The 144,179-nt window shown below is 43.4% G+C and overlaps 1 protein-coding gene across 2 annotated transcripts; it reads right to left on the reverse strand.

Moving 5' to 3' along the window:
• Nucleotides 1–52,013: 52,013 nt before the first annotated feature.
• On the reverse strand, nt 52,014–93,932 carry LOC135539341 (FYVE and coiled-coil domain-containing protein 1-like). 2 transcript variants are annotated; one of them, XM_064965162.1, is made up of 19 exons: nt 93,834–93,930; nt 93,096–93,219; nt 92,047–92,153; nt 91,773–91,898; nt 88,287–88,393; nt 87,590–87,733; nt 78,798–78,882; nt 78,382–78,726; nt 76,878–78,251; nt 76,187–76,279; nt 75,984–76,093; nt 72,334–72,501; nt 66,757–66,912; nt 66,422–66,603; nt 64,977–65,112; nt 64,788–64,892; nt 56,409–56,619; nt 54,084–54,193; nt 52,014–52,597 (listed from the first exon to the last, which is right to left on the reverse strand). In XM_064965162.1, the coding sequence occupies exons 2-19, from the start codon at nt 93,154–93,156 to the stop codon at nt 52,528–52,530; spliced, it is 3,690 nt and encodes a 1,229-aa protein (XP_064821234.1). In that variant the 5' UTR covers nt 93,157–93,219; nt 93,834–93,930; the 3' UTR covers nt 52,014–52,527. The 2 variants fall into 2 exon arrangements, with proteins under 2 accessions (XP_064821234.1, XP_064821235.1); XM_064965163.1 differs by lacking the exons at nt 52,014–52,597; nt 54,084–54,193; nt 56,409–56,619; nt 64,788–64,892; nt 64,977–65,112 and having other exon boundaries at nt 66,480–66,603; nt 66,693–66,912; nt 93,834–93,932.
• Between the last annotated feature and the right edge of the window lie 50,247 nt (nt 93,933–144,179).

Genomic DNA, 144,179 nt, shown 5'->3' on the forward strand with positions numbered 1-144,179 from the left:
AATTGAAAAAAAGAATTACAGTAAGGTATACTTCATTGTTACCCCCAAAATGATTTGATATTAATAGTTTCCCTTTGGCTGAACAGGATCCTTTCAGACAGAGGTATAAATGAAGGCCAGAGGGGGAGCGAGGGTTAGCCGGGCAGCAGGGTGAGGACTAGGGTAGAGGTGGCGGAAGGCAATTATTTCTCTCTCTCTCTCCCTCCATCCATCCCTCCCTCTTCCTCCTCCCTTTATCCCTCCTTCCCATGACTTTGGATCCAAAAGTTGTGTGTTCAATCGCAGTGCTAGATACTTATTATTTTGTTTTAACTCTAACGCCAAAAACCTTAAACCCTTTTGACGTTTGGAGAAACGGAACGATGCTGAACAGGAGTAGCAACCCAGGGTGTAGAAACCTCATTTTAACGTTTGGAGAAACGTGGATAAATGTCGGAATCTGAAGTCATATTGGTAGAACCGTGACATGGAGAACTCAGTGACTAATCACTCTGCCCCTCACTGTAGAATACTTGGATTTGAGGTACAGTACATCAAGCATTACCAGAGGACAGTGATAGAGCAGCTTGGTGAGGGCTGGGGTCACGGTTGGAGATGTTACCAGAGGACAGTGAGAGAGCAGCTTGGTGAGGGCTGGGGTCACGGTTGGAGATATTACCAGAGGACAGTGAGAGAGCAGCTTGGTGAGGCCAGGGGTCACGGTTGGAGATATTACCAGAGGACAGTGAGAGAGCAGCTTGGTGAGGCCAGGGGTCACGGTTGGAGATATTACCACTGAGAGAGCAGCTTCGTGAGGCCAGGGGTCACTGTTGGAGATGTTACCAGAGGACAGTGAGAGAGCAGCTTGGTGAGGGCTGGGGTCACGGTTTGAGATATTACCACTGAGAGAGCAGCTTGGTGAGGCCAGGGGTCACGGTTGGAGATGTTACCAGAGGACAGTGAGAGAGCAGCTTGGTGAGGCCAGGGGTCACTGTTGGAGATGTTACCAGAGGACAGTGAGAGAGCAGCTTGGTGAAGCCAGGGTCACTGTTGGAGATGTTACCAGAGGACAGTGAGAGAGCAGCTTGGTGAGGCCAGGGGTCACTGTTGGAGATGTTACCAGAGGACAGTGAGAGAGCAGCTTGGTGAGGGCAGGGGTCACGGTTGGAGATGTTACCAGAGGACAGTGAGAGAGCAGCTTGGTGAGGGCTGGGGTCACAGTTGGAGATGTTACCAGAGGACAGTGAGAGAGCAGCTTGGTGAGGGCTGGGGTCACGGTTGGAGATATTACCAGAGGACAGTGAGAGAGCAGCTTGGTGAGGGCTGGGGTCACGGTTGGAGATGTTACCAGAGGACAGTGAGAGAGCAGGTTGGTGAGGGCTGGGGTCACGGTTGGAGATGTTACCAGAGGACAGTGAGAGAGCAGCTTGGTGAGGGCTGGGGTCACGGTTGGAGATGTTACCAGAGGACAGTGAGAGAGCAGCTTGGTGAGGGCTGGGGTCACTGTTGGAGATGTTACCAGAGGACAGTGAGAGAGCAGCTTGGTGAGGGCTGGGGTCACGGTTGGAGATGTTACCAGAGGACAGTGAGAGAGCAGCTTGGTGAGGGCTGGGGTCACGGTTGGAGATGTTACCAGAGGACAGTGAGAGAACAGCTTGGTGAGGGCTGGGGTCACGGTTGGAGATGTTACCAGAGGACAGTGAGAGAGCAGCTTGGTGAGGGCTGGGGTCACGGTTTGAGATGTTACCAGAGGACAGTGAGAGAGCAGCTTGGTGAGGGCTGGGGTCACGGTTGGAGATATTACCAGAGGACAGTGAGAGAGCAGCTTGGTGAGGGCTGGGGTCACGGTTGGAGATGTTACCAGAGGACAGTGAGAGAGCAGCTTGGTGAGGGCTGGGGTCACGGTTGGAGATATTACCACTGAGAGAGCAGCTTGGAGAGGGCTGGGGTCACGGTTGGAGAAGTTACCACTGAGAGAGCAGCTTGGTGAGGGCTGGGGTCACAGTTGGAGATATTACCACTGAGAGAGCAGCTTGGTGAGGGCTGGGGTCACGGTTGGAGAAGTTACCAGAGGACAGTGAGAGAGCAGCTTGGTGAGGGCTGGGGTCAGGGTAGGAGATATTACCACTGAGAGAGCAGCTTGGTGAGGCCTGGGGCACAGTTGGAGATATTACCACTGAGAGAGCAGCTTGGTGATGGCTGGGGTCACTGTTGGAGATGTTACCAGAGGACAGTGAGAGAGCAGCTTGGTGAGGCCAGGGGTCACTGTTGGAGATGTTACCAGAGGACAGTGAGAGAGCAGCTTGGTGAGGGCTAGGTCACGGTTGAAGATATTACCAGAGGACAGTGATAGAGCAGCTTGGTGAGGCCTGGGGTCACGGTTGGAGATGTTACCAGAGGACAGTGATAGAGCAGCTTGGTGAGGCCTGGGGTCGTGGTTGGAGGTTGTTGTTGTAACTGTTATATCAGCGGTCTGTGTTCACGCACTGTTTCTGTTTTATCTTGTATTCACCATCCATATGTAACGTCAATCTAAAGTAACAATATAGAATGTAAATTTTGCATTAATTTCCCATAACCATCATGGACTAAGGGTATTAGTCATTTTGAAGCAGAGCTTTATTCATTGCAATATACATATTTGATTTTCTGGAAAGTGTATTAGCTGTTCACCCTGTAGTCATATTGTCTGCTTCAGTGCCTTCAATGTGAGATGAACATAATTGCATATTGGCTGTTGCTACTGAGGCCATCCATTCAGAACCAGTTCACGTCTTGTTGCTACGAAGACCATGCATTCGGAACTAGTGCACGTCTTGTTGCTACGGAGACCATGCATTCGGAACTAGTGCACGTCTTGTTGCTACTATGGCCATACGTTCAGAACCAGTTCACTTCTTGTTGCTACGGAGACCATGCATTCAGAACCAGTTCACGTCTTGTTGCTACTGTGGCCATACATTCAGAACCAGTTCACGTCTTGTTGCTACTGTGGCCATACGTTTCAGAACCAGTTCACTTCTTGTTGCTACGGAGACCATGCATTCAGAACCAGTTCACGTCTTGTTGCTACTATGGCCATACATTCAGAACCAGTTCACGTCTTGTTGCTACTATGGCCATACATTCAGAACCAGTTCACTTCTTGTTGCTACTGTGGCCATACATTCAGAACCAGTTCACTTCTTGTTGCTACTGTGGCCATACATTCAGAACCAGTTCACTTCTTGTTGCTAATGTGGCCATACATTCAGAACCAGTTCACGTCTTGTTGCTACTGTGGCCATACATTCAGAACCAGTTCACTTCTTGTTGCTACTGTGGCCATACGTTCAGAACCCGTTCGTCACGTCTTGCTCTGTCTTCATCAGGACCTGACTTCATCACATATCTGTAGAGGATTCATCCCAAATCATTTCTGACAATGATCAGTTGTCCCTTTCAAAATGTTAATTAAACGTTTTTTTGTCATTAGCTAATGTGCGTTGTCTTTCTCGTGGAGGCAGGGCGAGGAGTGACTGCAAATTCAAAACTTATTGACTCCTCACGCATTCCTCATTTCTTGTTTCCACCCAAGCTCAGCGTTCAACGCCATAGTGCCCTCAAAGTTCATCACTAAGCTAAGGACCCTGGGACTAAACCCCTCCCTCTGCAACTGGATCCTGGACTTCCTGACGGCCCCCCCCGCAGGTGGTAAGGGTAGGCAACAACATGTCTGCCATGCTGATCCTCAACACTGGGACCCCTCAGGGGTGCATGCTTAGTCCCCTCCTGTACTCCCTTTTCACCCACGACTGCGTGGCCAAACACGACTCCAACACCATCATTACGTTTGCTGACGACACAACAGCCTGATTACCGACAACGATGAGACAGTGGTGCCAGAACAACAACCTCTGTCACGAATCCCGCTGAAGGTGGTTCCACTTCCTGTTCGGTCGTCGTCGCCGGTCTACTTGCTGCCACCGATCCCCTTTTTCTGTTTCAGTTAGTTTTTGTCTGATTAGTCTCACCTGTTTCGTGTTTGGGTTTTGATTTGGGCTATTTAAACCAGGGATGCCCGCCTGCTTTTGTGCGGGCTTGTTTTTCTGTTCATGTGTGTGTGTGGATTCTCGTGGACTCTTTTCTCCGGACTGTTTGGTCCTGCTGTTGGGCGGGTTTAAGTGATGCGCCTTAGCGTTTGGCGTCACCGTTACTTGTTGTTCTGGAATAAAGGACCACGGTTCAACTGCCTCTGCTCTCTGCTCCTGACTCCTCCACCCACTACTCCTAGAAGCCGTGACAACCTCTCCCTCAATGTGAGAAAGACAAAGGAGCTGATCGTGGACTACAGCGGGCCGAACAGGCCCCCATTAACATCGACGGGGTTGTAGTGGAGCGGGTCAAGAGTTTCAACTTCCTTAGTGTCCACATCACCAACAAACTATCACGGTTCAAACACACCAAGACAGGTGTCCGCATCACATCATGGTCCAAACACACCAAGACTGTCCGCATCATGGTGGTCCAAACACACCAAGACAGGTGTCCACATCACCAACAAACTATCATGGTCCAAACACACCAAGACAGGTGTCCACATCACCAACAAACTATCATGGTCCAAACACACCAAGACAGGTGTCCACATCACCAACAAACTATCATGGTCCAAACACACCAAGACAGGTGTCCACATCACCAACAAACTATCAAGACCATTTCAATGACAGCTTTTTTCCATCTACGTAACATTGCAAAAATCAGAAACTTTCTGTCCAAAAATGATGCAGAAAAATTAATCCATGCTTTTGTCACTTCTAGGTTAGACTACTGCAATGCTCTACTTTCCGGCTACCCGGATAAAGCACTAAATAAACTTCAGTTAGTGCTAAATACGGCTGCTAGAATCCTGACTAGAACCAAAAAATTTGATCATATTACTCCAGTGCTAGCCTCCCTACACTGTCTTCCTGTCAAAGCAAGGGCTGATTTCAAGGTTTTACTGCTAACCTACAAAGCATTACATGGGCTTGCTCCTACCTATCTCTCTGATTTGGTCCTGCCGTACATACCTACACGTACGCTACGGTCACAAGACGCAGGCCTCCTAATTGTCCCTAGAATTTCTAAGCAAACAGCTGGAGGCAGGGCTTTCTCCTACAGGGCTCCATTTTTATGGAACGGTCTGCCTACCCATGTCAGAGACGCAAACTCGGTCTCAACCTTTAAGTCTTTACTGAAGACTCATCTCTTCAGTGGGTCATATGATTGAGTGTAGTCTGGCCCAGGAGTGGGAAGGTGAACGGAAAGGCTCTGGAGCAACGAACCACCCTTGCTGTCTCTGTCTGGCCGGTTCCACTCTTTCCACTGGGATTCTCTGCCTCTAACCCTATTACAGGGGCTGAGTCACTGGCTTACTGGGGCTCTCTCATGCCGTCCCTGGAGGGGGTGCGTCACCTGAGTGGGTTGATTCACTGATGTGGTCATCCTGTCTGGTTTGGCACCCCCCCCTTGGGTTGTGCCATGGCGGAGATCTTTGCGGGCTATAATCAGCTTTGTCTCAGGATGGTAAGTTGGTGGTTGAAGATATCCCTCTAGTGGTGTGGGGGCTGTGCTTTGGCAAAGTGGGTGGGGTTATATCCTTCCTGTTTGGCCCTGTCAGGGGGTGTCCTTGGGTAGGGCCACAGTGTCTCCTGACCCCTCCTGTCTCAGCCTCCAGTATTTATGCTGCAGTAGTTTATGTGTCGGGGGCTGGGGTCAGTTTGTTATATCTGGAGTACTTCTCCTGTCCAATTCGGTGTCCTGTGTGAATCTAAGTGTGCGTTCTCTAATTCTCTCCTTCTCTCTCTCGGAGGACCTGAGCCCTAGGACCATGCCCCATGACTACCTGACATGATGACTCCTTGCTGTCCCCAGTCCACCTGGCCGTGCTGCTGCTCCAGTTTCAACTGTTCTACCTTATTATTATTCGACCATGCTGGTCATTTATAAACATTTGAACATCTTGGTCATGTTCTGTTATAATCTCCACCCGGCACAGCCGGAAGAGGACTAGCCACCCCACATATGCTCTCTCTAATTCTCTTTCTTTCTCTCTCTCGGAGGACCTGAGCCCTAGGACCATGCCCCAGGACTACCTGACATGATGACTCCTTGCTGCCCCAGTCCACCTGGCCGTGCTGCTGCTCCAGTTTCAACTGTTCTGCCTTATTATTATTCGACCATGCTGGTCATTTATGAACATTTGAACATCTTGGCCATGTTCTGTTATAATCTCTACCCGGCACAGCCAGAAGAGGACTGGCCACCCCACATAGCCTGGTTCCTCTCTAGGTTTCTTCCGAGGTTTTGGCCTTTCTAGGGAGTTTTTCCTAACCACCGTGCATCTACACCTGCATTGCTTGCTGTTTGGGGTTTTAGGCTGGGTTTCTGTACAGCACTTTGAGATATCAGCTGATGTACGAAGGGCTATATAAATAAATTTGATTTGATGGTCCAAACACACCAAGACAGGTGTCCACATCACCAACAAACTATCATGGTCCAAACACACCAAGACAGGTGTCCAATCACCAACAAACTATCAAAACACACCAAGACAGGTGTCCACATCACCAACAAACTATCATGGTCCAAACACACCAAGACAGGTGTCCACATCACCAACAAACTATCATGGTCCAAACACACCAAGACAGGTGTCCACATCACCAACAAACTATCATGGTCCAAACACACCAAGACATTCGTGCAGAGGCACGACAACACTTTTACCCCCTCAGGAGACTGAAAAGATTTGCATGGGTCCCCAGGTCCTCAAAAAGTTCTACAGCTGCACCATCGAGAGCATCCTGACCGGTTGCAAGCCATAAGAGCTGAACTGTTAATCAAATGGCCACCTGGACTATTTACACTGACATCCCCCCACCATTTGTTTTTACACTGCTGCTACTCACTGTTTGTTATCTATGCATAGTCACACCTACCCACATGTACAAATTAATTCAACTAACTTGTACCCCCGCACATTGACTCGGTCCCGGTACCTCCTGTATTTAGCTTCGTTATTGTTATTTAATAGTTTTACTTTTTATATTTATCATTTTGGTTTATTTGTAAAATATTATCTTAACTCTTTCTTGAACGGCATTGTTGTTTAAGGCCTTGTATGTCAGCATCGGTGGCAACTAGTAGACCGGTGACGACGACCGCCGAGCGCCACCCGAACAGGAAGAGGAGCCATCTTCGGTAGGAGTCGTGACAGTATTCGACGCATGTGACAACTAAAGTTTGATTTGATTTGATCATCCCAAATGAACGAACCATTCAGGGAGGCTATTAACCAGTTGAACTGAGGTCTAAGCATGTCCTTCATGACAATAACTGTTCGTTACACTAGCCAGCTCATGGGCATTGGACACATGATTATAACCATGGCAACCAAGACTTACACTAGCCAGCTCATGGGCATTGGACACATGATTATAACCATGGCAACCAAGACTTACACTAGCAAGCTCATGGGCATTGGACATATGATTATAACCATGGCAACCAAGACTTACACTAGCAAGCTCATGGGCATTGGACATATGATTATAACCATGGCAACCAAGACTTACACTAGCCATCTCATGGGCATTGGACATATGATTATAACCATGGCAACCAAGACTTACATTTAGCAAGCTCAAGGGCATTGGACATATGATTATAACCATGGCAACCAAGACTTACACTAGCAAGCTCATGGGCATTGGACATATAATTATGACCAAGGCAACCAAGACTTATAGCCAGCTCATGGGCATTGGACATATGATTATAACCATGGCAACCAAGACTTACACTAGCAAGCTCATGGGCATTGGACATATAATTATGACCATGGCAACCAAGACTTACACTAGCAAGCTCATGGGCATTGGACATATGATTATAACCATGGCAACCAAGACTTACACGAGCAAGCTTATGGGCATTGGACATATAATTATGACCATGGCAACCAAGACTTATACGAGCAAGCTCATGGGCATTGGACATATAATTATGACCATGGCAACCAAGACTTACACGAGCAAGCTCATGGGCATTGGACATATGATTATAACCATGGCAACCAAGACTTACACTAGCCAGCTCATGGGCATTGGACATATGATTATAACCATGGCAACCAAGACTTACACTAGCCAGCTCATGGGCATTGGACATATAATTATGACCATGGCAACCAAGACTTACACTAGCAAGCTCATGGGCATTGGACATATGATTATAACCATGGCAACCAAGACTTACACTAGCCAGCTCATGGGCATTGGACAATTGATTATAACCATGGCAACCAAGACTTACACTAGCCAGCTCATGGGCATTGGACATATAATTATGACCATGGCTACCAAGACTTACACTAGCAAGCTCATGGGCATTGGACATATGATTATAACCATGGCAACCAAGACTTACACTAGCAAGCTCATGGGCATTGGACATATGATTATAACCATGGCAACCAAGACTTACACTAGCCAGCTCATGGGCATTGGACATATGATTATGATTATAACCATGGCAACCATGACTTACACTAGCAAGCTCATGGGCATTGGACATATGATTATAACCATGGCAACAAAGACTACAGGATAACATTGATATTTCACTCTGACCTACAGTATGTCTGATTCCCAAATGGCACCCTATAACCCTATATAGTGCACTGCTTTTGGGCCTCTGGTTATATAGGGAACATTGTGCCCCTTGGGAGGTAGTCTATGAGTGGTTGATAATGACCGTACCGAGCTACAATATGTCAAGCACTTTCCGTTTATGATGGGAAACATTTGGTTTCCTCGGTGAAGGAATGTGGGAAATCAATGAAGTCCCAAAAGCTGCGCTGTAACAAGGTATCGGGAGACTGACTAAACAGAAGGCTGGTTCTCCTAATTCTGACTTTCCCTGTAAACGATGCATTTGACAAATGGAAATAAAGACAGGGTTCAGCCTCAAATAAATGTCTCTCTTGTTTCTCTCGTGGCGCGTTGACGAGAGGGTCAGTGATGAGGTGGGCCACCTCTTGTCTCCTGTCTTGCTACGATATAATACTTTGGACAAAGGCAGGGAGACGGGTGAATGGTGTGATGAAAGGCTTGGGAAGGATTGCCGAGTCACGCAAACAAAAGGGTTCTTGGCTCGACCCGTTAGGTAGCAAGTTACGGTCCTCGTGCTCATAACAGGGAGTGTATTCGGTCTCTGACCTCTGTGTCCCTAAACTTTGGTGTTTGAATAAGAGTTAGATCTTTTTTTTAATGTCACCCCAAAAGCCCATTGCCAGGACGGCAGCCTGTGTCCCAAATGGGACCTACTATTGAATAGGGTGCCATAGGGCTCTGTTTAAAAGTAGTGCACTACATAGGGAATAGGGTGCCATAGGGCTCTGTTTAAAAGTAGTGCACTACATAGGAATAGGGTGTCATAGGGCTCTGGTCTAAAGTAGTGCACTATATAGTGAATAGGGTGCCATAGGGCTCTGTTTAAACGTAGTGCACTACATAGGGAATAGGGTGCCATAGGGCTCTATTTAAAAGTAGTGCACTACATAGTGAATAGGGTGCCATAGGGCTCTGTTTAAAAGTAGTGCACTACATAGGGAATAGGGTGCCATAGGGCTCTGTTTAAAAGTAGTGCACTACATAGGGAATAGGGTGCCATAGGGCTCTGGTCTAAAGTAGTGCACTATATAGTGAATAGGGTGCCATAGGGCTCTGTTTAAACATAGTGCACTACATAGTGAATAGGGTGCCATTTGGGACACAGGGTTAGTCTTCTAGTTGATTTTAAGTCTGTCTGATCTGCCAGTACATCATTGTATTGTAGACCCAACCAGTCAGTCTGTTTGATCTGCCAGTACATCATTATATTGTAGACCTAACCAGTCTGTTTGATCTGCCAGTACATCATTATATTGTAGACCTAACCATTCAGTCTGACCTGCCAGTACATCATTATATTGTAGACCTAACCAGTCTGTCTGTTTGATCTGCCAGTACATCATTATATTGTAGACCTAACCAGTCTGTTTGATCTGCCAGTACGTCATTATATTGTAGACCTAACCAGTCTATTTGATCTGCCAGTACATCATTATATTGTAGACCTAACCAGTCTGTTTGATCTGCCAGTACATCATTATATTGTAGACCTAACCAGTCTATTTGATCTGTCAGTACGTCATTATATTGTAGACCTAACCAGTCAGTCTGTCTGACCTGCCAGTACATCATTATATTGTAGACCTAACCAGTCTGTTTGATCTGCCAGTACATCATTATATTGTAGACCTAACCAGTCTGTTTGATCTGCCAGTACATCATTATATTGTAGACCTAACCAGTCTGTTTGATCTGCCAGTACATCATTATATTGTAGACCTAACCAGTCAGTCTGACCTGCCAGTACATCATTACATTGTAGACCTAACCAGTCAGTCTGTTTGATCTGCCAGTACATCATTATATTGTAGACCAAACCAGTCAGTCAGTCTGACCTGCCAGTACATCATTACATTGTAGACCTAACCAGTCAGTCTGTTTGATCTGCCAGTACATCATTATATTGTAGACCAAACCAGTCAGTCTGTTTGACCTGCCAGTACATCATTATATTGTAGACCCAACCAGTCAGTCTGACCTGCCAGTACATCATTATATTGTAGACCTAACCAGTCAGTCTGACCTACCAGTACATCATTACATTGTAGACCTAACCAGTCAGTCTGTTTGATCTGCCAGTACATCATTATATTGTAGACCAAACCAGTCAGTCAGTCTGACCTGCCAGTACATCATTATATTGTAGACCCAACCAGTCAGTCTGTTTGATCTGCCAGTACATCATTATATTGTAGACCTAACCAGTCTATTTGATCTGCCAGTACATCATTATATTGTAGACCCAACCAGTCAGTCTGACCTGCCAGTTCATCATTATATTGTAGACCTAACCAGTCAGTCTGTTTGACCTGCCAGTACATCATTATATTGTAGACCTAACCAGTCAGTCTGATCTACCAGTACATCATTATATTGTAGACCTAACCAGTCAGTCAGTCTGATCTGCCAGTACATCATTATATTGTAGACCTAACCAGTCAGTCTGATCTACCAGTACATCATTATATTGTAGACCTAACCAGTCAGTCAGTCTGATCTACCAGTACATCATTATATTGTAGAACTAACCAGTCAGTCTGTCTGATCTGCCAGTACATCATTATATTGTAGACCGAACCAGTCAGTCCATTCTGCCAGTACATCATTATATTGTAGACCTAACCAGTCAGTCTGACCTGGCAGTACATCATTATATTGTAGACCTAACCAGTCAGTCTGGCCTGGCAGTACATCATTATATTGTTGTCCTAACCAGAGTTGTGGGAGGAACATGGTACTGTTGATATTACATTCTCAGTTCAACTCCTCTGTTAGCCTAGAAGGTCATAAATAATATGCTAGATTAACATTACAAATTAGATTTGAATTTAGAGATGCATTTATCTGGTGACAGAGCATAGTTTTAGTTTCCTAATGTCGTTGTGGCAATAACTCTAGTTCCAACTTTCAGGGACTATTTTAAAACCAATATTTAGACTTTACCTGTGTGGACACGGTGCTGACGTAAGACACTGGGAAGTTAGAACAGGTGATTCAACTAAAGGACATGGCTCCAGGTCGACTACATCCAAACCCCTTTGGAAAGTTAGAACAGGTGATTCAACTAAAGGACATGGCTCCCGGTCGACTACATCCAAACCCTTTGGGAAGTTCGAACAGGTGATTGAACTAAAGGACATGGCTCCAGGTCGACTACATCCAAAACCCTTTGGGAAGATAGAACAGGTGATTGAACTAAAGGACAAGGCTCCCGGTCGACTACATCCAAACCCCTTTGGGAAGTTAGAACAGGTGATTCAACTAAAGGACATGGCTCCTAGTCGACTACATCCAAACCCCTTTGGGAAGATAGAACAGGTGATTCAACTAAAGGACATGGCTCCAGGTCGACTACATCCAAACCCCTTTGGGAAGTTAGAACAGGTGATTCAACTAAATGACATGGCTCCCGGTCGACTACATCCAAACCCTTTGGGAAGTTAGAACAGGTGATTAAACTAAAGGACATGGCTCCAGGTCGACCACATCCAAACCCCTTTGGGAAGTTAGAACAGGTGATTCAACTAAAGGACATGGCTCCAGGTCGACTACATCCAAACCCCTTTGGGAAGTTAGAACAGGTGATTCAACTAAAGGACATGGCTCCAGGTCGACTACATCCAAACCCCTTTGGGAAGTTAGAACAGGTGATTCAACTAAAGGACATGGCTCCAGGTCGACTACATCCAAACCCCTTTGGGAAGTTAGAACAGGTGATTCAACTAAAGGACATGGCTCCAGGTCGACTACATCCAAACCCTTTGGGAAGTTAGAACAGGTGATTCAACTAAAGGAAATGGCTCCAGGTCGACTACATCCAAAACCCCTTTGGGAAGTTAGAACAGGTGATTCAACTAAAGGACATGGCTCCCGGTCGACTACATCCCAAACCCCTTTGGGAAGATAGAACAGGTGATTCAACTAAAGGAAATGGCTCCAGGTCGACTACATCCAAAACCCCTTTGGGAAGATAGAACAGGTGATTCAACTAAAGGAAATGGCTCCAGGTCGACTACATCCAAACCCTTTGGGAAGATAGAACAGGTGATTCAACTAAATGACATGGCTCCAGGTCGACTACATCCAAACCCCTTTGGGAAGTTAGAACAGGTGATTCAACTAAAGGACATGGCTCCAGGTCGACTACAAACCCCTTTGGGAAGTTAGAACAGGTGATTCAACTAAAGGACATGGCTCCAGGTCGACTACATCCAAACCCCTTTGGGAAGTAGGGGAAGTGTTTCTAACAACCATCCGGACCCAGACTGGGATCAGATCTGTGATCTGTGACCAGTTATCACTGTCTGTGCTGAGGCCAGCTGCCACAGGTCTGGCTGCTCTTTGAGGCTAACCCCCCCCCCCGAACAGAAAAGTGCTGCTTCACTGAACTGTTTACCACCCAGAACCAAATGAACTATTGGGCTGTGACGTGAGACCACTGAACTATGGAAAAAGGTTTATTAAACAATAGTAGAGCCAGATCATTATGGCAAAGTGCCTAATCTCTCTCGACAACCTGTTTTCCAGCATGCAAGCCTGAACACGGTGCACACTGCTATGCATGACTCAATCTGCATCACAAATGGCACCCTATTCCATAAGGCTCTGGTCACAAGTAGTGCACTATATAGGGAATAGGGTGCACTGTTAAAATGAAGTGAGCTGCCACCACCTTAAAGGAGATGATACCTTAACTTTGCTGGACTATTGAAACATACGGTTGTGAGGGTATTGGGACAGATTGGAACATATGGTTGTGTGGGTATTGGGACAGGTTGAATCATATGGTTGTGAGGGTATTGGGACAGATAGTAACATATGGTTGTGAGGGTATGGTTGTGAGGGTATTGGGACAGATTGAAACTGTTGGTATTGGGACAGATTGACACATATGGTTGTGAGGGTATTGGGACAGATAGTAACATATGGTTGTGAGGGTATGGTTGTGAGGGTATTGGGACAGATTGAAACTGTTGGTATTGGGACAGATTGACACATATGGTTGTGAGGGTATTGGGACAGATTGCCACATATGGTTGTGAGGGTATTGGGACAGATTGCAACATATGGTTGTGAGGGTATTGGGACAGATTGAAACATATGGTTGTGAGGGTATTGGGACAGATTGAAACTGTTGGTATTGGGACAGATTGAAACTGTTAGTTGTGAGGGTATTGGGACAGATTGAAAGATATGGTTGTGAGGGTATTGGGACAGATTGAAACTGTTGGTATTGGGACAGATTGTAACAGATGGTTGTGAGGGTATTGGGACAAATTGAAACTGTTGGTATTGGGACAGATTGAAACATATGGTTGTGAGGGTATTGGGACAGATTGAAACATACGGTTGTGAGGGTATTGGGACAGATTGAAACTGTTGGTATTGGGACAGATTGAAACATATGGTTGTGAGGGTATTGGGACAGATTGAAACTGTTGGAATTGGGACAGATTGTAACATATGGATGTGAGGGTATTGGGACAGATTGAAACATATGGTTGTGAGGGTATTGGGACAGATTGAAACATACGGTTGTGAGGGTATTGGGACAGATTGAAACTGTTGGTATTGGGACAGATTGAAACATATGGTTGTGAGGGTATTGGGACAGATTGAAACATATGGTTGTGAGGGTATTGGGACAGTTTGAAAACATATGGTTGTGAGGGTATTGGGACAGATTGTAACATATGGTTGTGAGGGTATTGGGACAGATTGTAACATATGATTGTGAGGGTATTGGGACAGATTGGAACATATGGTTGTGTGGGTATTGGGACAGATTGAAACATATGGTTGTGAGGGTATTGGGACAGATTGAAACAGATGGTTGTGAGGGTATTGTGACAGATTGAAACATAAGGTTGTGAGGGTATTGGGACAGATTGAAAAATATGGTTGTGAGGGTATTGGGACAGATTGAAACTGTTGGTATTGGGACAGATTGAAACAGATGGTTGTGAGGGTATTGGACAGATTGAAACTGTTGGTTTTGGGACAGATTGAAACATATGGTTGTGAGGGTATTGGGACAGATTAAAAACGGTTGGTATTGGGACAGATTGGAACATATGGTTGTGAGGGTATTTTGACAGATTGGAACATATGGTTGTGAGGGTATTGGGACAGATTGAAACTGTTGGTATTGGGACAGATTGAAACTGTTAGTTGTGAGGGTATTGGGACAGATTGAAACATATGGTTGTGAGGGTATTGGGACAGATTGAAACTGTTGGTATTGGGACAGATTGAAACAGATGGTTGTGAGGGTATTGGGATAGATTGAAACTGTTGGTTTTGGGACAGATTGACACATATGGTTGTGAGGGTATTGGGACAGATTGAAACTGTTGGTATTGGGACAGATTGGAATATATGGTTGTGAGGGTATTGGGACAGATTGGAACATATGGTTGTGAGGGTATTGGGACAGATTGAAACTGTTGGTATTGGGACAATCTGTTAGTTGTGAGGGTATTGGGACAGATTGAAAGATATGGTTGTGAGGGTTTTGGGACAGATTGAAACTGTTGGTATTGGGACAGATTGAAACAGATGGTTGTGACGGTATTGGGACAAGTTGAAACTGTTGGTATTGGGACAGATTGAAACATATGGTTGTGAGGGTATTGGGACAGATCAGTACCTCCAGAAGGACAGATGTGTGATGGTGAACTCCTCATCAGTACCTCCAGAAGGTCAGATGTGTGATGGTGAACTCCTCATCAGTACCTCCAGAAGGTCAGATGTGTGATGGTGAACTCCTCATCAGTACTTCCTGAAGGTCAGATGTGTGATGGTGATCTCCTCATCAGTACCTCCAGAAGGTCAGATGTGTGATGGTGAACTCCTCATCAGTACCTCCAGAAGGTCAGATGTGTGATGGTGAACTCCTCATCAGTACCTCCAGAAGGTCAGATGTGTGATGGTGAACTCCTCATCGGTACCTCCAGAAGGTCAGATGTGTGATGGTGAACTCCTCATCGGTACCTCCAGAAGGTCAGATGTGTGATGGTGAACTCCTCATCGGTACCTCCAGAAGGTCAGATGTTTATCTCTGCTCCTAACGGTGCCTTGGTTAACATCAGTACCTCCAGAAGGTCAGATGTGTGATGGTGAACTCCTCATCAGTACCTCCAGAAGGTCAGATGTGTGATGGTGAACTCCTCATCAGTACCTCCAGAAGGTCAGATGTGTGTCTTGGTTAACTCCTCATCAGTACCTCCAGAAGGTCAGATGTGTGATGGTGAACTCCTCATCAGTACCTCCAGAAGGTCAGATGTGTGATGGTGAACTCCTCATCAGTACCTCCAGAAGGTCAGATGTTTATCTCTGCTCCTATACGGTGTCTTGGTTAACTCCTCATCAGTACCTCCAGAAGGTCAGATGTGTGATGGTGATCTCCTCATCAGTACCTCCAGAAGGTCAGATGTGTGATGGTGAACTCCTCATCAGTACCTCCAGAAGGTCAGATGTGTGTCTGGTTAACTCCTCATCGGTACTTCCAGAAGGTCAGATGTGTGATGGTGAACTCCTCATCAGTACTTCCTGAAGGTCAGATGTGTGATGCTGAACTCCTCATCAGTACCTCCAGAAGGTCAGATGTGTGATGGTGAACTCCTCATCAGTACCTCCAGAAGGTCAGATGTTTATCTCTGCTCCTATGGTGTCTTGGTTAACTCCTCATCAGTACTTCCAGAAGGTCAGATGTGTGATGGTTAACTCCTCATCAGTACCTCCAGAAGGTCAGATGTGTGATGGTTAACTCCTCATCAGTACCTCCAGAAGGTCAGATGTGTGATGGTGAACTCCTCATCATTACCTCCAGAAGGTCAGATGTGTGATGGTTAACTCCTCATCAGTACCTCCAGAAGGTCAGATGTGTGATGGTTAACTCCTCATCAGTACCTCCAGAAGGTCAGATGTGTGATGGTGAACTCCTCATCAGTACCTCCAGAAGGTCAGATGTGTGATGGTGAACTCCTCATCAGTACCTCCAGAAGGTCAGATGTGTGATGGTTAACTCCTCATCAGTACCTCCAGAAGGTCAGATGTTTATCTTGGTTAACTCCTCATCAGTACCTCCAGAAGGTCAGATGTGTGATGGTTAACTCCTCATCAGTACCTCCAGAAGGTCAGATGTGTGATGGTTAACTCCTCATCAGTACCTCCAGAAGGTCAGATGTGTGATGGTGAACTCCTCCTCGGTAGCTCCAGAAGGTCAGATGTGTGATGGTGAACTCCTCATCAGTACCTCCAGAAGGTCAGATGTGTGATGGTGAACTCCTCATCAGTACTTCCAGAAGGTCAGATGTGTGTCTGGTTAACTCCTCATCAAGTACCTCCAGAAGGTCAGATGTGTGATGGTGAACTCCTCATCAGTACTTCCTGAAGGTCAGATGTGTGACTGGTGAACTCCTCATCAGTACCTCCAGAAGGTCAGATGTGTGATGGTTAACTCCTCATCAGTACCTCCAGAAGGTCAGATGTTTATCTTGGTTAACTCCTCATCAGTACCTCCAGAAGGTCAGATGTGTGATGGTGAACTCCTCATCAGTACCTCCATGAAGGTCAGATGTTTATCTTGGTTAACTCCTCATCAGTACCTCCAGAAGGTCATGGTTAACTCCTCATCAGTACCTCCAGAAGGTCAGATGTGATCTTGGTTAACTCCTCATCAGTACCTCCAGAAGGTCAGATGTGTTTGGTTAACTCCTCATCAGTTAACTCCTCATCAGTAAGGTCAGATGTGTGATGGTTAACTCCTCATCAGTACCTCCAGAAGGTCAGATGTGTGATGGTGAACTCCTCATCAGTACCTCCAGAAGGTCAGATGTGTGTCATGGTTAACTCCTCATCAGTACCTCCAGAAGGTCAGATGTGTGATGGTTAACTCCTCATCAGTACCTCCAGAAGACAGATGTTTATCTTGGTTAACTCCTCATCAGTACCTCCAGAAGGTCAGATGTGTGATGGTGAACTCCTCATCAGTACCAGCAGAAGGTCAGATGTTTATCTTGGTTAACTCCTCATCAGTACTGAAGGTCAGATGTGTGATGGTTAACTCCTAATCAGTAGCCATGAAGGTCAGATGTTTATCTTGGTTAACTCCTGATCAGTACCTCCAGAAGGTCAGATGGTGATGGTTAACTCCTCATCAGTACCTCCAGAAGGTCAGATTTAATAGGACCAGCTTGGTTAACTCCTCATCAGTACCTCCAGAAGGTCAGATGTGTTTAATACAGTGAACTCCTCAAGCTCATACCTCCAGAAGGTCAGATGTGTGATGGTGAACTGTGGTTCATCAGTACCTCCAGAAGGTCAGATGTGTACCAGTCTAGTTAACTCCTCATCAGTACTTTTAATGAAGGTCCAGATGTGTCCATCAGCCTGAACTCCTCATCGGACCTCCAGAAGGTCAGATGCCTGACAGTAGGTCTATTTAATACAGGACCAGCCAGAAGGTCAGATGTGTGACAGTGGTCTATTTAACTCAGGACCATCAGTACCTCCAGAAGGTCAGATGTGTGTCCATGAACTCCTCATCAGCCTGACAGTAGGTCTATTTAATACAGGACCAGATGGAACTCCTCATCAGTACCTCCAGAAGGTCAGATGTGTGTCTGGTGAACTCCTCATCAGTACTTCCAGTAGGTCAGATGGACAGTGGTATGCTCCAAGGTCACAAGAAATAGGTCTAGTTTTGGACCAGAAAACTCCAAGCCTGACATAATAATAATGAATGAGTATAAATATACTTTTTAAAAAGGACCAGCCATAAGCTCCATCAGCCTGACAGTTCAAAGTTATTACAGGACCAGCCATGGAAATCAACAGAAATATGGCAGCCATATTTCAGCCTGACATAGGTAAAACAACAACAACAAAAATCATGAAAATGACCCATCAGCCTGACAGTAGCACTTATTTAAAACAGGACAAAACGTCAACAAAGTCAACCGCCATTTCCATCAGCTCTGACCTGTAGTCTTTATATTCAGATGATGGAACATCACATGGGACAGTAGGTCTATTTGGAATCCAGGACCAGTTGAGATATGATTGACAGTTGACAGTTTTCAGGTGGGATTATTCAGGACCAGCCATGGAAGCTCCATTGGCCTGACAGTGGTCTATTTATTACAGGACCAGCCATGGGCTCCATCAGCCTGACAGTAGGCTGTTTTATGATTGGCAGTGGTTACGATTGGCTGTGGTTATGATTGGCTGACAGTTATGATTGGTTTACCTGCTGGACCAGTAGCCATGGATGTTTATCAGGACCAGCCATCTAGCAAATGACAGTAGGTCTATAATGATAGTAAATAAATGCATATTTAATACAGGACCAGCCATGGAAGCTATCAGCCTGACATAGGTCTATTTAAGATAAAATATTAAGGAACGGTCTTATTTTGGAAAGTCCATCTCTAGCTGAAAGCTCCATCAGCCTGACAGTAGGTCTATTTAATACAGGACCAGCCATGGAAGCTCCATCACCCTGACAGTAGGTCTATTTAATACAGGACCAGCCATGGCAGCTCCATCAGCCTGACAGTAGGTCTATTTAATACAGGACCAGCCATGGAAGCTCCATCAGCCTGACAGTAGGTCTATTTAATACAGGACCAGCCATGGAAGCTCCATCAGCCTGACAGTAGGTCTATTTAATACAGGACCAGCCATGGAAGCTCCATCAGCCTGACAGTAGGTCTATTTAATACAGGACCAGCCATGGAAGCTCCATCAGCCTGACAGTAGGTCTATTTAATACAGGACCAGCCATGGAAGCTCCATCAGCCTGACAGTAGGTCTATTTAATACAGGACCAGCCATGGAAGCTCCATCAGCCTGACAGTAGGTCTATTTAATACAGGACCAGCCATGGAAGCTCCATCAGCCTGACAGTAGGTCTATTTAATACAGGACCAGCCATGGAAGCTCCATCAGCCTGACAGTAGGTCTATTTAATACAGGACCAGCCATGGAAGCTCCATCAGCCTGACAGTAGGTCTATTTAATACAGGACCAGCCATGGAAGCTCCATCAGCCTGACAGTAGGTCTATTTAATACAGGACCAGCCATGGAAGCTCCATCAGCCTGACAGTAGGTCTATTTAATACAGGACCAGCCATGGAAGCTCCATCAGCCTGACAGTAGGTCTATTTAATACAGGACCAGCCATGGAAGCTCCATCAGCCTGACAGTAGGTCTATTTAATACAGGACCAGCCATGGAAGCTCCATCAGCCTGACAGTAGGTCTATTTAATACAGGACCAGCCATGGAAGCTCCATCAGCCTGACAGTAGGTCTATTTAATACAGGACCAGCCATGGAAGCTCCATCAGCCTGACAGTAGGTCTATTTAATACAGGACCAGCCATGGAAGCTCCATCAGCCTGACAGTAGGTCTATTTAATACAGGACCAGCCATGGAAGCTCCATCAGCCTGACAGTAGGTCTATTTAATACAGGACCAGCCATGGAAGCTCCATCAGCCTGACAGTAGGTCTATTTAATACAGGACCAGCCATGGAAGCTCCATCAGCCTGACAGTAGGTCTATTTAATACAGGACCAGCCATGGAAGCTCCATCAGCCTGACAGTAGGTCTATTTAATACAGGACCAGCCATGGAAGCTCCATCAGCCTGACAGTAGGTCTATTTAATACAGGACCAGCCATGGAAGCTCCATCAGCCTGACAGTAGGTCTATTTAATACAGGACCAGCCATGGAAGCTCCATCAGCCTGACAGTAGGTCTATTTAATACAGGACCAGCCATGGAAGCTCCATCACCCTGACAGTAGTTCCCCCAATCTGTCATCCAGCCTCTGCATATGATACATCATGACTGATTCTATATCACTGAGCCTCTCTATGCACATGGTGGTCCACCAAATGCTTCACTACAGCATGTCCACCCCCCCCCCCACCCCCCAGCCCCCTTCTCCCCACGCCCCCCCATCCCTCTCCCCAGCCCCCTCTCATCCCGCCCCGCCCCCCTTCTCCCCCGCCCCCCCCTCTCCCCCAGACCCCCCTCTCCCCCAGCCCCCTCCTCCCTCTCCCCCTCCCCCCCTCCCCCTCCCCCCTCACCCCCACCACCCCCTCCCTCTCCCCCTCTCCCCCCACCACCCCCTCCCTCTCCCCCTCTCCCCCCACAATTACAGCACTTGACCTCTTGACCTTCACATTACTCCCTCATTCACCGTAATCACGTATTCCTCCACACTTGGCACATGTTTCCTTTGCCGTGAACGGCTACATGTCCCATTCATTCGGTGGCATTTAGAACAACGGTGAATGGACTAATTCTGTAACATTGAAAGGAAGCAATCCTCTCTGTACTTTTCCAGGTACAAGCTTCTCAAACCTCAACACCACTGAGAGGCTTTCAGTCTTTTGGCCCTTCTTTCCTACTGATCCACCTTTTGGCCTCAATCACTCTGCCTCCCCTTTCTTTACTATGGTCTGTGGATAATGGGACACCGGGGACAACTCCCCTCTACCTGGCATAAGCACCAGGGACATGGCTTTGAAGCTTCTCCATTTGCAGAATGGAACCACTTCGGGTGGTTCTCCAATAGTGCTGCTCCAATAGTGCTGCTCCAATAGTACTGCTCCAATAATACTGCTCCAATAGTACTGCTCCAATAATACTGCTCCAATAGTACTGCTCCAATAGTGCTGCTCCAATAGTGCTGCTCCAATAGAACCACTTTGGGTGGTTCTCCAATTGTACTGCTCCAATAGTACTGCTCCAGTAGTGCTGCTCCAATAGTGCTGCTCCAATAGTACTGCTCCAATAGTACTGCTCCAATAGTACTGCTCCAATAGTGCTGTTCCAATAGTGCTGCTCCAATATTGCTGCTCCAATATTGCTGCTCCAATAGGACTGCTCCAATAGTGCTGCTCCAATATTGCTGCTCCAATATTGCTGCTCCAATATTGCTGCTCCAATATTGCTGCTCCAATAGTACTGCTCCAATAGTGCTGCTCCAATAGTACTGCTCTAATAGTACTGCTCCAATAGTACTGCTCCAATAGTACTGCTCCAATAGTGCTGCTCCAATAGTACTGCTCCAATAGTACTGCTCCAATAGTACTGCTCCAATAGTACTGCTCCAATAGTGCTGCTCCAATAGTGCTGCTCCAATAGTGCTGCTCCAATAGTACTGCTCAATAGTGCTGCTCCAATAGTACTGCTCCAATAGTAATGCTCCAATAGTACTGCTCCAATAGTGCTGCTCCAATAGTGCTGCTCCAATAGTACTGCTCCAATAGTGCTGCTCCAATAGTGCTGCTCCAATAGTGCTGCTCCAATAGTGCTGCTCCAATAGTAATGTAATCAATAGTGCTGCTCCAATAGTGCTGCTCCAATAGTACTGCTCCAATAGTGCTGCTCCAATAGTACTGCTCCAATAGTGCTGCTCCAATAGTGCTGCTCCAATAGTACTGCTCCAATAGTACTGCTCCAATAGTACTGCTCCAATAGTGCTGCTCCAATAGTGCTGCTCCAATAGTGCTGCTCCAATAGTAATGCTCCAATAGTACTGCTCCAATAGTGCTGCTCCAATAGTGCTGCTCCAATAGTGCTGCTCCAATAGTGCTGCTCCAATAGTGCTGCTCCAATAGTGCTGCTCCAATAGTGCTGCTCCAATAGTGCTGCTCCAATAGTACTGCTCCAATAGTGCTGCTCCAATAGTGCTGCTCCAATAGTGCTGCTCCAATAGTACTGCTCCAATAGTGCTGCTCCAATAGTGCTGCTCCAATAGTGCTGCTCAATAGTGCTGCTCCAATAGTACTGCTCCAATAGTGCTGCTCCAATAGTGCTGCTCCAATAGTGCTGCTCCAATAGTGCTGCTCCAATAGTACTGCTCCAATAGTGCTGCTCCAATAGTGCTGCTTCTGTACTCAGACTTCTTCCCTTCTGTTTAGAAACCCATTCAGTCTATCAGAACATTGTGTTTACATTGAAACTCTCTCCCACAACACCAGATCTCAGGTGAACCACTTTATCATTGCGTTTGGACTGTTGTCTACTGTAACGGTGTTTCCTACTCTTTGTATTTCAACCCAGACGAGGCCTAAAGTCAGTCAGTCTTACTCACGGACACTTGGCAGGGAAGTGGACACCTTCTGTATTTTTACATGCAGATGAACACATACGGGACCAAATGTAGTCTGTGTTCCTCCATCAAAAACCATTCTTACAGACAGACAGAGCATCATGAGGGAGGAAAACACAGGACCAAATCCAGGCCCGCATTACAAATGGAACACTCGTCCCTATGCAGTGCGCTACTTCTATAGGGCTCTGGTCAAAAGTAGTGCACTATTTAGGGAACAGGGTGCCTTTTGGAACTCAAACCCTAGTCTCTGCCTCCGCAGCCGGAGTATCTATGGTAACAACACTCCCCGCCAGGCTTTCCCAAATTGTGGCAGAGCTTCCCGTGAAGACACCCCGCTCACTCGGGTCCTGCACTTGCTTATTTCAGAAAAATATTAAAATAATATACGACTCAACATGAGCCCACAATGCAGCAGCTTCTTTCTCTCTCTCTCTCTCTCTCTCTCTCTCTCTCTCTCTCTCTCTCTCTCTCTCTCTCTCTCTCTCTCTCTCTCTCTCTCTCTCTCTCTCCTTCTCTGTCTCTCTCTCTCTCTCTCTCTCTCTCTCTCTCTCTCTCTCTCTCTCTCTCTCTCTCTGTCTCTCTCCTCTCTCTCTCTCTTTCTTTCTCCCCTTCTCTCTCTCTCTCTCTCTTTCTCTCTCTCTCGCTCTCTCCCTCTCTTCTCTCTCTCTCTCTCTCTCTCTCTCCTCTCTCTCTCTCTCTCTCTCTCTCTCTCTCTCTCTCTCTCTGTCTGTCTCTCCTCTCTCTATCTCTCTCCTCTCTCTCTCTCTCTCTCTCTCTCTCTCCTTCTCTCTCCCTCTCTCTGTGTCTCTCTCTCTGTCTCTGTCTCTCTCTCTCTGTCTCTCTCTCTCTGTCTCTCTCTATATATCTCTCTGTCTCTGTGTCTTTGTGTATTTCTGTCTCTCTTCTCTTTCTCTGTGTGTGTGTGTGTGTGTGTCTGTCTGTCTGTCTGTCTGTCTGTCTGTCTGTCTGTCTGCCTGTCTGTGTCTGTCTCTCTTTCTCTGTGTGTGTGTGTGTCTGTCTCTGTCTCTCCATTCAATTCCATTCAATTCCATTCAATTCAATTAAATTTGCTTTATTGGCATGATGTAACAATATACATATTACCAAAGCTTACGTTGGATATTTACAATATGAAAATAATAAGAATCAAAATTGTCATCAGGACAACAGTAACAACGATAACCAAGTGTCAAAATAACCATACATTGAACAATAACAATAAGCATGGAGTAGAGGACATGTGCAGGTTGATTGGTCTGTCAGACACTGTCCCTCATCTTATGTCAGGCAGCAATGTAGTGGTCTGCCAACCCACAGCTCTCTGCGTCCTCCCCCAACAGGACGGGTAGCCTACTCTCATCAGAGAGGTCTTTGAAACCTTGAATAAGTGTTTTGAAAACCTTGAATAAGAGCCTGTACTTTGTCAAGGTTTTTCTAAGGTTTTGATCAGTAACCATGGCCAAATATTTAGCCACAGTGTACTGTCGATTTAGGGCCAGATAGCACAGCCTTTTGCTTTGTGTTTGTGCTTGTGATTTCCTTATTAAGGTAATGTAGCTTTGTGTTTGTGCTTGTGTTTCCCCTTATTAAGGTAATCTAGTTTTGTTTTGACTGTGTTGTAATTTGTTTTATTCTGATTGATTGGATGTTCTGGTCCTGAGGCTTCAGTGTGTTAGTAGAACAGGTTAGTGAACTCAGCCCCAGGACCAGCTGGATGAGGGGACTGAGGCTTCAGTGTGTTAGTAGAACAGGTTTGTGAACTCAGCCCCAGGACCAGCTGGATGAGGGGACTGAGGCTTCAGTGTGTTAGTAGAACAGGTTAGTGAACTCAGCCCCAGGACCAGCTGGATGAGGGGACTGAGGCTTCAGTGTGTTAGTAGAACAGGTTAGTGAACTCAGCCCCAGGACCAGCTGGATGAGGGGACTGAGGCTTCAGTGTGTTAGTAGAACAGGTTTGTGAACTCAGCCCCAGGACCAGCTGGATGAGGGGACTGAGGCTTCAGTGTGTTAGTAGAACAGGTTAGTGAACTCAGCCCCAGGACCAGCTGGATGAGGGGACTGAGGCTTCAGTGTGTTAGTAGAACAGGTTAGTGAACTCAGCCCCAGGACCAGCTGGATGAGGGGACTGAGGCTTCAGTGTGTTAGTAGAACAGGTTAGTGAACTCAGCCCCAGGACCAGCTGGATGAGGGGACTGAGGCTTCAGTGTGTTAGTAGAACAGGTTAGTGAACTCAGCCCCAGGACCAGCTGGATGAGGGGACTGAGGCTTCAGTGTGTTAGTAGAACAGGTTAGTGAACTTAGCCCCAGGACCAGCTGGATGAGGGGACTGAGGCTTCAGTGTGTTAGTAGAACAGGTTAGTGAACTCAGCCCCAGGACCAGCTGGATGAGGAGACTGAGGCTTCAGTGTGTTAGTAGAACAGGTTAGTGAACTCAGCCCCAGGACCAGCTGGATGAGGGGACTGAGGCTTCAGTGTGTTAGTAGAACAGGTTAGTGAACTCAGCCCCAGGACCAGCTGGATGAGGGGACTGAGGCTTCAGTGTGTTAGTAGAACAGGTTAGTGAACTCAGCCCCATGACCAGCTGGATGAGGGGACTGAGGCTTCAGTGTGTTAGTAGAACAGGTTAGTAGAACAGGTTTCAGTGTGAACTCTCAGCCCCAGGACCAGCTGGATGAGGGGACTGAGGCTTCAGTGTGTTAGTAGAACAGGTTAGTGAACTCAGCCCAGGACCAGCTGGATGAGGGGACTGATGTGTGTTAGGAACAGACTGAGGACCAGCTGGATGAGGGTGGCTTCAGTGTGTTAGTAGAACAGGTTAGTGAACTCAGCCCCAGGACCAGCTGGATGAGGGGACTGAGACTTCAGTGTGTTAGTAGAACAGGTTAGTGAACTCCGCCCCAGGACCAGCTGGATGAGGGGACTGAGGCTTCAGTGTGTTAGTAGAACAGGTTAGTGAACTCAGCCCCAGGACCAGCTGGATGAGGGGACTGAGGCTTCAGTGTGTTAGTAGAACAGGTTAGTGAACTCAGGACCAGCTGGATGAAGGGACTGAGGCTTCAGTGTGCTAGTAGAACAGGTTTGTGAACTCAGCCCCAGGACCAGCTGGAGGAGGGGACTGGGGCTTCAGTGTGTTAGTAGAACAGGTTAGTGAACTCAGCCCAAGGACCAGCTGGATGAGGGGACTGAGGCTTCAGTGTGTTAGTAGAACAGGTTAGTGAACTCAGCCCAAGGACCAGCTGGATGAGGGACTGAGGCTTCAGTGTGTTAGTAGAACAGGTTAGTGAACTCAGTCCCAGGACCAGCTGGATGAGGGGACTGAGGCTTCAGTGTGTTAGTAGAACAGGTTTGTGAACTCAGCCCCAGGACCAGCTGGATGAGGGGACTGAGGCTTCAGTGTGTTAGTAGAACAGGTTAGTGAACTTAGCCCCAGGACCAGCTGGATGAGGGGACTGAGGCTTCAGTGTGTTAGTAGAACAGGTTAGTGAACTCAGCCCCAGGACCAGCTGGATGAGGAGACTGAGGCTTCAGTGTGTTAGTAGAACAGGTTAGTGAACTCAGCCCCAGGACCAGCTGGATGAGGGGACTGAGACTTCAGTGTGTTAGTAGAACAGGTTAGTGAACTCCGCCCCAGGACCAGCTGGATGAGGGGACTGAGGCTTCAGTGTTTAGTAGAACAGGTTGCTCAGCCCCATGACCAGCTGGATGAGGGGACTGAGGCTTCAGTGTGTTAGTAGAACAGGTTAGTGAACTCAGGACCAGCTGGATGCCAGGGACTGAGGCTTCAGTGTGTTAGTAGAACAGGTTTGAACTCAGCCCCAGGACCAGCTGGATGAGGGGACTGAGGCTTCAGTGTGTTAGTAGAACAGGTTAGTGAACTCAGCCCAAGGACCAGCTGGATGAGGGGACTGAGACTTCAGTGTGTTAGTCGAACAGGTTAGTGAACTCCGCCCAGGACCAGCTGGATGAGGGGACTGAGGCTTCAGTGTGTTAGTAGAACAGGTTAGTGAACTCAGCCCCAGGACCAGCTGGATGAGGGGACTGAGACTTCAGTGTGTTAGTAGAACAGGTTAGTGAACTCCGCCCCAGGACCAGCTGGATGAGGGGACTGAGGCTTCAGTGTGTTAGTAGAACAGGTTAGTGAACTCAGCCCCATGACCAGGTGCTGAGGCTGGTGTGTTAGTAGAACAGGTTAGTGAACTCAGGACCAGCTGGATGAGGGGACTGAGGCTTCAGTGTGTTAGTAGAACAGGTTAGTGAACCAGCCCCAGGACCAGCTGGATGAGGGGACTGAGGCCAGTGTGTTAGTAGAACAGGTTAGTGAACTCAGCCCAAGGACCAGCTGGATGAGGGGACTGGCAGTACTAGAACAGGTTAGTGAACTCAGCAGGTCCAGGCTTCAGTGTGTTAGTAGAACAGGTTAGTGAACTCAGCCCCAAGACCAGCTGGATGCTGAGGCTTCAGTGTGTTAGTAGAACAGGGTGAACTCAGTCCCAGGACCAGCTGGATGAGGGGACTGAGGCTTCAGTGTGTTAGTAGAACAGGTTAGTGAACTCAGCCCCAAGACCAGCTGGATGAGGGGACTGAGGCTTCAGTGTGTTAGTAGAACAGGTTAGTGAACTCAGCCCCAGGACCAGCTGGATGAGGGGACTGGGCTTCAGGTGTTAGTAGAACTTAGAGAACTCAGCCCAAGGACCAGCTGGATGAGGGGACTGAGGCTTCAGTGTGTTAGTAGAACAGGTTAGTGAACTCAGCCCCAGGACCAGCTGGATGAGGGGACTGAGGCTTCAGTGTGTTAGTAGAACAGGTTAGTGAACTGGACCAGCTGGATGAGGGGACTGAGGCTTCAGTGTGTTAGTAGAACAGGTTACTCAGCCCCAGGACCAGCTGGATCTGAGGCTTCAGTACTAGAACAGGTTAGTGAACTCAGCCCAAGGACCAGCTGGATGAGGGGACTGAGGCCAGTGTGCTGTGAACAGGTTAGTGAACTCAGCCCAAGGACCAGCTGGATGAGGGGACTGAGGCTTCAGTGTGTTAGTAGAACAGGTTAGTGAACTCAGCCCCAAGACCAGCTGGATGAGGGGACTGAGGCTTCAGTGTGTTAGTAGAACAGGTTAGTGAACTCAGCCCCAAGACCAGCTGGATGAGGGGACTGAGGCTTCAGTGTGTTAGTAGAACAGGTTAGTGAACTCAGTCCCAGGACCAGCTGGATGAGGGGACTGAGGCTTCAGTGTGCTGTAGAACAGGTTAGTGAACTCAGCCAGGGCTGGATGAGGGGACTGAGGCAGGTGTTGGAACAGGTTAGTGAACTCCAGCCCCAGGACAGGTCCAGGCTTCTGCAGGTTAGAGAACTAGCCCAAGGACCAGCTGGATGAGGGGACTGAGGCTTCAGTGTTTAGTAGAACAGGTTAGTGAACTCAGCCCCAAGACCAGCTGGATGAGGGGACTGAGGCTTCAGTGTGTTAGTAGAACAGGTTAGTGAACTCAGGACCAGCTGGATGAGGGGACTGAGGCTTCAGTGTGTTAGTAGAACAGGTTAGTGAACTCAGCCCCAGGACCAGCTGGATGAGGGGACTGAGGCTTCAGTGTGTTAGTAGAACAGGTTAGTGAACTCAGCCCAAGGACCAGCTGGATGAGGGGACTGAGACTTCAGTGTGTTAGTAGAACAGGTTAGTGAACTCCGCCCCAGGACCAGCTGGATGAGGGGACTGAGGCTTCAGTGTGTTAGTAGAACAGGTTAGTGAACTCAGCCCCAGGACCAGCTGGATGAGGGGACTGAGACTTCAGTGTGTTAGCAGGTTAGTGAACCAGGACCAGCTGGATGAGGGGACTGAGGCTTCAGTGTGTTAGTAGAACAGGTTTGAACTCAGCCCCATGACCAGCTGGATGAGGGGACTGAGGCTTCAGTGTGTTAGTAGAACAGGTTAGTGAACTCAGGACCAGCTGGATGAGGGGACTGAGGCAGTGTGTTAGTAGAACAGGTTAGTGAACTCAGCCCCAGGACCAGCTGGATGAGGGACTGAGGCTTCAGTGTGTTAGTAGAACAGGTTAGTGAACTCAGCCCAAGGACCAGCTGGATGAGGGGACTGAGGCTTCAGTGTGCTAGTAGAACAGGTTAGTGAACTCAGCCCAAGGACCAGCTGGATGAGGGGACTGAGGCTTCAGTGTGTTAGTAGAACAGTTAGTGAACTCAGTCCCAGGACCAGCTGGATGAGGGACTGAGGCTTCTGTGTTAGTAGAACAGCCAGGGACCAGCTGGATGAGGGGACTGAGGCTTCAGTGTGTTAGTAGAACAGGTTAGTGAACTTAGCCCCAGGACCAGCTGGATGAGGGGACTGAGGCTTCAGTGTGTTAGTAGAACAGGTTAGTGAACTCAGCCCCAGGACCAGCTGGATGAGGAGACTGAGGCTTCAGTGTGTTAGTAGAACAGGTTAGTGAACTCAGCCCCAGGACCAGCTGGATGAGGGGACTGAGACTTCAGTGTGTTAGTAGAACAGGTTAGTGAACCCGCCCCAGGACCAGCTGGATGAGGGGACTGAGGCTTCAGTGTGTTAGTAGAACAGGTTAGTGAACTCAGCCCCATGACCAGCTGGATGAGGGGACTGAGGCTTCCGAGTGTGTTAGTAGAACAGGTTAGTGAACTCAGGACCAGCTGGATGAGGGACTGAGGCAGGTGTTGTAGAACAGGTTAGTGAACTCAGCCCCAGGACCAGCTGGATGAGGGGACTGAGGCTTCAGTGTGTTAGTAGAACAGGTTAGTGAACTCAGCCCAAGGACCAGCTGGATGAGGGGACTGAGACTTCAGTGTGTTAGTAGAACAGGTGTGAACTCCGCCCCAGGACCAGCTGGATGAGGGGACTGAGGCTTCAGTGTGTTAGTAGAACAGGTTAGTGAACTCAGCCCCAGGACCAGCTGGATGAGGGGACTGAGACTTCAGTGTTTAGTAGAACAGGTTAGTGAACTCCGCCCCAGGACCAGCTGGATGAGGGGACTGAGGCTTCAGTGTGTTAGTAGAACAGGTTAGTGAACTCAGCCCCATGACCAGCTGGATGAGGGGACTGAGGCTTCAGTGTGTTAGTAGAACAGGTTAGTGAACTCAGGACCAGCTGGATGAGGGGACTGAGGCTTCAGTGTGTTAGTAGAACAGGTTAGTGAACTCAGCCCCAGGACCAGCTGGATGAGGGGACTGAGGCTTCAGTGTGTTAGTAGAACAGGTTAGTGAACTCAGCCCAAGGACCAGCTGGATGAGGGGACTGAGGCTTCAGTGTGTTAGTAGAACAGGGTGAACTCAGCCCAGGACCAGCTGGATGAGGGGACTGAGGCTTCAGTGTGTTAGTAGAACAGGTCCAGCCCCAAGACCAGCTGGATGAGGGGACTGAGGCTTCAGTGTGTTAGTAGAACAGGTTAGTGAACTCAGTCCCAGGACCAGCTGGATGAGGGGACTGAGGCTTCAGTGTGTTAGTAGAACAGGTTAGTGAACTCAGCCCCAAGACCAGCTGGATGAGGGGACTGAGGCTTCAGTGTGTTAGTAGAACAGGTTAGTGAACTCAGCCCCAGGGCCAGCTGGATGAGGGGACTGAGGCTTCAGTGTGTTAGTAGAACAGGTTAGAGAACTCAGCCCAGGTCCTGGATGGGGGACTGAGGCTTCAGTGTGTTAGTAGAACAGGTTAGTGAGGGACCAGGGATGAGGGGACTGTGGTGTTAGTAGAACAGGTTAGTGAACTCAGGACCAGCTGGATCTGAGGCTTCAGTAGTAGAACAGGTTAGTGAACTCAGCCCCAGGACCAGCTGGATGAGGGGACTGAGGCTTCAGTGTGTTAGTAGAACAGGTTAGTGAACTCAGCCCAAGGACCAGCTGGATGAGGGGACTGAGGCTTCAGTGTGTTAGTAGAACAGGTAGTGAACTCAGCCCAAGGACCAGCTGGATGAGTGAGGCTTCAGTGTGTTAGTAGAACAGGTTAGTGAACTCAGCCCCAAGACCAGCTGGATGAGGGGACTGAGGCTTCAGTGTGTTAGTAGAACAGGTTAGTGAACTCAGCCCCAAGACCAGCTGGATGAGGGGACTGAGGCTTCAGTGGTTAGTAGAACAGGTTAGTGAACTCAGTCCCAGGACCAGCTGGATGAGGGGACTGAGGCTTCAGTGTCTGGAACTCAGCCCCAAGACCAGCTGGATGAGGGGACTGAGGCTTCTAGCAGGTTAGTGAACCAGCCCCAGGACCAGCTGGATGAGGGGACTGAGGCTTCAGTGTGTTAGTAGAACAGGTTAGAGAACTCAGCCCAAGGACCAGCTGGATGAGGGGACTGAGGCTTCAGTGTGTTAGTAGAACAGGTTAGTGAACTCAGCCCCAAGACCAGCTGGATGAGGGGACTGAGGCTCTGTGTTAGTAGAACAGGTTAGTGAACTCAGGACCAGCTGGATGAGGGGACTCTTTTCTTTGCTCAGCTCTTGGCATTGCAGGGCTTGGTAATGATATGAGAGGGGTCACTGTATTTTAGATGTTTCCAAAACTTAATTGCTCTTTTTTAAGTTTTTATTATTATTGGCCTAATTCTGCCCTGCATGCCAGGTCTGGCAGTACTGCTCTAGCAGGTCCAGGCTCTGCTGTAGGCCAGGTCCTGTGGTGTTTACTACCAGGGCCCAGGTCTGGCAGTACTGCTCTAGCAGGTCCAGGCTCTGCTGTAGGCCAGGTCCTGTGGTGTTTACTACCAGGGCCCAGGTCTGGCAGTACTGCTCTAGCAGGTCCAGGCTCTGCTGTAGGCCAGGTGCTGTGGGTGTTTAATACCAGGGCCCAGGTCTGGCAGTACTGCTCTAGCAGGTCCAGGCTCTGCTGTAGGCCAGGTGTTGTGGGTGTTTAATACCAGGGCCCAGGTCTGGCAGTACTGCTCTAGCAGGTCCAGGCTCTGCTGTAGGCCAGGTGTTGTGGGTGTTTAATACCAGGGCCCAGGTCTGGCAGTACTGCTCTAGCAGGTCCAGGCTCTGCTATAGGCCAGGTGCTGTGGGTGTTTACTACCAGGGCCCAGGTCTGGCAGTACTGCTCTAGCAGGTCCAGGCTCTGCTATAGGCCAGGTGCTGTGGGTGTTTACTACCAGGGCCCAGGTCTGGCAGTACTGCTCTAGCAGGTCCAGGCTCTGCTATAGGCCAGGTGCTGTGGGTGTTTACTACCAGGGCCCAGGTCTGGCAGTACTGCTCTAGCAGGTCCAGGCTCTGCTATAGGCCAGGTGCTGTGGGTGTTTACTACCAGGGCCCAGGTCTGGCAGTACTGCTCTAGCAGGTCCAGGCTCTGCTGTAGGCCAGGTGCTGTGGGTGTTTACTACCAGGGCCCAGGTCTGGCAGTACTGCTCTAGCAGGTCCAGGCTCTGCTGTAGGCCAGGTGCTGTGGGTGTTTACTACCAGGGCCCAGGTCTGGCAGTACTGCTCTAGCAGGTCCAGGCTCTGCTATAGGCCAGGTGCTGTGGGTGTTTACTACCAGGGCCCAGGTCTGGCAGTACTGCTCTAGCAGGTCCAGGCTCTGCTATAGGCCAGGTGCTGTGGGTGTTTACTACCAGGGCCCAGGTCTGGCAGTACTGCTCTAGCAGGTCCAGGCTCTGCTGTAGGCCAGGTGCTGTGGGTGTTTACTACCAGGGCCCAGGTCTGGCAGTACTGCTCTAGCAGGTCCAGGCTCTGCTGTAGGCCAGGTGCTGTGGGTGTTTATACCAGGGCCCAGGTCTGGCATTGCTTAGCAGGTCCAGGCTCTGCTGTAGGCCAGGTCCTGTGGTGTTTACTACCAGGGCCCAGGTCTGGCATTACTGCTCTAGCAGGTCCAGGCTCTGCTGTAGGCCAGGTCCTGTGGTGTTTACTACCAGGGCCCAGGTCTGGCAGTACTGCTCTAGCAGGTCCAGGCTCTGCTGTAGGCCAGGTGCTGTGGGTGTTTACTACCAGGGCCCAGGTCTGGCAGTACTGCTTAGCAGGTCCAGGCTCTGCTATAGGCCAGGTGCTGTGGGTGTTTACTACCAGGGCCCAGGTCTGGCAGTACTGCTCTAGCAGGTCCAGGCTCTGCTGTAGGCCAGGTGCTGTGGGTGTTTACTACCAGGGCCCAGGTTGGCAGTACTGCTCTAGCAGGTCCAGGCTCTGCTGTAGGCCAGGTGCTGTGGGTGTTTACCCAGGGCCCAGGTCTGGCAGTACTGCTCTAGCAGGTCCAGGCTCTGCTGTAGGCCAGGTCCTGTGGTGTTTACTACCAGGGCCCAGGTCTGAAGTACTGCTCTAGCAGGTCCAGGCTCTGCTGTAGGCCAGGTCCTGTGGTGTTTACTACCAGGGCCCAGGTCTGGTCAGTACTGCTTTAGCAGGTCCAGGCTCTGCTATAGGCCAGGTGCTGTGGTGTTTACTACCAGGGCCCAGGTCTAGTACTCTCTAGAGGTCCAGGCTCTGCTGTAGGCCAGGTGTTGTGGGTGTTTAATACCAGGGCCCAGGTCTGGCAGTACTGCTCTAGAGGTCCTGGTCTGCTAGGCCAGGTGCTGTGGGTGTTTACTACCAGGGCCCAGGTCTGGCATACTTTAGCAGGTCCAGGCTCTGCTGTAGGCCAGGTGTTGTGGGTTAGTTTAATAGAGGGCCCAGGTCTGGTACTGCTCTAGCATCCAGGCTTGCTGTAGGCCAGGTGCTGTGGGTGTTTACTACCAGGGCCCAGGTCTGGCAGTACTGCTTAGCAGGTCCAGGCTCTGCTATAGGCCATGTACTGTGGGTGACAGCAGGCATAGGTTAGGTCAGTCCTGTATGCCAAAGAATCAACTGCTTTTTGGAAGTCGATAAAGCAATATGTTGGTATTATTGTGGTGAACATGTTTATCTATCAGGGTCTGTGGTGTAAATATGATCAGTCGTTATGTTTTGGTTATCCATTTGGGCTTTTACCAAGACTTCTTATAGAGCTCCTGGTCAGTAATAGTTTAGTTTCTTATAGAGCTCCTGGTCAGTAATAGTTTAGTTTCTTATAGAGCTCCTGGTCAGTAATAGTTTAGTTTCTTATAGAGCTCCTGGTCAGTAATAGTTTAGTTTCTTATAGAGCTCCTGGTCAGTAATAGTTTAGTTTCTTATAGAGCTCCTGGTCAGTAATAGTTTAGTTTCTTATAGAGCTCCTGGTCAGTAATAGTTTAGTTTCTTATAGAGCTCCTGGTCAGTAATAGTTTAGTTTCTTATAGTTTAGTTTTTAGTTTCCCCTTTCTTATAGAGCTCCTGGTCAGTAATAGTTTAGTTTCTTATAGAGCTCCTGGTCAGTAATAGTTTAGTTTCTTATAGAGCTCCTGGTCAGTAATAGTTTAGTTTCTTATAGAGCTCCTGGTCAGTAATAGTTTAGTTTCTTATAGAGCTCCTGGTCAGTAATAGTTTAGTCCTTCTAATAGTTTAGTTTCTTATAGCTCCTGGTCAGTAATAGTTTAGTTTCTTATAGAGCTCCTGGTCAGTAATAGTTTAGTTTCTTATAGAGCTCCTGGTCAGTAATAGTTTAGTTTCTTATAGTTTAGTTTCTTATAGAGCTCCTGGTCAGTAATAGTTTAGTTTCTTATAGAGCTCCTGGTCAGTAATAGTTTAGTTTCTTATAGAGCTCCTGGTCAGTAATAGTTTAGTTTCTTATAGAGCTCCTGGTCAGTAATAGTTTAGTTTCTTATAGAGCTCCTGGTCAGTAATAGTTTAGTTTCTTATAGAGCTCCTGGTCAGTAATAGTTTAGTTTCTTATAGAGCTCCTGGTCAGTAATAGTTTAGTTTCTTATAGAGCTCCTGGTCAGTAATAGTTTAGTTTCTTATAGAGCTCCTGGTCAGTAATAGTTTAGTTTCTAATAGAGCTCCTGGTCAGTAATAGTTTAGTTTCTTATAGAGCTCCTGGTCAGTAATAGTTTAGTTTCTTATAGAGCTCCTGGTCAGTAATAGTTTAGTTTCTTATAGAGCTCCTGGTCAGTAATAGTTTAGTTTCTTATAGAGCTCCTGGTCAGTAATAGTTTAGTTTCTTATAGAGCTCCTTGGTCAGTAACTGGGGAGTCCAATGGATTTTGATAATCCTTTATAGCTCTTTCTAATCCATTCCACTTCTCATGAATTTGCCATTTTTCTGTGTTAGTGTCAATTTGTGTTTTAAAATGGGTTGTGTTTAAAAGTGGGTTGTCAATATGTCACCATTTTGTATTGCTAATTCCTCGTTTAGAATCTTTTTTTTCTCCAATTTTGCCAGAAGTTGTTTGTGTTTATTGGACTTCTCAATTAGTGTCAGCTGCTTGCTGTTGTACTGTACTGTTTACGTTTATAGAGCTTTAAAGTCTCACAGTAATGAAGGTGTAATTCACCATTATTTGGGTCTCTGTGGTAGAATACATTTAAAAAAATAATAATTTTACAATCTGCATCAAACCAGTTGTCATCTGTGGTCTTTTTTGTAAAAAAATTCAAATAAAAAATCAATTTCAGTTGTCCTTCTTTTGCCGTTTGCCTGAATATATAGTTGATGTTTTGTTCTGCTAGATTGATGCCTTCTTCACTGTGAGTGAATGTGGTGTCCAGAAAGTTATCTAAGAATCTCTGGATATTTGGGTTACAGGTTGATTTCTGGTATTCTTCTGTGCTGTTTGGGGCCCATCTGTATGAGTGTCTGATGTTGTACAGCTGACTGGGCTGTGGATGTCTGATGTTGTACAGCTGACTGGGCTGTGATGTTGTACAGCTGACTGGGCTGTGATGTTGTACAGCTGACTGGGCTGTGATGTTGTACAGCTGACTGGGCTGTGATGTTGTACAGCTGACTGGGCTGATGTACAGCTGATTGGGCTGTGATGTTGTACAGCTGACTGGGCTGTGAATGTGTGATGTTGTACAGCTGACTGGGCTGTGATGTTGTACAGCTGACTGGGCTGTGATGTTGTACAGCTGACTGGGCTGTGATGTTGTACAGCTGACTGGGCTGTGATGTTGTACAGCTGACTGGGCTGTGATGTTGTACAGCTGACTGGGCTGTGATGTTGTACAGCTGACTGGGCTGTGAATGTGTGATGTTGTACAGCTGACTGGGCTGTGAATGTTGTACAGCTGACTGGGCTGTGATGTTGTACAGCTGACTGGGCTGTGATGTTGTACAGCTGACTGGGCTGTGGATGTCTGATGTTGTACAGCTGACAGGGCTGTGATGTTGTACAGCTGACTGGGCTGTGATGTTGTGCAGCTGACTGGGCTGTGATGTTGTACAGCTGACTGGGCTGTGATGTTGTACAGATGACTGGGCTGTGATGTTGTACAGCTGACTGGGCTGTGATGTTGTACAGATGACTGGGCTGTGATGTTGTACAGCTGACTGGGCTGTGATGTTGTACAGCTGACTGGGTTGTGAATGTGTGATGTTGTACAGCTGACTGGGCTGTGAATGTCTGGTTGTTTCCATGTCTGTTCTTCTGAGGAACAACATAACGTGTCTGTGATCAGACAGGGGTGTTAGTGGCTTGACAGTGAATGAGCTGAGAGAGAAAGGGTCAATGTCTGTGACCACATAGTCTACTTTGCTGTGGCCAAGTTTTAAGTTCCTCGGCATACACATCACAGACAAACTGAATTGGTCCACTCACACAGACAGCATCGTGAAGAAGGCGCAGCAGCGCCTCTTCAACCTCAGGAGGCTGAAAAAATTTGGCTTGTCACCAAAAGCACTCACAAACTACTACAGATGCACAATCGAGAGCATCCTGGCGGGCTGTATCACCGCCTGGTACGGCAACTGCTCCGCCCTCAACCGTAAGGCTCTCCAGAGGGTAGTGAGGTCTGCACAACGCATCACCGGGGGCAAACTACCTGCCCTCCAGGACACCTACACCACCCGATGTTACAGGAAGGCCATAAAGATCATCAAGGACATCAACCACCCGAGCCACTGCCTGTTCACCCCGCTCTCATCCAGAAGGCGAGGTCAGTACAGGTGCATCAAAGCTGGGACCGAGAGACTGAAAAACAGCTTCTATCTCAAGGCCATCAGACTGTTAAACAGCCACCACTAACTCAGAGAGGCTGCTGCCAACACACTGACACTGACTCAACTCCAGCCACTTTAATAATGGGAATTGATGGGAAATGATGTAAATATATCACTAGCCACTTTAAACAATGCTACCTTATATAATGTTACTTACCCTACATTATTCATCTCATATGCATACGTATATACTGTACTCTATATCATCGACTGCATCCTTATGTAATACATGTATCACTAGCCACTTTAACTATGCCACTTTGTTTACATACTCATCTCATATGTATATACTGTACTCGATACCATCTACTGTATCTTGCCTATGATGCTCTGTACCATCACTCATTCATATATCCTTATGTACATATTCTTTATCCCCTTTACACTGTGTATAAGACAGTAGATTAGGAATTGTTAGTTAGATTACTTGTTGGTTATTACTGCATTGTCGGAACTAGAAGCACAAGCATTTTGCTACATTCGCGTTAACATCTGCTAACCATGTGTATGTGACAAATAAAATTTGATTTGATTTGAGGTGAGCAGTAGGTGAATCTCCCCAAAGAGTCCCCCCGTAACCTACCATTGACAAAGTACAGACCCAGGCTTCTACAGAGCTGCAACAGATCCCTTCCGTTGTTGTTGACGGTGCTGTTGTTTCTATGGGGAGATGAAGACAGTTAGAGACACTATGGCCTGTAATGAAGCTGTCCCTGTTGTTTCTATGGGGAGATGAAGACAGTTAGAGACACTATGGCCTGTAATGAAGCTGTCCCTGTTGTTTCTATGGGGGAGATGAAGACAGTTAGAGACACTATGGCCTGTAATGAAGCTGTCCCTGTTGTTTCTATGGGGGAGATGAAGACAGTTAGAGACACTATGGCCTGTAATGAAGCTGTCCCTGTTGTTTCTATGGGGAGATGAAGACAGTTAGAGACACTATGGCCTGTAATAAAGCTGTCACTGTTGTTTCTATGGGGAGATGAAGACAGTTAGAGACACTATGGCCTGTAATGAAGCTGTCCCTGTTGTTTCTATGGGGGAGATGAAGACAGTTAGAGACACTATGGCCTGTAATGAAGCTGTCCCTGTTGTTTCTATGGGGAGATGAAGACAGTTAGAGACACTATGGCCTGTAATGAAGCTGTCCCTGTTGTTTCTATGGGGAGATGAAGACAGTTAGAGACACTATGTAATGAAGCTGTCACTGTTGTTTCTTTGGGGAGATGAAGACAGTTAGAGACACTATGGCCTGTAATGAAGCTGTCCCTGTTGTTTCTATGGGGAGATGAAGACAGTTAGAGACACTATGGCCTGTAATGAAGCTGTCCCTGTTGTTTCTATGGGGAGATGAAGACAGTTAGAGACACTATGTAATAAAGCTGTCACTGTTGTTTCTATGGGGAGATGAAGACAGTTAGAGACACTATGGCCTGTAATAAAGCTGTCCCTGTTGTTTCTATGGGGAGATGAAGACAGTTAGAGACACTATGGCCTGTAATGAAGCTGTCCCTGTTGTTTCTATGGGGGAGATGAAGACAGTTAGAGACACTATGTAATAAAGCTGTCACTGTTGTTTCTATGGGGAGATGAAGACAGTTAGAGACACTATGGCCTGTAATAAAGCTGTCCCTGTTGTTTCTATGGGGAGATGAAGACAGTTAGAGACACTATGGCCTGTAATGAAGCTGTCCCTGTTGTTTCTATGGGGAGATGAAGACAGTTAGAGACACTATGGCCTGTAATAAAGCTGTCCCTGTTGTTTCTATGGGGAGATGAAGACAGTTAGAGACACTATGGCCTGTAATGAAGCTGTCCCTGTTGTTTCTATGGGGAGATGAAGACAGTTAGAGACACTATGGCCTGTAATGAAGCTGTCCCTGTTGTTTCTATGGGGGAGATGAAGACAGTTAGAGACACTATGGCCTGTAATGAAGCTGTCCCTGTTGTTTCTATGGGGAGATGAAGACAGTTAGAGACACTATGTAATAAAGCTGTCACTGTTGTTTCTATGGGGAGATGAAGACAGTTAGAGACACTATGGCCTGTAATAAAGCTGTCCCTGTTGTTTCTATGGGGAGATGAAGACAGTTAGAGACACTATGGCCTGTAATGAAGCTGTCCCTGTTGTTTCTATGGGGAGATGAAGACAGTTAGAGACACTATGGCCTGTAATGAAGCTGTCCCTGTTGTTTCTATGGGGAGATGAAGACAGTTAGAGACACTATGGCCTGTAATGAAGCTGTCCCTGTTGTTTCTATGGGGGAGATGAAGACAGTTAGAGACACTATGGCCTGTAATGAAGCTGTCCCTGTTGTTTCTATGGGGAGATGAAGACAGTTAGAGACACTATGGCCTGTAATAAAGCTGTCCCTGTTGTTTCTATGGGGAGATGAAGACAGTTAGAGACACTATGGCCTGTAATGAAGCTGTCCCTGTTGTTTCTATGGGGGAGATGAAGACAGTTAGAGACACTATGGCCTGTAATGAAGCTGTCCCTGTTGTTTCTATGGGGAGATGAAGACAGTTAGAGACACTATGTAATGAAGCTGTCACTGTTGTTTCTATGGGGGAGATGAAGACAGTTAGAGACACTATGTAATGAAGCTGTCACTGTTGTTTCTATGGGGAGATGAAGACAGTTAGAGACACTATGGCCTGTAATAAAGCTGTCCCTGTTGTTTCTATGGGGAGATGAAGACAGTTAGAGACACTATGGCCTGTAATAAAGCTGTCCCTGTTGTTTCTATGGGGAGATGAAGACAGTTAGAGACACTATGGCCTGTAATAAATCTGTCCCCACGTGTGGTCATTAAATCAGGTAGTGTTCTTGTGTGCACATTTTATCCCCCCACAGATGAGCACATTTCCCTGGGCCTGGAAATGGCACGTCTCTTACTCAAGGGGGAGATCTCCTCTGAGTAATATGGGGATTCTGGGGGGGGGATCTCCTCTGAGTAATATGGGGATTCTGAGGGGGGGGATCTCCTCTGAGTAATATGGGGATTCTGGGGGGGGGATCTCCTCTGAGTAATATGGGGATTCTGAGGAGGGGGTCTCCCCTGAGTAATATGGGGATTCTGAGGGGGGGAGGTCTCCTCTGAGTGATATGGCGATTCTGAGGGGGGAGATCTCCTCTGAGTAATATGGGGATTCTGAGGGGGGGATCTCCTCTGAGTAATATGGGGATTCTGAGGGGGGATCTCCTCTGAGTAATATGGGGATTCAGAGGGGGGGATCTCCTCTGAGTAATATGGGGATTCTGAGGGGGGGGGGATCTCCTCTGAGTAATATGGGGATTCTGAGGGGGGAGGTCTCCTCTGAGTGATATGGCGATTCTGAGGGGGGAGATCTCCTCTGAGTAATATGGGGATTCTGAGGGGGGGATCTCCTCTGAGTAATATGGGGATTCTGAGGGGGGGGATCTCCTCTGAGTAATATGGGGATTCAGAGGGGGGGGATCTCCTCTGAGTAATATGGGGATTCTGAGGGGGGGGATCTCCTCTGAGTAATATGGGGATTCTGAGGGGGGGATCTCCTCTGAGTAATATGGGGATTCTTAGTGGGGGGGATCTCCTCTGAGTAATATGGGGATTCTGAGGGGGGATCTCCTCTGAGTAATATGGGGATTCTTAGTGGGGGGGATCTCCTCTGAGTAATATGGGGATTCTGGGGGGGATCTCCTCTGAGTAATATGGGGATTCTGAGGAGGGGGATCTCCTCTGAGTAATATGGGGATTCTGGGGGGGGGGGATCTCCTCTGAGTAATATGGGGTTTCTGAGGGGGGGATCTCCTCTGAGTAATATGGGGATTCTGAGGGGGGAGGTCTCCTCTGAGTGATATGGCGATTCTGAGGGGGGGAGATCTCCTCTGAGTAATATGGGGATTCTGAGGGGGGGGATCTCCTCTGAGTAATATGGGGATTCTGAGGGGGGGGATCTCCTCTGAGTAATATGGGGATTCTGAGGGGGGGGATCTCCTCTGAGTAATATGGGGATTCAGAGGGGGGGGATCTCCTCTGAGTAATATGGGGATTCTGAGGGGGGGGGGATCTCCTCTGAGTAATATGGGGATTCTGAGGGTGGGGGAGATCTCCTCTGAGTAATATGGGGATTCTGAGGGGGGAGATCTCCTCTGAGTAATATGGGGATTCTGGAGGGGGGATCTCCTCTGAGTAATATGGGGATTCTGAGGGGGGATCTCCTCTGAGTAATATGGGGATTCTGAGGGTGGGGGAGATCTCCTCTGAGTAATATGGGGATTCTGAGGGGGGAGATCTCCTCTGAGTAATATGGGGATTCTGGAGGGGGAGATCTCCTCTGAGTAATATGGGGATTCTGAGGGGGGGATATATATTGCACAAAGGAACACGTATTTTTCTGTCAGTACAAGTAATTTTTTCAGTTATAACTAAATATGATATTTATCAAATCTGAGGGAATCAATTCGATTTTGTAGTTTGGATTTCTATCAGTCCTCCAGAGTCTCTGCCTCTACTGACAGAGCTGTGTTTCTGTGATAGACAATGCACAATGACCTCTCTGTAGCCTGTGGGACAGTGACGGCACAATGACCTCTCTGTAGCCTGTGGGACAGTGATGGCACAATGACCTCTCTGTAGCCTGTGGGACAGTGATGGCACAATGACCTCTCTGTAGCCTGTGGGACAGTGATGGCACAATGACCTCTCTGTAGCCTGTGGGACAGTGATGGCAGTATGACCTCTCTGTAGCCTGTGGGACAGTGATGGCACAATGACCTCTCTGTAGCCTGTGGGACAGTGATGGCAGTATGACCTCTCTGTAGCATGTGGGACAGTGATGGCAGTATGACCTCTCTGTAGCCTGTGGGACAGTGATGGCACAATGACCTCTCTGTAGCCTGTGGGACAGTGATGGCAGTATGACCTCTCTGTAGCCTGTGGGACAGTGATGGCACAATGACCTCTCTGTAGCCTGTGGGACAGTGATGGCAGTATGACCTCTCTGTAGCCTGTGGGACAGTGATGGCAGTATGACCTCTCTGTAGCCTGTGGGACAGTGATGGCACAATGACCTCTCTGTAGCCTGTGGGACAGTGATGGCAGTATGACCTCTCTGTAGCCTGTGGGACAGTGATGGCACAATGACCTCTCTGTAGCCTGTGGGACAGTGACGGCACAATGACCTCTCTGTAGCCTGTGGGACAGTGATGGCAGTATGACCTCTCTGTAGCCTGTGGGACAGTGACGGCAGTATGACCTCTCTGTAGCCTGTGGGACAGTGATGGCAGTATGACCTCTCTGTAGCCTGTGGGACAGTGATGGCAGTATGACCTCTCTGTAGCCTGTGGGACAGTGATGGCAGTATGACCTCTCTGTAGCCTGTGGGACAGTGATGGCAGTATGACCTCTCTGTAGCCTGTGGGACAGTGATGGCAGTATGACCTCTCTGTAGCCTGTGGGACAGTGATGGTGAGTGACAACGTCTGCTTTACACCATGTCTCCTGCAGAATGACATCTTTAAGATGTGTGTTGAACTCCAGCGTTAAACTCTTCAGTAAAGGTTGATGAGTTTAGGCCCTGAATGTTCCACATGCTAACTGATAGTGATTTCATGTTGCAGAAAGAAAGAATAGCAGTCAGAAATACTGTAACTACTAACTAAGAAGTAGAGAGATAAACAGGATAACAGCTAACAACATCTGTTATATACACTACCGTTCAAAAGTTTGGGGTCACTTAGAAATGTCCTTGTTTTTGAAAGAAAAGCACATTTTTTGTCCATTAAAATAACATCAAATTGATCAGAAATACAGTGTAGACATTGTTAATGTTGTAAATGACTGTTGTAGCTGGAAATGGCAGATTTTTTATGGGAATATCTACATAGGCGTACAGAGGCCCATTATCAGCAACCATCACTCCTGTGTTCCAGTGGCATGTTGTGTTAGCTAATCCAAGTTTATAATTTTAAAAGGCTAATTGATCATTGCAATACCCTTTTGCAATTTTGTCAGCACAGCCGAATATTGCTGTTCTGGTTAAAGAAGCTATAAAACTGGCCTTCTTTAGACTAGTTGAGTATCTGGAGCATCAGCATTTGAGGGTTCGATTTACAGGCTCAAAATGGCCAGAAACAAGTAACTTTCTTCTGAAACTCGTTAGTATATTCTTGTTCTGAGGAATGAAGGTTATTCCATGCGAGAAATTGCCAAGAAACTGAGGATCTCGTACAACGTCGTATACTAGTCCCTTCACAGAACAGCACAAACTGGCTCTAACCAGAATAGAAAGAGGAGTGGGAGGCCCCGGTGCACAACTGAGCAAGAGGACAAGTACATTAGTGTTTAGTTTGAGAAACAGATGCCTCACAAGTCCTCAACTGGCAGCTTCATTAAATAGTACCCGTAAAACACCAGCCTCAATGCCAACAGTGAAGAGGCGACTCCGGGATACTCACTCAGTTTTTTGTTGGATGGTATTTCCAGGTTTCTTTTGCAGGTTTTGGTTTGTCTTACAAAGCCCTACTGCCTCTTCTCTGGCTCTCTCAATCAGGACAGAATGCTACGGTAGGTTTAGCATTAGAGTGCTCTCTCGATGAGGACAGAATGCTACGGTAGGTGGGTGGGGCTATATCCTGCGTGGTTAGCCCTGTCCAGGGGTATCGTCGGACTGGGTCACAGTGTCCCTCAACCCCTCCGTCTCAGACTCCAGTACCTATGCGGCAATAGTCTATGTGCCGGGTGGCCAGGGTCAGTCTGTCCTATCTGGTGTAATTCTCCCATCTTATCTGGTGTCCCGTGTGAACATAAGTATTCTCTCTCTCTCCTCTTTCTCTTCTCTTCTCTCTCATTGGCATGCTGACTACAGAAATGCCCACTTGAGCTGTTGCCAGGGAATGTAATGTTAATTTCTCTACCATAAGCCGCCTTCAATGTCATTTTAGAGAATTTGGCAGTACGTCAAACCAGATTCACAACCGCAGAACACGTGAAACCACGCCAGCCCAGGACCTCCCCATCCAGCTTCTTCACCTGTGGTCTGAGACCAGCCACCGGGACAGCTGATCAAACTGTGGGTTGGCACAACCCAAGAACTTCTCCTCAAACTGTCAGAAACAGTCTCAGGGAAGCTCATCTGCGTGCTCATCGTCCTCACCAGGGTCGTGACCTGACTGCAGTTCGACGTCGTAACAGACTTCAGTGGGGACATGCTCACCTTTGATGGCCCCTGGCAACCTGGATAAGTGTGCTCTTCACGGATGAATCCCGGTATCACCTGGGCAGATGGCATGCAGCGTAAGAATACGCTACGGACAAGTCTGTACACAATTCCTGGAAGCTGAAAATGTCCCAGTTCCTCCATGGCCTGTATACTTAACAGACGTGTCACCCATTGAGCATCGTTGTGTATGACAGCGTGTTCCAGCCATTGAAGAGGAGTGGGACAACATTTCACAGGCCACAACCAACAGCCTGATTAACTCTATGCAAAGGAGATGTGTCACGCTGCATGAGGCAAATTATGGTCACACCAGATACTGACTGGTATCTGTGACCAACAGATGCATATCTGTATTACCATGTGAAATCCATAAATTAGGGCCTAATGAATTTATTCAAATTGACAAATGTCAAATGGAAACTGTAACTCAGTAAAATATTTGAAAATATTGTTCCATCTATATTTCTGTTCAGTGTAATAAAAACATGTACGCTGAATAGTCAATAATTATTCAACCCCTTCGTTGTGGAAAACAAGCCTAGTTCAGGAGTAACAAACTCTTGAAACTCCCCATCCCGGATCCGGGATTGTGACTAAGCCTCAGGCTCATTAGCATAACGCAACGTTAACGATTTCTGAAAATCGCAAATAAAATTAAAATAATGCGTTTGCTCTCAAGCTTAGCCTTTTCTTAACAACACTGTCATCTCAGATTTTCAAAATATGCTTTTGAACCATAGAAATTGACTAATTTGTGTAAGAGTATGCAAAGCTAGCATAGCATTTTGTGTAGCATGTAGCACGCAACATTTTCACAAAATCCAGATAACCAAATAAATTAAATCATTTACCTTCGAAGAGCTTCTGATGTTTTTCAATGAGGAGACTCCCAGCCACATACCAAATGCGCAGTGTTTCCTGAAAGCGTCTGTGTGTAGGAGAAATCGTTCCGTTTTCTACATTGCGCCTGGCTACCGAAACGAACCGAAAATGCAGTCACCTACAACGTGAAACTTTTTCCGGATTAACTACATAATATCGACCGAAACATGGCAAACGTTGTTTGGAATCAATCCTCAAGGTGTTTTTTCACATATCTCTTCATTGACATGCAGTTCGTGGAAGCTTGCTTCTCTCTCTGTGCCCCATGGAAAAATACTGGCAGGTGACTTTTGCGCACCAATTTCGGCGCAGGACACCGGGCGGACACGTGGTAAATGTGGTCTCTTATGGTCAATCTTCCAACGATCTGCCTACAAATACGTCACAATGCTGCAGACACCTTGGGGAAACGACAGAAAGGGCAGACTCATTCCTCTTGCGTTCACAGCCATATAAGGAGATCATGAAAGACAGAGCCTCAAAAATCCTTGTCATTTCCTGGATGCCAAGTCATCTTGGTTTTGCCTGAAGCTCACGTTAAAGGGCACGCACAGAGAAGATATTTGTATTTCTGGACACGTCAGAGTGTTTTCTTTCGAACAGTAGCAATTATATGCATAGTCGAGCATCTTTTTGTGACAAAATATCTTGTTTAAAACGGGAACGTTTTTCTTCCAAAAATGAAATAGCGCCACCATAAGTGTAAGAGGTTAACAAGTAATAATATGTATGGAAAGTTTCTAACATGCTTCTTGTGTATGACTCCTCATCTCTGTACCTAACCCTTCTGTATAATGATGACTCCTAATCTCTGTACCCCACACATACAATAATCTGGAAGGTCCCTCATTCCAGCAGTGAATTTCAACCACAAAGACCAGGGATGTTTTCCAATGCCTCGTAAAGAAGGGCACCTATTTGTGAATGGGTAAAAACATATATTTGTTTAAAGCAGACATTGAATATCCCTTTAAGGCGAAGTTATTAATTACTTTGGATGGTGTGTCACCCAGTCACTACAAAGATACAGGCGTCCTTCCTAACTCAGTTGCCGGAGCAGAAGGAAACAGCTCAGATATTTCACCATGAGGCCAATGGTGACTTTAAAACAGCTACAAGGTTGAAAGGCTCTGATAGGAGAAGACTGAGGATGGATCAACAACAGTGTAGTTACACCACAATAGTAACCAATAGTAACCTGATTGACAGAGTGAAAACAAGGCACTAACGTTGTACTGCAAAAAATGTGGCAAAGCAATTCACATTTTGTTCTGAATACAAAAGTGCTATGTTTGGGGCAAATCCAAGCTTTTTGTTTGGGGCAAATCCAAGCTTTTTGTTTGGGGCAAATCCAAGCTTTTTCCACGTTTTGTTACGTTACAGCCTAATTCTAAAATTTAATAAATCTACATACAATACCCCATAACGGCAAAGTGAAAACAGGTTTAGACATTTTTGCAAATATATTAAAAACAAAAATACCTTATTTACATGTGTATTCAGACCCTTTGCTATGAGATTCGAAATTAAGTTCAGGTGCATCCAGTTTCCATTGATCATCCTTGAGATGTTTCTACAAGTTGATTGGATTTGGAAAGGCACACACCTGTCTATATTAAGGTCCCACAGTTGACATTGCATGTCAGAGCAAAAACCAAGCCATGAGGTCGAAGGAATGGTCCGTAGAGCTCCGAGACAGGATTGTGTCGAGGCACAGATCTGGGGAAGGGTACAAAAAAATGTCTACAGCATTGAAGATCCCCAAGAACAGTGGCCTCCATCATTCTTAAATGGAAGAAGTTTGTAACCACCAAGACTAGAGCTGGTCACCCTGTCAAACTGAGCAGAGAAGGGCCTTGGTCAGGAAGGTGACCAAGAACCCGATGGTCACTCTGACAGAGCTCTAGAGTTCCTCTGTGGAGGTGGGAGAATGTTCCAGAAGGACAACCATCTCTGCAGCACTCCACCAATCAGGTCTTTACGGTAGAGAGGCCAGACAGAAGTCACTTCTCAGTAAAAGGCACATGGCACTCCTGCTTGGAGTTTGGGAAGAAGGTTCACCTTCCAACAGGACAGCGATCCTAAGCACACAGCCAAGACAATGCAGAAGTGGCTTCGGGACAAGTCTGAATATCCTTGAGTGGCCAAGCCAGAGCTCGGACTTGAACCCAGATCAAACATCTCTGGAGAGACCTGAAAATAGCTGTGTAGTGACGCTCCCCATCCAACCTGACAGAGCTTGAGAGGTTCTGTAGAGAAGAATGGGTTAAACTCCACAAATACAGGTGTGCCAAGCTTGTAGCGTCATACCCAAGAAGACTCGAGGCTGTAAATGCTGCCAAAGGTGCTTCAACAAAGTACTGAGTAAAGGGTCTGAATACTTATGTAAATGTGATATTTCAGTATAAAAAAAGAAAACGTTTTCGCTTTGTCATTATGGTGTATTGTGATGTCATTATGGTGTATTGTGATGTCATTATGGTGTATTGTGTGTAGATTGATGAGGTAAAAAAACTATGTAATCCATTTTAGAATAATGCTGTAAAGTAACAAGATATGGAAAAAGTCAAGGGGCCTGAATACTTTCCGAATGCACTCTAGTGGTAGCTGTGAGATGAATTCACATTTCAGCAGAACATTAACCTAAAACACAAGGCCAAATCTACACTGGAGTTGCTTACCAAGAAGACAGTGAATGTCCTTGAGTGGTGGAGTTACAGTTTTGACTTAAATCTGCTTGAAAATCTATGGCAAGACCTAAAAATGGTTGTCTAGCAATGATCAACAACCAATTTGACAGACTTCGAAGAATTTTGAAAGAATAATGGGAAAATATTGCACATTCAATGTGTGGAAAGCTCTTAGAGACTTACCTAGATAAATCTGTAAATCGCTGCCAAAGGTGCTTCTACAAAGAATTGACTGAGGGTTGTGAATAGTTAAGTAAATTAGATATTTCTGTACTTGAAGCACGGGAATGGCAACATCATGTTGTGAGGGTGCTTTACAGCAGGAGGGACTGGTGCACTTCACAAAATAGACAGCTTCACGAGGAAGGAAAACTATGTGGATATATTGAAGCAACATCTCAAGACATCAGTCAGGAAGTTAAAGCTTGGACGCAAATGGGTCTTCCAAATGGACAACGACCCCAAGCATACTTCCAAAGTTGTGGCAAAGTGGCTTAAGAACAACAAAGTCAAGGTATTAGGGGTAGTATTAGGGGTAGGGGTAGTATTATGGGTAGGTGTATTAGGGGTAGGTATATTAGGGGTAAGGTTGTATTAGGGGTATTAGGGGTAGGTATATTAGGGGTTGTATTAGGGATAGGTATATTATGGGTAGGGGTAGTATTAGGAATAGGTATTATGGGTAGGGATAGGTATATTAGGGGTAGGGGTAGTATTAGGGATAGGTATATTAGGGGTTGTATTAGGGATAGGTATATTATGGGTAGGGGTAGTATTAGGAATAGGTATTATGGGTAGGGATAGGTATATTAGGGGTAGGGGTAGTATTAGGGATAGGTATATTAGGGGTAGGGGTAGTATTAGGGATAGGTATATTAGGGGTAGGGGTAGTATTAGGAATAGGTATATTAGGGGTTGTATTACGTGTAGGTGTATTAGGGGTAGGTAATTTATGGGTAGGGAGGGTATTAGGGGTAGGTGTGTTAGGGGTAGTATTAGGGGTAGGTTGTTAGGGGTAGGATTCGTTTTAGGGGTAGGTATATTATGGATAGGTATATTAGGGGTAGGGGTATTATTAGGGGTAGGTAGATTAGGGGTATGATTAGTATTAGGGGTAGGAGTAGTATTAGGGGTAGGTATATTAGGGGTAGGAGTAGTAATAGGGGTAGGAGCAGTATTAGGGGTAGGTATATTAGGGGGAGGTAGATTAGGGGTATGGGTAGTATTAGGGGGAGGTATATTAGGGGTAGGTGTCGTATTAGGGGAGTAGAACTATATTATGGGTAGGGAGGTATTAGGGGTAGGTATATTGGAGGTAGGGGTAGTATTAGTGGTAGGTATTCTTCAAGGAATACCTAGGATAGGATAAAGTAATCCTTCTCACCCCCCCCCCCCCCCTTAAATTATTTAGATGCACTATTGTAAAGTGGCTGTTCCACTGGATGTCAGAAGGTGAATTCACCAATTTGTAAGTCGCTCTGGATAAGAGCGTCTGCTAAATGACTTAAATGTAAATGTAATGTAAATGTATTGGAGTGGCCATCCCAAAGCTCTGACCTCAATCCCATAGAAAATTTGTGGGCAGAACTGAAAAAGCGTCTGCGAGCAAGGAGGCCTACAAACCTGACTCAGTTATACCTGCTCTGTCAGGAGGAATGGGCCAAAGTTCACCCAATTTATTGTGGGAAGCTTGTGGAAGGCTACCCAAATCGTTTGACCCAAGTTAAATAATTCAAAGGCAATGCTACCAAATATTGACTGAGTGTATGTAAACGTCTGACCCACTGGGAATGTGATGAAAGAAAAGCTAAAATAAAAGCTGAAAATAATTCATTCTCTCTACTATTATTCTGACATTTCACATTCTTAAAATGAAGTGGTGATCCTAACTGACCTAAGACAGGGAATTTATACTAGGATTAAATGTCAGGAATTGTGAAAAACTGAGTTTAAATGTATTTGGCTGAGGTGTATGTAAACTTCCTGTCAAGCCCTGGTCGAAGTATATTGTGTTTGTCTTCATTTATTTGGTCAGGCCAGGGTGTGACATGGGTTTTTTGTGGTGTGTTTTGTCTTGGGGTTTTGTTGGGTGTTGGGTGTGTGGCTTAGTGGGGTGTTCTAGGTGTATCTATGGCTGTCTGAAGTGGTTCTCAATCAGAGGCAGGTGTTTATCGTTGTCTCTGATTGGGAACCATATTTAGGCAGCCATATTCTTTGAGTGTTTCGTGGGTGATTGTTCCTGTCTCTGTGTTTATGTTCACCAGATAGGCTGTATAGGTTTTCACACATTTATTGTTTTGTTTAGTTATTGCATGTCGAGTTCATTTATTAAAGAACATGAATAACCACCACGCTGCATTTTGGTCCGCTTCTCTTCCACCAGACGAAAGCCGTTACACTTCCGACTTCAACAGTATTTGTGGTACTGTATAGAATGTATCAACGTCAGCAGTAATTATTTATAGTAATTTTTCATCAAATTACTATAAATAACTCTACATTAATATTTACAGCCACACAACTGATGTATAAACTGTGGAAGACGTGTTCTATCTGTAGTTAATAAACTGGAAGACGTGTTCTATCTGTAGTTAATACACTGTGGAAGACGTGTTCTATCTGTAGTTAATAAACTGGAAGACGTGTTCTATCTGTAGTTAATAAACTGGAAGACGTGTTCTATCTGTAGTTAATAAACTGGAAGACGTGTTCTATCTGTAGTTAATAAACTGGAAGACGTGTTCTATCTGTAGTTAATAAACTGTGGAAGACGTGTTCTATCTGTAGTTAATCAACTGGAAGACGTGTTCTATCTGTAGTTACTCAACTGGAAGACGTGTCCTATCTGTAGTTAATACACTGTGGAAGACGTGCTCTATCTGTAGTTAATAAACTGGAAGACGTGTTCTATCTGTAGTTAATAAACTGGAAGACGTGTTCTATCTGTAGTTAATCAACTGGAAGACGTGTTCTATCTTTAGTTAATCAACTGGAAGACGTGTTCTATCTGTAGTTAATAAACTGTGGAAGACGTGTTCTATCTGTAGTTAATACACTGTGGAAGACGTGTTCTATCTGTAGTTAATACACTGTGGAAGACGTGTTCTATCTGTAGTTAGAACACGTCTTCCACAGTTTATTAACTACAGATAGAACACGTCTTCCACAGTTTATTATCTGTAGGTAATAAACTGGAAGACGTGTTCTATCTGTAGTTAATACACTGTGGAAGACGTGTTCTATCTGTAGTTAATAGAACACGTCTTCCAGTTTATTAACTACAGATAGAACACGTCTTCCAGTTTATCTGTAGTTAATAAACTGGAAGACGTGTTCTATCTGTAGTTAATAAACTGGAAGACGTGTTCTATCTGTAGTTAATACACTGTGGAAGACGTGTTCTATCTGTAGTTAATAAACTGTGGAAGACGTGTTCTATCTGTAGTTAATAAACTGTGGAAGACGTGTTCTATCTGTACTTAATAAACTGTGAAAGACGTGTTCTATCTGTAGTTAATAAACTGGAAGACGTGTTCTATCTGTAGTTAATAAACTGTGAAAGACGTGTTCTATCTGTAGTTAATAAACTGGAAGACGTGTTCTACCTGTAGTTAATAAACATGGAGGACGTGTTCTATCTGTAGTTAATCAACTGTGGAAATATGGATGTATAGTAATTTACAATAATTTTATTAAAAAAGGTGAAATTATGGAATTGATCTTCTTCAACTGCTGATTTTCATACATTCTTCCAAATGAGAAACACATTATGCAGTGTTACAGCCAAGCTTTACACTATGCAGTGTTACAGCCAAGCTTTACACTATGCAGTTACAGCCAAGCTTTACACTATGCAGTGTCACAGCCAAGCTTTACACTATGCAGTGTCACAGCCAAGCTTTACACTATGCAGTGTTACAGCTTTACACTATGTAGTGTTACAGCTTAACACTATGCAGTGTTACAGCCAAGCTTTACACTATGCAGTGTTACAACCAAGCTTTACACTATGTAGTGTTACAGCATTACACTATGCAGTGTTACAGCTTTACACCATGCAGTGTTACAGCTTTACACCATGCAGTGTTACAGCTTTACATTATGCAGTGTTACAGCCAAGCTTTACACTATGCAGTGTTACAACCAAGCTTTACATTATGCAGTGTTGCAGCTTTACACTATGCAGTGTTACAGCCAAGCTTTACATTATGCAGTGTTACAGATTTACACTATGCAGTGTTACAGCCAAGCTTTACATTATGCAGTGTTACAGATTTACACTATGCAGTGTTACAGCCAAGCTTTACATATCTTTACATGCTGAGTGTTTCCACTTCATGACCTTTCTCTGGGTACTATTGAATGAAACCAGACCAGTTCAGACCAGTCCTGACCAGTGTTGGTGTTTGGTACAGGTAAACCTATTGATATAGCAGCTAAGAGAAACATTTAAACATTTAACATGCTTTAATTTGATCAATAACATACAAGTGTTTTCATATGACCTTTCTCTGCCTACCATTTTCTAAACCAGACCAGACCTCCTGATACAGCAGCAGGAACATTCCAACTCCTTGTTTTACATGACGTCACAACTCTCCAGTCTGTCCGGGTCCATTCAACTCTTCAGTCTGTCCGGGTCCATTCAACTCCCCATTCTGTCCGGGTCCATTCAACTCTCCAGTCTGTCCGGGTCCATTCAACTCTCCAGTCTGTCCGGGTCCATTCAACTCTCCAGTCTGTCCGGGTCCATTCAACTCTCCAGTCTGTCCGGGTCCATTCAACTCTACTTTAACAACACAACCAAACCTCCCTCTTATATAATAACAACAGCCAGATGCCGAAAAGAGAACAGAGTTTTTCTCATCTTAGTCAGTCCCTTTGTTTCAAACACCCTCTCATCGAAAGAGAACAGAGAGACTGCGGATAAAGGACCAGAACAGTCTTCTCCTCTCCAGACTGTCAATGAGTTCCATCGTAGACCACTGGGTGCTCAACACTCAGACGATACAACACCTTCTTAGAGATGAACCTACACCACAGATGACAGGATAGAGAGGAGACAGAACAGGGTGAGGGGGGATAGAGAGGAGACAGAACAGGGTGAGGGGGGGATAGAGAGGAGACAGAACGGGGTGAGGGGGATAGAGAGGAGCCAGAACGGCGTGAGGGGGATAGAGAGGAGACAGAACAGGGTGAGGGGGGATAGAGAGGAGACAGAACGGGGTGAGGGGGGATAGAGAGGAGACAGAACAGGGTGAGGGGGGATAGAGAGGAGCCAGAACGGCGTGAGGGGGATAGAGAGGAGACAGAACAGGGTGAGGGGGGATAGAGAGGAGACAGAACGGGGTGAGGGGGATAGAGAGGAGACAGAACGGGGTGAGGGGGGATAGAGAGGAGGCAGAACGGGGTGAGGGGGATAGAGAGGAGACAGAACGGGGTGAGGGGGGATAGAGAGGAGACAGAACGGGGTGAGGGGGGATAGAGAGGAGGCAGAACGGGGTGAGGGGGGATAGAGAGGAGACAGAACGGGGTGAGGGGGGATAGAGAGGAGACAGAACGGGGTGAGGGGGGATAGAGAGGAGACAGAACAGAGTGAGGGGGGATAGAGAGGAGACAGAACGGGGTGAGGGGGGATAGAGAGGAGACAGAACGGGGGGAGGGGGGATAGAGAGGAGACAGAACGGGGTGAGGGGGATAGAGAGGAGACAGAACGGGGTGAGGGGGGATAGAGAGGAGACAGAACGGGGTGAGGGGGGATAGAGAGGAGACAGAACGGGGTGAGGGGGGATAGAGAGGAGACAGAACGGGGTGAGGGGGGATAGAGAGGAGACAGAACGGGGTGAGGGGGGATAGAGAGGAGACAGAACGGGGTGAGGGGGATAGAGAGGAGACAGAACGGGGTGAGGGGGGATAGAGAGGAGACAGAACAGGGTGAGGGGGGATAGAGAGGAGACAGAACGGGGTGAGGGGGGATAGAGAGGAGACAGAACGGGGTGAGGGGGGATAGAGAGGAGACAGAACGGGGTGAGGGGGATAGAGAGGAGACAGAACAGGGTGAGGGGGGATAGAGAGGAGACAGAACGGGGTGAGGGGGGATAGAGAGGAGACAGAACGGGGTGAGGGGGGATAGAGAGGAGACAGAACGGGGTGAGGGCAGGATAGAACATACAGACTGTTACATCTACCATGTTATAGATGTGTGTACCTGGAGAAGGAGTTATTGACCTGTGTGTGTATAGAAGTGTGTGTGTGTATAGATGTGTGTGTGTATAGACATATGTGTGTGTGTGTATAGATGTGTGTGTGCATAGATGTGTGTGTGTATACCTGGATAAGGAGTTATAGACCTGCGTGTGTATAGATGTGTGTGTGCACAGATGTGTGTGTGTGTATAGATGTGTGTGTGCATAGATGTGTGTGTACCTGGAGAAGGAGTTATAGACCTGCGTGTGTATAGATGTGTGTGTGCACAGATGTGTGTGTATATAGAAGTGTGTGGGTATAGATGTGTGTACCTGGAGAAGGAGTTGTCAAAGATGAGTGTGTATTCTCCAGTGTTCCTGACTATCAGCTCTCCTGTCATGGTCTCTTTGTGGGATTGACAACGAGTCAGAGGGATCAGTACCTGGAATAGAGAGAGACAGGACAGAATACCTTAACCCTAAACAGTAGAACAGATTATTAAACCTAAAACTATAATAACACATTATTAACCCTATACTTTAGAACATATTCATCTTAATCCTATACATTAGAACGCATTCAACCTAATCCTAACCCTATACCTTAGAAAACATTCAACCTAATCCTATACCTTAGAAAACATTCAACCTAATCCTAACCCTATACCTTAGAAAACATTCAACCTAATCCTAACCCTATACCTTAGAAAACATTCAACCTAATCCTAACCCTATACCTTAGAAAACATTCAACCTAATCCTAACCCTATACTTTAGAAAACATTCAACCTAATCCTAACCCTATACCTTAGAAAACATTCAACCTAATCCTAACCCTATACCTTAGAAAACATTCAACCTAATCCTAACCCTATACTTTAGAAAACATCAATCCTAACCCTATACCTTAGAAAACATTCAACCTAATCCTAACCCTATACCTTAGAAAACATTCAACCTAATCCTAACCCTATACTTTAGAAAACATTCAACCTAATCCTAACCCTATACCTTAGAACACATCAATCCTAACCCTATACCTTAGAAAACATTCAACCTAATCCTAACCCTATACTTTAGAAAACATTCAACCTAATCCTAACCCTATACTTTAGAAAACATTCAACCTAATCCTAACCCTATACTTTAGAAAACATTCAACCTAATCCTAACCCTATACTTTAGAAAACATTCAACCTAATCCTAATCCTATACCTTAGAAAACATTCAACCTAATCCTAACCCTATACCTTAGAACACATCAATCCTAACCCTATACCTTAGAACACATCAATCCTAACCCTATACCTTAGAAAACATTCAACCTAATCCTAACCCTATACCTTAGAAAACATTCAACCTAATCCTAACCCTATACTTTAGAAAACATTCAACCTAATCCTAACCCTATACCTTAGAACACATCAATCCTAACCCTATACCTTAGAAAACATTCAACCTAATCCTAACCCTATACCTTAGAAAACATTCAACCTAATCCTAACCCTATACTTTAGAAAACATTCAACCTAATCCTAACCCTATACTTTAGAAAACATTCAACCTAATCCTAACCCTATACCTTAGAAAACATTCAACCTAATCCTAACCCTATACTTTAGAAAACATTCAACCTAATCCTAACCCTATACTTTAGAAAACATTCAACCTAATCCTAACCCTATACTTTAGAAAACATTCAACCTAATCCTAACCCTATACCTTAGAAAACATTCAACCTAATCCTAACCCTATACTTTAGAAAACATTCAACCTAATCCTAACCCTATACTTTAGAAAACATTCAACCTAATCCTAACCCTATACCTTAGAACACATCAATCCTAACCCTATACCTTAGAAAACATTCAACCTAATCCTAACCCTATACTTTAGAAAACATTCAACCTAATCCTAACCCTATACCTTAGAAAACATTCAACCTAATCCTAACCCTATACTTTAGAAAACATTCAACCTAATCCTAACCCTATACTTTAGAAAACATTCAACCTAATCCTAACCCTATACTTTAGAAAACATTCAACCTAATCCTAACCCTATACTTTAGAAAACATTCAACCTAATCCTAACCCTATACTTTAGAAAACATTCAACCTAACCCTATACCTTAGAAAACATTCAACCTAATCCTAACCCTATACTTTAGAAAACATTCAACCTAACCCTATACCTTAGAACACATCAATCCTAACCCTATACCGTAGAAAACATTCAACCTAATCCTAACCCTATACTTTAGAAAACATTCAACCTAATCCTAACCCTATACCTTAGAACACATCAATCCTAACCCTATACCTTAGAAAACATTAATCCTAACCCTATACCTTAGAAAACATTCAACCTAATCCTAACCCTATACCGTAGAACACATTAATCCTAACCCTATACCTTAGAACACATCAATCCTAACCCTATACCGTAGAACACATTAATCCTAACCCTATACCTTAGAACACATCAATCCTAACCCTATACCGTAGAACACATTAATCCTAATCCTATACCTTAGAACACATTAATCCTAATCCTATACCTTAGAAAACATTAAACCTAAACCTAATCCTACACATTAGAACACATTATTTTGAACACTAATAACTGACCTACTCCAGCAGTGTGTGTTAAATATACCTTAGCCTCCTCCAGAGGTGTGTGTGTGTCCTCTCTGTACAGCACACTAAATGAGATGCTCTTGGGTTGTGAGGTGAACAGCCAGTGTATGGTAGCACCAAGGGTAGACCCAGTAATGGGGATGGAGCTGTAACAACCAGACCTGATGAACAGCTCCCTCAGACCGTCACCAAATACACTGATCTCCTCCACACTGAACGGAACTTGCAACCTGGAGAGGAGGACACACATTAATAACAAAACACCACAGTCAGAATCCCAGCCAGATTCCCAGCCAATACATGCAGTCAGATTCCCAGCCAGTACATGCAGTCAGATTCCCAGCCAGATTCCCAGCCAGTACATGCAGTCAGATTCCCAGCCAGATTCCCAGCCAGTACATGCAGTCAGATTCCCAGCCAGATTCCCAGCCAGTACATGCAGTCAGATTCCCAGCCAGATTCCCAGCCAGTACATGCAGTCAGATTCCCAGCCAGATTCCCAGCCAGTACATGCAGTCAGATTCCCAGCCAGATTCCCAGCCAGTACATGCAGTCAGATTCCCAGCCAGATTCCCAGCCAGTACATGCAGTCAGATTCCCAGCCAGTACATGCAGCCAGATTCCCAGCCAGATTCCCAGCCAGATTCCCAACCAGTACATGCAGCCAGATTCCCAGCCAGTACATGCAGTCAGATTCCCAGCCAGATTCCCAGCCAGTACATGCAGTCAGATTCCCAGCCAGATTCCCAGCCAGTACATGCAGCCAGATTCCCAGCCAGTACATGCAGTCAGATTCCCAGCCAGATTCCCAGCCAGTACATGCAGTCAGATTCCCAGCCAGATTCCCAGCCAGTACATGCAGTCAGATTCCCAGCCAGATTCCCAGCCAGTACATGCAGTCAGATTCCCAGCCAGATTCCCAGCCAGTACATGCAGTCAGATTCCCAGCCAGATTCCCAGCCAGTACATGCAGTCAGATTCCCAGCCAGATTCCCAGCCAGTACATGCAGTCAGATTCCCAGCCAGATTCCCAGCCAGTACATGCAGTCAGATTCCCAGCCAGATTCCCAGCCAGTACATGCAGTCAGATTCCCAGCCAGTACATGCAGTCAGATTCCCAGCCAGATTAACAACCAGTACATGCAGTCAGATTCCCAGCCAGAAGATGCAGTCAGATTCCCAGCCAGATTAACAACCAGTACATGCAGTCAGATTCCCAGCCAGATTAACAACCAGTACATGGAGTCAGATTCCCAGCCAGATTCCCAGCTACATCCACAGCCCGTACATGCAGTCAGATTCCCAGCTACATTCACAGCCAGTACATTCACAGTCAGTACATGCAGTCAGATTCCCAGCCAGATTCACAGCCAGTACATGCAGCCAGATTCCCAGCCAGTACATGCAGCCAGATTCCCAGCCAGAATCCCAGCCAGTACATGCAGTCAGATTCCCAGCTACATTCACAGCCAGTACATGCAGCCAGATTCCCAGCTACATTCACAGCCAGTACATGCAGTCAGATTCCCAGCTACATTCACAGCCAGTACATGCAGTCAGATTCCCAGCTACATTCACAGCCAGTACATGCAGTCAGATTCCCAGCTACATTCACAGCCAGTACATGCAGCCAGATTCCCAGCTACATTCACAGCCAGTACATGCAGTCAGATTCCCAGCTACATTCACAGCCAGTACATGCAGTCAGATTCCCAGCTACATTCACAGCCAGTACATGCAGCCAGATTCCCAGCTACATTCACAGCCAGTACATGCAGTCAGATTCCCAGCTACATTCACAGCCAGTACATGCAGTCAGATTCCCAGCTACATTCACAGCCAGTACATGCAGCCAGATTCCCAGCTACATTCACAGCCAGTACATGCAGTCAGATTCCCAGCTACATTCACAGCCAGTACATGCAGTCAGATTCCCAGCCAGATTCCCAGCTACATCCACAGCCCGTACATGCAGTCAGATTCCCAGCTACATTCACAGCCAGTACATTCACAGCCAGTACATGCAGTCAGATTCCCAGCTACATTCACAGTCAGTACATGCAGTCAGATTCCCAGCCAGATTCACAGCCAGTACATGCAGTCAGATTCCCAGCCAGAATCCCAGCCAGTACATGCAGTCAGATTCCCAGCTACATTCACAGCCAGTACATGCAGCCAGATTCCCAGCCAGTACATGCAGCCAGATTCCCAGCCAGAATCCCAGCCAGTACATGCAGTCAGATTCCCAGCTACATTCACAGCCAGTACATGCAGCCAGATTCCCAGCTACATTCACAGCCAGTACATGCAGTCAGATTCCCAGCTACATTCACAGCCAGTACATGCAGTCAGATTCCCAGCTACATTCACAGCCAGTACATGCAGTCAGATTCCCAGCTACATTCACAGCCAGTACATGCAGCCAGATTCCCAGCTACATTCACAGCCAGTACATGCAGTCAGATTCCCAGCTACATTCACAGCCAGTACATGCAGTCAGATTCCCAGCTACATTCACAGCCAGTACATGCAGCCAGATTCCCAGCTACATTCACAGCCAGTACATGCAGTCAGAATCCCAGCTACATTCACAGCCAGTACATGCAGTCAGATTCCCAGCTACATTCACAGCCAGTACATGCAGCCAGATTCCCAGCTACATTCACAGCCAGTACATGCAGTCAGATTCCCAGCTACATTCACAGCCAGTACATGCAGTCAGATTCCCAGCTACATTCACAGCCAGTACATGCAGCCAGATTCCCAGCTACATTCACAGCCAGTACATGCAGCCAGATTCCCAGCTACATTCACAGCCAGTACATGCAGCCAGATTCCCAGCTATATTCACAGCCAGAGGCAAAGATGATAGCCGTCTTTGTATCTAAGACAATTGTGTAGCCTAGAGCGATTTTCTAGGTTAGCTGGCCAGCTATTGTCGTTCTTCTAACGTAGCTAGCCAGCTAGCCCCCGAATAGCAGCACTGTAGTAACTATTACAGTACAACGGTTTGTTTTGTTTGATCGTAGCCAGCTAGCTACATAGCCGTCTTTGTATCTAAGACAATTGTGTAGCCTAGAGCGATTTTCTAGGTTAGCTAGCCAGCTATTGTCGTTCTTTTAAAGTAACGTAACGCAATTAACCTGCTAGCTAGCCAGCTAGCCCCCGAATAGCAGCACTGTAGAAACTATTACACTCGACGGAACGACTTGATTAGTGTAGTGTCAACATCGCAGCCACTACCAGCTAGCCTACTCCAGCAGTACTGTATCATTTCAATCATTTTAGTCAATAAGATTCTTGCTACGTAAGCTTAACTTCTGAACATTCGAGACGTGTAGTCCACTTGTCATTCCAATCTCCTTTGCATTAGCGTAGCCTCTTCTGTACCCTGTTAACTATGTGTCTATCTATCCCTGTTCTCTCCTCTCTGCACAGACCATACAAACGCTCCACACCGCGTGGCCGCAAACCACCCTAATCTGGTGGTCCCAGCGCGCACGACCCACGTGGAGTTCCTGGTCTCCGGTAGCCTCTGGAACTGCCGATCTGCGGCCAACAAGGCAGAGTTCATCTCAGCCTATGCCTCCCTCCAGTCCCTCGACTTCCTGGCACTGACGGAAACATGGATCACCACAGATAACACTGCTACTCCCACCGCTCTCTCTTCGTCCGCCCACGTGTTCTCGCACACCCCGAGAGCTTCTGGTCAGCGGGGTGGTGGCACCGGGATCCTCATCTCTCCCAAGTGGTCATTCTCTCTCTCCCCTTACCCATCTATCTATCGCCTCCTTTGAATTCCATGCTGTCACAGTTACCAGCCCTTTCAAGCTTAACATCCTTATCATTTATCGCCCTCCAGGTTCCTCGGAGAGTTCATCAATGAGCTTGATGCCTTGATAAGCTCCTTTCCTGAGGACGGCTCACCTCTCACAGTCCTGGGCGACTTTAACCTCCCCACGTCTACCTTTGACTCATTCCTCTCTGCCTCCTTCTTTCCACTCCTCTCCTCTTTTGACCTCACCCTCTCACCTTCCCCCCTACTCACAAGGCAGGCAATACGCTCGACCTCATCTTTACTAGATGCTGTTCTTCCACTAACCTCACTGCAACTCCCCTCCAAGTCTCCGACCACTACCTTGTATCCTTTTCCCTCTCGCTCTCATCCAACACTTCCCACACTGCCCCTACTCGGATGGTATCGCGCCGTCCCAACCTTCGCTCTCTCTCCCCCGCTACTCTTTCCTCTTCCATCCTATCATCTCTTCCCTCTGCTCATACCTTCTCCAACCTTTCTCCTGATTTTGCCTCCTCAACCCTCCTCACTTCCCTTTCTGCATCCTTTGACTCTCTATGTCCCCTATCCTCCAGGCCGGCTCGGTCCTCCCCTCCCGCTCCGTGGCTCGATGACTCATTGCGAGCTCACAGAACAGAGCTCCGGGCAGCCGAGCGGAAATGGAGGAAAACTCGCCTCCTTGCGGACCTGGCATCCTTTCACTCCCTCCTCTCTACATTTTCCTCCTCTGTCTCTGCTGCTAAAGCCACTTTCTACCACTCTAAATTCCAAGCATCTGCCTCTAACCCTAGGAAGCTCTTTGCCACCTTCTCCTCCCTCCTGAATCCTCCTCCCCCTCCCCCCCTCCTCCCTCTCTGCAGATGACTTCGTCAACCATTTTGAAAAGAAGGTCGACGACATCCGATCCTCGTTTGCTAAGTCAAACGACACCGCTGGTTCTGCTCACACTGCCCTACCCTGTGCTCTGACCTCTTTCTCCCCTCTCTCTCCAGATGAAATCTCGCTTCTTGTGACGGCCGGCCGCCCAACAACCTGCCCGCTCGACCCTATCCCCTCCTCTCTTCTCCAGACCATTTCCGGGGACCTTCTCCCTTACCTCACCTCGCTCATCAACTCATCCCTGACCGCTGGCTACGTCCCTTCCGTCTTCAAGAGAGCGAGAGTTGCACCCCTTCTGAAAAAACCTACACTCGATCCCTCCGATGTCAACAACTACAGACCAGTATCCCTTCTTTCTTTTCTCTCCAAAACTCTTGAACGTGCCGTCCTTGGCCAGCTCTCCCGCTATCTCTCTCAGAATGACCTTCTTGATCCAAATCAGTCAGGTTTCAAGACTAGTCATTCAACTGAGACTGCTCTTCTCTGCATCACGGAGGCGCTCCGCACTGCTAAAGCTAACTCTCTCTCCTCTGCTCTCATCCTTCTAGACCTATCGGCTGCCTTCGATACTGTGAACCATCAGATCCTCCTCTCCACCCTCTTCGAGTTGGGCATCTCCGGCGCGGCCCACGCTTGGATTGCGTCCTACCTGACAGGTCGCTCCTACCAGGTGGCGTGGCGAGAATCTGTCTCCTCGCCACGCGCTCTCACCACTGGTGTCCCCCAGGGCTCTGTTCTAGGCCCTCTCCTATTCTCGCTATACACCAAGTCACTTGGCTCTGTCATAACCTCACATGGTCTCTCCTATCATTGCTATGCAGACGACACACAATTAATCTTCTCCTTTCCCCCTTCTGATGTCCAGGTGGCGAATCGCATCTCTGCATGTCTGGCAGACATATCAGTGTGGATGACGGATCACCACCTCAAGCTGAACCTCGGCAAGACGGAGCTGCTCTTCCTCCCGGGGAAGGACTGCCCGTTCCATGATCTCGCCATCACGGTTGACAACTCCATTGTGTCCTCCTCCCAGAGCGCTAAGAACCTTGGCGTGATCCTGGACAACACCCTGTCGTTCTCAACCAACATCATGGCGGTGGCCCGTTCCTGTAGGTTCATGCTCTACAACATCCGCAGAGTACGACCCTGCCTCACACAGGAAGCGGCGCAGGTCCTAATCCAGGCACTTGTCATCTCCCGTCTGGATTACTGCAACTCGCTGTTGGCTGGGCTCCCTGCCTGTGCCATTAAACCCCTACAACTCATCCAGAACGCCGCAGCCCGTCTGGTGTTCAACCTTCCCAAGTTCTCTCACGTCACCCCGCTCCTCCGCTCTCTCCACTGGCTTCCAGTTGAAGCTCGCATCCGCTACAAGACCATGGTGCTTGCCTACGGAGCTGTGAGGGGAACGGCACCGCAGTACCTCCAGGCTCTGATCAGGCCCTACACCCAAGCAAGGGCACTGCGTTCATCCACCTCTGGCCTGCTCGCCTCCCTACCATTGAGGAAGTACAGTTCCCGCTCAGCCCAGTCAAAACTGTTCGCTGCTCTGGCCCCCCAATGGTGGAACAAACTCCCTCACGACGCCAGGACAGCGGAGTCAATCACCACCTTCCGGAGACACCTGAAACCCCACCTCTTCAAGGAATACCTAGGATAGGATAAGTAATCCTTCTCACCACCCCCCCTTAATGATTTAGATGCACTATTGTAAAGTGGCTGTTCCACTGGATGTCAGAAGGTGAATTCACCAATTTGTAAGTCGCTCTGGATAAGAGCGTCTGCTAAATGACTTAAATGTAAATGTAAATGTAGAAAGAAGAAGCTGCAGAAAGATAACTCCAGGGACAACCAGAAAGATGGGCTTGTTTTCATCTCAAATGACACTGTGTCTTTCCCCTTCTTTTGACTAGATCTTTATGGGAGCTGGTTCTGGTCATACATAGGAACCCATTCAAATACCTCATTCACATTACCCATTATCCCTCTGTTAAGTTGCGCCAGATGTCATTCATTTGTGGCAATTCCACAACAGAGTGGAATCGCAACACCCCTTTGCGATTGAAGGCTCCGTTGCAACACGTATGCTGTATACTTAGACCTTTTCCAAACTCTGTGTCTTCGTCAGTCAAAGAACAGGAAGTTTCCAAACCACAGAAGAAGATGAAAATGTGGTTTCGACGATGGGTTTATGGGAAAGCTAGCAACTTGTAAATAATTAGCCACTCCTATAAGTGAGTACTATTTTAATAGTATGTTCAAAATAATACACCTTGCCTTCTAAGCAATGTTCCCTCCCCTCAGACTGCCACGCAGAAGAAATATCAGCACATGCAGAGAAGCACGAGACTGAACTTCACTCACGATTCTACAGTTTTCTCCTTTGTCAGTATCAATGTTTAGCTCTACTGTGGGAATTGTGCTCGAATCAACACAATATTAGGCACTTTCAATATAACACACCGAAACAAAACAAACTACGCAAACTTAGTATGCAAAACTAACTGTGCAAGAGATTTTCTTGTAGGCAGAGCACATTGGAGTAGGATTCTATTGCAGTAGGCCTATAACTTTGCCATTAACTTTGAACTGGATTGTGTTTACAGCATGAGCTCAACCTAGTCAGTTGTACAACTGAAGGCCTTCAACTGAAATGTGTCTTCAGCATTTAACCCAACTGAATCAGAGAGGTGTGGGGGACTTTAACTAGGCAAGTCAGTTAAGAACAAATTCTTATTTTCAATGACGGCCTAGGAACAGTGGGTTAACTGCCTGTTCAGGGGCTGAACGACAGATTTGTACCTTGTCAGCTCGGGGATTTGAACATGAAAACTTTCGGTTACTAGTCCAACGCTCTAACCACTAGGCTACCCTGCCGCCCCTATAGGACACCAATAAGAAGAGACCTGCTTGGGCCAAGAAACATGATCAATGGACAATAGATCGGTGGAAATTTGTCCTTTGGTCTGATGAGTCCAAATTTAAGATTTTTGGCTCCAACAGCCGTGTCTTTGTGAGACGCAGAGTAGGTAAACGGATTATCACCGCATGTGTGGTTCCCACCGTGAAGCATGGAGGAGGAGGTGTTATGGTGTGTTGGTGCTTTGTTTGTTATACCGCCAGTGATTTACTTAGAATTCAAGGCACACTTAACCAGCATGGATACCACAGCCTTCTGCAGCGATACGCCATCCCATCTGGTTTGGGCTTAGTGGGACTATCCTTTATTTTTCAACAGGACAATGACCCAACACACCTCCAGGTTGTGTAAGGGCTATTTTACCAAGAAGGAGAGTGATGGAGTGCTGCATCAGATGACCTGGCCTCCACAATCACCAAACCTCAACCCAATTGAGATGGTTTGGGATGAGTTGGACCGCAGAGTGAAGGAAAAGCAGCCAACAAGCGCTCCGTATATGTGGGAACTCCTTCAAGACTGTTGGAAAAGCATTCCAGGTGAAGCTGGTTGAGAGTATGCCAAATGTGTGCAAAGTAGTTGTCAAGGAAAAGGGTGGCTACTTTTAAGAATTTTGTTTAACACTTTTTTGGTTACTACATGATTCCATATGTGTTATTTCATAATTTTGAGGTCTTCACTATTATTGTAGAATGTAAAGAAAAAAACAAAAACTTGAATGAGTAGGCTTGTCCAAACTTTTGACTGGTACTGTAATTCTGGCCATGGTGGTCATTCTGGTCTTGGTGAATATTGGTCTGACTCACGTGAGTTCTCCACTCCTCAGCAGACAGATCTCTGCATCCTGAACAGCTCCAGTCTGGTTAGGTAGGTCCTCTGATGTGGTTTCTGCTGTACTGGCACCACCGTTGCTGGGCAAAACAAACATACAAACAAACGCAGTGTCAAAAATAGCATCAGGCATGGGTTCTGAATGTGTATGTGTGTGTACTCACAGCTCTGCTGCCCCCTGGGGGTTGGTGTGAGGAGAGCAGGCAGTGAAGGAGAGAGAGTCACTGTTGGAATCATAATTAACTTCCTCTTCTGTTATGATGCCATATGCACCATCATCTGCCCTTGGCACTGCCAGGTCTGAGAGTGAGAGAGTGATCAAAAGGAACATAACATTGGACCAATTAGGATCTGGCTAAAAAATACTTCAGATATAGAACCCATTGCCCTTTATGGTCTGGGGTCCGCTCACCAACCAACAATTCACAAAATGGGATAAACACCAAATTGAGACTCTGCATGCAGAATTCTGCAAAAATATCCTCAGTGTACAACGTAAAACACCAAATAATGCATGCAGAGCAGAATTAGGCCGATACCCGCTAATGATCAAAATTCAGAAAAGAGCCGTTAAATTCTACAACCATAACAAATTCATCACCTACAGAAAGATGAACCTGGAGAAGAGTCCCCTAAGCTAGCTGGTGTGTATCTGAGTGTGTCCTTCCTGTTTGGCCCTGTCCGGGGGTGTCCTCAGATGAGGCCACAGTGTCTCCTGACCCCTCCTGTCTCAGTCTCCAGTATTTATGCTGCAGTGGTTTATGTTTCGGGGGGCTAGAGTCAGTTTGTTATATCTGGAGTACTTCTCCTGTCCTATTCGGTGTCCTGTGTGTATTTAAGTGTGCTCTCTCTAATTCTCTCTTTCTTTCTCTCATCGGAGGACCTGAGCCCTAGGACCATGCCTCAGGACTACCTGGCATGATGACTCCTTGCTGTCCCCAGTCCACCTGGCCGTGCTGCTGCTCCAGTTTCAACTGTTCTGCCTTATTATTATTGGACCATGCTGGTCATTTATGAACATTTGAACATCTTGGCCATGTTCTGTTATAATCTCCACCCGGCACAGTCAGAAGAGGACTGGCCACCCCACATAGCCTGGTTCCTCTCTAGGTTTCTTCCTAGGTTTTGGCCTTTCTAGGGAGTTTTTCCTAGCCACCGTGCTTCTACACCTGCATTGCTTGCTGTTTGAGGTTTTAGGCTGGGTTTCTGTGCAGCACTTTGAGATATTGGCTGATGTACGAAGGGCAATATAAATACATTTGATTTGATGATTTGAGTGTGTATCTGAGTATGTAAGTGAGTGTGTATCTGAGTGTGTATGTGAGTGTGTATCTGAGTGTGTATCTGAGTGTGTATCTGAGTGTGTATGTGAGTGTGTATCTGAGTGTGTATCTGAGTGTGTATCTGAGTGTGTATCTGAGTGTGTATCTGAGTGTGTATCTGAGTGTGTATCTGAGTGTGTATCTGAGTGTGTATGTGAGTGTGTATCTGAGTGTGTATCTGAGTGTGTATCTGAGTGTGTATCTGAGTGTGTATCTGAGTGTGTATGTGAGTGTGTATCTGAGTGTGTATGTGGTCTCAACTGTGTTGCTGGGTTGCATGGTTTTACCAGGTTGGGGCAGAGGGTTGAAGGGTGTGTGTGGTGCAGTACAGGTGTCTTCCTGAGGATGGCGCTCTACCACAGCACTGTGCTGGCTGTAGCAGACTGAGCAGCAGCGCTCTCTGGCGCCCCCCTCCATCAGGCTGACGGTGTTACTGCAGCAGTAGTAGCAGAACCCATGGCCACACAGTCTAGGGAGAATACAGTCAGAGCAGAGAGACAGTGAGAGGTACCTGACACCAGCTGAATGGGCTGCTGCAGGAGAGACAGTGAGAGGTACCTGCAGGTGTGTCTGTGAAGCCACCAGCTGAATGGGCTGCTGCAGGAGAGACAGTGAGAGGTACCTGCAGGTGTGTCTGTGAAGCCACCAGCTGAATGGACTGCTGCAGGAGAGACAATGAGAGGTATTGCTACAGGTATCTCTCTTTGTCTGCTCTTCCGCTCTCAACTTCTGCTCAAACTCCAGAGCATCAGACCTCTGCCACAAGGCATCCTTCTCCCTGGAAATACACACACAATTAAATTCACACGCGGTTCAATTCACACACGGTTTAATTCACACACGGGTTAATACACGCACACCAGGCATGCATCCACATGTCTGTCACAATCCATCCTTCTCCCTGGAAAGACACAGTTCGATACACACACAGCCGGATCTTCACGGGTCCACCGGTACCCGAATACTCCAGACCCGATCCAGAACCCGACTGGTCTGAGTCGGACCTGATATGATTGTCACAGGTCTGAGTCGGATCTGATATGATTGTCACAGGTCTCGGGTATGGGTCTGATATGATTGTCACAGGTCTCGGGTATGGGTCTGATATGATTGTCACAGGTCTCGGGTATGGGTCTGATATGATTGTCACAGGTCTCGGGTATGGGTCTGATATGATTGTCACAGGTCTCGGGTATGGGTCTGATATGATTGTCACAGGTCTCGGGTATGGGTCTGATATGATTGTCACAGGTCTCGGGTATGGGTCTGATATGATTGTCACAGGTCTCGGGTATGGGTCTGATATGATTGTCACAGGTCTCGGGTATGGGTCTGATATGATTGTCACAGGTCTCGGGTATGGGTCTCTACTGCTGCAGTAGAGAGAAATGTTTATGCTGCTGCTCTTGCTTTTCATGAGAGTGGAGAGTGGCACATGTAGCTTGGTGTTGGCCAGTCATGAGTCAGAGCTGCAGTAGGCTACAGTGATAGAGCCTCGGTGTGGTAAAAGTTAGGAGATATCTAATCAAAGGAAGATGGAATTAAAAGTTAAAGGAGAAGGATGGGCTACAACCAAGAGCCAACAGGCAGGCTGCTACCTTATATTCTGAATGGAGTTGTTGTTGTAGGATTAGAAAACGTGCACTGCAGCCTCTGTTAGCCTAGCTAGCTAACGGTAGCTAGCTTGACTAGCTTCTCCTGGTTTGATGCAGTCAAGACAAGTACTTCGTAATCATATTTGATAATAAATAACCTCGCTATGGCAGCTACACTACATGGTCAAAAGTATGTGGACACTCCATCAAATTAGTGGATTCAGCTTTTTCAGCCACACCCATTGCTGACAAGGTGTATAAAATCGAGCACACAGCCATGCAATCTCCATAAACAAACATTGGCAGTAGAATGGCCCGTACTGAGGAGCTCAGTGACTTTCAACGTGGCACCGCCATAGGGTGCCACCTTTCCAACAAGTCAGTGCGTCAAATTTCTAATCTAGATCTAGGAGCAACAATGGCTCAGCTGTGAAGTCGTATGCCAAACAAGCTCACAGAACGGGGCCGCCGAGTGCTGAAGAGCATAGAAATCGTCTGTCCTCAGTTGCAGCACTCACTACTGACTTCCAAACTGTCTCTGGAAGTAACGTCAGCACAATAACTGTTTCTCGGGAGCTTCATGATTGGGTTTCCAAGGCCAAGCAGCCGCACACAAGCCTAAGATCATACACAATGCCGAGCGTCGGCCGCCATCGGACTCTTGAGCAGTGGAAACGCGTTCTCCGGAGTGATGAATCATGCTTCACCATCTGACAGTCTGACAGACGACTCTGGGTTTGGCAGATGGCAGGAGAACGCTACTAGCCCCAATGCATAGTGCCAACTGTAAAGTTTGGTGGAGGATGAATAATGGTCTGGGACTGTTTTTCATGGTTCAGACCCCTTAGTTCCAGTGAAGGGACATTTTAATGCTACAGCATACAATGATATTCTAGATGATTCTGTGCTTCCAACTTGGGAAGGCCCTTTCCTGTTTCAGCTTGACAATGCCCCCGTGCACAAAGCGAGGTCCATACAGAAATGGTTTGTCGAGATCGGTGTGGAAGAACTTGACTGGCCTGCACAGAGCCCTGACCTCAACCCCATAGAACACCTTTGGGATGAATTGGAACGCCGACTGCGAGCCAGGACTAATCGCCCAACATCAATGTCCAATCTCACTAATACTCTCATGGCTGAATGGAAGCAAGTTCCAACATCTAGTGGAAAGCCTTATAGCAGCAAAAGGGGGACCAACCATATTAATGCCCATGATTTTGGAATGAGATGTTTGGACGAGCAGTTGTTCACATACTTTTGGCCATGTAGTGTATTTGTGTACTATAGTGTAAGTCAACTTGGTTGGTTGTCTCTCGTCTCTGCTCCCCATGTCACTGGCTCACAGGCCCCTTCCCTCCTGCTAGAGCAGTCTAATCTCTGGTTAGTAAAGTAGCTTCACCCAGAACAGTCTAAGCCGGGGGGGGTTCTACTAAGCTATATACGATTGTTTTATACTAAGGATCATTTAGCAAGTTGAGTTTGAATTTTAAGACCCCTTTTTGTATAAAAAATAAATAAATAAATATATATGTTTGAGGAAAAAACACATTGAATAACAGATAGTCCTTACTGCTATTAGCCCATGGAAAAACATTGCATAACAGATAGTCCTTACTGCTATTAGCCCATAGAAACACCCAAAAAATCTGAAGGAAGTTTGTTCTGAAGTGTCTGAGAGATATAAGAAAGATCAGGAAACATGTATATTTTTTACATTATTTAACCCCTTATTTTTGGTACTAAACAGCCTCCATCTATACTTCCATAAATGTTTTCAACAAGTACAGGGGAACTTCAGACGAGTCGCTGGTGGGGATCATAGAGCAAAACAACCAACATATACGTATTCGTGAGAGTCTCACCTTGCCACAGAGGGGTCAACCTCTTGAAGCTAGGGGGCACAATTTTTATGTTTGGAAAATGAACATTCCCAAAGTAAACGGCCTATTTCTCAGGACCAGATGCTAGAATATGCATATAATTGACAGATTAGGATAGAAAACACTCTAAAGTTCCCAAAACTGTCAAAATATTGTCTGTGAGTATAACTGATATTGCAGGCGAAACCCTGAGAAGAATCAAACCAGGAAGTGGCTTCTATTTTGAAAACTACATGTTCCATAGCCTCCCATTGCTGCATTTAAAGGGATATCAACCAGATTCCTTTTCCTATTGCTTCCTCAAGGTGTCAACAGTCTTCAGACATAGGTTTAGGCTTTTATTTTGAAAAATGAGCCAGAACGATAACATCGAGTCAAGTGGTCACATGAGTTTTCCTCCCGCAACAGAGTTTGGATAGGTATTGCTTTCCCCTCTCCTACTCTGAAAGACATTTGCAGTTGATATATTATCGATTATATATTTTAAAAACAACCTGAGGATGGATTATTGTCACATTCTGACCATAGTTCTGTTATCTTATTCTTTGTTTTAGTATGGTCAGGGCGTGAGTTGGGGTGGGCAGTCTATGTTTGTTTTTCTATGTTGGTTTTTGTGTTCGGCCTAGTATGGTTCTCAATTAGAGGCAGGTGTCGTTAGTTGTCTCTGATTAAGAATCATACTTAGGTAGCCTGGGTTTCACTTTTGGTTGGTGGGTGTTTGTTTCCGTGTGAGTGTTTTGGCCACACGGTACTGGTTCAGTTTTTTAAATTCACGTTGTTATTTTCTGTTCTGAGTTTGAATTAAAAATCATCATGAACAAACCTCTTCAGACGAAGAGGAGGAAATCCATTACAATTATAAAAAAAAGTTATTACGGATATTATTTGGAATTTGTCTGTTGTCGTGACCGCTCTTTCCTGTGGATTTCTGAACATAACGGAGGTATTTTGGATATAAAAATAATCTTTATGGAACAAAAGGAACATTTGTTGTGTAACTGGGAGTCTCGTGAGTGAAAACATCTGAAGATCATCAAAGGTAAACGCTTAATTTGATTGCTTTTCAGATTTTCTGATTTTCATGACCAAGCTACCTGATACTAAGTGTACTTAATGTTTTGTCATGTGATCGATAAACTTACACAAACGCTTGGATTGCTTTAGCTGTAAAGCATAATTTCAAAATCTGAGACGACAGGTGGATTAACAAAAGGCTAAGCTGTGTTTTGCACTTGTGATTTCATGAATATTTTTTGTAATATTATTTGACTGAGGCGCTATGCTATTCAGCGGTTGCTGATGACAATTATCCCGCTTAAGGGATGGGTAGCGTCAAGAAGTTCTAAAGTGGAAAGAATTCAGACCCCTTGACTTTTTCCACATTTTGTTACTTTACTTTACCTTATTCTAAAATGGATTCAATAAAACCATTTCCAGAAATATCTTATTTATAAGACCTTTTGCTATGAGACTCGACACAGCTCAGGTGCATCCTGTTTCCGTTGATCATCCTTGAGATGTTTCTACAACTTGATTGGATGGAGTCCAGCTGTGGTAAATTTAATTGATTGGACATGATTTGGAAAGGCACACACCTGTCTATATAAGGTCCCACAGATGACAGTGCATGTCAGAACAAAATCCAAGCCATGAGGTCAACGGAATTGTCCGTAAAGCTCTGAGGCACAAATCCGAGACAGGATTGTGTCGAGGCACAGATCTGGAGTTCCCCAAGAACACAGTGGCCTCCATCATTCTTAAATGGCAGAAGTTTGGAACCACCAAGACTCTTCCTAGAGCAGGCCGCCCGGCTAAACTGAGCAATCGGGGGAGAAGGGTCTTGGTCAGAGAGGTGACCAAGAACCTGATGGTAACTCTGTGACAAAGCTCCAGATTTCCTCTGTGGAGATGGGGGAACCTTCCAGAAGGACAACAATCTCTGCAGCACTCCACCAATCAGGCCTTTATGTTAGAGTGGCCAGACGGAAGCCACTCCTCAGTAAAAGGCATATGACAGCCCGCTTGGAGTTTTACAAAAGGCACCAAAAGAAACCAGATTCTCTGGTCTGATGGAACCAAGATTGAACTCTTTGGCCTGAATGTCAAGCGTCATGTCTTGAGGAAACCTGGCACCATCCCTATGGTGAAGCATGGTGGTGGCAGCATCACGCTGTGGGGATGTTATTCAGCGGCAGGGACTGGAAGATTAGTCAGGATCGAGGCTAAGATGAACTGAGCAAAGTACAGAGGTCCTTGATGAAAACCTGCTCCAGAGCCTCAGGACCTTAGACTGGGGCGAAGGTTTACCTTCCAACAGGACAACAACCCTAAACACACAGCCAAGACAATGCAGGAGCTGCTTCGGGGCAAGTCTCGGAATGTCCTTGAGTGGCCCAGCCAGAGCCCGGACTTGAATCCGATCAAACATCTCTGGAGAGACCTGAAAATAGCTGTACAGCAACGCTCCCCATCCAGCCTGACAGAGTTTGAGAGGATCTGCAGAGAAGAATGGGAGAAACACACACACAATAGAGGTATCTTCTTGAGGATGGGGCTCTACCACAGCCGGCTGTGTACTGGCTGTAGCAGTCTGGGCAGCAGCGCTCTCTGGCACACAAGCACACAGGGGGCGCCACACACCACAGTTACAAATAATTATTGATCGATAAATCGAGGTCAATTGATCAGCAAATCAACTGACTGATTTGTTGACCGATTGATTACCTGATGAGTTCTATGAGTCTTTCCTCCAGATTGATTTTGGTGCGGTAGAGGTCGTCCAGTTCAGCTGAGGTCCGGAGCTCATAGCTCTGTTTGTCCTGACAGGCTTTCCGTAGTCCCTCCCTCAGCTCCTCACAGGACCTCTGAGACACAACCAGGCTCTCTTCACTCCTGATATAATACCACAGAGACATATAATACATGAGTATAATACAATGACTGACAGGCAAAGACTCACGTGGTCACTAAAGACACACAGAACTATATGTGACCGACCACCTTGATTCAGTCTTATGTAGCAAAATTTGAAATGGTGATTTTTTTTTTTTATACATTGGATAAAAGTAGAGACTCAGAGCTACAAAATTGGTATATCATACACTGCATTTGAGGAAACAATGGGAAAGTATTTCTGCTTTGAAAGTTGATCACTTGTAACCGCACTTTTGAGAAATGGCCTTTTAATGTTTTGGTACCTAGTGGAGAGCCCTTCTTAGTCTACACTTATTCAGCATCGTCCCACCCTCTTAAGCTTTAGCCCCACCCATCTCTTTAATGGTTGATCCAAGCATTCTGTGCTAACAGCAGTCAAGCACCCAAGCTAACTTGCTAGCTACTTCCAGACACAAATGAGAGAACCGCTAACTGAACATTACTCGCCGAGCTGGTTAGGCTGTTATGTTATCCAGCGTGTTGGTGATTGTAATTGTGCTGTCAGATTGTCCGTTGGTAAATTCAGAGCGCATACTGGGTACTCTGTCCGAGGAGTTGGGTTGATCCGAGCATTCTGACCTCACAACGGCAGTCAAGCACCCAAGCTATCTGGCTAACATTGGGCTAGCTACTTCCAGAAACAAATGAGACAACACCCCACTCTGACCATTTTACTCGCCCTAGCAGAGCTGGTTAGGCTGCTTTCATGTTATCCAGAGCGTTGGTGACTGTAACTGTAATGCAACAATTTAATTACGCTTTTTTTGCTGATGTTTACACCGGCAACATTCAACGGGTGTTGAGCGTTCGTAAATTCATCAGTTATTCTGAGCTCTCTGGCACACTCGGACGAGAGTGCTCTGAAATCGGAGTAGACAGAATTTATGAACGCACCAGTTACTTGCATATTGGAGTCTTTTGTTAAGACATGTAGCTAGCCCTAACCCTGCAGGTAGCTAACCAACCAGGTTCAATGTTAGCTAGCTAACAGTACACTTTAACTTGAGATGAAAACGACTGTCAAAATTAAAAACGTGTATGTTAGGAATTTTATGAATAATCACTAAACAATATCTACATTTAAATAGAACTATAACTAATTAAACTCTACCCTGTTTTACAATATCTGATTAATAATGTTAGTTCATAAGAAAGAGATTATGTAGCATGAACAAGGAGTAATTAAACACCATTCCAACTAGGTTGGGAAGGAATGGGTTGTGTGTTTTAAGTAAGCAAAGAGGATCATTAACCTATGTTTGAACCAACTCAACTATAACTCTGTGGCGTTTAGATAAGACAGCGAGAGCCCCTCCAGGTTTTCCCTAATCTGGAACTGTCTGCTAAAGTGGTAATAAACTATGGTAGTTAAGGAGTTAATCCAGATATAGTGTGTCATGTACGTGCGCTAGTGTGTTGAAATTAACTTTTGAACCTGCTTTGTCGAGATTCATTCTATAACCTATGACATCATATTTTATATATAAACTGTTGTACATGGCTCTATGGGCAGCGCGCTCCGAGAATAAATACTATTGACTAATTTTTAATAGACTGGTCCCTGTCTATTTTATGCAAATAAGGATCTTTCAAATTCTTAGAAACAGACAGTGATTTTAATTGAATTGGTTAATGAACACATGTAGGAATTATAAAATTCCCATGACCGTGTAGACTATCTTATCCATATACATCATGGTTGGACGTTTCTCCCTGTCACAGATGCCAACCTTTCCCTTAGTTTGAAGATGTAATCCGGAGAAAGGTGTTTCCTCTTCTTCTCCTTAGCTATCATACTCTAATTCCACTGATTTCAAAACTCGGTCTTCCAGAAAGTGGAGAGCAACACTTATGCAGTTCTACTAAGCAATATATTGTTTTTAAAGCTGCGTTAGACAGGATTACCGACACATATTGCCCAGCTCAAACAGAAGTGTGCAATATGGCAGACCAATCCGAACTCCTCTCCCGGCATGTCCAGCCCATTAATTATCTCAGCCAATCATGGCTAGCAGGAAGGTTCCTGACTTTTTCCATGGCTAAACCAACTAGGCTCGTAATTGAACCATTTGACTCATATTTAAGGATATAACACCAGTTTGTTATTAAGCCACATGAAAGTTCACATGTTCCAGAAGGCATTTCTGCCAAACAATGCATTTTGATAAAAAGAAGATTACATTCAAATGGTTGTCGTGTCGTTGCTGGCTTGATTACCAACAACGACGAAGACGGCCTACAGGGAGGAGGTGAGGGCCCTCGGAGTGTGGTGTCAGGAAAATAACCTCACACTCAACGTCAACAAAACTAAGGAGATGATTGTGGACTTCAGGAAACAGCAGAGGGAACACCCCCCTATCCACATCGATGGAACAGTAGTGGAGAGAGTGGCAAGTTTTAAGTTACTCGGCATACACATCACAGACAAACTGAATTGGTCCACCCACACAGACAGCATCATGAAGAAGGCGCAGCAGCGCCTCTTCAACCTCAGGAGGCTGAAGAAATTTGGCTTGTCACCAAAAGCACTCACAAACTTCTACAGATGCACAATCGAGAGCATCCTGGCGGGCTGTATCACCGCCTGATACGGCAACTGCTCCGCCCACAACCGTAAGGCTCTCCAGAGGGTAGTGAGGTCTGCACAACGCATCACCGGGGGCAAACTACCTGCCCTCCAGGACACCTACACCACCCGATGTCACAGGAAGGCCATAAAGATCATCAAGGACAACAACCACCCGAGCCACTGCCTGTTCACCCCGCTATCATCCAGAAGACGAGGTCAGTACAGGTGCATCAAAGCTGGGACCGAGAGACTGAAAAACAGCTTCTATCTCAAGGCCATCAGGCTGTTAAACAGCCACCACTAACATTGAGTGGCTGCTGCCAACACACTGACTCAACTCCAGCCACTTTAATAATGGGAATTGATGGGAAATGATGTAAAATATATCACACTCCACTTTAAACAATGCTACCTAATATAATGTTTACATACCCTACATTATTAATCTCATATGTATACGTATATACTGTACTCTATATCATCTACTGCATCTTTATGTAATACATGTATCACTAGCCACTTTAACTATGCCACTTTGTTTACATACTCATCTCATATGTATACTGTACTCGATACCATCTACTGTATCTTGCCTATGATGCTCTGTACCATCACTCATTCATATATCCTTATGTACATATTCTTTATCCCCTTACACTTGTGTGTATAAGACAGTAGTTTTGGAATTGTTAGTTAGATTACTTGTTGGTTATTACTGCATTGTCGGAACTAGAAGCACAAGCATTTCGCTACACTCGCATTAACATCTGCTAACCATGTGTATGTGACAAATAAAATTTGATTTGTGAAGTAGTGACCCTCAACATTCACCTAGCTTCCTGAATCAGGTCACATATATAACAACAGTCACCTGGTGAGGTTGTGTTGCATCTCCTCCTCTCTCTGTTGTATTAGCTTCTGTGATGTGGCGATCCAACTGATGTTGTCCTCTAGAGGTTGATGATAGTCCTGCTTGTCACTCTGCACAACAAAAACAACAACAACAACGTGTTCAGTTGTTAGAGGGTCGAGGTTAAGGAGTGAGAAGAGAAAAAATATGTGTTTGTGCCTGACCTCCATCTCCTCCAGTTTGGTCTTCAGGTATAAATTATTCTCCTGTTCCACCTCCACTTCAGACCTCACAGTCTTCAGCTCTTCAGACAGAACCTGGGGTAGATAGACAACCTCGAACTAGAACACTGTGCATTAGATCACAAACAGTACCTGTACATGCAGTTCAGTACTGGCCTGTGTCTGTAGCACTGTACTGGACTGTCTGTTGCACTACACTGACCTGTAACTACTGTGGTTCTGTCCTGACCTGTATCTGTAGCACTGTACTGGCCTGTGACTGTCTGTAGCACTGTACTGACCTGTAGCTGTGTCTGTAGCACTGTACTGGACTGTCTGTTGCACTACACTGACCTGCAACTACTGTGGTTCAGTACTGACCTGTAACTGTGGTTCTGTACTGGCCTGTATCTGTAGCACTGTACTGGCCTGTAACTGTGGTTCTGTACTGGCCTGTAACTGTGGTTCTGTACTGACGTGTAACTGTGGTTCTGTACTGGCCTGTAACTGTGGTTCTGTACTGGCCTGTAACTGTGGTTCTGTACTGGCCTGTAACTGTGGTTCTGTACTGACCTGTAGTTGTGCCTGGTGACTCAGTACTGATCTATAACTGTGCCTGTGTTTCAGCACTGGTCTGTGCCGCCGTCTGTGGTTCAGTACTGACCCATGGCTGTGCCTGTAGTTATGGACTGACCTGTAACTGTGTCTGGTGGTTTATGGTCTGGTTGCTGAGCTGATAGCGGAGTGCCTGGATCTCCTCCTGCTGTGCCTCCTTCTGAGCCCTGACCTTTCCTTGCTCTTCTTTCCCCAGCCTCCCCTTCTCCTCCCGCTCCTTCAGCAGCTGCTCCTGCAGGTCGAGGTTTTCCTGCTGCAGGGAGGTCATGCTGGTGTTCAGCTCCTCCTGAAACCTGTTGGACAGCGCCTCCCATCGCTCTCGCGCTTCCTCATTCTGGGCAGTGAGCCTGCAGATGAGGACCCCGAGCTCTGCTGTCTCTCTGTTGGCGTGGTCCAGGGCCTCCCGGATGTCTCCATGCTCCAGGGCCAGACCCTCGTAGCGTGTCTTCAGGCTGTGGAGTTCCTCCCTGGCGGAGACCAGCTCCAGGACTAGGCCTTGTGAAGCCTGAGCCTTGCGGCGCTGCTCCAGCCCCAGAGCCTCCTCCCTCTCCTGGGACAGCAGCAGCTCCTCTACCTGCTGTCTGTTGAGCCCCTCCACCTGACTCCTTATCTGCAACTCTACTCCCAGCTGCAGCCGGGCTCTCAGCTCCACAACCTCCGTTGGCAGACGTAGCACTTCCCCCTGGCTCCGCTGCAGCTGGGCCACCAACACAGCCGGGTGGAGGAGCTGCTGGGTCTGGGGACAGGGGGAGAGCTGCTGGGTCTGGGGACAGGGGGAGAGCTGCTGGGTCTGGGGACAGGGGGAGAGCTGCTGGGTCTGGGGACAGGGGGAGAGCTGCTGGGTCTGGGGACAGGGGGAGAGCTGCTGGGTCTGGGGCTCAGACTTAGAGGAAAGATGCTGGTTCTTCTCCATAGACAGTCCCTCTGCAGAACCAGCCTTATGTAGATTACTATGAGAACACTCTGCAGTCTCTTTCTCTGTCCCTAGCTTCTCTCCATCCATCTCTCCCTTCTCTCTCTCCTGCCCCGCCCCAGTCAGTCTGTCAGTGTTCTTCTCCTCCAATTGTCTGATCTTTTCTCTACTCTCCGTCAGTTCTCTGTCCCTGGACCTCAGCTCCTTCCTCAACTCCTGAAGCTGCTTCTCCATCGCCTTCCACTCCTGCACCTCCCTCTCCTCCTGCATCTCCCTCTTCTGGTGCACCTTCCTCTCCTCCTCCTGCAAAACCTGAGTCTGTTGTAGCGCTGCGCCCCTCTCCTCTCCCTCCTGCAGAACCTGGGTCGGTTGTAGTGCTGCGCCCCTCTCCTCTCCCTCCTGCAGAACCTGGGTCGGTTGTAGCGCTGCGCCCCTCTCCTCTCCCTCCTGCATAACCTGGGTCTGTTGTAGCGCTGCGCCCCTCTCCTCTCCCTCCTGCAGAACCTGGGTCTGTTGTAGCGTTGAGTCCCTCTCCTTCTCCTGCACATCAATCAATATCAAAGTAACATTCACTTTTTACACTTTTCCTTAGTGACATGAAATACAATACTAGGTGCCACACAGCAGAAATGTATTAATAATGGCTTAGTAGCAGACAAACGTTTGGTACCTGGCTGTCTAGTTTAGACAACAGATCAATGTTGTTGAGGTTGGCTGTCACAGCTTCCCGGTTGTGAGCCAATAGCTTCCCCTGCAGCTCTCTGACCTCGTTCCTCAGCCCCTCTGCCTCCTGGTCTAGCTCTCTGACTCGCTGTAACAATTTCGCCTGTCTCGCCTCTGATTGGTGCAGCAGCTCCTTCTGTCTGAGCTCTGAATGGTCAACCAGGATGCGTAGGTCGTCTGCGGCAGTGCAGGGTGTGGAGACTCCATGTAGCTCCTCCCCCAGCTCCCCTAACTCCTCCCCCAGGTCAGCCAGCAAACTGGAACCGTATTCTTGAGCTTTGAACTCCTGCAACTAGAGAGACCGTCAGTCAGTCAGTCAGTCAGTCAGTAAATCAATCAATTGAATAATCAATCAGTACGTACTCCTGAGTAGCTGACCAGGCTGTTGACACTGGAACAACGACTGGGAGGTTTCCAGAGGTGGGTGGAGTTAGACCCCAGAGTCCTCCTAGAGTTAGACACAACAGAGTGAACTATAGTCATCTATATCACAACAGAGTGAACTATAGTCATCTATATCACAACAGAGTGAACTATAGTCATCTATATCACAACAGAGTGAACTATAGTCATCTATATCACAACAGAGTGAATGTCGGATTAAGTGATATGACATGCTATTCTATAAAATCCTTTCTCTGTAATTAATATTACTTGATCGAGCTAATCATGTAAATGTAATTAAATAGAAAGTCAGGGCACCACGAAAAAATGTTTATAGAGCTGTTATCTTCCGAACAAACTCTTAAAGACCCAGTAATCTTTTACATCAATAGTAGTCAATATTAATCGTCACCTTATTTCAGTTTCATCTGAAGTCCTAGAATTCTTGGTTATCTTCACGAACCCTGGCTAACAAGTTGAATCAGCAATGCAAAATTGGGTTTAATTATCTATTTACCTAATACCTAACTAATCACACAGAATTACATATACACAGAATGGATCATACATTGATTACAAATTATGTCATGAAGGAAAACGTCCCTAGTGGACGGAATAGATATGACAGCTGGTTACACAAAGAACGAGGGTTGGGATTGAGTGAAAGAGTGGAAAGACTGAGGAACAAAGGTGAAGCTGTGCTATCGTAAATACGGTATCTTATGCATTCTAAATTACCGCCCATTTGCAAAAGGAAAATGCAATAAATATTTACTCTGAGCTGCACTTCGGGAGGTTGGTCATAGATGCTGGCCGTGTTGGCCAACAGAGATCTTCCTCGGAAGAATGTCTCTGGTGGTAAACAGAATATGTTGTAGTATCTTCATTGTGAGTTAGACTGGATACTTTGTCCGTCCTTTCCTAGCCCACGTTTACAGTTGTTGCTAACTCAACGGCTAGGATGTCTTACTACCTTAGTGAATAAGAGTTCAAAGTTCATACCATTCAGTCAAAGCTCACGCTGAGGTTGGCTTAGTTCTGTGGTTGACATGTTAGTCCTTTTAATGTGGGACCGTCGTCCTCTCAACAGGAGGTTACTTTTTCGTCTAGGGCTTTATATAGTGATAGGAGAGAGGGCATGGTTCATAGTTTACAACCAATGTCTCTTCACATAGGCGACCCACTGAGTAGAGCAGAGCTTTACCCTTATGAAAACCCAATTCTCTCATTTGGAAGCTAAAATTCCATTTCACCTTTTCAAAAATAGTTTCATATTTAAACATTTAAATTGCACAATTCCATGTGAATCTGATAACTATAATGTGTAGACTTTCCAGGATACAGCTTATGTCATCCTATCATTAAAAAGAATGTCTCAGATGACAACAGAACTGACATCATATTAATTTAGTATCAATGCATATTTTCAACTGGTTGGATTACCGAAATATGGTTCCTTTCCCCCCAACTTTTGATGTTCCCCGACTCTATGTTTAACAAAGGCTCTTCAAGAGTCCTTCAGTAGAGTCAAGAGAGAGAGAGGGGAGAAAGGTATTTATGGGGGGTCATAAACCTTACCCACAGGCCAACGTCATAACATCATGTACAGTGGGGCAAAAAAGTATTTAGTCAGCCACCAATTGTGCAAGTTCTCCCACTTAAAGATGAGAGAGGCCTATAATTTTCATAGGTTCACTTCAACTATGACAGACAAAATGAGGAAAACAAATCTAAAAAATCACATTGTAGGATTTTTAATGAATTTATGTGCAAATTATGGTGGAAAATAAACTTTTGTTATTGACCAAATACTTATCTCAATACTTTGTTGTCATTGCCAACAAAGGGTAAATAGAGGTCAAATGTTTTCTGTAAGTCTTCACAAGGTTTTCACACACTGTTGCTGGTATTTTGGCCTATTCCTCCATGCAGATCTCCTCTAGAGCAGTGATGTTTTGGGGCTGTTGCTGGGCAACATGGACTTTCAACTCCCTCCAAAGATTTTCTATGGGGTTGAGATCTGGAGACTGGCTAGGCCACTCCAGGACCTTGAAATGCTTCTTATGAAGCCACTCCTTTGTTGCCCGGGCGGTGTGTTTGGGATCATTGTCATGCTGAAAGACCCAGCCACGTTTCATCTTCAATGCCCTTGCTGATGGAAGGAGGTTTTCACTCAAAATCTCACGATACATGGCCCCATTCATTCTGGTCCCTTTGCAGAAAAACAGACCCAAAGCATGATGTTTTCACCTCCATGCTTCACAGTAGGTATGGTGTTCTTTGGATGCAACTCAGCATTCTCTGTCCTCCAAACACGACAAGTTGAGTTTTTACCAAAAAGTTCTATTTTGGTCTGACCATATCTGACCATATGACATTCTCCCAATCTTCTTCTGGGTCATCCAAATGCTCTCTAGCAAACTTCAGACGGGCCTGGACATGTACTGTCTGGCGGGCCTGAACATGAGTCCCTGGCAGCGTAGTGTGTTACTGATGGTAGGCTTTGTTACTTTGGTCCCAGCTCTCTGCAGGTCATTCACTAGGTCCCCCCATGTGGTTCTGGGATTTTTACATTTACATTTAAGTCATTTAGCAGACGCTCTTATCCAGAGCAACTTACAAATTGGATTTTTGAGATCTTGCGTGGAGCCCCAGATCGAGGGAGATTATCAGTGGTCTTGTATGTCTTCCATTACCTAATAATTGCTCCCACAGTTGATTTCTTCAAACCAAGCTACTTACCTATTGCAGATTCAGTCTTCCCAGCCTGGTGCAGGTCTACAATTTTGTTTCTGGTGTCCTTTGACAGCTCTTTGGTCTTGGCCATAGTGGAGTTTGGAGTGTGACTGTTTAAGGTTGTGGACAGGTGTCTTTTATACTGATAACAAGTTCAGACAGGTGCCATTAATACAGGTAACGAGTAGAGGACAGAGGAGCCTCTTAAAAAAGAAGTTACAGGTCTGTGAGAGCCAGAAATCTTGCTTGTTTGTAGGTGACCAAATACTTATTTTCCACCATAATTTGCAAATAAATTCATTAAATTCTATCCTATTTTTTTTTTCTAATTTTGTCTGTCATAGTTGAAGTGTACAAATGATGACAATTACAGGCCTCTCATCTTTTTAAGTGGGAGAACTTGGTGGCTGACTAAATACTTTTTGCCCCACTGTACCCCAACCAGAAGCCCTGGATTACAGGCAACATTCAAACTGAGCTAAAGGGTAGAGCTGCCGCTTTCAATGTGCGGGACTTTAACCTGGAAGCTTACAAGAAGTCCTGCTATGCCCTGCGACGAACCATCAAACAGGAAAAGCGTCAATACAGGGCTAAGATTGAATCATACTACACTGGCTCCGACGCTCGTCGGATGTGGCAGATGTGGCAAAACTATTAGACTACAAAGGGAAGCACAGCCGCGAGCTGCTCAGTGACAGGAGCCTACCAGACGAGAAATCACTTCAATGCTTACTTCGAGGCAAGCAACACCGAGGCATGCATGAGACCATCAGCTGTTCCGGACTACTGTGGGATCACGCTCTCCGTAGCCGACGTGGGTAAGATGTTTAAACAGGTTAACATTCACAAGGCTGCGGGGCCAGATGGACTACAGGGACGTGTGCTCCGGGCATGTGCTGACCAACTGGAAGGTGTCTTCACTGACATTTTCAACATGTCCCTGATTGAGTCTGTAATACCAACATGCTTCAAGCAGACCACTATAGTCCCTGTGCCCAAGAACACAAAGGCAACCTGCCTAAATGACTACAGACCCTTAGCACTCACATCTGTAGCCATGAAGTGCTTTGAAAGGCTGGTAATGGCTCACAACACCATTATCCCAGAAACCCACTCCAATTTGCACAGAGCCCAAAAAGATACACAATCTCTATTGCACTCCACACTGCCCTTTCCCACCTGGACAAAACAAACACCTATGTGAGAATGCTATTCATTGACTACAGCTCAGCGTTCAACACCATAGTACCCTCAAAGCTCATCACTAAGCTAAGGACCATGGGACTAAACACCTCCCTTTGCAACTGGATCCTGGACTTCCTGATGGGCCGTCCCCCCAGGTGGTAAGGGTAGGTAACAACACCTGCTGCGCTGATCCTCAAAACAGGGGCCTCTCAGGGTTGTGTGCTTAGTCCCCTCCTGTACTTCCTGTTCACCCACCACTGCGTGGCCAAACACGAATCCAACACCATCATTAAGTTTGCTGACGACACAACGGTGGTAGGCCTGATCAACCGACAACGATGAGACAGCCTATAGGGAGGTCAGAGACCTGGCAGTGTGGTGCCAGGACAACAACCTCTCCCTCAATGTGAGCAAGACAAAGGAGGTGATCGTGGACTACAGGAAAATGAGTGCCAAACATGCCCCCATTCACATCGACGGGGCTACATTGGAGCGGGTCGAGAGTTTCAAGTTCCTTGGTGTCCAAATCACCAATGAGCTATCATGGTCCAAACACACCAAGACAGACGTGAAGAGGGCATGACAACGCTTTTTCCCCTCAGGAAACTGAAAAGATTTGGCATGGGTCCCCAGATACGAAAAAAGTTCTACAGCCGCACCATCGAGAGCATCCTGACCGGTTGCATCACCACCTGGTATGGCAACTGCTCAGCATCCGACCGTAAGGAGATACAGATGGTAGTGTGTACAGCACAGTACATAACTGGGGCCAACCTTCCTGACATCGAGGACCTATATACTAGGCGGTGTCAGAGGAAGGCCCAAAAATTGGTCATAGACTGTTCTCTCTGCTACTGCACAGCAAGCGGTACCGGAGCGCCAAGTCTAGGACCAAATGGGTCCTTAACAGCTTCTACCTCCAAGCCATAAGACTGCTGAACAATTAATCAAATGGCCACCCGGACTATTTACATTGACCCCCACCCCCTCCAGCCCTTTGTTTTTACACTGCTGCTACTCACAGTTTATTATCTATGCATAGTCACTTTACCCCTACCTACATGTACAAATTACCTCGACTAACCTGTACCCCCGCACATTGACTTGGTATGGTATCCCCTGTATATAGCCTCCACATTGACTCTGTACTGGTACCCCCTGTATATAGCCTCCACATTGACTCTGTACTGGTACCCCCTGTATATAGCCTCCACATTGACTCTGTATCGGTACCCCCTGTATATAGCCTCCACATTGACTCTGTACTGGTACCCCCTGTATATAGCCTCCACATTGACTCTGTACCGGTACCCTCTGTATATAGCCTCCACATTGACTCTGTACTGGTACCACCCCTGTATATAGCCTCCACATTGACTCTGTACCGGTACCCCCTGTATATAGCCTCCACATTGACTCGGTACGGTATCCCTTGTATATAGCCTCCACATTGACTCTGTACTGGTACCACCCCTGTATATAGCCTCCACATTGACTCTGTACTGGTACCCCCAGTATATAGCCTCCACATTGACTCTGTACTGGTACCCCCTGCATATAGCCTCCGCATTGACTTGGTACGGTATCCCCTGTATATAGCCTCCACATTGACTCGGTACGGTACCCCCCTGTATATAGCCTCCACATTGACTCTGTACCGGTACCCCCTATATATAGTCTCCACATTGACTCTGTTCCGGTACCCCCCTGTATATAGCCTCCACATTGACTTGGTACGGTATCCCCTGTATATAGCCTCCACATTGACTCGGTACGGTACCCCCTGTATATAGCCTCCACATTGACTCGGTACGGTACCCCCCTATATATAGTCTCCACATTGACTCGGTACGGTACCCCCTGTATATAGCCTCCACATTGACTCTGTACCAGTACCCCCTGTATATAGCCTCCACATTGACTCTGTACCAGGTACCCCCTGTATATAGCCTCCACATTGACTCTGTACCGGTACCCCCTGTATATAGCCTTGTTATTAGTATTTCATTCTGTAACTTTTTTTCTTTCGTTTATTCAGTAAATATTTTCGTAACTCTATTTTCTGAAAACTGCATTGTTGGTTAAGGGCTTGTGTCATGACGTGCCCTGGGGGGAGGATCATAGCCTTAATTTTAATTTTGCTGGACCCCAGGAAGAGTAGCTGCTGCTTTTGCAGCAGCTAATGGGGATCCATAACAAATACAAATAGTCCCCCCCCTCTCTCTCTCTTTCTCCACAGTTTATGGCAGTCATAAATACTCTGGGTCTGTAGTTTTGAGATTGGAATGTGTGACTGTGGGACACAGAGAGACTTGGCCAAACTCCTTATCCTCAAAATGGGAGAATAAAACAATATTTTTACTTTTAAGAATGTGGGAATGGTCCGTGGACACTTAACCTGTTGAAACTCCCCATCCCGGATCCGGGATCGTGACTAAAGCCTCAGGCTTATTAGCATAACGCAACGTTAACGATTTCTGAAAATCGCAAATAAAATTAAAATAATGCGCCTGCTCTCAAGCTTAGCCTTTTCTTAACAACACTGTCATCTCAGATTTTCAAAATATGCTTTTGAACCATAGCAATTGACTAATTTGTGTAAGAGTATGCTAAGCTAGCTTAGCATTTTGAGTAGCATTTAGCACACACCATTTTCACAAAAACCAGATAACCAAATAAATAAAATAATTTACCTTTGAAGAGCTTCGGATGTTTTCAATGAGGAGACTCTCAGTTACATACCAAATGCGCAGTTTTTCCTGAAAGCGTCTGTGTGTAGGAGAAATCGTTCCGTTTTGTACATCACATTTGGCTAACGAAACGAAAATTCAGTCACCTACAACGTCAAACTTTTTCCGAATTAACTCCATAATATCGACCGAAACATGTCAAACGTTGTTTGGAATCAATCCTCAAGGTGTTTTTTCACATATCTCTTCATTGATATATCGTTCGTGGAAGCCTGCATTCTCCTCTGAATGGAAAAATACTTGCAGCTGACTTTTGCGCACCAATTTCGGCGCAGGACACCGGGCGGACACCTGGTAAATGTGGTCTCTTATGGTCAATCTTCCAATGATATGCCTACAAATACGTCACAATGCTGCAGACACCTTGGGGAAACGACAGAAAGGGCAGACTTACTCCTCTCGCATTCACAGCCATATAAGGAGACAATGGAAAACAGAGCCTCAAAAATCCTGCTCATTTCCTGGATGCCGTCTCATCTTGGTTTTGCCTGAAGCTCACGTTCTAGGGCACGCACAAAAAATATCTTTGCAGTTCTGGACACGTCAGAGTGTTTTCTTTCGAAAGCTATCAATTATATGCATAGTCGAGCATCTTTTTGTGACAAAATATCTTGTTTAAAACGGGAACGTTTTACATCAAAAAATGAAATTGCGCCCCTAGAGTTTCAACAGGTTAAGGGACAGTTATGACGAGTGTGTTTCATTTGGTGACATCATGAGGGACAGGAAACAGACATAACTCTATCTCTTAAGGGGTACATTTACCAGCGGTTTACATCTAAATGTGTAACGAATGTGATTAAACATGAAACTATCTGTGAAAAGATGTGATATTAAGTTTCTAAATGATAGTATGAATTTTCATAGAAAGATTAACTAGTCAGTGGCCACACCCCCGTTAGCCCAGACATCACATTACGCGTCAAAGAACCACCCTTTTTTCCAGAGTATAAAACCTACTTCTTACAAAATCTACATTAAGTCAGAGAACGCCGGGACAGAGTGCCCACGTTGGAATGACTACAATTCTATTGACCATTAGATCATACAGCTGTAGTTTTGGCTACACAGCTGGAAATGGTTAAACTCTGAGACTGTTGATCACTACAGAATAAGAGCAAATATTAGACACATAATTACTAGTCTGCAGCTAGAAATTACATAAGTCTAGTACGACTACCACCGACGCATCTATTCTATGAAAACATTTCCGAATGATACTCTGAAGTAACCATTCTAACCACCGACAACCACGAAAGACATTGACTTCTGGGAAAGTTAACCAGAGAGACTCTGATGAACCCTACAGAACGATCAAGTGTTTTCAACAGAGAGACAACAACGACATACAAGCGTAAATATGTACATTGTAATTTCTTTCAGAATGAGCGTCCGTTCATTAGCATGTCAATGAGTACAATTATCCACTGTGTGTTGTTAATCGATTTAGTCTTTCCCGCTCTTTCGCAGTCCCCACCCGTTTCCTTTGTCTACCAATCTGTCATTTATCCACTCGCTATCATTTAGTAACCCAAATATCCACCATTTGTTATGTAATTCTGTGTGATTATTTAGTTGGTTAGAAAAAAAATACTTAAGCCAATTTGTATCGCTGATTCATGATTTAGGCTAGGGTTCGTGCAGATATTCAAGGGTTTGCAACATTCAGTAATGAGAACTGATGAGGTAATAATAACAATGAGACTAAACGATCAGCTATTAAAATATCTGAAGAGTTATATTCGGGAAAATTATAAACTCTGTAAATCTCAACATTCTCCGTGGTGACCCGACTTCCTAGTTAATTAATGTTCACATAAATAGTTTAATCACGTAATAATTAAACAGAACTGATTTGATATAAATAAGTCTTCACATTTAATGGTAGTCCAGACACGACACTTGTAAGTAAGCATTTCACGGTAAGGTCTCCCTACACCTGTTTTATTCGGCACATATGACAAATACAATGTGATTGGATTAGATGTTTTGAGGTACCTTTAGATGGTACCATTCTATGGAAACCAGGAAGTGATCACCAGGAGATACCGTGGGGTGATTACTGACCACTCCTATTAATGGTAAACAAAAGCGCATTACCTGGCAAATGTGGGCCAATCAGCATCGAGGTCGTGACCTCTGGATGCCACGTCAAACTGGACCTCGTTGAGAACATACAGGTGACTGATGATGTCACTGCTGAGGTGAGACTTCAGGAAGGGACTGCGAGCAAAGTACCACTCACTGGAACACACACACACACACACACACACACACTATTAGAAAAGAAACAGACTGACAAAAGGGATGACATTTGGTTTTGGTGGGATATGAGAGAGGAAGACAGACTACAGTGACATTAAGGAAGTAAAACTAAACTGAACAGAGGAAGGGAAACATCACAGTTCTAAAATACTTTATATACAATAATAAACTGGGTGGTTCGAGCCCTGAATGCTGATTGGCTGACAGCCATGGTATATAAGACCGTATACCACGGATATTACTGCTCTAATTACGTTGGTAACCAGTTTATAATAGCCACGGCTAAGGACTTTATGCAGGTACTCCGCGTAGCGTCGAGCAGAGAACAGCCCTTAGCTGTGGTATATTGGACATATACTGCTTCAATACAAAGTACTGGGTCTTCTTTTTATCCAGCTGGGCAAGGAAGCCAGATGTGTGTGTCTGTGCGGTGTGTGAGTGTCCGTGCGGTGTGTGTATGTGTGTGTGTCCGTGCGGTGTGTGTCCGTGCGGTGTGTGTGTGTGTGTGTCCGTGCGGTGTGTGTGTGTGTACCTGGTAACCTTGTGGTTGAGTAGACACTGTTGTAGGGTATCAGCCAGACGCTGATGGACCAGAGAATAGCGGAGAAACGCTCTACCTTTACCCAGGGACGTCTTTAACTGTAACACAACAGAAGACAGGATGGATTCATGACAGAGTTCAAGTTCAAAGCTTATAGGAATTGACATCAAACTGTCTCAGAAGTGGAAGGTCCTACAATATACGCATCCTGCCACCAGGCAGCCAGAATAGTCCAGTCATTTTTTTTAAATGTTTTTTTTTCACCTTTATTTAACCATGTAGGCCAGTTGAGAACAAGTTCTCATTTACAACTGCACCTGGACAAGATAAAGCATAGCAGTGCGACACAAACAACAACACAGAGTTACACATGGAATAAACAAACATACAGTACAAAAAGTCTATATATAGTGTGTGCAAATGAGGTAGGATAAGGGAGGTAAGGCAATAAATAGGCCATGGTGGCGAAGTAATTACAATATAGCAATTAAACACTGGAATGTTAGATGTGCAGAAGATTAATGTGCAAGTATGACTGGTAAATAGAATGAATAGAACCTCTAACCCTGGTAATATGACTGGTAAATAGAACCTCTAACCCTGGTAATATGACTGGTAAATAGAACCTCTAACCCTGGTAATATGACTGGTAAATAGAACCTCTAACCCTGGTAATATGACTGGTAAATAGAACCTGTAACCCTGGTAATATGACTGGTAAATAGAATAAATAGAACCTCTAACCCTGGTAATATGACTGGTAAATAGAATGAATAGAACCTCTAACCCTGGTAATATGACTGGTAAATAGAATGAATAGAACCTGTAACCCTGGTAAATAGAATGAATAGAACCTCTAACCCTGGTAATATGACTGGTAAATAGAATGAATAGAACCTGTAACCCTGGTAATATGACTGGTAAATAGAATGAATAGAACCTCTAACCCTGGTAATATGACTGGTAAATAGAATGAATAGAACCTCTAACCCTGGTAATATGACTGGTAAATAGAATGAATAGAACCTGTAACCCTGGTAATATGACTGGTAAATAGAATGAATAGAACCTCTAACCCTGGTAATATGACTGGTAAATAGAATGAATAGAACCTCTAACCCTGGTAATATTACTGGTAAATAGAATGAATAGAACCTCTAACCCTGGTAATATGACTGGTAAATAGAATGAATAGAACCTGTAACCCTGGTAAATAGAATGAATAGAACCTGTAACCCTGGTAATATTACTGGTAAATAGAATGAATAGAACCTCTAACCCTGGTAATATGACTGGTAAATAGAATGAATAGAACCTCTAACCCTGGTAATATGACTGGTAAATATAATGAATAGAATCTCTAACCCTGGTAATATGACTGGTAAATAGAATGAATAGAACCTCTAACCCTGGTAAATATAATGAATAGAACCTCTAACCCTGGTAATATTACTGGTAAATAGAATGAATAGAACCTCTAACCCTGGTAATATGACTGGTAAATAGAATGAATAGAACCTCTAACCCTGGTAATATGACTGGTAAATAGAATTAATAGAACCTGTAACCCTGGTAATATGACTGGTAAATAGAATGAATAGAACCTGTAACCCTGGTAAATATAATGAATAGAACCTCTAACCCTGGTAATATGACTGGTAAATAGAATGAATAGAACATGTAACCCTGGTAATATGACTGGTAAATAGAACCTCTAACCCTGGTAATATGACTGGTAAATAGAATGAATAGAACCTGTAACCCTGGTAAATAGAATGAATAGAACCTCTAACCCTGGTAATATGACTGGTAAATAGAATGAATAGAACATGTAACCCTGGTAATATGACTGGTAAATAGAATGAATAGAACATGTAACCCTGGTAATATGACTGGTAAATAGAACCTCTAACCCTGGTAATATGACTGGTAAATAGAATGAATATAACCTCTAACCCTGGTAATATGACTGGTAAATAGAATGAATAGAACCTCTAACCCTGGTAATATGACTGGTAAATAGAATGAATAGAACCTCTAACCCTGGTAATATTACTGGTAAATAGAATGAATAGAACCTCTAACCCTGGTAATATGACTGGTAAATAGAATGAATAGAACCTCTAACCCTGGTAATATTACTGGTAAATAGAATGAATAGAACCTCTAACCCTGGTAATATGACTGGTAAATAGAATGAATAGAACCTCTAACCCTGGTCATATGACTGGTAAATAGAATGAATAGAACCTCGAACCCTGGTCATATGACTGGTAAATAGAATGAATAGAACCTCGAACCCTGGTCATATGACTGGTAAATAGAATGAATAGAACCTCGAACCCTGGTAATATTACTGGTAAATAGAATGAATAGAACCTCTAACCCTGGTAATATGACTGGTAAATAGAATGAATAGACCCTCTAACCCTCTAACCCTCTAAACCTCTAAACCTCTAACCCTGGAGTCAATCACCACCTTCCGGAGACACCTGAAACCCCACCTCTTCAAGGAATACCTAGGATAGGATAAGTAATCCTTCTCACCCCCCCCCTTAATGATTTAGATGCACTATTGTAAAGTGGCTGTTCCACTGGATGTCAGAAGGTGAATTCACCAATTTGTAAGTCGCTCTGGATAAGAGCGTCTGCTAAATGACTTAAATGTAAATGTAAATGTGGTAATATGACTGGTAAATAGAATGAATAGAACCTGTAACCCTGGTAATATGACTTGTAAATAGAATGAATAGAACCTGTAACCCTGGTAAATATAATTAATAGAACCTGTAACCCTGGTAATATGACTGGTAAATAGAATGAATAGAACCTGTAACCCTGGTAATATGACTGGTAAATAGAATGAATAGAACCTCTAACCCTGGTAATATGACTGGTAAATAGAACCTCTAACCCTGGTAATATGACTGGTAAATAGAATGAATAGAACCTCTAACCCTGGTAATATGACTGGTAAATATAATTAATAGAACCTGTAACCCTGGTAATATGACTGGTAAATAGAATGAATAGAACCTCTAACCCTGGTAATATGACTGGTAAATAGAATGAATAGAACCTCTAACCCTGGTAATATGACTGGTAAACAATGGCTGTCTGGTATTGTGATGCAACCATTTCCATGGTAATGAAGAATGTTCATTCACATGATGTTAACTGATGTGGCTCATTCAATGGGATGTCTATTTTGTAACGTCAGTTACTGCTTTGCTCCTATGTTTACACTTGCAATGGCCGCCAGTCCACACATTATGCCATTATTGACTATTTGTATGGCAGCATATATTTTTATGGCAGCATATACAGTCAGAAAATGTACAATAAAAAACCTTTGAACAGCAAAAAAATATGATGTATTTAAAAAAATACAAATTGCTATTTGAATGGTTATTGCGGTGACCGCGGCCATTTTGCTTGACAAATGCCTTCATCGGTTTGTGTATGAGTGAGGATTACCTCTGGTATAGCCTTGACAAACCGCAGGCCGTCATTAACTCCTCTGGTCTTGGCAAGACACTCTCTGAAGTAATCCCAGTACTCCTTCCTGCTGCCTAGGAAATCTGCCTTCTCCTTCTGGTCAAACTGATGTAAACACACAACAACAGCTCAGATTCACAGGCCCTGGAGTTTTCCCAGGAAAACCTTGAGGTCCTATCTAGGATCATTTAGCTTTTCAGTATCCTAGCAGTTTATGAGAGAAAGAGAGAGAGAGTGAGTTTCTGTGTATTACCTGTAGCAGGTACTCTAGTTTGTAGGACAGTTTATGCAGGTTGGGGCTGTCGTCTGTGATTGGTTCACCCGTCTCTCTGTGTTCCTTACTCAGCTCAGTCACTGCTTCTACAGGTTCAGATACACAACACGCATGTACACAAGCTATAGCTTCATCACTTCAACCTTGATGCACCACACACCAACACGGATGCACACAAAATCAGGTTAGGGGTCAAAACTATTGACACCCCTAAAAGTTTCTTAGAAATAAAATAGTCAAAAGATTAGTATTTGGTCCCATATTCCTAGCACGCAATAGCTACATCAAGCTTGTGACTCATAGGGCGGCACACAATCGTCCCAGCGTCATAGGATGTCATTGTAAATAACAATTTGTTCTTAACTGACTTGCCTAGTTAATTAAAGGTGTCAAAATCCAGAACAGCTTCAATGCACCTTGGAATAGATTCTACAAGTGTCTGGAACTCTATTGGAGGGATGTGACATCATTCCTTGGTGTTTTGTTGGTGGTAGAAAACACTGTCAGGCGCCACTCCAGAATCTCCCATTATTATTAAATGGATGTTTCTGGTGACAGACGGCTATGGCATATGGTTTACAACGTTTTCTTGTTCATCAAACCATCCAGTGACTACTTGTGCCCTGTGGATGGGGGCATTGTCCTGGTATCCATAACAATGGCCTGCCCAGTATTTTTATACATGACCCTAAGCTTGTTAATTGCTTAATTAACTCAGGAACCACAACATGCTTTCAATTGACTTTGTGTCCCTCATTTACTCAAGTGTTTTCATTATTTTGGCAGCTACTTATGTATCAGTGGAGGTTGTGGAGGGGAGGACGGCTCATAATAATGGCTGGAATGGAGTAAATGGAATGGAATCAACCATGTGTTTAATACCATTCCATTGACTCCATTCCATTGACTCCATTCCATTGACTCCATTCCATTGACTCCATGCCAGCCATTACTATGAGCCGTTCTCAGCAGCCTCCACTGACATGGATGGATCCACACAGACACGTGGATAATTGTAAAATAGATACCGTGTAGATCTCTGATAATCCTCTGTAGTTGGTTCTCTCCTACTGATGTCTTGTTACACATGATGGTGGTGCTGAGATCAGTAGCAAGGATGGGGGGGGGGGGGGTCAAGGAGTCTGCAACCGGCTGCAAAGAATCACACAAAGAGCATTGGCACAGTTTATTTTTTAGTCGCTCTGGATAAGAGCGTCTGCTAAATGACTTAAATGTAAATGTATAATGTAGACTACAATAACAACCTCTGTAAATAATCCTAAACATTATCCAGATCCCAGCATCCCCATCCTGTCACTACTACTGTTGTTTTTTCTCTATTCATGGGCCCTGCAATTAAACAAATACTTCCAAATCGATTGTACTCATCATATCGATCGGAATACAGACAACAAAACGGCGACAACAAAAGTATTCAGTGATCCTCGTCTCCCAATAATGACATCACACAGCAGTGGGCTTCCCACTGACGTAATGGCTTGGTACGTTTGACTAATATTTTGGCACAACAAAATCACAAGCGTATTAAAGCTCTATCGTTGTTTGGTATTTTTGGACAACATTTCAGCCAGTGTCGTCGGGCTTCGTTCCTAAATAAACAGAGATATTGAGAGTGCAGTCGCAGACAGGAACATGTACCTGCTGTTCCGAGGCTACAAGCTCTGGCAGCCAACAGCTGATACAGATATAGGTTGTCATTAATACAGACAACCTTGTTTATTAGATATAATCAGAAGTAAACGTACTTGTAGAGATTCTCAGGCAGTTCCCGAGTTTACAGCAGGAGTGAACATGCTACCGTTAAGGCTGGGCATTCATAATGATTGACACCTTCATTAGCCAATAGCTGCGCTCAATATCGTCCCAACCAGCACAGTTAGTTTGCAGAATATTAGGTAAATAAACCAGCAGACTGAAGTCATGTGACATGTCCCAGTGTCACACTGAAAGTTTCACAACTCAACGCAATTCAAACTAATAGAATGTCATTGAAAATTAGACACACCAAAAAGATCAAATAATAGAGGATTAAAATGCATTGATTAAAAAAAAAACATTTGTAAGAGAGGTACAAACAAAAATAAAACGTTTGAAAGAGCTTGTAAACAATAGATTATGTAATCATTTTTGCATATAAAAAAATATTTGTTTTATTGTTATTATCAAAAAGCTGTTACTCGGTTGTCTGCTGTCTCTGGTGACATTACAACACGCAGAATCAATAACAACATGCAAAAAGAAACTTGCAAAATGATTATAGTGGTTTTATAAATGGTTCTTTATTTCCAGAGTAGATGCTGCTATTCAGAGTGTCCCACTCAGCCTGGAATAAAACAGGTTAATAACTATCTAAGCCTAAAACCTTCCTTGCTCCCAATTTCTTCCTAAATCCACTCCATATTGTAATGACCAATACTCCTATCAGAAAAGCCAAGTGACATTTACTCATGGTGCTGACCTGTTGCATCCTCTACATGGAAAATGCTTGGGAGTAAAAAGTAAATGATTTTATTTTTGAAATGTAGTGAAGTAAAAGTCAAAGCTGTCAAATAGAAATGGTAAAGTAAAGTACAGATACCTAAAAAAAGGCTTAAATAGTACTTTAAAGTACTTGCACTCATTTACTTTGCACCACTGATTACATCAAAAAGGACATATAAAGCATTATAGGTCTGAATATGAGAGAGTTAATAAACATTTTTGTTACCTTATGTATATTTGCTCCTCTGTTCATGCATCTTGGTTGTAGAGCAAAGTACCCTAGTTACAGTTGGAGGCTGAGGGGAAATCTACCACAGGTGAACTCCAATCAATGATGTTCTCCTAATGAACCTCAGAAAATACTGCCTGAAAAAAAGAGTACCACCTGTACCACCTCGCCTCTCCAGCGCTGCCGGAGCCTTCCTCCTCTCCTGCGCTGCTGGAGTCTCCCGCTTGTTTAGCGCAGCCCGATCCTTCCTCCTCTCCTGCGCTGCTGGAGTCTCCCGCCTGTTTAGCGCAGCCCGATCCTTCCTCCTCTCCTGCGCTGCTGGAGTCTTCCTCCTCTCCTGCGCTGCTGGAGTCTCCCGCTTGTTTAGCGCAGCCCGATCCTTCCTCCTCTCCTGCGCTGCTGGAGTCTCCCGTCTGTTTAGCGCAGCCAGAGCTGCCAGTCTGCATGGAGCAGCCGGAGCTGTCAGTCTGCAAGGAGCTGTCAGTCTGCATGGAGCTGTCAGTCTGCAAGGAGCTGCCAGTCTGCATGGAGCAGCCAGAGCTGTCAGTCTGCAAGAAGCCGCCAGAGCTGTCAATCTACATAGAGCCGCCAGTCAGCATGGAGCAGCCAGATCCGTCATTCAGCCAGATCTTCCAGATCTGTCAGTCAGCCAGACTCTTCCAGATCTGCCAGTCAACCAGACTCTTCCAGATCTGCCAGTCAACCAGACTCTTCCAGATCTGCCAGTCAACCAGACTCTTCCAGATCTGCCAGTCAACCAGACTCTTCCAGATCTGCCAGTCAACCAGATCTGCTAGTCAACCAGACTCTTCCAGATCCGCCAGTCAGCCAGGATCTGCCAGAACTGCCAGCCAGCCAGGATCTGCCGGATTCAACTGCCTGGCTGGGCTTCCTCTCAGTGCTGGGCTTCCTCTGTCCCGAGCTGCCTCTCTGTCCCGAGCTGCCTCTCTGTCCCGAGCTGCCCCTCTGTCCCGAGCTGCCCCTCTGTCCCGAGCTGCCCCTCTGTCCCGAGCTGCCCCTCTGTCCCGAGCTGCCCCTCAGTCCAGTGGGGTTCTGGGTGAGGACTACTAGGCCATGGTCGGCGGCGAGGTTGGACAATCCTAGGACGCGAGGAGGGGGGACTAAGACATTCATAGAGTGGGTTCCACGTCCCGAGCCGGAGCCGCCACCATGGACAGACGCCCACCTGGACCCTCCCTGTTGTTTTGATGTGCGTCCGGGAGTCCGCACCTTAGGGGGGGGGTTCTGTCACGCCCTGGTCTATATTTATTATGTTATCTTCATTTATTGGGTCATGCCAGGGTGTGACATGGGTTTATTTGTAGTGTGTTTCATCTTGGGGTTGTGTGGGGTGTATAGATTAGTCTATGGCTGCCTGAGGCGGTTCTCAATCAGTCAGGTGATTATCGTTGTCTCTGATTGGGAACCATATTTAGGTAGCCTGGGTTTCACTGTGTGTTTGTGGGTGATTGTTCCTGTGTCTGTGTTTGTTGCACCAGTCAGGGCTGTTTCAGTTTTCGACGTTTGTTGTTTTGTATTGTTCGTGTTTTCTTCATCATTAAAGATGTATCTAACGAACCACGCTGCATTTTGGTCCGATCCTTGTTCCACCTCTTCGTCAGAGGAGGAGTTGGAAAAAACCCGTTACAGATTGGCAGTTTGAAGTGACTCAAATCATTTTTTTTCTTTTTTTTTTGCATATCCGATTTGAGTGTTCTTTTTCCTGCAATCTGAAAAGCATGTGGAGGCTGATATTTCAAGCCACATTCCAAACCGTAGGTGGTTTGAAGTCAGATACAAATCTGATTTCAGGCAGTGTGACTTGTCTCTGAATGGTTGAATCTGATTTCTTTGCCCTAAAGCATTTTTTTAGACTGTTATTTGGCATATCTTGTTGCTTGCTACAGTAACTAGTCTGTTGACAGTTTGACAAGAACATGTGGTAGTTAACTAGCACGCTAATTACAAACAAACAGCTACCAAGATAACTAGTTGACTGCTGTGGCTTTCCTAAAATGACTTGTTTTGAAGCTTTAAAAGTGTTCTTACACTATCATTTTGAAAATTAAGAGCGACTGGGAAACTTCCATGGCAACCATTGTTTTTATTAATTTTTTATTTTAAAAAAATCATGGCAACCATTGTTGTCACCTTAGCTTCTGATTGATAGGAAGCATGAGCACCACCACCAATCAGCCTACACCACTGAACACACACCTGTCATTACCATGACAACTAGCATATAGACATGTCAGCAAATGACTGCTGTCTGAACACACACAAAGTAGATTTGTCAGTATTCAAAAGCAGATTTGAAAACAAGATGTCTTGACCACCCTCTGGCTGTTTTCTAGACAGATGTCTTGACCGACCACTGGCTGTTTTCTAGACAGATGTCTTGACCGACCTCTGGCTGTCCTCTAGTCAGATGTCTTGACCACTCTCTGGCTGTTCTCTAGTCAGATGTCTTGACCACCCTCTGGCTGTTCTCTAGACAGATGTCTCTATTATATTATGACAGACCAGCTATATCTACTGTCTCTCTTATAATATGACAGACCAGCTAGATCTACTGTCTCTATTATATTATGACAGACCAGCTAGATCTACTGTCTCTATTATATTATGACAGACCAGCTAGATCTACTGTCTCTACTATATTATGACAGACCAGCAAGATCTACTGTCTCTATTATGACAGACCAGCTAGATCTACTGTCTCTATTTTATTATGATAGACCAGCTAGATCTACTGTCTCTATTATGACAGACCAGCTTGATCTACTGTCTCTATTACATTATGACAGACCAGCTAGATCTACTGTCTCTATTATATTATGACAGACCAGCTCGATCTACTGTCTCTATTATATTATGACAGACCAGCAAGATCTACTGTCACTATTATACTATGACAGACCAGCTAGATCTACTGTCTCTTATATTATGAAGGACCAACTAGATCTACTGTCTCTATTATACTATGACAGACCAGCTAGATCTACTGTCTACATTTTTTATGACAGACCAGCTAGATCTACAGTCTCTATTATATTATGACAGACCAGCGAGATCTACTGTCTCTATTAAAATTTGACAGACCAGCTAGATCTACTGTCTCTATTATAATATGACAGACCAGCTAGATCTACTGTCTCTATTATACTATGACAGACGAGCTAGATCTACTGTCTCTTATATTATGACAGACCAGCTAGATCTACTGTCACTATTATACTATGACAGACCAGCTAGATCTACTGTCTCATATTTTGACAGACAAGCAAGATCTACTGTCTCTATTATATTATGACAGACCAGCTATATCTACTGTCTCTATTATATTATGACAGACCAGCTAGATCTACTGTCTCTATTATAATATGACAGACCAGCTAGATCTACTGTCTCTATTTTATTATGACAGACCAGCTAGATCTACTGTCTCTATTATGACACACCAGATAGATCTACTGTCTCTATTATATTATGACAGACCAGCTATATCTACTGTCTCTATTATAATATGACAGACCAGCTAGATCTACTGGCTCTATTATAATATGACAAACCAGCTCGACCTACTGTCTCTATTATATTATGACAGACCAGCTAGATCTACTGCCTCTAATATACTATGACAGACCAGCTAGATCTACTGTCTCTTATATTATGACAGACCAGCTAGATCTACTGTCACTATTATACTATGACAGACCAGCTAGATCTACTGTCACTATTATATTATGACAGACCAGCTAGATCTACTGTCTCTTATATTATGACAGACCAGCTAGATCTACTGTCTCTATTTCATTATGACATACCAGCTAGATCTACTCTATTATATTATGACAGACCAGCTAGATCTACTTTCTATTATATTATGACAGACCAGCTAGATCTACTGTCTCTATTATATTATGACAGACCAGCTAGATCTACTGTCTCTATTATATTATGACAGACCAGCTAGATCTACTGTCTCCATTATATTATGACAGACCAGCTAGATCTACTGTCTCTATTATAATATGACAGACCAGCTAGATCTACTGTCTCTATTATATTATGACAGACCAGCTAGATCTACTGTCTCTATTATATTATGACAGACCAGCTAGATCTACTGTCTCTATTATATTATGACAGACCAGCTATATCTACTGTCTCTATTATATTATGACAGACCAGCTAGATCTACTGTCTCTATTATAATATGACAGACCAGCTAGATCTACTGTCTCTATTATATTATGACAGACCAGCTAGATCTACTGTCTCTATTATACTATGACAGAACAGCTAGATCTACTGTCTCTATTATATTATGACAGACCAGCTAGATCTACTGTCTCTATTTCATTATGACAGGCCAGCTAGATCTACTGTCTCTATTATAATATGACAGACCAGCTAGATCTACTGTCTCTATTATATTATGACAGACCAGCTAGATCTACTGTCTCTATTATATTATGACAGACCAGCTAGATCTACTGTCTCTATTATATTATGACAGACCAGCTAGATCTACTGTCTCTATTATCATTATGACAGACCAGCTAGATCTACTCTCTCCATTATAATATGACAGACCAGCTAGATCTACTGTCTCTATTATATTATGACAGACCAGCTAGATCTACTGTCTCTATTATATTATGACAGACCAGCTAGATCTACTGTCTGTATTATATTTTGACAGACCAGCTAGATCTACTGTCTCTATTATATTATGACAGACCAGCTAGATCTACTGTCTCTATTATAGTATGACATACCAGCTAGATCTACTGTCTGTATTATATTATGACAGACCAGCTAGATCTACTGTCTCTATTATATTATGACAGACCAGCTAGATCTACTGTCTCTATTATATTATGACAGACCAGCTAGATCTACTGTCTCTATTATATTATGACAGACCAGCTAGATCTACTGTCTCTATGACAGACCAGCTAGATCTACAGTCTCTGTTATATTATGACAGACCAGCTAATCTATTGTCTCTATTATATTATGACAGACCAGCTCGATCTACTGTCTCTTGTAATTAGACAGACCAGCTCGATCTACTGTCTCTATTATATTATGACAGACCAGCTAGATCTACTGTCTCCATTATATTATGACAGACCAGCTAGATCTACTGTCTCTATTATATTATGACAGACCAGCTAGATCTACTGTCTCTATTATATTATGACAGACCAGCTAGATCTACTGTCTCTATTATATTATGACAGACCAGCTAGATCTACTGTCTCTATTATATTATGACAGACCAGCTAGATCTACTGTCTCTATTATATTATGACAGACCAGCTAGATCTACTGTCTCTATTATAGTATGACAGACCAGCTAGATCTACTGTCTGTATTATATTATGACAGACCAGCTAGATCTACTCTCTCTATTATAATATGACAGACCAGCTAGATCTACTGTCTCTATTATATTATGACAGACCAGCTAGATCTACTGTCTCTATTATATTATGACAGACCAGCTTAATCTACTGTCTCTATTATATTATGACAGACCAGCTAGATCTACATGCTCTATTTCATTATGACAGACCAGCTAGATCTACTGTCTCTATTTCATTATGACATACCAGCTAGATCTACTTTATTATGACAGACCCGCTAGATCTACTATCTCTATTATATTATGACAGACAAGCTTGATCTACTGTCTCTATTTAATTATGACAGGCCAGCTAGATCTACTCTCTCCATTATAATATGACAGACCAGCTAGATCTACTGTCTCTATTATATTATGACAGGCCAGCTAGATCTACTGTCTCTATTAAGTTATGACAGACCAGCTAGATCTACTGTCTCTTATATTATGACAGACCAGCTAGATCTACTGTCTCTATTATGACAGACCAGCATTATGACATACCAGCTAGATCTACTCTATTATATTATGACAGACCAGCTAGATCTACTTTATTATATTATGACAGACCAGCTAGATCTACTGTCTCTATTATATTATGACAGACCAGCTAGATCTACTGTCTCTATTATATTATGACAGACCAGCTAGATCTACTGTCTCTATTATATTATGACAGACCAGCTAGATCTACTGTCTCTATTATATTATGACAGACCAGCTAGATCTACTGTCTCTATTATAATATGACAGACCAGCTAGATCTACTGTCTCTATTATATTATGACAGACCAGCTAGATCTACTGTCTCTATTATATTATGACAGACCAGCTAGATCTACTGTCTCTATTATATTATGACAGACCAGCTAGATATACTGTCTGTATTATATTTTGACAGACCAGCTAGATCTACTGTCTCTATTATATTATGACAGACCAGCTAGATCTACTGTCTCTATTATATTATGACAGACCAGCTAGATCTACTGTCTCTATTATATTATGACAGACCAGCTAGATCTACTGTCTCTATTATATTATGACAGACCAGCTAGATCTACTGTCTCTATTATATTATGACAGACCAGCTAGATCTACTGTCTCTATTATATTATGACAGACCAGCTAGATCTACTGTCTCTATTATATTATGACAGACCAGCTAGATCTAATGTCTCTACAGTCTCTATTATATTATGACAGACCAGCTAGATCTACTGTCTCTATTATATTATGACAGACCAGCTAGATCTACTGTCTCTATTAAATATCGACAGACCAGCTAGATCTACTGTCTCTATTATATTATGACAGACCAGCTAGATCTACTGTCTCTATTATATTATGACAGACCAGCTAGATCTACTCTCTATTATATTATGACAGACCAGCTAGATCTACTGTCTCTATTATATTATGACAGACCAGCTAGATCTACTGTCTCTATTATATTATGACAGACCAGCTAGATCTACTGTCTCTATTATATTATGACAGACCAGCTAGATCTACTGTCTCTATTATATTATGACAGACCAGCTAGATCTACTGTCTCTATTATATTATGACAGACCAGCTAGATCTACTGTCTCTATTATATTATGACAGACCAGCTAGATCTACTGTCTCTATTATATTATGACAGACCAGCTAGATCTACTGTCTCTATTATATTATGACAGACCAGCTAGATCTACTGTCTCTATTATATTATGACAGACCAGCTAGATCTACTGTCTCTATTATATTATGACAGACCAGCTAGATCTACTGTCTCTATTATATTATGACAGACCAGCTAGATCTACTTTCTCTATTATATTATGTTATACCAGCTAGATCTACTGTCTCTATTATATTATGACAGACCAGCTTGATCTACTGTCTCTATTATATTATGACAGACCAGCTAGATCTACTGTCTCTATTATATTATGACATACCAGCTAGATCTACTGTCTCTATTATATTATGACAGACCAGCCTTATCTACTGTCTCTATTATATTATGACAGACCAGCTAGATCTACTGTCTCTATTATATTATGACAGACCAGCTAGATCTACTGTCTCTATTATATTATGACAGACCAGCTAGATCTACTGTCTCTATTATATTATGACAGACCAGCTAGATCTACTGTCTCTATTATATTATGACAGACCAGCTAGATATACTGTCTCTATATTACGACAGGCCAGCTAGATCTACTCTCTCCATTATAATATGACAGACCAGCTAGATCTACTGTCTCTATTATATTATGACAGACCAGCTAGATCTACTGTCTCTATTATATTATGACAGACCAGCTAGATCTACTGTCTCTATTATATTATGACAGACCAGCTAGATCTACTGTCTCTATTATATTATGACAGACCAGCTTCTACTGTCTCTATTATTATGACAGACCAGCTAGATCTACTGTCTCTATTATATTATGACAGACCAGCTAGATCTACTGTCTCTATTATCTACTATTATGACAGACCAGCTAGATCTACTCTCTATTATATTATGACAGACCAGCTAGATCTACTGTCTCTATTATATTATGACAGACCAGCTAGATCTACTGTCTCTATTATATTATGACAGACCAGCTAGATCTACTGTCTCTATTATTATGACAGACCAGCTAGATCTACTGTCTCTATTATATTATGACAGACCAGCTAGATCTACTGTCTCTATTTCATTATGACAGACCAGCTAGATCTACTGTCTCTATTATAATATGACAGACCAGCTAGATCTACTGTCTCTATTATATTATGACAGACCAGCTAGATCTACTGTCTCTATTATATTATGACAGACCAGCTAGATCTACTGTCTCTATTATATTATGACAGACCAGCTAGATATACTGTCTCTATTATATTTTGACAGACCAGCTTGATCTACTGTCTCTATTATATTATGACAGACCAGCTAGATCTACTGTCTCTATTATATTATGACAGACCAGCTAGATCTACTGTCTCTATTATATTATGACAGACCAGCTTGATCTACTGTCTCTATTATATTATGACAGACCAGCTAGATCTACTGTCTCTATTATATTATGACAGACCAGCTAGATCTACTGTCTCTATTATATTATGACAGACCAGCTAGATCTACTGTCTCTATTATATTATGACAGACCAGCTAGATCTACTGTCTCTATGTCTCTATTGTATTATGACAGACCAGCTAGATCTACTGTCTCTATTATATTATGACAGACCAGCTAGATCTACTGTCTCTATTATATTATGACAGACCAGCTAGATCTACTGTCTCTATTATATTATGACAGACCAGCTAGATCTACTGTCTCTATTTCTCTATTATATTATGACAGACCAGCTAGATCTACTGTCTCTATTATATTATGACAGACCAGCTAGATCTACTGTCTCTATTATATTATGACAGACCAGCTAGATCTACTGTCTCTATTATATTATGACAGACCAGCTAGATCTACTGTCTCTATTATATTATGACAGACCAGCTAGATCTACTGTCTCTATTATATTATGACAGACAGCTCTACTCTAATGTCTCTGTCTCTATTATATTATGACAGACCAGCTAGATCTACTGTCTCTATTATATTATGACAGACCAGCTAGATCTACTGTCTCTATTATAATATGACAGACCAGCTAGATCTACTGTCTCTATTATATTATGACAGACCAGCTAGATCTACTGTCTCTATTATATTATGACAGGCCAGCTAGATCTACTGTCGCTATTATACTATGACAGACCAGCTATATCTACTGTCTCTGTTATATTTTGACAGACCAGCTTGATCTACTGTCTCTGTCATATTTTGACAGACCAGCTAGATCTACTGTCTCTATTATATTATGACAGACCAGCTAGATCTACTGTCTCTATTATATTATGACAGACCAGCTAGATCTACTGTCTCTATTATATTATGACAGACCAGCTAGATCTACTGTCTCTATTATATTATGACAGACCAGCTAGATCTACTGTCTCTATTATATTATGACAGACCAGCTTCTAATCTACTGTCTCTATTATATTATGACAGACCAGCTAGATCTAATGTCTCTATGTCTCTATTGAATTATGACAGACCAGCTAGATCTACTGTCTCTATTATATTATGACAGACCAGCTAGATCTACTGTCTCTATTATATTATGACAGACCAGCTAGATCTACTGTCTCTATTATATTATGACAGACCAGCTAGATCTACTGACAGACCAGCTCTCTGTCTCTATTATATTATGACAGACCAGCTAGATCTACTCTCTATTATATTATGACAGACCAGCTAGATCTATTCTATTATATTATGACAGACCAGCTAGATCTACTGTCTCTATTATATTATGACAGACCAGCTAGATCTACTGTCTCTATTATATTATGACAGACCAGCTAGATCTACTGTCTCTATTATATTATGACAGACCAGCTAGATCTACTGTCTCTATTATATTATGACAGACCAGCTAGATCTACTGTCTCTATTATATTATGACAGAACAGCTCGATCTAATGTCTCTATGTCTCTATTGAATTATGACAGACCAGCTAGATCTACTGTCTCTATTATATTATGACAGACCAGCTAGATCTACTGTCTCTATTATAATATGACAGACCAGCTAGATCTACTGTCTCTATTATATTATGACAGACCAGCTAGATCTACTGTCTCTATTATATTATGACAGACCAGCTAGATCTACTGTCTCTATTATATTATGACATACCAGCTAGATATACTGTCTGTATTATATTTTGACAGACCAGCTTGATCTACTGTCTCTATTATATTATGACAGACCAGCTAGATCTACTGTCTCTATTATAGTATGACAGACCAGCTAGATCTACTGTCTCTATTATATTATGACAGACCAGCTAGATCTACTGTCTCTATTATATTATGACAGACCAGCTAGATCTACTGTCTCTATTATATTATGACAGACCAGCTAGATCAGTCTCTATTATATTATGACAGACCAGTAGATCTACTGTCTCTATTACAGACCAGCTTACTGACAGACACAGCTAGATCTAATGTCTCTATTATCTTATGACAGACCAGCTATCTACTGTCTCTATTATTATGACAGACCAGCTAGATCTACTGTCTCTATTATATTATGACAGACCAGCTAGATCTACTGTCTCTATTATATTATGACAGACCAGCTAGATCTACTGTCTCTATTATATTATGACAGACCAGCTAGATCTACTGTCTCTATTTCATTATGACAGACCAGCTAGATCTACTCTATTATATTATGACAGACCAGCTAGATCTACTCTATTATATTATGACAGACCAGCTAGATCTACTGTCTCTATTATTATGACAGACCAGCTAGATCTACTGTCTCTATTATATTATGACAGACCAGCTAGATCTACTGTCTCTATTATAGTATGACATACCAGCTAGATCTACTGTCTCTATTATATTATGACAGACCAGCTAGATCTACTGTCTCTATTATATTATGACAGACCAGCTAGATCTACTGTCTCTATTATATTATGACAGACCAGCTAGATCTACTGTCTCTATTATATTATGACAGACCAGCTTAATCTACTGTCTCTATTACACTATGACAGAACAGCTAGATCTAATGTCTCTATGTCTCTATTGAATTATGACAGACCAGCTAGATCTACTGTCTCTATTATATTATGACAGACCAGCTAGATCTACTGTCTCTATTATATTATGACAGACCAGCTAGATCTACTGTCTCTATTATATTATGACAGACCAGCTAGATCTACTGTCTCTATTATATTATGACAGACCAGCTAGATCTACTGTCTCTATTATATTATGACAGACCAGCTAGATCTACTGTCTGTATTATATTATGACAGACCAGCTAGATCTACTGTCTCTATTATATTATGACAGACCAGCTAGATCTACTGTCTCTATTATATTATGACAGACCAGCTAGATCTACTGTCTCTATTATATTATGACAGACCAGCTAGATCTACTGTCTCTATTATTATATTGACATTATATTATGACAGACCAGCTCTATAATCTACTGTCTCTATTACATTATGACAGACAGCTAGATCTAATGTCTCTATGTCTCTATTGAATTATGACAGATCAGCTAGATCTACTGTGTCTATTATATTATGACAGACCAGCTTGATCTACTATCTCTATTATTTTATGACAGACCAGCTAGATCTACTGTCTCTATTATATTATGACAGACCAGCTAGATCTACTGTCTCTATTATATTATGACAGACCAGCTAGATCTACTGTCTCTATTATATTATGACAGACCAGCTAGATCTACTCTCTATTATATTATGACAGACCAGCTAGATCTACTGTCTCTATTATATTATGACAGACCAGCTAGATCTACTGTCTCTATTATATTATGACAGACCAGCTAGATCTACTGTCTCTATTATATTATGACAGACCAGCTAGATCTACTGTCTCTATTATATTATGACAGACCAGCTAGATCTACTGTCTCTATTATATTATGACAGACCAGCTAGATCTACTGTCTCTATTATAATATGACAGACCAGCTAGATCTACTGTCTCTATTATATTATGACAGACCAGCTAGATCTACTGTCTCTATTATATTATGACAGACCAGCTAGATCTACTGTCTCTATTATATTATGACAGACCAGCTAGATCTACTGTCTCTATTATATTATGACAGACCAGCTAGATCTACTGTCTCTATTATATTATGACAGACCAGCTAGATCTACTGTCTCTATTATATTATGACAGACCAGCTAGATCTACTGTCTCTATTATATTATGACAGACCAGCTAGATCTACTGTCTCTATTTATTATGACAGACCAGCTAGATCTACTGTCTCTATTATATTATGACAGACCAGCTAGATCTACTTCTCTATTATATTATGACAGACCAGCTAGATCTACTGTCTCTATTATATTATGACAGACCAGCTAGATCTACTGTCTCTATTTCATTATGACAGACCAGCTAGATCTAGATCTACTACTCTCTCTATTATATTATGACAGACCAGCTAGATCTACTGTCTTTATTATATTATGACAGACAAGATAGATCTACTGTCTCCATTATATTATATGACAGACCAGCTAGATCTACTGTCTCTATTATATTATGACAGACCAGCTAGATCTACTGTCTCTATTATATTATGACAGACCAGCTAGATCTACTGTCTCTATGTCTCTATTGTATTATGACAGACCAGCTAGATCTACTGTCTCTATTATATTATGACAGACCAGCTAGATCTACTGTCTCTATTATATTATGACAGACCAGCTAGATCTACTGTCTCTATTATATTATGACAGACCAGCTAGATCTACTGTCTCTATTATATTATGACAGACCAGCTAGATCTACTGTCTCTATTATATTATGACAGACCAGCTAGATCTACTGTCTCTATTATAATATGACAGACCAGCTAGATCTACTGTCTCTATTATATTATGACAGACCAGCTAGATCTACTGTCTCTATTATATTATGACAGACCAGCTAGATCTACTGTCTCTATTATATTATGACAGACCAGCTAGATCTACTGTCTCTATTATATTATGACAGACCAGCTAGATCTACTGTCTCTATTATAATATGACAGACCAGCTAGATCTACTGTCTCTGTAATATGACAAACCAGCTCGATCTACTGTCTCTATTATATTATGACAGACCAGCTAGATCTACTGTCTCTATTTCATTATGACAGACCAGCTAGATCTACTGTCTCTATTATATTATGACAGACCAGCTAGATCTACTGTCTCTATTATATTATGACAGACCAGCTAGATCTACTGTCTCTATTATATTATGACAGACCAGCTAGATCTACTGTCTCTATTATATTATGACAGACCAGCTAGATCTACTGTCTCTATTATATTATGACAGACCAGCTAGACCTACTCTACTGTCTCTATTATAATATGACAGACCAGCTAGATCTACTGTCTCTATTATATTATGACAGACCAGCTAGATCTACTGTCTCTATTATATTATGACAGACCAGCTAGATCTACTGTCTCTATTATATTATGACAGACCAGCTAGATCTACTGTCTCTATTATCTCTATTATGACAGACCAGCTAGATCTACTGTTATTATTATATTATGACAGACCAGCTAGATCTACTGTCTCTATTATATTATGACAGACCAGCTAGATCTACTGTCTCTATTATATTATGACAGACCAGCTAGATCTACTGTCTCTATTATAATATGACAGACCAGCTAGATCTACTGTCTCTATTATATTATGACAGACCAGCTAGATCTACTGTCTCTATTATATTATGACAGACCAGCTAGATCTACTGTCTCTATTATATTATGACAGACCAGCTAGATCTACTGTCTCTATTATATTATGACATACCAGCTAGATCTACTGTCTCTATTATATTATGACAGACCAGCTAGATCTACTTTATTATATTATGACAGACCAGCTAGATCTACTGTCTCTATTATATTATGACAGACCAGCTAGATCTACTGTCTCTATTTCATTATGACAGACCAGCTAGATCTACTGTCTCTATTATATTATGACAGACCAGCTAGATCTACTGTCTCTATTTCATTATGACAGACCAGCTAGATCTACTGTCTCTATTATAGTATGACAGACCAGCTAGATCTACTGTCTCTATTATATTATGACAGACCAGCTAGATCTACTGTCTCTATTATATTATGACAGACCAGCTAGATCTACTGTCTCTATTATATTATGACAGACCAGCTAGATCTACTGTCTCTATTATATTATGACAGACCAGCTAGATCTACTGTCTCTATTATATTATGACAGACCAGCTAGATCTACTGTCTCTATTATATTATGACAGACCAGCTAGATCTACTGTCTCTATTATATTATGACAGACCAGCTAGATCTACTGTCTGTGTATTATTTATGACAGACCAGCTAGATCTACTGTCTCTATTATATTATGACAGACCAGCTAGATCTACTGTCTCTATTATATTATGACAGACCAGCTAGATCTACTGTCTCTATTATATTATGACAGACCAGCTTAGATCTACTGTCTCTATTATATTATGACAGACCAGCAGCTAGATCTAATGTCTCTATGTCTCTATTAATTATGACAGACCAGCTAGATCTACTGTCTATTATATTATGACAGACCAGCTAGATCTACTATCTCTTATTTTATGACAGACCAGCTAGATCTACTGTCTCCATTATATTATGACAGACCAGCTAGATCTACTGTCTCTATTATATTATGACAGACCAGCTAGATCTACTCTATTATATTATGACAGACCAGCTAGATCTACTACTCTATTATATTATGACAGACCAGCTAGATCTACTGTCTCTATTATATTATGACAGACCAGCTAGATCTACTGTCTCTATTATATTATGACAGACCAGCTAGATCTACTGTCTCTATTATATTATGACAGACCAGCTAGATCTATTATATTATGACAGACCAGCTGTCTCTATTATATTATGACAGAACAGCTCTAGACCTACTGTCTCTATTATATTATGACAGATCAGCTAGATCTACTGTCTCTATTATATTATGACAGACCAGCTAGATCTACTGTCTCTATTATATTATGACAGACCAGCTAGATCTACTGTCTCTATTATATTATGACAGACCAGCTAGATCTACTGTCTCTATTATATTATGACAGACCAGCTAGATCTACTGTCTCTATTATATTATGACATACCAGCTAGATCTACTGTCTCTATTATATTATGACAGACCAGCTAGATCTACTGTCTCTATTATATTATGACAGACCAGCTAGATCTACTGTCTCTATTATATTATGACAGACCAGCTAGATCTACTGTCTCTATTATATTATGACAGACCAGCTAGATCTACTGTCTCTATTATATTATGACAGACCAGCTAGATCTACTGTATTATATTATGACAGACCAGCTAGATCTACTGTCTCTATTATATTATGACAGACCAGCTAGATCTACTGTCTCTATTATAATATGACAGACCAGCTAGATCTACTGTCTCTATTATATTATGACAGACCAGCTAGATCTACTGTCTCTATTATATTATGACAGACCAGCTAGATCTACTGTCTCTATTATATTATGACAGACCAGCTAGATCTACTGTCTCCATTATAATATGACAGACCAGCTAGATCTACTGTCTCTATTATATTATGACAGACCAGCTAGATCTACTGTCTCTATTATATTATGACAGACCAGCTAGATCTACTGTCTCTATTATATTATGACAGACCAGCTAGATCTACTGTCTCTATTATATTATGACAGACCAGCTAGATCTACTGTCTCTATTATATTATGACAGACCAGCTAGATCTACTGTCTCTATTATATTATGACAGACCAGCTAGATCTACTGTCTCTATTATATTATGACAGACCAGCTAGATCTACTGTCTCTATTATATTATGACAGACCAGCTAGATCTACTGTCTCTATTATATTATGACAGACCAGCTAGATCTACTGTCTCTATTATATTATGACAGACCAGCTAGATCTACTGTCTCTATTATATTATGACAGACCAGCTAGATCTACTGTCTCTATTTCATTATGACAGACCAGCTAGATCTACTGTCTCTATTATAATATGACAGACCAGCTAGATCTACTGTCTCTATTATATTATGACAGACCAGCTAGATCTACTGTCTCTATTATATTATGACAGACCAGCTAGATCTACTGTCTCTATTATATTATGACAGACCAGCTAGATCTACTGTCTCTATTATATTATGACAGACCAGCTAGATCTACTGTCTCTATTATATTATGACAGACCAGCTAGATCTACTGTCTCTATTATATTATGACAGACCAGCTAGATCTACTGTCTCTATTATATTATGACAGACCAGCTAGATCTACTGTCTCTATTATATTATGACAGACCAGCTAGATCTACTGTCTCTATTATATTATGACAGACCAGCTAGATCTACTGTCTCTATTATATTATGACAGACCAGCTAGATCTACTGTCTCTATTATATTATGACAGACCAGCTAGATCTACTGTCTCTATTATATTATGACAGACCAGCTAAATCTACATTCTCTATTATATTATGACAGACCAGCTAAATCTACTGTCTCTATTATATTATGACAGACCAGCTTATGACAGACCAGCTAGATCTACTGTCTCTATTATATTATGACAGACCAGCTAGATCTACTGTCTCTATTTCATTATGACAGACCAGCTAGATCTACTGTCTCTATTATATTATGACAGACCAGCTAGATCTACTGTCTCTATTATATTATGACAGACCAGCTAGATCTACTGTCTCTATTATATTATGACAGACCAGCTAGATCTACTGTCTCTATTATATTATGACAGACCAGCTAGATCTACTGTCTCTATTATATTATGACAGACCAGCTAGATCTACTGTCTCTTAATTATGACATACCAGCTAGATCTACTGTCACTATTATATTATGACAGACCAGCCAGATCTACTGTCTCTATTATAATATGACAGACCAGCTAGATCTACTGTCTCTATTATATTATGACAGACCAGCTAGATCTACTGTCTCTATTATATTATGACAGACCAGCTAGATCTACTGTCTCTATTATATTATGTTATACCAGCTAGATCTACTCTACTGTCTCTATTATATTATGACAGACCAGCTAGATCTACTGTCTCTATTATATTATGACAGACCAGCTAGATCTACTGTCTCTATTATATTATGACAGACCAGCTAGATCTACTGTCTCTATTATATTATGACAGACCAGCTATTCTACTGTCTCTATTATATATGACAGACCAGCTAGATCTACTGTCTCTATTATATTATGACAGACCAGCTAGATCTACTGTCTCTATTATATTATGACAGACCAGCTAGATCTACTGTCTCTATTATATTATGACAGACCAGCTAGATCTACTGTCTCTATAGTCTCTATTAATTATGACAGACCAGCTAGATCTACTGTCTCTATTATATTATGACAGACCAGCTAGATCTACTGTCTCTATTATTATGACAGACCAGCTAGATCTACTGTCTCTATTATATTATGACAGACCAGCTAGATCTACTGTCTCTATTATATTATGACAGACCAGCTAGATCTACTGTCTCTATTATATTATGACAGACCAGCTAGATCTACTGCTCTATTATATTATGACAGACCAGCTCTACTGTCTCTATTATATTATGACAGACCAGCTAGATCTACTGTCTCTATTATATTATGACAGACCAGCTAGATCTACTGTCTCTATTATATTATGACAGACCAGCTAGATCTACTGTCTCTATTATATTATGACAGACCAGCTAGATCTACTGTCTCTATTATATTATGACAGACCAGCTAGATCTAATGTCTCTATGTCTCTATTGAATTATGACAGATCAGCTAGATCTACTGTCTCTATTATATTATGACAGACCAGCTAGATCTACTGTCTCTATTATATTATGACAGACCAGCTAGATCTACTGTCTCTATTATATTATGACAGACCAGCTAGATCTACTGTCTCTATTATATTATGACAGACCAGCTAGATCTACTGTCTCTATTATATTATGACAGACCAGCTAGATCTACTGTCTCTATTATATTACTTGACAGACCAGCTAGATCTACTGTCTCTATTATATTATGACAGACCAGCTAGATCTACTGTCTCTATTATATTATGACAGACCAGCTAGATCTACTGTCTCTATTATATTATGACAGACCAGCTAGATCTACTGTCTCTATTATATTATGACAGACCAGCTAGATCTACTGTCTCTATTATATTATGACAGACCAGCTAGATCTACTGTCTCTATTATATTATGACAGACCAGCTAGATCTACTGACATGACAGACCAGCTAGATCTCTATGTCTCTATTATATTATGACAGACCAGCTAGATCTACTGTCTCTATTATATTATGACAGACCAGCTAGATCTACTGTCTCTATTATATTATGACAGACCAGCTAGATCTACTGTCTCTATTATATTATGACAGACCAGCTAGATCTACTGTCTCTATTTCATTATGACAGACCAGCTAGATCTACTCTATTATATTATGACAGACCAGCTAGATCTACTGTCTCTATTATATTATGACAGACCAGCTAGATCTACTGTCTCTATTTCATTATGACAGACCAGCTAGATCTACTGTCTCTATTATATTATGACAGACCAGCTAGATCTACTGTCTCTATTATATTATGACAGACCAGCTAGATCTACTGTCTCTATTATATTATGACAGACCAGCTAGATCTACTGTCTCTATTATATATGACAGACCAGCTGATCTACAGACCAGCTAGATCTACTGTCTCTATTTTATTATGACAGACCAGCTAGATCTACTGTCTCTATATTATATTATGACAGACCAGCTAGATCTACTGTCTCTATTATATTATGACAGACCAGCTAGATCTACTCTCTCTATTATATTATGACAGACCAGCTAGATCTACTGTCTCTATTATATTATGACAGACCAGCTAGATCTACTGTCTCTATTATAATATGACAGACCAGCTAGATCTACTGTCTCTATTATATTATGACAGACCAGCTAGATCTACTGTCTCTATTATATTATGACAGACCAGCTAGATCTACTGTCTCTATTATATTATGACAGACCAGCTAGATCTACTGTCTCTATTATATTATGACAGACCAGCTAGATCTACTGTCTCTATTATATTATGACAGACCAGCTAGATCTACTGTCTCTATTATATTATGACAGACCAGCTAGATCTACTGTCTCTATTATATTATGACAGACCAGCTAGATCTACTGTCTCTATTATATTATGACAGACCAGCTAGATCTACTGTCTCTATTATATTATGACAGACCAGCTCTATCTATCTACTGTCTCTATTATATTATGACAGACCAGCTAGATCTACTGTCTCTATTATATTATGACAGACCAGCTTGATCTACCATCTCTATTATTTTATGATAGACCAGCGAGATATACTGTCTCTATTATATTATGACAGACCAGATATAGCTACTGTCTCTACTATATTATGACAGACCAGCTAGATCTACTCTATTATATTATGACAGACCAGCTAGATCTACTTCTTATATTATGACAGACCAGCTAGATCTACTGTCTCTATTATATTATGACAGACCAGCTAGATCTACTGTCTCTATTATATTATGACAGACCAGCTAGATCTACTGTCTTTATTATATTATGACAGACCAGCTAGATCTACTGTCTCTATTATATTATGACAGACCAGCTAGATCTACTGTCTCTATTATATTATGACAGACCAGCTAGATCTACTGTCTCTATTATATTATGACAGACCAGCTAGATCTACTGTCTCTATTATATTATGACAGACCAGCTAGATCTACTGTCTCTATTATATTATGACAGACCAGCTAGATCTACTGTCTCTATTATATTATGACAGACCAGCTAGATCTACTGTCTCTATTATATTATGACAGAGCTAGATCTACTGTCTCTATTATATTATGACAGACCAGCTAGATCTACTGTCTCTATTATATTATGACAGACCAGCTAGATCTACTGTCTCTATTATATTATGACAGACCAGCTAGATCTACTGTCTCTATTATATTATGACAGACCAGCTAGATCTACTTTATTATATTATGACAGACCAGCTAGATCTACTGTCTCTATTATATTATGACAGACCAGCTAGATCTACTGTCTCTATTATATTATGACAGACCAGCTAGATCTACTGTCTCTATTATATTATGACAGACCAGCTAGATCTACTGTCTCTATTATATTATGACAGACCAGCTAAATCTACTCTATGTCTCTATTATATTATGACAGACCATCGAGATCTACTGTCTCTATTATTTTATGACAGACCAGCTAGATCTACTGTCTCTATTATATTATGACAGACCAGCTAGATCTACTGTCTCTTTGTCTCTATTATTATGACAGACCAGCTAGATCTACTGTCTCTATTATATTATGACAGACCAGCTAGATCTACTGTCTCTATTATATTATGACAGACCAGCTAGATCTACTGTCTCTATTATATTATGACAGACCAGCTAGATCTACTGTCTCTATTATATTATGACAGACCAGCTAGATCTACTGTCTCTATTTCATTATGACAGACCAGCTAGATCTACTCTCTCCATTATAATATGACAGACCAGCTAGATCTACTGTCTCTATTATATTATGACAGACCAGCTAGATCTACTGTCTCTATTATATTATGACAGACCAGCTAGATCTACTGTCTCTATTATATTATGACAGACCAGCTAGATCTACTGTCTCTATTATATTATGACAGACCAGCTAGATCTACTGTCTCTATAATATGACAGACCAGCTAGATCTACTGTCTCTATTATATTATGACAGACCAGCTAGATCTACTGTCTCTATTATATTATGACAGACCAGCTAGATCTACTGTCTCTATTATATTATGACAGACCAGCTAGATCTACTGTCTCTATTATATTATGACAGACCAGCTAGATCTACTGTCTCTATTATATTATGACAGACCAGCTAGATCTACTGTCTCTATTATATTATGACAGACCAGCTAGATCTACTGTCTCTATTATATTATGACTGATCTACTGTCTCTATAATAATATGACAGACCAGCTAGATCTACCGTCTCTATTATATTATGACAGACAAGCAAAATCTACTTTCTCTATTATAATATGACAGACCAGGTAGATCTACCGTCTCTATTATATTATGACAGACCAGCTAGATCTACTGTCTCTGTAATGTGACAAACCAGCTGGATCTGCTGTCTCTATTATATTATGACAGACCAGCTAGATCTACTGTCTCTATTATATTATGACAGACCAGCTTGATCTACTGTCTCTATTATATTATGACAGACCAGCTAGATCCACTGTCTCTATTGTATTATGACAGACCAGCAAGATCCACTGTCTCTATTTTATTATGACAGACCAGCAAGATCTACTGTCTCTGTAATATGACAAACCAGCTAGATCTACTGTCTCTATTATAATATGACAGACCAGCTAGATCTACCATCTCTATTATATTATGACAGACCAGCTAGATCTACTGTCTCTATTATATTATGACAGACAAGCTAGATCTACTGTCTCTATTATATTATGACAGACCAGCTAGATCTACTGTCTCTATTATATTATGACAGACCAGCTAGATCTACTGTCTCTATTATATTATGACAGACCAGCTAGATCTACTGTCTCTATTATATTATGACAGACCAGCTAGATCTACTGTCTCTATTATATTATGACAGACCAGCTAGATCTACTGTCTCTATTATATTATGACAGACCAGCTAGATCTACTGTCTCTATTATATTATGACAGGCCAGCTAGATCTACTGTCTCTATTATATTATGACAGACCAGCTAGATCTACTGTCTCTATTATATTATGACAGACCAGCTAGATCTACTGTCTCTATTTCATTATGACATACCAGCTAGATCTACTCTATTATATAATGACAGACCAGCTAGATCTACTTTATTATATTATGACAGACCAGCTAGATCTACTGTCTCTATTATATTATGACAGACCAGCTAGATCTACTGTCTCTATTATATTATGACAGGCCAGCTAGATCTACTGTCTCTATTATATTATGACAGACCAGCTAGATCTACTGTCTCTATTATATGACAGACCAGCTAGATCTACTGTCTCTATTATAATATGACAGACCAGCTAGATCTACTGTCTCTATTATATTATGACAGACCAGCTAGATCTACTGTCTCTATTATATTATGACAGACCAGCTAGATCTACTGTCTCTATTATATTATGACAGACCAGCTAGATCTACTGTCTCTATTATATTATGACAGACCAGCTAGATCTACTGTCTCTATTATATTATGACAGACCAGCTAGATCTACTGTCTCTATTTCATTATGACATACCAGCTAGATCTACTCTATTATATTATGACAGACCAGCTAGATCTACTTTCTATTATATTATGACAGACCAGCTAGATCTACTGTCTCTATTATATTATGACAGACCAGCTAGATCTACTGTCTCTATTTCATTATGACAGGCCAGCTAGATCTACTGTCTCTATTATAATATGACAGACCAGCTAGATCTACTGTCTCTATTATATTATGACAGACCAGCTAGATCTACTGTCTCTATTATATTATGACAGACCAGCTAGATCTACTGTCTCTATTATATTATGACAGACCAGCTAGATCTACTGTCTCTATTATATTATGACAGACCAGCTAGATCTACTGTCTCTATTATATTATGACAGACCAGCTAGATCTACTGTCTCTTATATTATGACAGACCAGCTAGATCTACTGTCTCTATTATATTATGACAGACCAGCTAGATCTACTCTCTATTATATTATGACAGACCAGCTAGATCTACTGTCTCTATTATATTATGACAGACCAGCTAGATCTACTGTCTCTATTATATTATGACAGACCAGCTAGATCTACTGTCTCTATTATATTATGACAGACCAGCTAGATCTACTGTCTCTATTATATTATGACAGACCAGCTAGATCTACTGTCTCTATTATATTATGACAGACCAGCTAGATCTACTGTCTCTATTATATTATGACAGACCAGCTAGATCTACTGTCTCTATTATATTATGACAGACCAGCTAGATCTACTGTCTCTATTATATTATGACAGACCAGCTAGATCTACTGTCTCTATTATATTATGACAGACCAGCTAGATCTACTGTCTCTATTATATTATGACAGACCAGCTAGATCAGACCAGCTAGATCTCTGTCTCTATTATATTATGACAGACCAGCTAGATCTACTGTCTCTATTATATTATGACAGACCAGCTAGATCTACTGTCTCTATTATATTATGACAGACCAGCTAGATCTACTGTCTCTATTATATTATGACAGACCAGCTAGATCTACTGTCTCTATTATATTATGACAGACCAGCTAGATCTACTGTCTCTATTATATTATGACAGACCAGCTAGATCTACTGTCTCTATTATATTATGACAGACCAGCTAGATCTACTGTCTCTATTATATTATGACAGACCAGCTAGATCTACTGTCTCTATTATATTTATGACAGACCAGCTAGATCTACTGTCTCTATTATATTATGACAGACCAGCTAGATCTACTGTCTCTATTATATTATGACAGACCAGCTAGATCTACTGTCTCTATTATATTATGACAGACCAGCTAGATCTACTGTCTCTATTATATTATGACAGACCAGCTAGATCTACTGTCTCTATTATATTATGACAGACCAGCTAGATCTACTGTCTCTATTATATTATGACAGACCAGCTAGATCTACTGTCTCTATTATATTATGACAGACCAGCTAGATCTACTGTCTCTATTATATTATGACAGACCAGCTAGATCTACTGTCTCTATTATATTATGACAGACCAGCTAGATCTACTGTCTCTATTATATTATGACAGACCAGCTAGATCTACTGTCTCTATTATATTATGACAGACCAGCTAGATCTACTGTCTCTATTTATTATGACAGACCAGCTAGATCTACTGTCTCTATTATATTATGACAGACCAGCTAGATCTACTTTCTATTATATTATGACAGACCAGCTAGATCTACTGTCTCTATTATATTATGACAGACCAGCTAGATCTACTGTCTCTATTATATTATGACAGACCAGCTAGATCTACTCTCTCCATTATAATATGACAGACCAGCTAGATCTACTGTCTCTATTATATTATGACAGACCAGCTAGATCTACTGTCTCTATTATATTATGACAGACCAGCTAGATCTACTGTCTCTATTATATTATGACAGACCAGCTAGATCTACTGTCTCTATTATATTATGACAGACCAGCTAGATCTACTGTCTCTATTATAATTATGACAGACCAGCTAGATCTACTGTCTCTATTATATTATGACAGACCAGCTAGATCTACTGTCTCTATTATATTATGACATACCAGCTAGATCTACTGTCTCTATTATATTATGACAGACCAGCTAGATCTACTGTCTCTATTATATTATGACAGACCAGCTAGATCTACTGTCTCTATTATATTATGACATACCAGCTAGATCTACTGTCTCTATTATATTATGACAGACCAGCTATGACAGACCAGCTTGATCTACTGTCTCTATTATATTATGACAGACCAGCTAGATCTACTGTCTCTATTATATTATGACAGACCAGCTAGATCTACTGTCTCTATTATATTATGACAGACCAGCTAGATCTATATTATATTATGACAGACCAGCTAGATCTACTGTCTCTATTATATTATGACAGACCAGCTAGATCTACTGTCTCTATTATATTATGACAGACCAGCTAGATCTACTCTCTCTATTATATTATGACAGACCAGCTAGATCTACTGTCTCTATTATATTATGACAGACCAGCTAGATCTACTGTCTCTATTATATTATGACAGACCAGCTAGATCTACTGTCTCTATTATATTATGACAGACCAGCTAGATCTACTGTCTCTATTATATTATGACAGACCAGCTAGATCTACTGTCTCTATTATTATGACAGACCAGCTAGATCTACTGTCTCTATTATATTATGACAGACCAGCTAGATCTACTGTCTCTATTATATTATGACAGACCAGCTAGATCTACTGTCTCTATTATATTATGACAGACCAGCTAGATCTACTGTCTCTATTATATTATGACAGACCAGCTAGATCTACTGTCTATATTATTATATGACAGACCAGCTAGATCTACTGTCTCTATTATATTATGACATACCAGCTAGATCTACTGTCTCTATTATATTATGACAGACCAGCTAGATCTACTGTCTCTATTATATTATGACAGACCAGCTAGATCTACTGTCTCTATTTATTATGACATACCAGCTAGATCTACTCTCTATTATATTATGACAGACCAGCTAGATCTACTTCTCTATTATATTATGACAGACCAGCTAGATCTACTGTCTCTATTATATTATGACAGACCAGCTAGATCTACTGTCTCTATTATATTATGACAGACCAGCTAGATCTACTGTCTCTATTATATTATGACAGACCAGCTAGATCTACTGTCTCTATTATATTATGACAGACCAGCTAGATCTACTTATGACAGACCAGCTCTATTATATTATTATGACAGACCAGCTAGATCTACTGTCTCTATTATATTATGACAGACCAGCTAGATCTACTGTCTCTATTATATTATGACAGGCCAGCTAGATCTACTGTCTCTATTATATTATGACAGACCAGCTAGATCTACTGTCTCTATTATATTATGACAGACCAGCTAGATCTACTCTCTCTATTATAATATGACAGACCAGCTAGATCTACTGTCTCTATTATATTATGACAGACCAGCTAGATCTACTGTCTCTATTATATTATGACAGACCAGCTAGATCTACTGTCTCTATTATATTATGACAGACCAGCTAGATCTACTGTCTCTATTATATTTATGACAGACCAGCTAGATCTACTGTCTCTATTATATTATGACAGACCAGCTAGATCTACTGTCTCTATTCTCTATTGATATTATGACAGACCAGCTAGATCTACTGTCTCTATTATATTATGACAGACCAGCTAGATCTACTGTCTCTATTATTTTATGACAGACCAGCTAGATCTACTGTCTCTATTATATTATGACAGACCAGCTAGATCTACTGTCTCTATTATATTATGACAGACCAGCTAGATCTACTGTCTCTATTATATTATGACAGACCAGCTAGATCTACTGTCTCTATTATATTATGACAGACCAGCTAGATCTACTGTCTCTATTATATTATGACAGACCAGCTAGATCTACTGTCTCTATTATATTATGACAGACCAGCTCTATGTCTCTATTATATTATGACAGACCAGCTAGATCTACTGTCTCTATTATATTATGACAGACCAGCTAGATCTACTGTCTCTATTATTTTATGACAGACCAGCTAGATCTACTGTCTCTATTATATTATGACAGACCAGCTAGATCTACTGTCTCTATTATATTATGACAGACCAGCTAGATCTACTGTCTCTATTATATTATGACAGACCAGCTAGATCTACTGTCTCTATTATATTATGATGACAGACCAGCTAGATCTACTGTCTCTATTATATTATGACAGACCAGCTAGATCTACTGTCTCTATTATATTATGACAGACCAGCTAGATCTACTGTCTCTATTATATTATGACAGACCAGCTAGATCTACTGTCTCTATTATATTATGACAGACCAGCTAGATCTACTGTCTCTATTATATTATGACAGACCAGCTAGATCTACTGTCTCTATTATATTATGACAGACCAGCTAGATCTACTGTCTCTATTATATTATGACAGACCAGCGAGATCTACTGTCTCTATTATATTATGACAGACCAGCTAGATCTACTGTCTCTATTATATTATGACAGACCAGCTAGATCTATGTGCTCTATTATATTATGACAGACCAGCTAGATCTACTGTCTCTATTATATTATGACAGACCAGCTAGATCTACTGTCTCTATTATATTATGACAGACCAGCTAGATCTACTGTCTCTATTATATTATGACAGACCAGCTAGATCTACTGTCTCTATTATATTATGACAGACCAGCTAGATCTACTCTCTATTATATTATGACAGACCAGCTAGATCTACTTCTATTATATTATGACAGACCAGCTAGATCTACTGTCTCTATTATATTATGACAGACCAGCTAGATCTACTGTCTCTATTATATTATGACAGACCAGCTAGATCTACTTCCTCTATTATATTATGACAGACCAGCTAGATCTACTGTCTCTATTATATTATGACAGACCAGCTAGATCTACTGTCTCTATTATATTATGACAGACCAGCTAGATCTACTGTCTCTATTATATTATGACAGACCAGCTAGATCTACTGTCTCTATTATATTATGACAGACCAGCTAGATCTACTGTCTCTATTTCATTATGACAGACCAGCTAGATCTACTGTCTCTATTATATTATGACAGACCAGCTAGATCTACTGTCTCTATTATAGTATGACATACCAGCTAGATCTACTGTCTCAGACCAGCTATTATGTCTCTTATGACAGACCAGCTAGATCTACTGTCTCTATTATATTATGACAGACCAGCTAGATCTACTGTCTCTATTATCATTATGACAGACCAGCTAGATCTACTCTCTATTATATTATGACAGACCAGCTAGATCTACTTTCTATTATATTATGACAGACCAGCTAGATCTACTGTCTCTATTATATTATGACAGATCAGGTAGATCTACTGTCTCTATTATATTATGACAGACCAGCTAGATCTATTGTCTCTATTATAATTATGACAGACCAGCTAGATCTACTGTCTCTATTATATTATGACAGACCAGCTAGATCTACTGTCTCTATTATCTACTGTCTCTATTATGACAGACCAGCTAGATCTACTGTCTCTATTATATTATTACAGACCAGCTTGATATACTGTCTCTATTATATTATGACAGACCAGCTAGATCTACTGTCTCTATTATATTATGACAGACCAGCTAGATCTACTGTCTCTATTATATTATGACAGACCAGCTAGATCTACTGTCTCTATTATATTATGACAGACCAGCTAGATCTACTGTCTCTATTATATTATGACAGACCAGCTAGATCTACTGTCTCTATTATATTATGACAGACCAGCTAGATCTACTTCTCTATTATATTATGACAGACCAGCTAGATCTACTGTCTCTATTATTATTATGACAGACCAGCTAGATCTACTGTCTCTATTATATTATGACAGACCAGCTAGATCTACTGTCTCTATTATATTATGACAGACCAGCTAGATCTACTGTCTCTATTATATTATGACAGACCAGCTAGATCTACTGTCTCTATTATGTTATGACAGACCAGCTAGATCTACTGTCTCTATTATATTATGACAGACCAGCTAGATCTACTGTCTCTATTTAATTATGACATACCAGCTAGATCTACTCTATTATATTATGACAGACCAGCTAGATCTACTTTATTATATTATGACAGACCAGCTAGATCTACTGTCTCTATTATATTATGACAGACCAGCTAGATATACTGTCTCTATTATATTACGACAGGCCAGCTAGATCTACTCTCTCCATTATAATATGACAGACCAGCTAGATCTACTGTCTCTATTATAGTATGACAGACCAGCTAGATCTACTGTCTCTATTATATTATGACAGGCCAGCTAGATCTACTGTCTCTATTATATTATGACAGACCAGCTAGATCTACTGTCTCTATTTCATTATGACAGACCAGCTAGATCTACTCTCTCCATTATAATATGACAGACCAGCTAGATCTACTGCTCTATTATATTATGACAGACCAGCTAGATCTACTGTCTCTATTATATTATGACAGGCCAGCTAGATCTAGTGTCTCTATTATATTATGTTATACCAGCTAGATATACTGTCTGTATTATATTTTGACAGACCAGCTTGATCTACTGTCTCTATTATATTATGACAGACCAGCTAGATCTACTGTCTCTATTATAGTATGACATACCAGCTAGATCTACTGTCTGTATTATATTATGACAGACCAGCTTGATCTACTGTCTCTATTATATTATGACAGACCAGCTAGATCTACTGTCTCTATTATATTATGACAGACCAGCTAGATCTACTGTCTCTATTATATTATGACAGACCAGCTTAATCTACTGTCTCTATTACATTATGACAGAACAGCTCGATCTAATGTCTCTATGTCTCTATTGAATTATGACAGATCAGCTAGATCTACTGTGTCTATTATATTATGACAGACCAGCTTGATCTACTATCTCTATTATTTTATGACAAACCAGCTAGATCTACTGTCTCTATTATATTATGACAGACCAGCTAGATCTACTGTCTCTATTTCATTATGACAGACCAGCTAGATCTACTGTCTCTATTATAGTATGACATAACAGCTAGATCTACTGTCTGTATTATATTATGACAGACCAGCTTGATCTACTGTCTCTATTATATTATGACAGACCAGCTAGATCTACTGTCTCTATTATATTATGACAGACCAGCTAGATCTACTGTCTCTATTATATTATGACAGACCAGCTTAATCTACTGTCTCTATTACATTATGACAGAACAGCTCGATCTAATGTCTCCATTATAATATGACAGATCAGCTAGATCTACTGTGTCTATTATATTATGACAGACCAGCTTGATCTACTCTCTCCATTATAATATGACAGACCAGCTAGATCTACTGTCTCTATTAATTTATGACAGACCAGCTAGATCTACTGTCTCTATTATATTATGACAGACCAGCTAGATCTACTGTCTCTATTATATTATGACAGACCAGCTAGATCTACTGTCTCTATTATATTATGACAGACCAGCTAGATCTACTGTCTCTATTATATTATGACAGACAAGCAAAATCTACTTTCTCTATTATAATATGACAGACCAGCTAGATCTACTGTCTCTATTATATTATGACAGACCAGCTAGATCTACTGTCTCTATTATATTATGACAGACCAGCTAGATCTACTGTCTCTATTATATTATGACAGACCAGCTAGATCTACTGTCTCTGTAATATGACAAACCAGCTAGATCTACTGTCTCTATTATATTATGACAGACCAGCTAGATCTACTGTCTCTGTAATATGACAAACCAGCTGGATCTGCTGTCTCTATTGTATTATGACAGACCAGCAAGATCCACTGTCTCTATTTTATTATGACAGACCAGCAAGATCTACTGTCTCTGTAATATGACAAACCAGCTAGATCTACTGTCTCTATTATAATATGACAGACCAGCTAGATCTACCGTCTCTATTATATTATGACAGACAAGCTAGATCTACTGTCTCTATTATATTATGACAGACAAGCTAGATCTACGGTCTCTATTATATTATGACAGACCAGCTAGATCTACTCTCTCCATTATAATATGACAGACAAGCTAGATCTACTGTCTCTATTATATTATGACAGACAAGCTAGATCTACGGTCTCTATTATATTATGACAGACCAGCTAGATCTACTGTCTCTATTATATTATGACAGGCCAGCTAGATCTACTGTCTCTATTATATTATGACAGACCAGCTAGATCTACTGTCTCTATTATATTATGACAGACCAGCTAGATCTACTGTCTCTATTTCATTATGACAGACCAGCTAGATCTACTCTATTATATTATGACAGACCAGCTAGATCTACTTTATTATATTATGACAGACCAGCTAGATCTACTGTCTCTATTATATTATGACAGACCAGCTAGATCTACTGTCTCTATTTCATTATGACAGACCAGCTAGATCTACTCTCTCCATTATAATATGACAGACCAGCTAGATCTACTGTCTCTATTATAGTATGAGAGACCAGCTAGATCTACTGTCTCTATTATATTATGACAGGCCAGCTAGATCTACTGTCTCTATTATATTATGACAGACCAGCTAGATCTACTGTCTCTATTATATTATGACAGACCAGCTAGATCTACTCTCTCCATTATAATATGACAGACCAGCTAGATCTACTGTCTCTATTATATTATGACAGACCAGCTAGATCTACTGTCTCTATTATATTATGTTATACCAGCTAGATATACTGTCTGTATTATATTTTGACAGACCAGCTTGATCTACTGTCTCTATTATATTATGACAGACCAGCTAGATCTACTGTCTCTATTATAGTATGACATACCAGCTAGATCTACTGTCTGTATTATATTATGACAGACCAGCTTGATCTACTGTCTCTATTATATTATGACAGACCAGCTAGATCTACTGTCTCTATTATATTATGACAGACCAGCTAGATCTACTGTCTTTATTATATTATGACAGACCAGCAAGATCTACTGTCTATATTATGACGGACCAGCTTGATCTACTGTCTCTATTATATTATGACAGACCAGCTTGATCTACTGTCTTTATTATATTATGACAGACCAGCTAGATCTACTGTCTCTATGTGTCTATTATATTATTACAGACCAGCTAGATCTACTGTCTCTATTGTATTATGTCCGACCAGCTAGATCTGCTGTCTCTATTATATTATGGGCAGACCAGCTAGATCTCCTATCTCTATGTCTCGACTGTCTCTATGGTATTATGACAGACCAGCTAGATCTACTGTCTCTATTATATTATGACAGACCAGCTATATCCACTGTCTCTATTATATTATGACAGACCAGCTATATCTACTGTCTCTATTATGTTATGACAGACCAGCTAGATCTACTTTCTATTATATTATGACAGACCAGCTAGATCTACGGTCTCTATTATATTATGACAGACCAGCTAGATCTACTGTCTCTATTATATTATGACAGACCAGCTGGATCTACTGTCTCTATTGTATTATGACAGATGAGCTAGATCTACTTTCTCTATTATATTATGTGAACCAGCTAGATCTACTGTCTGTATTATATTATGACAGACCAGCTAGATCTACTGTCTCTATTATATTATGACAGACCAGCTAGATCTACTCTCTCTATTATTTTATGACAGACCAGCTCGATTCCTGTCTTATCTGTCTCTACTGTCTCTATGGTATTATGACAGACCAGCTAGATCTACTGTTTTATTATATTATGACAGACCAGCTAGATCTACTATCTTTATTATATTATGACAGACCAGCTAGATCTACAGTCTCTATTATATTATGACAGACCAGCTATATCTACTGTCTCTACTATATTATGTTAGACCAGCTATATCTCCATTTCTATTATATTATGTGAACCCAGCTATATCTACTGTCTCTATTGTATTATAACAGACCAGCTAGATCTACTCTCTCTATTGAATTATGACAGACCAGCTAGATCTACTGTCTCTATTATAGTATGACATACCAGCTAGATCTAACTGCCCATCAGGAAGTCCAGGATCCAGATGCAGAGGGAGGTGTTGTAGTCCCAGAGTCCTTAGCTTAGTGATGAGCTTTGAGGGCACTATGATCTTGAACGCTGAGCTGTAGTCAATGAACAACATTCTCATGGAGGTGTTCCTTTTGTCCAGATGTGAAAAGGCAGTGTGGATCTGTATCATCTGTATCATCTGTGGATCTGTGGTATGCGAATTGCAATGGGTCTAGGGTGTCTGGGATAACGGTGTTGATGTGAGCCATGACCAGCCTTTCAGAGCACTTCATGGCAACAGATGTGAGTGTTTTGGGTCGGTAGTCATTTTGGCAGGTTACCATAGTGTTCTTGGGCACAGGGACTATGGTGGTCTGCTTGAAACATGTTGGTATTACAGACTCAGTTAGGGACTGAGGGTTAAAAATGTCAGTGAAGACACTTGCCTGTTGGTCAGCGCATGCTCGCAGTCACGTCCTGGTAGTCCGTCTGGCCCCACGGCCTTGTGAATGTTGACCTGTTTAAAGGTCTTACTCACATCGGCTACGGAGAGAGTGATCACACAGTCGTCCGGAACAGCTTATGCTCTCATGCATGCTTCAGTGTTGCTTGCCTTCGAAGCGAGCATAGAAGTAATTTAGCTTGTCTGATAGGCTCGTGTCACTGGGCAGCTTGCAGCTATTCTTCCCTTTGTATTCTGTAATAGTTTGCGAGCCCTTTTCACATCCGGCGAGCATCAGAGTCTGTGTAGCACGATTCAATCTTAATCCTCTATTGACGCTTTGCCTGTTCGATGGTTCGTCTGCGGGTATAGAGGGATTTTTATCAGCGCCGGGTCAGAGTCCCACTCCTTGAAAGCGGCAGCTCTACCTTTTAGCTCAGTGTGGATGTTGCCTGTAAACCATAGCTTCTGGTTGGGTTACTTAGGTATTGTGGGGACGACGTCATCGATGCATTTATTGATGAAGCCATTAACTGATGTGGTGTACTTCCCAATGCCATCTGAAGAATCCTAGAACATATTCCAATCTGTGCTAGCAATCCAGTCCTGTAGTTTAGCATCTGCGTCATCTGACCACTCCTTTAACCTCTTACATCTATGGGGGCGCTATTTCATTTTTGGATGAAAAACGTTCCCGTTTTAAACAAGATATTTTGTCACAAAAAGATGCTCGACTATGTATATAATTGATAGCATTCGAAAGAAAACACTCTGACGTGTCCAGAACTACCAAGATATTCTCTGTGCGTGCCCTAGAACGTGAGCTTCAGGCAAAACCAAGATGAGATGGCATCCAGGAAATGAGCAGGATTTTTGAGGCTCTGTTTTCCATTGTCTCCTTATATGGCTGTGAATGCGAGAGGAATGAGCCTGCCCTTTCTGTCGTTTCCCAAGGTGTCTGCAGCATTGTGACGTATTTGTAGGCAGATCATTGGAAGATTGACCATAAGAGACCACATTTACCAGGTGTCCGCCCGGTGTCCTGCGCCGAAATTGGTGCGCAAAAGTCACCTGCCAGTATTTTTCCATGGGATACAGAGAGGAAAGCAAGCTTCCACGAACTGCATATCAATGAAGAGATATGTGAAAAAACACCTTGAGGATTGATTCCAAACAACGTTTGCCATGTTTCGGTCGATATTATGTAGTTAATCCGGAAAACGTTTTACGTTGTAGGTGACTGAATTTTCGGTAGCCAGACGCAATGTAGAAAACGGAACGATTTCTCCTACACACAGACGCTTTCAGGAAAAACTGCGCATTTGGTATGTAACTGAGAGTCTCCTCATTGAAAACATCAGAAGCTCTTCAAAGGTAAATGATTTTATTTATTTGGTTATCTGGTTTTTGTGAAAATGTTGCGTGCTAAATGCTACTCAAAATGCTATGCTAGCTTTGCATACTCTTACACAAATTAGTCCATTTCTATGGTTCAAAAGCATATTTTGAAAATCTGAGATGACAGTGTTGTTAAGAAAAGGCTAAGCTTGAGAGCAGACGCATTATTTTCATTTTATTTGCGATTTTCAGAAATCGTTAACGTTGCGTTATGCTAATGAGCCTGAGGCTTTAGTCACAAACCCGGATCCGGGATGGGGAGTTTCAAGAAGTTAATGACCGAGTCACTGGTGCTTCCTGCTTTAGTTTTTGCTTGTAAACAGGAATCAGAAGGTTATATATTATGGTCAGATTTGCCAAATGGAGGGTGAGGGAGAGATTTGTACACGTCTCTGTGTGGAGCAAAGGTGGTCTAGAGTTTTTTTTTTACTCTGGTTTCCTCTGCAAATTTAACATTAGGTAAGTTTCGCTGCAGTAAAGTCCCCGGACACTAGGATCTCCGCCTCTGGATGAACATTTTCCTGTCAGTTTATACAGCTCATTGAGTCTTAGTGCCAGCATCAGTATGTGGTGATAAATAGACTGCTACTAAAAATATAGATGAAAGGTCACTTGGTAAAAGGTGTGGTCTACAGCGTATCATGAGATACTCTACCTCGGGCGAGCAAAACCTAGAGACTTCCTTAATATTAGATTTTGTGCACCAGCTGTTGTTTACAAATAGACACAGACCTCCATCCCTTGTCTTACCGGAGGCAGCTGTTCTATCTTGCTGATGCAGCGTAAACCCAGCCAGCTGTATGTTATCCATGTTGCCGATGAATCAGTGAAACACAAGACATTGCAGTTGGTAGGATATTCGTGATCGTAGCTCGTCTATTTTGTTATCCAATGATTGCATGTTGGCTAATAGGACTGATGGTAAAGGGCAATTACCCACTAGCCGTCAGATCCTTGCACCCTGACCTACGTCCCCGATAATTCCTTCTCTTTCTCCTGTGAATGACGGGATGTGGGCCTTCTCGGGTGTGTCATGACGTTGGCCTGTTAGTGAGGTTTATGACCCCCATTGTAAGGGTTGCTGAACTGCTGGCAGTGAAGTCAGACGCAGGAGAGCAGAAATAGGTAGAACAGTCATACCTGTACAATAGACTAAATAATGTGTCCACTCATCCATTTTTTACTAAATGTGAAACTGAGTTGAAATTGAGGAACAACACAGCCTGTCCATTTATCCATGTTTGACTAAATGTGAAACTGGGTTGAAAATGAGGAACAACGCGTAGTTTGTCCACACCACCCTTGAACAGTGGTTAACAGTTTTCTCACTAACAACATGTTAACACTCTGAGAACCGGTTCACATGGTAGGTTGGTGTTAACATTATTATGATATTATAGAGAGGCTATAGATATGTGGTAAAATTGATCAAAACGCTGCTTTAGTATTTGATGCATCTCATGTTGTTTCCACATTTTGGAAAGTGTCTCACACTTTGTAATAAGTCCTGCTATGTAACTCTATTCTCTGTGATCTGTACTGGAGTGGCTCTCTGTCATTCCATAGTATAAATCACCTCTATTCTCTATGGTCTGTAGTGTAGTGGCTCTCTGTCATTCTATAGTATAAATCACCTCTATTCTCTGTGGTCTGTGGTGTAGTGGCTCTCTGTCATTCTATAGTATAAATCACATTGCAGCAATGGACCTGGAAGACCATGGTGAATGAGACCAGCTCTGTGAATGACAGCAACTACACTGATGAAGACTATGGTGATAAACAGTTAATCCTGCTGTGTTACGAGGTCGGAGGGTAAGAGGAGGTCACGGCTGGTTGCTTCCTGGTCATCTTCCTCCTCAGTGTCACAGTTAACTTGGTTGCTTCCTCCTCATCTTCCTCAGTGCCACGACAGGTAACTTGGTTGCTTCCTGGTCATCTTCCTCCTCAGTGTCACAGTTAACTTGGTTGCTTCCTCCTCATCTTCCTCAGTGTCACGACAGGTAACTTGGTTGCTTCCTGGTCATCTTCCTCCTCAGTGTCACAGGTAACTTGGTTGCTTCCTCCTCATCTTCCTCCTCAGTGCCACGACAGTTAACTTGGTTGCTTCCTCCTCATCTTCCTCCTCAGTGTCACAGGTAACTAGTTGCTTCCTGGTCATCTTTCTCCTCAGTGTCACAGTTAACTTGGTTGCTTCCTCCTCATCTTCCTCAGTGCCACGACAGGTAACTTGGTTGCTTCCTGGTCATCTTCCTCCTCAGTGTCACAGTTAACTTGGTTGCTTCCTCCTCATCTTCCTCAGTGTCACGACAGGTAACTTGGTTGCTTCCTGGTCATCTTCCTCCTCAGTGTCACAGTTAACTTGGTTGCTTCCTCCTCATCTTCCTCAGTGTCACGACAGGTAACTTGGTTGCTTCCTCCTCATCTTCCCCCTCAGTGTCACAGGTAACTAGTTGCTTCCTGGTCATCTTCCTCCTCAGTGTCACAGGTAACTTGGTTGCTTCCTCCTCATCTTCCTCCTCAGTGCCACGACAGTTAACTTGGTTGCTTCCTCCTCATCTTCCTCCTCAGTGTCACAGGTAACTAGTTGCTTCCTGGTCATCTTTCTCCTCAGTGTCACAGTTAACTTGGTTGCTTCCTCCTCATCTTCCTCAGTGCCACGACAGGTAACTTGGTTGCTTCCTGGTCATCTTCCTCCTCAGTGTCACAGGTAACATATTAGTCAATGCTTTCGGTCAATGGAAGAAACCTAGTGAATACTACCCATTTTAAAAAACGATGTGTATTGGGAAAGTCTTAATATCTAAATCCCATCAGTTAATGAACTGTTATGCCCTGTGTTGTCTATGTTTTGTGTTGGTTAGGTGACAGTGTATTCAGTGATGTCTAGGTAACTGTGTGTTTTGTGTTGTCTAGTTAACGGTAAGGTCTGTGTTGTCTAGTTAACGATGTGTTCTGTGTTGTCTAGTTATCATAGTCACTTTAATTAACTCTACCTACATGTTCATACGACCTCAACTAACCGGCACACCCCTGTATATAGCCTCCACAAAATGCTTAACAGAATTCCAGCCTAAAACCCCAAACAGCAAGCAATGCAGGTGTAGAAGCATGGTGGCTAGGAAAACTCCCTAGAAAGGTCAGCATCTAGGAAGAAGCATAGAGAGGAACCAGACTATGAGGAGTGGCCAGTCCTCTTCTGGCTGTGCCGGATGGAGATTATAACAGAACATGGCCAAGATGTTCAAATGTTCATAGATGACCAGCAGGGTCAAATAATAATAATCACAGTGGTTGTAGAGGGTGCGACAGGTCAGCATCTCAAATGTAAATGTCAGTTGGCCTATCATAGCTGATCATTAAGAGTATCTCTACCGCTCCTGCTGTCTCTAGAGAGTTGAAAACAGCAGGTCTGGGACAGGTAGCACGTCCAGTGAAGGGTTCCATCACTGATCTTTAATAAGCTTTGCTACGTATCGGCCTCATGGCCTTCGTCAGAGCTTTACGTATCGGCCTTACAGCCTTCGTCAGATGTCAGCAGTGTATGTGCAGTCTTTGACTGATCCAATGAACCATTGCATTTCTGTTCAAAATGTTGTATCAAGACTGCCCAATTGTGCCTCATTGGTATATTGACAACTTTTCAAGTTCGTAAATGTGCACTCTCCTCAAACAATAGCATGGTATTATTTCACTGTAATAGCTACTGTAAATTGGACAGTGCAGTTATATTAACAAGAATTTAAGTTTTCTGCTAATATCAGATATGTCTATTTCCTGGGAAATGTTCTTGTTACTTACAACCTCATGCTAATCGCATTAGTCTAAATTAGCTCAAATGTCCCGAGGGGGACCCACCAATTCTGTAGAGGTAAATTGTGTGTGTAAATACCGCATCCCCCATCTCATATGTATATATTGTATTCTATACTATGCCACTGTATCTTAGTCCAATGCCGCTCTAACATATATGTATATATTCTTCATCGATTCTTTACTTAGATTTACGTGTATTTTGGGTATATGTTGTGAAACGGTTAGATATTACTTGTCACATATTACTGCACTGTCGGAGCTAGAAGCATTTCGCTATACCTGCAGTAACATCTGCTAAACACGTGTATGTGACCAATACATTTGATTTGATTTAACCCTAACCTCTGACCTCGAACCCCTAACCCTAACGTCTGACTCCTTTCCTCTAACTCTTAACCTCTGACCTCTAACCCCAACCCTTTCTCCAGGCCTGTAAAATGTTGAGGGGAGCGTAATTCAATGTTATCTACAGACCTCTAACCCTGACCTCTGACCCCTAACCTCTGACACCTAAACCTAACCTCTGACACCTAACCCTAAACTCTGACCCCAGGCCTGTACGCTGTTGACGGGGGCGTACTTCACCGGCCTCTACAGCAGACTGATACTGCTTACCCCGAACCTCTGACCTCTAACCCCAACCCTTCATCCAGGCCTCTAAGCTCTTGAGGGGAGAGTACTTCACCGGTCTCCACAGTGATGCTGCTGACCCCTGATCTCCAACCCTGACCTCTGACTCCTAACCCTAACCTCTGAGCTCAAACCCTAACCTCTGAGCTCTAACCCTAACCCTAACCTCTAACCCAAACTTCTGACCTCTAACCCTAATCTCTGACCCCAGGCCTGTAAGCTGTTGACGGGGGCATACTTCACCGGTCTCTACAGCAGTATGATGCTGCTCACCTCTAACCCTAACCTCTGACCCCTAACCCTAACTATAACCTCTGACCCCAGGCCTGTAAGCTGGTGACGGGGGCATACTTCACCGGTCTCTACAGCAGTATGATGCTGCTCACCTCTAACCCTAACCTCTGACCCCTAACCCTAACTATAACCTCTGACCCCAGGCCTGTAAGCTGTTGACGGGGGCATACTTCACCGGTCTCTACAGCAGTATGATGCTGCTGACCTCTAACCCTAACCTCTGACCCCTAACCCTAACTATAACCTCTGACCCCAGGCCTGTAAGCTGTTGACGGGGGCATACTTCACCGGTCTCTACAGCAGTATGATGCTGCTGACCTCTAACCCTAACCTCTGACCCCTAACCCTAACTATAACCTCTGACCCCAGGCCTGTAAGCTGTTGACGGGGGCATACTTCACCGGTCTCTACAGCAGTATGATGCTGCCCACCTCCATGACGGTGTACCGCTGTGTAATAGTCGTCGCGTCCCGCTGGACAGTCGTTCCCAGGAGACGACTGAGGTACGCATTGGCCGCCTGCACGGCATCATGGGCAGTCAGCCTGGCCGCCTCCCTCAGTGATGTCATAGCCTCCCAGGTACAGGAAGTGTCCCACAGAAGCTGGATATTTAAAATATTTTAATTATTTCACCTTTATTTAACCAGGTAGGCCAGTTGAGAACAAGTTCTCATTTACAATTGCAACCTGGCCACGATAAAGCTAAGCAGTGCGACACAAACAACAACACAGAGTTACACATGGAATAAACAAACATACAGTCAATAACACAATAGAAACATCTGTTTACAGTGTGTGCAAATGAAATAAGGAGGTAAGGCAATAAATAGGCCATAATGGTAAAGTAAATACAATTTAGCAATTAACACTGGAGTGATAGATGTGCAGATGAGGTTGTTCAAGTAGAAATAGTGGTGTACAAAAGAGCAGAAAAACAAAAACAAATATGGGATGAGTTAGGTAGTTGGATGGGCTATTTACAGATTGGCTGTTGACTGCTTCAGCGATCGGTAAGCTGCTCTGACAGCTGGTGCTTAAAGTTAGTGAAGGAGACATAAGTCTCCAGCTTCAGTGATTTTTGCAATTCGTTCCAGTCATTGGAAGCAGAGAACTGCAGAGAACTGAAAGGAAAGGCGGCCAAATAAGGTGTTGGCTTTGGGGATGACCAGTGAAATATACCTGCTAGAGCGCGTGCTACGGGTGGGTGTTGCTATGGTGACCAGTGAGCTGAGATAAAGCGGATCCGATAAGAATATGGTGATTGACAGAGTCGAAAGCATTGGCCAAGTCGATGAAGACGACTGCACAGCACAGTCTTTTATTGATGCCGGTTATGATATCATTTAGGGCCTTGAGTGTGGCTGAGGTGTGACCAGCTTGTAAACTGGATTACATAGTTGAGAAGGTATGGTGGGATTCGAAATTATCGGTGATCTGTTTGTTCACTTGGCTTTCAAAGACTTTAGAAAGGCAGGGCAGGATGGATATAGGTCTGTAACAGTTTGGGTCTAGAGTGTCTCCCCCTTTGAAGAGGGGGATTACCGCGGCCGCATTCCAATCGTTAGGAATCTCAGACAATACAAAAGAGAGGTTGAACAGAGTAGTAATAGAGGTTACAACAATGGCGTCGGATAATTTTGGGAAGAGAGGGTCCAGATTGTCTAACCCGACTGATTTGTAGGGGTCCAGATTTTGCAGCTCTGTGTCCCAGAACTTTTTGGAGTTTGTGCTACAGGATGCAAATTTCTGTTTGAAAAAGCTAGCCTTTGCTTTCCTAACTGACTGTGTATATTGACTCCTGACTTCCCTGCAAAGTTGCATATCGCGGGGACTATTCGATGCTAGTGCAGTACTGTTCTTAGTTCTACATTTTTTGAAAGGGGCATGCTTATTTAAGATGGTGAGGAAAGCACTTTTAAAGAACAACCAGGCATCCTCTACTGACAAGATGAAGTCAATATCCTTCCAGGACACCCGGGCCAAGTCGATTAGAAAGGCCTGCTCGTAGAGGTGTTTTAGGGTGTGTTTTACAGTGATGAGGGGTGGTCATTTGACCGCGGACCCATAACGGATGCAGGCAACGAGGCAGTGATCGCTGAGATCCTGGTTGAAAACAGCAGAGGTGAATTTAGAGGATAAGTTTGTCAGGATGATATCTATGATGGTGCCCGTGTTTACAGATTTGGGGTTGTACCTGAAACATGTCAAACGTTTTTTATAATCATTCCTCGGGTAGATTTTAAAATATATATTCGATAATATATCAACCGAGTGTGTAGCTTTTTCCATAACAGCTTTCAATTGCAAAACAATTCACTCTGAGAGCCTCTCCACTTACGCAATGTGATCCTTTTTTATTTTACCAGGCAAGTCAGTTAAGAACAAATTCTTATTTTTAATGACAGCCTGGGAACAGTGGGTTAACTGCCTGTTCAGGGGCAGAACGACAGATTTGTACCTTGTCAGCTCGGGGGGTTTGAACTCTCAACCTTCTGGTTACTAGTCCAACGCTCTAACCACTAGGCTACACTTATTTTTCAAAATGAAAGCCTGAAACTATGTCTAAAGACTGTTGACACCTTAGGGAAATCACAGAAAAAGGAATCTGGTTGATTACCCTTTCAATGGAGGACAGGCACGCATAGGAACACAGACGTTTCAAAATAAGAGGCACTTCCTGATTGGATTATCCTCAGGCTTTCGCCTGCAATATCAGTTCTGTTATACCCACAGACAATATCTTTACAGTTTTGGAAACTTGTGTTTTCTATCCTAATCTGTCAATTATATGCATATTCTAGCATCTGGTCATGAGAAATAGGCCGTTTAATTTGGGAACGTTATTTTTCCAAACATAAAAATAGTGCCCCCTAGCTTCAAGAGGTTAAGCATATCCCAGTTTAGGTCACCTAACAGTACGAACTCTGGAGACCTTAAGGGAACATTTCGACAATCACCGTATAGTTAGTGAGAAAGTCCCTATTGGAACTGTACGGTCCCTTACTAGACGTCCGAAAACATTTTAGAAATTCGGGGACGGCGTCGGGCCGAGCGGTAGGGCCAGACCTACCGGGAAGTCATCAAATGAACTTTGTCGGACATTCGGTTTTCGTTTAATAAAATAAACAAATTTTAGCCCATTTTTGCGCAATGCCGGAATATCCCACAAGAGGGCATAAGCAATCATATTGCTATTGGACAAAACATCACGAATCACGACGTGCCATATCTCGGAAACCGAAAATATTTCGAAGCCGAAACTTGGTGAGCGTAGGTTTGGCATTATGGGAAGATGGCCCCGAACAAGATGGCGTCTAGGCCTCAACGGTTTTTGAGTTATGGCCATATTTCTGGGATTAAAGGTCCAAAATGAAAATAGAGAAAAGATTTTTTCACTTCACGTCAAAGTCAAGGAGCCTCCGGTGTCAATAAAAAAAAAAATCGGCCATTTATCTATCGTCATTTACGAAAATCGTACGTTGACCAGATCGTGATGTTCAGATATAGGTGTTTTTTTTTTTCAACGGTTACAGATCCAGTTGCAGGGTGTTCATACGAGTATTTTTAAAATGTGCTGCGGAGCTCTGCGACATTTCTGTGATTTTCTATGATTTTCTGAAATAACACACACTCACTAAACCCTCCGTAAATAACTCAGTTCTTAACGTAAAGACTTAAAACTCAGGATTCTGTAAAGGCATACCCCAATGAGGATATGAGTTTATTTATAGCTTCCTGTGCCAACCGGAAGTGCCATAATTGGTGTCTCAGGGGCTGTTTGGAAGGGTTAAAAAAATCAGATCTGTCCAAAACTTCATATGTGTGATTAGACAACCCCCATGAACTGTAAATCAGTCATTTTTCCCAACAGATGTCAAAGAAAAGCTCTCACACACACACACACAGCAAGGATGGAGTGACAAAGCGTGGTGTTTAAAGACACAGAGAGCAGGCAATGGCATAAACATAATCCCAAGGCAGGGCCGAGTCCAACGAGGTGCCCCGCTTGACCGTAGCTCACTCGGTCTGAGCGCAGCGACCATGAGAAAAATAGGCCCACAATGAAGCCTGCACCACAATGTCATTTGATTTTGGGTGACAGCGGCGGAACCGTTAGGTTTAGAAGGACAATTCAAACACAGGACTGTTCCTAAGGTCCTCCCGATCTGTGCAAGCCTAACCTTGACTGTGTGGCATTAACCTTTCACAGTTAAAAGAAGGTGTTTACAAAAAAACAGTGTGCATTGACTTCTCTCCCCATAGGAATACATTGCCTGCTCCCCTAAATACAACCTGGGGTCTTTATGGGTTATGAATGCTGTATGAACCTGTCTTCTATGACATTCCATCAGACCACTATGAGGTCTACCTGTGTCGATTCTAAGCTTCCTGGAGCAACCGGAAGTGGTTAAATTGACCCAAAAGGTATTTGGATGTACATCACCTCGAAAGGTGCCGAGGCCTCTGCATTATTCAACCCTGTGTAGATCAGTCAATTCTCAACTTAAAGACTTAAAACTCAGGATTCCCTAGGTTTCTATGTCAGTCAAGACATGTGTGTATTTATAGCTTCCTGTGCCAACCGGAAGTGCCATAATTGGTGACTCAGGGGCTGTTTGGAAGGGTTAAAAAAATCAGATCTGTCCAAAACTTCATATGTGTGATTAGACAACCCCCATGAACTGTAAATCAGTCATTTTTCCCAACAGATGTCAAAGAAAAGCTCTCACACACACACACAGCAAGGATGGAGTGACAAAGCGTGGTGTTTAAAGACACAGAGAGCAGGCAATGGCATAAACATAATCCCAAGGCCGTGCCGAGTCCAACGAGGTGCCCCTCTTGACCGTAGCTCGCTCGGTCTGAGCGCAGCGACCATGAGAAAAATAGGCCCACAATGATGCCTGCACCACAATGTCATTGGATTTTGGGTGACAGCGGCGGAACCGTTAGGTTTAGAAGGACAATTCAAACACAGGACTGTTCCTAAGGTCCTCCCGATCTGTGCAAGCCTAACCTTGACTGTGTGGCATTAACCTTTCACAGTTAAAAGAAGGTGTTTACAAAAAACAGTGTGCATTGACTTCTCTCCCCATAGGAATACATTGCCTGCTCCCCTAAATACAACCTGGAGTCTATATGGGTTATGAATGCTGTATGAACCTGTCTTCTATGACATTCCATCAGACCACTATGAGGTCTACCTGTGTCGATTCTAAGCTTCCTGGAGCAACCGGAAGTGGTTAGATTGACCCAAAAGGTATTTGGATGTACATCACCTCGAAAGGTGCCGAGGCCTCTGCATTATTCAACCCTGTGTAGATCAGTCAATTCTCAACTTAAAGACTTAAAACTCAGGATTCCCTAGGTTTCTATGTCAGTCAAGACATGTGTGTATTTATAGCTTCCTGTGCCAACCGGAAGTGCCATAATTGGTGACTCAGGGGCTGTTTGGAAGGGTTAAAAAAATCAGATCTGTCCAAAACTTCATATGTGTGATTAGACAACCCCCATGAACTGTAAATCAGTCATTTTTCCCATAAAAATTCAAAGGAAAAATAAATCACACAGATACACAACTTGGATGGAGGGACGTATTGGGGTGTGTAGAGACTGACAGTGCCTCCAATAGTTAGCTTTGTTCGAGCTAAAAAAGAACCGTCAGACCTAGAGTTCCGAAACTTTAGAATCCTGTTCTAGACCTCAGGTAGATAGTGCGTGGTGAGTTACGGCGCTCTAGGAGGTTCTCGGACCGAGAAACAGCGTCGAACATTTGCAATGACTTCAATTCATTTTGACCATTACGAAAATGGCGACATTTAGAAATGTCCCAGAGACACAAGACTAGGTGCATTGTGACCGTCTCGGCCCATAGAGACAGAACCCAACATCTCGGTCCGATAGCTCATTCAAGGACCCCGTAGCAAGGCATTGAAAAAAGTGGATTTTCAGCACCAATTAGGCTTTTACTCGGACACCAAATGACCTATCGGGCCGAAACTCGGGATTCGGGGTCGCCTCACATAGGACTACACATAATGTCCGAACTGGCCCCGCAGCTAGAAAGTAACTATGTGTTTTATGGTTTTTTAATGTTTTGTACCGAAGGCCTTGTGAATTTTGGGCCAGCTCTGAAGTATGTTATACTTGGCTCCTAAATGAGTTGGGAAAAGTGGGTTTGGTGTCAGTTTGTATCAGTTTGGTGTCAGAATGATATCAAATTGACTGATGGACGGTGACTTGCAGGTGACTCTTGTCCATTAGCAATATGTTTAAGCGGTGAGGTACCATCACCAAAAGCGACATTCTGAAATCAACCCAAACGAGCGATGGAGAGGTACCAGTATCACTGCCCAGACATCCCTATGTCATCGGGCCAGTCAATTTGGCATTCCTGCATGATTTTTATGGCATGACAAATTGGTAATGGTGACTGCCCAGTTAACCATATGGCAAATGCACAGTGACTTTGAAAGAGTGAGAAAAATCACCAAATGGACATTCTGGAATCAACCCTAACGAGTGATGGAGAGGTACCAGAATCACTGCCAAGCCATCCCGACTTCATCGGGCCAGTCAATTTGGCATTCCTGCACAAATTTTCAGTGACTTTGCAAAAGTAAGGAACATTTGCAATATGTTTTAACAGTGAGGTACCATCACCAAAAGCGACATTCTGAAATCAACCCAAACGAGCGATGGAGAGGTACCAGTATCACTGCCCAGCCATCCTGAGGTCATCGGGCCAGTCAATTTGGCATTCCTGCATGATTTTTATAGCATGACAAATTGGGATGGTGACTGCCCAGTTAACCATATGGCAAATGCACAGTGACTTTGAAAAGTGAGAAAAATCACCAAATGGACATTCTGGAATCAACCCTAACGAGTGATGGAGAGGTACCATAATCACTGCCCAGACATCCCGAGGTCATCGGGCCAGTCAATTTGGCATTCCTGCACAAATTTTCAGTGACTTTGCAAAAGTAAGGAACATTTGCAATATGTTTTAACAGTGAGGTACCATCACCAAAAGCGACATTCTGAAATCAACCCAAACGAGCGATGGAGAGGTACCAGAATAACTGCCCAGCCATCCCTATGTCATCGGGCCAGTCAATTTGGCATTCCTACATGATTTTTATGGCATGACAAATTGGTGATGGTGACTGCCCAGTTAACCATATGGCAAATGCACAGTGACTTTGCAAAAGTGAGAAAACATGACCAAATGGACATTCTGAAATCAACACAAACAATGGCATCACCATAGTGTCCAGACTGTGCCGAGTCCAACGAGGTGTCCCGCTTGACCGTAGCTCGCTCGGTCTGAGCGCGGCGACCATGAGAAAAATAGGCCCAATATGAAGCCTTCACCAGTACGTCATTTGATTTTGGGTGACAGCGGCGGAACCGTTAGGTTTAGAAAGACAATTCAACCACAGGACTGTTCCTAAGGTCCTCCTGATCTGTCCAAGCCTATCCTTGACCGTGTGACATTAACCCTTCACAGTCAAAAGAAGGTGTTTACATAAAAACAGTGTTCATTGACTTCTCTCCCCATAGGAATATATTGGCTGCTCCACTAAATACAACCTGGAGTCTATATGGGTTATGAATGTTGTATGAACCTGTCTTTGGTACCAGTCCATCAGACCACTATAAGGTCTACCTGTGTCGATTCTAAGCTTCCTGGACCAACCGGAAGTGGTTCAAATCGCCCTAAAAGTGTATACCCATACACTGCCTGCAATTTGATGGACATAGTGCATTGAACCCTGTGTAAATCAGTCAGTTTTCATGGTAAAGACTTAAAACTCAGGATTCTCTAATGGAATAGCCCAATGAGGATGTATGTTGAGTTACAGCTTCCTGTGCCAACCGGAAGTGCCATAATTGGTGTCTCATGGGCTGTTTGGAGGGGTTAAAAATATCAGATCTTTCCAAAACTTCATCTGTGTGATTAGACAACCCCCATGAACTGTAAATCAGTCATTTTTCCCAACAGATGTCAAAGAAAAGCTCTCACACACACACACAGCAAGGATGGAGTGACAAAGCGTGGTGTTTAAAGACACAGAGAGCAGGCAATGGCATAAACATAATCCCAAGGCCGTGCCGAGTCCAACGAGGTGCCCCTCTTGACCGTAGCTCGCTCGGTCTGAGCGCAGCGACCATGAGAAAAATAGGCCCACAATGATGCCTGCACCACAATGTCATTGGATTTTGGGTGACAGCGGCGGAACCGTTAGGTTTAGAAGGACAATTCAAACACAGGACTGTTCCTAAGGTCCTCCCGATCTGTGCAAGCCTAACCTTGACTGTGTGGCATTAACCTTTCACAGTTAAAAGAAGGTGTTTACAAAAAAACAGTGTGCATTGACTTCTCTCCCCATAGGAATACATTGCCTGCTCCCCTAAATACAACCTGGAGTCTATATGGGTTATGAATGCTGTATGAACCTGTCTTCTATGACATTCCATCAGACCACTATGAGGTCTACCTGTGTCGATTCTAAGCTTCCTGGAGCAACCGGAAGTGGTTAGATTGACCCAAAAGGTATTTGGATGTACATCACCTCGAAAGGTGCCGAGGCCTCTGCATTATTCAACCCTGTGTAGATCAGTCAATTCTCAACTTAAAGACTTAAAACTCAGGATTCCCTAGGTTTCTATGTCAGTCAAGACATGTGTGTATTTATAGCTTCCTGTGCCAACCGGAAGTGCCATAATTGGTGACTCAGGGGCTGTTTGGAAGGGTTAAAAAAATCAGATCTGTCCAAAACTTCATATGTGTGATTAGACAACCCCCATGAACTGTAAATCAGTCATTTTTCCCAACAGATGTCAAAGAAAAGCTCTCACACACACACACAGCAAGGATGGAGTGACAAAGCGTGGTGTTTAAAGACACAGAGAGCAGGCAATGGCATAAACATAATCCCAAGGCCGTGCCGAGTCCAACGAGGTGCCCCTCTTGACCGTAGCTCGCTCGGTCTGAGCGCAGCGACCATGAGAAAAATAGGCCCACAATGATGCCTGCACCACAATGTCATTGGATTTTGGGTGACAGCGGCGGAACCGTTAGGTTTAGAAGGACAATTCAAACACAGGACTGTTCCTAAGGTCCTCCCGATCTGTGCAAGCCTAACCTTGACTGTGTGGCATTAACCTTTCACAGTTAAAAGAAGGTGTTTACAAAAAAACAGTGTGCATTGACTTCTCTCCCCATAGGAATACATTGCCTGCTCCCCTAAATACAACCTGGGGTCTTTATGGGTTATGAATGCTGTATGAACCTGTCTTCTATGACATTCCATCAGACCACTATGAGGTCTACCTGTGTCGATTCTAAGCTTCCTGGAGCAACCGGAAGTGGTTAAATTGACCCAAAAGGTATTTGGATGTACATCACCTCGAAAGGTGCCGAGGCCTCTGCATTATTCAACCCTGTGTAGATCAGTCAATTCTCAACTTAAAGACTTAAAACTCAGGATTCCCTAGGTTTCTATGTCAGTCAAGACATGTGTGTATTTATAGCTTCCTGTGCCAACCGGAAGTGCCATAATTGGTGTCTCAGGGGCTGTTTGGAAGGGTTAAAAAAATCAGATCTGTCCAAAACTTCATATGTGTGATTAGACAACCCCCATGAACTGTAAATCAGTCATTTTTCCCATAAAAATTCAAAGGAAAAATAAATCACACAGATACACAACTTGGATGGAGGGACGTATTGGGGTGTGTAGAGACTGACAGTGCCTCCAATAGTTAGCTTTGTTCGAGCTAAAAAAGAACCGTCAGACCTAGAGTTCCGAAACTTTAGAATCCTGTTCTAGACCTCAGGTAGATAGTGCGTGGTGAGTTACGGCGCTCTAGGAGGTTCTCGGACCGAGAAACAGCGTCGAACATTTGCAATGACTTCAATTCATTTTGACCATTACGAAAATGGCGACATTTAGAAATGTCCCAGAGACACAAGACTAGGTGCATTGTGACCGTCTCGGCCCATAGAGACAGAACCCAACATCTCGGTCCGATAGCTCATTCAAGGACCCCGTAGCAAGGCATGGAAAAAAGTGGATTTTCAGCACCAATTAGGCTTTTACTCGGACACCAAATG

This window comes from Oncorhynchus masou, unplaced genomic scaffold, assembly GCF_036934945.1.
Source record: "Oncorhynchus masou masou isolate Uvic2021 unplaced genomic scaffold, UVic_Omas_1.1 unplaced_scaffold_675, whole genome shotgun sequence".
Lineage (NCBI taxonomy): Eukaryota > Metazoa > Chordata > Actinopteri > Salmoniformes > Salmonidae > Oncorhynchus > Oncorhynchus masou.

What these genes read in the sequence shown, in the direction of transcription:
- LOC135539341 (XM_064965162.1), bottom strand. Translation starts at nt 93,156, where the DNA reads ATGTGTAACAAGACATCAGTAGGAGAGAACCAACTACAGAGGATTATC. An exon ending in ACCACCAGACACAGTTACAG is followed by an intron (nt 76,280 to 76,877) that starts GTCAGTCCATAA and finishes TATCTACCCCAG; the next exon opens with GTTCTGTCTGAAGAGCTGAA. An exon ending in CCAAACTGGAGGAGATGGAG is followed by an intron (nt 76,094 to 76,186) that starts GTCAGGCACAAA and finishes TTTGTTGTGCAG; the next exon opens with AGTGACAAGCAGGACTATCA.